The 105955-nt window shown below is 43.5% G+C and overlaps 3 protein-coding genes across 12 annotated transcripts; 1 reads left to right on the plus strand and 2 right to left on the minus strand.

Moving 5' to 3' along the window:
* Positions 1-403: 403 nt before the first annotated feature.
* On the minus strand, positions 404-35553 carry GUCY2D (guanylate cyclase 2D, retinal). Of its 2 annotated transcripts, XM_042474930.1 has the most exons (20): positions 34683-35553; positions 29346-29647; positions 28006-28360; positions 26951-27035; positions 26710-26806; positions 25146-25253; positions 22857-22940; positions 15057-15137; positions 13280-13456; positions 10604-10760; positions 9090-9239; positions 7105-7253; positions 6855-7018; positions 5800-5992; positions 5255-5429; positions 4951-5049; positions 4178-4272; positions 3127-3212; positions 2877-3002; positions 404-2187 (listed from the first exon to the last, which is right to left on the minus strand). In XM_042474930.1, exons 1-19 carry the CDS (start codon positions 35398-35400, stop codon positions 2918-2920), a joined length of 3360 nt encoding a protein of 1119 aa, XP_042330864.1. In that variant the 5' UTR covers positions 35401-35553; the 3' UTR covers positions 404-2187; positions 2877-2917. The 2 variants fall into 2 exon arrangements, with proteins under 2 accessions (XP_042330864.1, XP_042330865.1); XM_042474931.1 differs by lacking the exon at positions 22857-22940.
* Positions 35554-58851: 23298 nt separating this feature from the next.
* On the minus strand, positions 58852-91901 carry CNTROB (centrobin, centriole duplication and spindle assembly protein). 7 transcript variants are annotated; one of them, XM_042476853.1, is made up of 21 exons: positions 91828-91901; positions 90833-91359; positions 88390-88486; positions 86667-86745; positions 84938-85103; positions 80377-80493; positions 79578-79694; positions 79255-79353; positions 77415-77630; positions 69665-69811; positions 68716-68849; positions 66721-66846; positions 65644-65824; positions 65061-65418; positions 63292-63455; positions 61387-61480; positions 60372-60554; positions 60127-60262; positions 59810-59888; positions 59471-59597; positions 58852-59091 (listed from the first exon to the last, which is right to left on the minus strand). In XM_042476853.1, exons 2-21 carry the CDS (start codon positions 91172-91174, stop codon positions 58937-58939), a joined length of 3117 nt encoding a protein of 1038 aa, XP_042332787.1. In that variant the 5' UTR covers positions 91175-91359; positions 91828-91901; the 3' UTR covers positions 58852-58936. The 7 variants fall into 7 exon arrangements, with proteins under 7 accessions (XP_042332787.1, XP_042332788.1, XP_042332789.1 ...); XM_042476854.1 differs by lacking the exon at positions 91828-91901 and adding an exon at positions 91671-91805; XM_042476855.1 differs by lacking the exon at positions 91828-91901 and adding an exon at positions 91752-91772.
* A 314-nt stretch (positions 91902-92215) lies between these two features.
* TRAPPC1 (trafficking protein particle complex subunit 1) lies at positions 92216-99535 on the plus strand. Of its 3 annotated transcripts, none has more exons than XM_042476888.1 (5): positions 92216-92293; positions 92912-93010; positions 96405-96475; positions 96684-96822; positions 98141-99535. In XM_042476888.1, the coding sequence occupies exons 2-5, from the start codon at positions 92912-92914 to the stop codon at positions 98267-98269; spliced, it is 438 nt and encodes a 145-aa protein (XP_042332822.1). In that variant the 5' UTR covers positions 92216-92293; the 3' UTR covers positions 98270-99535. The 3 variants fall into 3 exon arrangements, with proteins under 3 accessions (XP_042332822.1, XP_042332824.1, XP_042332823.1); XM_042476890.1 differs by lacking the exon at positions 92216-92293 and adding an exon at positions 92325-92445; XM_042476889.1 differs by lacking the exon at positions 92216-92293 and adding an exon at positions 92550-92572.
* The last annotated feature ends 6420 nt before the right edge of the window (positions 99536-105955 follow it).

The following is a 105955-nucleotide window of genomic DNA, read 5'->3' on the forward strand; positions in this document are numbered from 1 at the left end:
CTCACAAGCAATGTAAGAAGTGACTTTTCAAATACTGCAATGAGTTTTGGAAGAATTACTTTTCAAACAAATAATGGGAACAGTTATGTCTTAAAAGCAATGTTCCTGGGCTCTGGCTTTAATGTGACAGATTATGGCCTAAGGCACAGATGATACAACCGTCCTAGGCAGATATGCTCCAAGTATTAAAAGGCTTGTTTAGGAGAATTCACACTCGACACACAGTTCAGAGACTCTAGTCTGGTCCTTTAATTACACAGTTGTATAAAGTCGCTGGTGGACCAGCTGAAAAAGTACTTAGCAGAATCCCCAGATGATACAGAGTAAAATTATCAGCTCCCCCCCCCCCCCGCAATTTCACAATAATGATGCATATGTACATTTATTTACCACCCACTTATTCCATTCCCACCCACAGATGCTCCGGCTGTCTTGCCTGCCCTCCCCAAGTTTTGCAAGAGGGGGAAAAAACAACATTGCAAAAATAGATATTTATAAGTAAATAAAATAACCTGATACTTGTTAAATAAGAAGAATAAAGGAAAAAAAGTACAATTTGTACACAGTCTATGAAAATGATAGACAAATTCTGAGGCTGGCCAGTCCATGCCCAATGAGGAAATAGACGGTGATGGGTATCACTCCCTGCCCCTTTAAAAAAATACTTTTTGTCTGCTGACAAATAGCAACCATGCCTTTAAAGAAATATCATCTTATATACACTTATTATACAAGCTTGGGTCAAATGTGTCAAGCCAGCTCACCATTGTTGGAAAAGTCACGTTGACATAAATCTTAATATTTTTTATTTTAACTATGGACAATTGCTGGGCAAATATTTTATTATCTATATTTAACAGCCCAGACAATCAACTGTAGTTTACTCTGAGGGTCAATTCTAACCATCCTGAGCCAAATTTTCAGCAAACATCCCTTGCAATTTTCAAGAATACCAATCTGGTTGAGCATAATCCATCTCATTTTTAAAAGATCAATGACAACTACATTTACAAAATGTAAATTGCCTTGCATGGGTGATACAGGACCTCTGTCAAAGGAATTCACGGTTGTGTGATATGCTCCCTTCCCTTCTGCTTCCTCACTCAAAACAACCCTGTTAGAAAGAAAGCATTTTGGGATGGTTGGGTTTTTAAAAGGCAATGGGGCTCATGGGTTTGTAATAGGAAAGTAGCCCTTAAGAACGCCAATTCTGACAGGTGTATAAATACGTCTCTGAAGCAAGAATGCCATCCGGTAGATTGCCATAGAAGCTGAATCCCCCCAAATGGTACTTGTACCAAGGCCCACCATTCACTGTTCCAACAGTTATGGAAACTCCAAGTGCACTTTCTTAAACTTGAGTTTAACATCTTCATGGAATCGAATCCAAAATCAAGAGGCGCAAAAGATGTGCCCTGCCCTGAGCAGATGGGTGAGTCCAATCTTCTCTAAAGGTACCCTTCTCCTGCCATTAGACCATTGGTGCATCTGCAGAATCAAACCCTGCTAGCCACCTAGCAGTAACAAGGTAATCTCTCTGCTCATGGTGGGGTATAGTTTCATTTAGCCACCTCATCATTGGCCCACCTGGGATTACCATCAGTTTGTCACAAAAGCATAGTAGAGTCATTCAACACTGGACCCCAAACCTCTCTGGAGAAAGCCACTTTGAGGGTCACTCTTGCACCTGTTCTTCCTTAGTAGCCCCACAGTCTTGAAATGAAGTCTCTGAGAGGAGAGAAGAATCAACTGCTGTTCTTAAATTGACTAAAGTCCCATCATGCATTCAGCCTTTTAGATCAGTGTAGAAATGGCAAACTGCAGGCTGGCCAAAGTCCCATCATGCATGTGGCCCTTTTCCTTTCCTTTCCCTTTTTGGTTTGGAGAGCGAATGGAAAATCTTAGGTTGAGCTGAGGTTTCCCCAAATGCCAGAACCAACAAGAGTGGGCGAGGAAGATATATAGTGTGGGAGAGAATGGATGAGGCCGTATTGCTGGTTTTTTAAAATCAAGATGGTTGTGGGCAAAGGAAGCTGGGAGCCCTTCAAACACCAACCACCAATTCATCCTCCTTTCAAAGGGTCTCTCCTGCCTACTTGCCTCCTCCTCATGTGTCCAAAAGGCCTCATCAGAGTTGGTCCGAAAGCACCAGCAGGAACAGACCACAGATCTTGGTTGCCATTTGAGCTGTTGAAACAGGAGCAACAAAGCTCATTCATATCAAAAGTTTACAATTCCACAAGCCTCTCTACCCCACAGGCATCACAAAGAGGTGAGAGGGTGCATGTCTCACTGGGTGACACCATCAGAGGGGGTGAAACTGGGTAGCAATGAGGCGTTCAAGGCCCTTCCTTGGAAAGAAAGGGGGATTCTTCTTTGTGTAACACACTCTTTTGGAGGATGAGGATGAGCTGAAGCCATGAACTTTTCTCTTTGCTTCCCCCCCCCCCCCCCACCCCCCCCCCAATTTATTTGACTGCTTTCTGCCATTTTCATTTGGGGGGGGCTGCGTGCTGTGACTTTCTCTTTCCTTGAGGGTGGAAATGTTTTGTAATCAAAAATTGTTCTGCTGAGAGATGCAAAGTCTAAAGAATAAGGGAACCAGGATGTTTTAAGGGATCTTTGAAACCTGGATTAGGCAGCGAAAAGGTCATCTTAAGCTAAATGTAAAAACATTCATGTTGGGACAAAGGGGTGGAAACCAAGTGACTGTTCTCCCATTGCACCTTCTGAAGTATCAAAAAGAGTCAGGAAAGAGACCAGGGCTTGTTTGATTTTTAATTGAAAGGAAGGTGAGGGAAGCTCTGAATCAACCCCACCTCTTTCAGACAGGGGATGCATCCAATACACTTTATTCCCCCCAAATCTGGTCTCACCTCTGTTGAGAATGGCTATGCATTCCACAACGGTTGCCTGGCTATGTCTGCCCTGGACGTGCTTTTTGTAGCTTCTTCTTTCGGTCCTCGGGGATCTCATCCATGCTTATGCCATGGTTGCTTGCACTGGAAGCAAAGAGGGGACAGTGGAGACTAACAGACACAAGGCCATGATCCCCAGTCACCCAACTAGGTTCTCCTTCCCCACCTTGCTCCCAAGCAGAAGAATATCCCATTCCCATCCTCTTACCCCGGCAGCAAGTCAGGAGGGGTGGGGATGGGCTTGTTAAAGCCTACACGGCCTGTGAGCCAATACGTGTCTTCAATGCCTTTTCCCTAAAGAGAAAAGAAAGATGCTGATAAGGAGTTGGAGGAGATTTTTCCAGAGATCAATGAATATTCCTTAGACCACAGATCCAGAGGAATCTCTGAAGATGACCATGTAAAGCTCTACTAAAAAGGTGAGTGACTTCCAGGGAACTAGGTGGACCCTGCTGCCCAAAGACCTCAGAGGGCAGCATCCACCATTCCATCCCAGTTTCCCACCATCAAAAATGACCAGACACCCAGAAGGGATTATTTACCATTTTAGACCATTTCCAGCCCCTTTAAGCCTGGGAAGAGGTAACTTTTTTCAAAACTACAAATCTGGGGAAGGGGGACACCAGCATATTGAAATTCGAAACTTATTATTTCCAGTTTTGGAGTGAGGGAGCCCTAAAAATAAACTGGTGGCTCATGGACAAAACACACATACTTGAGGGTTTCACTGGACAATTGAGAGAAATATAGTTTCAGATTTGAGGGGGATCAGGACCCAGGTGGGGGGGGGGGGTGGGCAAATGCACTTTGACTTTGTCCAATGATTCTGAAATGCACAGGGAGCATCACATGCCCATTGAGACTACACCATTGATTTCATAACCAGAGAAAGGATCCTAGTAGATAACCTTATGATTTTGAGGTTTTGAGGTTTGATATATATAGTTGTAGATTTGCACAGCGCTGTACATAAAAACAATAAATATAAAAGAGGAAACCTGCCAATGGTGTACAATCTAAGAGATAATAGGATAATACATATAAAATACATAGCAATACAGGAAATGGTTCAGTAAAACAGGCAACAAAAAAGAACATCAAATAGCAAATGATAATCACGCAATGCATGGGAACACTTCTCTGAACAATGCCCTTGATTCACCGGGGGCCACACAAGGCTTGAGATCATGTCCTTGGGACATGAATGTTAGGGAAGACAACACAGTACAAAAGTTTAAAGGAGCCCCCAAACTTCTTACCTTCAGCTCTGTTTTGCCCCTGCAGTCCAGTTTGAAGCCTTCTTTGAGCGAATGCAAGATCTCCACTGTGCGTATGTTGACATGGATTCGATAAGCTGCCGAGGCAACAGAGGACAGTGAGGTGGAAGAAGCCTCTGTGGTGACAATGCACAATTTTTAGCACACCTCAGCCAGTAAACATTATTTTGGGCTTCCAAGGCCAAAACCTAGGTGGAGCAGGCATAGGATATGATGTACTACAGACCTTTACAGAAAAAAACTGTGTTGAACAGACTAGGGTTTAGATGTCAGAAATATGCACCACCTTGTTCACTACATTGTGGTACTGAAAAAAGTTGCTATTTTTGAGGTTAACCCGCACTACTGATTCATTGTTAGGATAAAAAAGCAAACCTGCATGTTGCTCTTAGTTAGCTAGGAAGGAGATGTACACCAATATGATAAAATGGCCAAAAGACAAAATAACATACGAGTTGCAATAGTGTTCAATACCTGGTCTTCAGTGGAATGGTGTCTTGGCCAAAACCACTTCCGACTTTTTACCTGTCTTTCTCCACCAGCTGTCTATGTTGCCACTAGGTGAAGGCCATAAAAACAGCCCTGGGGGGCACAAACAATCTGCAGTCTATACTTTCCCTACCATAGGGTACATCCTGTTTCACACAACAGCATTTCTGAATGGCCAGCCAGGTTACCTCCAAATTGGGCCAACTGTATTCTGCCAGCCAAACTGTGAAATCTCCCCACCCCAATTGAGGTCAGGGGCTACTCACGCAGGCCTGTGGACTCCATCCGTGAGGCAGTGTTGACTGTGTCTCCAAAGAGACAGTACCGTGGCATTGTTAGTCCCACTACGCCAGCCACGCAAGGCCCTGTTGAGGAAAATGGCTGCATTCATTCTTGTTTCCAGACCTTTCTTGAACAAAATCACTCTTTCCACCACCCTAGTTTCTCTCTGCTGTGGTGTTGCTTTCTTTCAGGAGACTGAATGATGACCTAGGTGCAGGGTATACATGGGGCCCATTTAGATGAAGGCCTGTAGCACTACCACGCAACAGCACAGCTTTCATAGCCTACCTGAGTGCAGGCCGATGCGAATCCGTACGGGCACCTCTGGCATGTGACGCATCCTGAAGCTGCCAACAGCACTGAGGATGTCAAGTGACATGTTGGCGATCTCACCCGCATGCCGGTTCCCATTGCGCTTGGGTAGTCCTGACGCTACCATGTAAGCATCACCAATGGTCTCCACCTTTCAGCAAAAACAAGACATATGAAAACTGACCGGAGATCTTGGAAGGGGAAAGCAGCCTGATGGAGGTGGGACTCAACTCTAGCAAGGAGTGAGGACTTGCGCCTATGCAGACATGGGCTTTTCCCAGTTGCCAGAAGACCAAAGAAATGCAGGAGATGGGCACTGAAAAAATCACCCAACCCTTTTGATATTTGTAGGAAACCCAACTGGAGGTTCCTAAGGAGCCCCACAAGTCAAGTTCTCTCCAGCAATGCTGATGATATGACAACACTAAGCATGAACCCCATCATCCCCTCTCCCCAAGCCTTTCCCTATTGAAGTCTTCTGACTACAGTAAAGTTGGCTAGCAGGGCTTATCTATCTGCACCTTGTAGACATCATGGGAACCGATGATGGCATCAAAGAGGGTATAAAGGTCATTGAGAAGGTCGACCACCTCGATGGGCTCACTCATGGCTGAGATGGTGGTGAAGCCCACAATGTCACTGAAGTACAAGGTCACCTCTTCAAAATACTCTGGCTCCACAGGGGCTCCTGTCTTCAGGGCTTCTGCCACGGAGCTGAAGGGATGGCAACAAGCAGACATGTCAGTCAGTTTCTCCTTCGGACTGCAGTAAACAAAATGGCTCAGAAACAGAAACAGGTGAACGGCTGAAGCTTTTACAGTCATGTTCTTGTACGGCTTTCCATACAAGTTGAAATGTCTCAGAAGAAACTTCCAAATGCAGAGTCAACAAAAATAGCCCAAATTTCACATTTTGGTGAAACCTTTCAGTAAGATACCCTTCATTTTTAACAAATATTTTAAAAAACAAATCATAACCAATTTCTCTCATTGATAACAGCTAAGGGCATTAAACTCTCTCAGTTAACTGCACAAAATTAATAACCTCCTCCACCACCCAGCTCTTACTAAAACTCCTAAACACAGGGTTGGCAACTTGGCGAGGTACAAAGGCCACATTTTTGCCCCTGAATCTTTCAGGGTCCTCACGGACGGCACAAAATGCCAAAACAAATAAATATTATTTTCTGTTTCCAGTCCATATGAATGATCCTTTAGATGTCAGAGAAAAAGAAAGAATAGCGGAAGGAATAGGCCCAGCTAGCAGCTCCCTTTTATTGCATTTGCAAAACAGATTCAAAATACAATTGCTCTCCTCTCTGCCCTCCATTTGATTCTTCACAAGATGAATCACTTCCCTACACACATTTATGCTAAAACTGAGGGTGCTGCTGCTGAAACTCCCCATGCCTAGCTCAGATGAAACCAACACCACCCTCGTTCTTTCTTCTTTTGGGAGGAAGGACCCAAAATGTGTGTCCATTATATCTCCTTAAGAATATGAAAGGAAGTCCATAATCTAGAAATGTCCTGAAGGCTCCCCACATTAAGCTCCCTTGTCGCATCCAAAGACTCACGGGGGCAGCATCTGTGTTAGCAACTTGTCCGTCTTCTGCTTCTCCACCTCCAGCTCCTCTGTTCGCTCTCGGATTAAGTCCTCCAAGTTGCTGGAGTACTGCTCTAACATGCGTAGCATGGAGTCAATGATGTTTGTCTTCCTACCTTTGTTGATGTTCTTAAACTTTGGAGGAAAGATAGGAAGGGCATTAGTGGTAAGTCTTTCTGGTGCCCCCAAACCTTATTCACTACACCTGAAGCCAAATTTACCTGGTCAAATATTTGATTGATATTGGGCCTCTTTTCTGGCTGCTCACCCCAACACTGTTTCATCAGCTGAATACATTCCATCGGCGCTTGGTCTACAGAAACGGAAGGCCGGCAAAGTGGTGGCGGCTTCTCCACTTTACTGATGATTTCTGTTTGGACAAGAGGACAGTGCATCACTTTTGTTTCAGGCCAATCTCTTTCCACCCAATTCTGTGTTGTGCACTCTGCTTTTTTTACTCAATAAATATTAACAGCATTAGCATTCATATTAATACAATATTTTTTCCCAGCTTGGGGCTCATGGGATTAGTATCCTCCCCAGTTTGGGACTCATGGCACCTTTATAATAGATAAAACAAAGATAGTTAAAAAAATTTTTACAGTGTACAAAAATTAAAAACAATTAAACTATCCAGTAAATTTTTTAAAAAAAATCTTTAAAAACTGACAGCCAAAGCACATAAAAATTCAGCACATTGTACATGGCCCATTTCCCCTAAAAATCATTTCTCAAATTCCTACCAGAATAAAAAGGTCTTTACTTGGGTGTGGGAAGATAGTAAGGCCGGTGCTACTCTAACCTCTCTGTGAATGGAGTACCGATGCTTGGGAGCACCCACCAACAAGTTCTTGTTTCCACCAGATGTAACTGTAAGGGTGGTGGGACAGAGAGAAGAGCCTCCCCAGGGGATCTCAAAGCACAGGTAAGTTCATATGGGAGAATACATCTAAGCCCTAACAAACCCATCACTGTTTGACTGGTATGACTTTTTACACTAACTTCCTCTTACACTGGAGGTCCCTCCATGCGTTTGAGGAAGTAGCCCATACCTATGACAGTTTGTGCTACAACTTCTTTCACACAGTTAGTCTCAAAGGTGCTACAAATCCCTTTGCATACATATGTTCTAATACAGTTTGGGTCACAGCTCAAAGCTGTATTGTATAAACAATCTGCATTCAGCATATGTATATGGGTTAGAGTCTGAAAAAATGCTTTTAGGGCCAATGGTTCCAGTTATATCAATTTTGCATGGTAATCCTCTTCTCTGAAAGCAGCCCTTGTGTGAGACATGGGATTTTACCAAATCAGCCTTCAGTGGCCTCACATGGTAAACACCAGACCACAGTGTGCAAAATTATTACTATGGAAAATTGGTGTAATATACCACATTCTAGGGATGTTATTCTTTGCTTATTTGTTCTTGCATGCAAGAATGAAGAATTTCAAAAGCTTTCTCCCCATGAGATAACAAGAGTATTTGTACGTATTTTCCATGACTTTTCCATTTTAAGACTTTTTGCATGAAAAGTACATTTGTGCAAAACCTTGTAGATTTTTTGCACCCCCCCCCAAGTTTGAACAAACAATACTTAGTGCAACACAACACAAAATGCATTATTTTCAGTGCAAACATATTTCTCTCCTCTCATTCAAACTGGGTATATTGTTCAAACCAATTTTTTGTATAAATAAAAAAGTCCCCAAATGGGAAAGATATCACAGCAGTTGAGGAGTTTTTCCAATGGATTGTCTCAATGTTTCTCAGCACTCTTTCTCACTAGCTATGAAAAAAATGTGAGTATTTTTTATGTCCCTTGTTGCATGGGGCAGAAGGGTACCATAACAACTATAGTAGAGCATTGGCTTTGATATCAGGACACTCCAGATTCAATCCACTAAATCTTTAGGCATACCTGGAAAAGATTTCGTCTGGAAAGCCACTACCAGTCAATATAGACTGAGCTAGATGGACCAAAGCCTAATTTGCTACAAGGCAACTTCCCATGTTCACATTAGGCTGAGTTTCCTACTTGGGAAAAACAAACTGTGCAAGGGAATGTATGGAAGACCTGCTGTTTGTACCCAATTCATTGTTCCAGTCTGCAAGAGGGGTCATGACCAGTGTAAAGACAGAAAGCCTGTGTATGGAAGAACATGATATGCGCTCTTCTCCCCACATTCCTTCATGCCCTCTCTGTACCTTCCGGAGTCATATCCAGCATGCAGTACGGAGGTGCGCGGCATATGACTTCCTGCATAATTATGGAGATACTATAGACATCTCCTTTCAGGGTGCCTTTTCGTTCCAGTGATGGATCTCGCAACAGTTCTGGTGCTGTCCAGAACCTTTCTGGAAGAGGAAATGAAAAAAGCAAGAGAGATATCAACTTCTTCCATCCTACTTCCTCCTCATATCAATCCCACACAACATTCCATAGCCCTGTGTGCTCCTGGTTCTCCAATCTATGCACATTCTCAACTCTTCAGGTGGCTTCTCTGGGACTTCATCTTTTGAATGTTTTTTCCTTCCAGTGTCAAGTGGAGGAGAGTAAGCTCGACATTGAGCCTTTAAGCTCAGGGAGGGAACGTCTGCATTCCACTTTTATTCAACCATTGAATGGCTCCCAGGCTCCTGGGCTCCCCGATTTCCCTTATTCCTCTCGTGGCCCCATCCCCTGATGGTGAGGATTACTGAGGGTTTTGGGGGTTAGTTTAGGATAGTATAATTATACATTGTTATAGTCCCATTTTAATACATTTAAGTGTTTAATAATTTTTTAAGGGGGGGAAGGGAGTATAAATATTTATGTATATTTTATTCTGTAATTTTTTATGTTGTTCACCACCCAGATTGGCTTTGCCACCGGGCGGTATAGAAATAATAATAATTATTATTATTATTATTATTATTATTATTATTATTATTACACTGTCTTTGTTCTTGCTTTGTCCCTACAAGTCATTTTTTGAATTATGGTGACCCTAAGGTGAACCTATTTTAGGATTTTCTTGGCAAATTTCTTCAGACAGGGTTGGTATATTTATTCCTAAAACCTGGCTGCATTGAAAACAGAATGGGTTGTTTGCCTCAGTTCTATACTGTTCCAGCAGTGTCTGGCCCCTTGTTGATAATGTTCCTCTAATTTCACTGCTAAAATCATTGTGAAATATAAGTTGCAACCAGGAAGATTTTAAAGATTTAGTTTCATGACCAACTGCTCCCTGAATGTACACAGCTAAGATTTGGTTTCTTTAGTATTCCTCACATAAAGAAACTTTCTGTGTCACTCAAGAAATATGCAGCCAAAGATACTGCCTCATATATTGCTTACATGGGAGTCAGAATTGTATGGATCTCCAGATATGGCAGAACTGCATTCCTCACCATTGGATCTGCTGACACAAGCTTTCATGAGCTGTAATCCAACAATCTGGAGGGTCACCCAATTTCCAACCTGGTATACATCCTGGTTGGCAAGTATTTTGTCTACTTCTGGCCAGATTTGGTTCAAGGGCTGCTTTTGGTGTACTGAATGACCTTGCTTTGGGACAGAAGCAGCACTACCCAATTAGCACGTTTGTTTCACTGCCTAATATTCTAATATAGAAATGTAGGAAGCAGCTATGAAACCTTCCTATCTAACATGCCCTGTAACATGCCCCATACATCTACATCTGCACATGTCCTTCTCAGTTCCTGACTTTGCTGCTAACCTTCGGGCTTCATTGGTGCTCGTGGGATCTTCTGGGCCTCCAGCAGCTCATTGTAGCCATGATCTGTGACTTTGAGGACAAAGCGGCCATCCACGACACAGTTCCGAGACTTCAGCCGCCCATGTGCAAAGTCGTGATGGTGCAGGTATTTCATCCCCTAGAGGAAGGAAGATTAAGGGTCTGTTTGTGGACCCCATTCATTACACTGATCTCTTGCTCAGATTGTCAGGTTAGCCACCTCCCATTCCTTGAGATTTCAGGGTCAAAATCTGAGAACTGGAGAGGAGATGATAGTTGACCAAGGGCTGGAACCCCTTCTGGCTCACCTGATAGTCCAAACAATCATGAGGGGAAGGGATTTCCATAAAACTACCCAGAATTTAGTGAAACCACACAACATGGCAGCACAAAGCAGGGTGGGGCATTTTTGATAGCCAATTAGGTGGCAAAATGTCTCGGCATCTTCTATTTCCTGCCTTGCCCCAAATAGCATAATGGGCCCAAGAACATGTGCATGCCCTCTCTCTTCTGTACACCCCCTCACCTCTCCTATGGTCTTTGGGTGAGCTAATGTACATGCAACTACAACACAAATACCTTCATGCTGAAGTAGCAAATCCAGCTAGGCACCAAATGGGAGTGGAGAGGGAATGGGTGCCCAGCCTTTAAAGCTACTCACATGCAAAAATCAGGCTATCTCCTCCTTCCTTAAAAAAAGCATAATAATCTCAAGACACTGCCCTGAGTCCTGGCAATCCTACTTCACCCTCCCGTCCCCTTGACAGACACACACACTCCCAGAATTTTTCTCTATGGGACATGGCCGATGTCGTTGGTGATCAGTGTGGTTCACAGGCCGCATTTCCCCCCCACTGTTTTGGGAGGGGGGAACTACAAATATGCAAACATCATAATATACCACTTCCTATTCTTGGGTCCTATCCACCTTAAAATTATTCTGGGGTCCCTGGTACGACATTCATTCCCAAAACAATCACAACAACACTTTGGGCAGGCTGGAATACCTATAATTTTAGAAGGTGACCAGGTGGCCTTTCCGTATCCCTGCTCCATTAAGGCAAGCTGTTATACCCAGCAGCTGTTGCTAGTTTATTTTAAAATCGCTTTGGAATTGCAGCCACTTTTTAGAAAGAACAATGTCATCAGGTAGAGACTGGATTGACATCTCTAGCACCATCCCTGAGAAACATTAAAAGCTCAGCAACCACCTCTCACTGCCAAATGTGGGAGTTTTCCTTTATTTAATGTTAAAAAATAACAAAAAGAAAATTGGAAGAATCACACCGGCTGGCTTGTAAAATTGTACAACAGGCCCAAAATTCTTAATTGCTGTAGATAATCCCTCAATATGTGGATGGCCCCCCTACCCCTGATGATTCACACAAAGCCTAAGAAATTATCACAAATCAGACATTCAGATCACCCCCAAATGCCACTACTTTTCACTGTAAAGGGGAAAGTGGAACACTGAGGCCATATATGGCCCCAAGGCTGCTTTTGAGTTTCAGACCTTCCAGACTCAATGGATTGATTGTTTCTTATCAAAATGCACCCCCCAGAGATGAACTGCCTCTCCTTGAGGATTGCAGGAGAAGCAATTTTTCTTTTTAATAGATTCTAGCAGATCCCTGCACTTTCCAGCATCAAAAATGTGTTGGTTTTTTTCAAAACCTCTGGCTGCTTTGATTTTATTGTATTTTATTCATTTTTTGGAAGTCAACATGCCCCCCCCTCCCCAAGCACATCAGGGGCAGAAACCTGGCCCCTGGACCTGCCATAGTTGTAAGAAACAGGCAATAAAATTGAAATTACTTGAGCAACACAAAAAGATACTTCAAGATCCATGTTGTCATAGGAACTTGGATCTCATAAGAAGTATCTTTTTGTATTTGTAATGGATAATAAAGGTATTCCTGTTTTGTGGGTGTTGGATGTTATTGTACTTTGCTTTATGGCCAATGTGGTTACCCCTGAATATGTTCTATGGCCCACTGTTCACAATGGTTGGACTCTGTAGGATCCTAGCCTGCGTCAATACCTCAAATGTCTATGCATACTAGTTACTGCTGGTAAGGAGAGCTTCAAAGCATTACTTTTGGGCTGCAGTATGGTCTGTTCTCCAGGATAGGGGGAATCCAAAAGACAGTAGTATTTCCATGCTCTTTTAGCAAGCACCAGCAGAAAAGACTTCCGTGGTAGTGAGATACAGTGGTGTCACTACAAGAGTGCAGGTGATGCAGACCATACCAGGTGATGCCCCAGAAGCTGGGTGACATCCGGTTGGGTCCTCCTCGCGTTGTAGAGTGAGAAGGGCCAAGCACATCCCTCTTGGCTTTGTCATGGCAGCGGATGCCTTCTCATGAGAAAGCCTCCACCACTGCTGCAAAGGAGAGGGCTGAGCATGCTCTTTTGGCCACCGCTGTCCTCCAGCAGCCTACCTGCACCAGGTGAGACTAGAGGTAGGGACACCACTGGTGAGAAAGAGGATGCTGGAGGAGATAACCTGTAGGCTGATCCAGTGGCACTCTTAAGCAGCATTTGTGGTGTTCCCTTCCCTTCTCTCCAAGCTGAACCAAATCACTTTCTTTCTAACATGACTTTTCTGGGATCTTCAAAGGCAATAATGAAGCCCCCTTTCTTCCCCCGCCAAAGCACCTTAATCAGGTCCAGAAGCAAGGATGACTTGAACATCCAATCCAACTTCATGTCCTTGTTTTGGATGAGATCCTCAAGACTCCCACGGGTGCAGTGCTCCGAGACAACGGCAAAGATCCCACAGTCATGGAAGAAGCCAAGGAAAAGGTTTACGTTTTCATGCCGCAGATCCCGCAGCTGAAGATAAAGGAAAAGTGTGTGGGAGGAGATAGAAAGAACCAGAAAGACTTCAAGGCTTTTGTTACAGGATTTTCCACAAGAGGGAGCTAGTTTAGTACCGCAGAATTAGGAATGCAAGGCTGCATCTGCAATGCAGAAATAATGCAGTTTGACACCACTTTAACTGTCATGGCTCAACGCTGAATTCTGAAATGAGTAATTTTGTGATAAATTTAGCCTTCCCTGTGAGCTCTGGTGCCACAACAAACTATAAATTCCAGGATTTCCATAGCACTGAGCCATGACTTGATACTTCTTCATAAAATAAATGAAATAAAAATGGGGAGGGGGCTTTTTCTATGCCATGAGATGCTAAAGGGGTTGTTTTTTGGTCATTCAGAGAGATTTTGCATATTTTCAAGAATGATTTTTGCCAATTTCTGGAAAGGTGCCAAATTTAAAACTATAAACATTGTTTATTTGATGGACTATTAAAAGAAGATAGCTCCGAATGGGTGGTTCACAGCTTCCTGATCAATTGGCCTGTCTTTTCATGCTTGCTCTGTGCGTGTGTGTGTGTGTACTTAATCACACAAAGGAAAAAGCCCTAGTTCTGTGTTAGGATTTCCAGGTGTCCCTTATTGTACCGGATGTCACTTGAGAACCATAAAGCTTACCCCATATGAGCATTAACGAGAATGCCAAAAGTCCAGTATTTTCAGGTACTGAACACACAGCCCTCAAATTACACCTCAGATGTTGGGGAGGGGTCTGTTGTGACTGTGGCTGCCCATTTTCTATTTCAGGCCAAATGGCATGCTCAGCGTAAAATGCTTCCCTTCATGATGATATTGTCTTGGTCTCAGAAGATTTCCAAGGATCTAGGGGTTCCTACAAGCTCTGAGATTGCATAGGCATCTGACAGCATGCCCTCCAACATTTCCAAAATGAAAACTGGGACCCATGTGGCCCTGAAACATCAGAGTGTGGTCAAGATGGCAAATGTTATTGAAGAGGAAGAACACCCAAGCTAGGGAAAGCTGCAGCAGCCTGCTTTTGCCTGAGCCTACTGGAAAGGGCAAGGCGCCAACCATTTCTCTCCTCTACATGCACTGAGTTAATTGAGTGAAAACTACTGGTATGTTTGCACCTTCAACCTCATTTGCAGCAATTGAAATAACTGACAAAGTGAGAGGAGAAGAGAGAAGCTACAACATTTTAAAAGCAGCTGGAAAAAATGGGATGACAGAGGATTAACTGGGACTGTCCCTTGCAAACTGGGACAGTTGGGGGTATGATACAATCCTATTTTGTGCAGAGATTTTTCAGTCACACCAAGGAAAATATTATGGAGGGGGAAAAGGCTTGATGGTTCATTCTTAGGTTGGGGACAAGAACCCTTGAAGGGCTTAGAGAATATCTGGCAGGCTGTTTAAACTAAAATTAAGACAACTATGATATTTTTGATCCCTCTTAAAATGCAACACATATGAGTTCTTACCAATAAATAAATTATTATTATTATTATTATTATTATTATTATTATTATTATTATTACCCCACACCTGATGCATTCTGATATTCTGTTATGTTCTGAACATAATAGGGCAATGCTTACCTTACAAAAAGCTGTTTTAGTAGCTGGTTTGATTTCAGTGTGCTGTTCTCCTGGGAATTTCTTCAGCCAGACCCAGTCACCCTAAATAAAAAGGAACAAAGGAGTTGTTGGTTGTCTTTCCCAGATAACACATAAGAAAGCAAGAAGACAAAGCCCACACTCCCCACACCCTGAAAGATTCACAGAAGAAAGGAAAGAAGGTCAAGTTGACATTTAAAAAGAAGCAAGAGGAATTGGAAATCAAGCAAGAAGTTAATAACATGCGACTCTGCAGAATCTAGGAAGGGACTAACCTAAACTGGTCAAGCCTGAAGGAACCTCTCTGATTCTGGATATGAAAAAAGGGAGACAATTTATGAGAAAAGAGGAAGGAACTTTCCTATACATTATTCTTAAGACCTCCATGGCTTAAGACCAAGGTATCTGAAAGAAAAGTCCCTTTCCTCATGCACCTATCCATATCTTAGGTGCTTGTCCAATGGCCTTTGTCTAAATGGGGAAGAAGGGGCTTAAAAAAGACAAAGTGTTTTCAATGATGGCTGTGGAATGCCTTCTCTAGAGGGATTCACCAGGCACCAAATGCACTGTTATTTTGGAATTAGTGAGACCTTTTGCTCCTAGATCTGAGGAGGGCTTAATATTTGACATAAGATCCCCCAGGACATCAGCAGAATGCTATTTTGATGAGCTTAGAAAACTCCACTGAAGTGGAACAGCCACAATGGGTAACGTCATCGGTGGCATGTGGGCATCACAAAGGAAGGCACCAGTTGTTCCTTAACCTAGACATTGGGCCTTTGGTGTCCAGTGAGTCTTGTTCCAGGACTCTCTGGATCTCAAAATCCATGAATAGTATACTCAAGTCCCAGTATATGCAATGGGGTAGTAAAATGGGGCCCTTTACATCAGATGGCAAAAATCAAGGTTTGCTTGTTGGAATTTATATATTTTAAAAGTATTTTCAAGCTGTCAAGCTGTGGATGTTTGAATCCATGTATTAAAAATCCATGAATATAGAGGGCAGACTGTAATTATTTCTCCCCCCCCCCCCAAATCATGGGTTGTTGAATCCATGGATGCAGAATATGTAGATTCTGAGGCCTGACTTCCATCTAAAGCCATGGTAGAAATTTACATCCATGCTGGGCCTTTCCATCTCAGTGAGAAAAGAGAGGAATAAGAAAGAGCTGGTCCTTCATCAACTACCGCCATTACTCACAACAGTAGTACAGAATAAGATGCAACTCAGCACCCAGATAGGTGTTGGGCTTGCTGTGGCATTGTTGTGTGTGTGTTATCCAAACTGAGAGGGCATTAAACCAGAGCCAAGACCTCAGATCCGCAGCATAAGTTTAGCTTCCCTCTGTTTCTGGGTGGTGCAGGTATATAATTTCTGCTACCTCCTGGGAGTGGTGGATAGTATTGGCAAAGTCTATGAAGACATGGCAGGCATTTTTGTGGTGTAAGCTGCTTTGTGTCATGCACAAGGATAATGGTGAAATATAAATTAAATCATCCAAGATAAATGCATGTATTTACAGTTTCTTTCCACCATGTTTTGGCCCTCCTATCACGGGTTGGGGACACACTGTGTACTTTCTGGTGGTTTAATGGCAGGTGGCATACCTCTAGTGTTGGCATAAGACAAGTGCAGGGTTGCTCAGACCATCTGTTTTCACTTTATGCTGTTTCTACAGCTCCAGTTTCTATTTTTATGTTGTTTTTTAAATTGGTTTACAGATCCAGTTTAAAAAATCATAGAATCATAGAATCATAGAATTGTCGGTTGGAAGCGACTACAAGGCCATCCAGTCCAACCCCCTGCCATCAGAATCCACAATCAAAGCATCCCTAACAATGGCCATCCAGCCTCTGTTTAAAGACCTCCAAGGAAGGAGACTCTATCACCCTCCGAGGGAGTGCATTCCATGTCGAACAGCCCTTATCTCAGGAAGTTCCTCTCATGTTGAGGTGGAATCTCTTTTCCTGAGGCTTGCATCCATGTTCCGGGTCCTGTCTCTGGAGCAGAAGAAAACAAGCTGTTCCTTCCTCAATATGACATCCCTTCAAGTATTTAAACTGGGCTATCATATCACCTCTTAACCTTCTTTTCTCCAGGCTCTAACATCCCCAGCTCCCTAAATTGTTCCTCATAGGGCATGTTTCCGACCCTTCACCATTTTAGTTCTCTCCTGTTGGACACGCTCCAGTTTCTCAATGTCCTTTTTTAATTGGTGGGCCTGACCAGAGCAGATACAGTGGCACTATTACTTCTCTTGATCTAGCACTATTCTTTTATTGATGCAGCCTAAAATTGCATTGGCCTTTTTAGCTGTCACATCGCACTGTTGACTATGTTCAACTTTGGTCTACTTGGACTCCCAGATCCCTTTCACACGTGTTTCATTCAGCCAGGTGTCCCCCTAATCCTCTATCTGTGCATTTTATTTTTCCGCCTAAGTAGGGTGCCATAGCACGGACCTCAAAACCGGGAAAATGAAGGACAAAATTTTCAAATGTAGGACACGCAAAAATATGTCCTACTTTGAAAATCCTGTCCTATATTTTACCTCGCGATCGCGCGGGTGGGGAGCGGAGGCCAAGCGGCGAGGGAAAGGCCTCCACTTAGGAGCTTTCCCTCCCCGCCTGGGCCCCGCCGCGATCGGAGGCCAGGATCGGGGCCTCGTCTCGTTCCTGGCCCCAGGGAGGCCAGGAGAGGCGAGGAGCCCCCCCCCCGCGAGCGCCGCGCCTCGCCTCAGTCCTGGCCTCCGCGGAGGCCAGGAAGGAGGCGAGGAGCCCCCCCGGCGAGCGCCGCGGCTCGCCTCGTTCCTGGCCTCCGCGGAGGCCCAGGACAGGAGGGAGGAGGATGCAGGGAGGCGGGGAGGTTGGCGCGGGCTGCGCCCAAGAGGCGCCGCCTCCTTGCAGCCTCCTCCGCCTCAGGCCTCGCTGCCCTCCTTTTCTCTGCGCGCCATGCGCGGGGGGGAGGAGGAGGAGGGCAGCGAGGCCCCAGGGTTGCCCAGCAACCCCGCTGCAACCGGGCTTTTCCCGGTTTTTGGCTGCACCCGTGCCGTGACCGGCAGGTGCACAAAACCGGGAAAAACCCGGTTGCAACTGGGTTATGGCAACCCTAGCCCTAAGCGCAGTACCTTACATTTCTCCGGTTGAATTTCATTTTGTTAGCTTTGGCCCAGCTTTCTAATCTATTCAGGTCATTTTGAATCTTGATCCTGTCCTCTGGGGTATTAGCTATTCCCCTTTGTTGTCATCTGCAAATTGATAAGTATGCTCCCAATTCTGTCATCCAGGTCATTGATAAAGATGTTGAATAGCACTGGCCCAGGACAGAGCCCTGTGGGACCCCACTGGTCACTTCCCTCCAGGAGGAAAAAGAGCCATTGTTGAGCACCCTTTGGGTTCATCCGGTCAACCAATTACAAATCCATGTAACAGTTGCCTTCTCTAGCCCACATTTCACTATCTTGTTTGCAAGAATTCATGGGGAACCTTGTCAAAGGCCTACTGAAATCAAGATATACTATATCCACAGCATTCCCTTCATCTACAAGCTGGTAATTTTATCAAAGAAAGAGATTAATTTGTCTGGCATGACTTTTTCTCTGAAACCATGTTGACTTTTTGTGATTATGGAATTGCCTTCTAGATGTTCACAGACTCTCTGTTTAATGATCTGCTCCAGAACTTTTAGTTAGATGTCAGACTAACTGGATGATAATGTTTGGATCCTCTTTTTCCTCTTTTTGAAGTGGGGGCAACATTTGCCCTCCTCCAGTCGGCTGGGTTCTTCTGTTCTCCAGAGTTTTCAAAGATTATTATTGCCATGGCTCCGATATTACATTTGCCAGTTCTTTTAATACCTTGGATGGAGTTCATCTGGTCCCGGAGACTTAAATTCATTTAGATTAAAAGTGTTCCTCTACTATCTCTTTACTTATTCTGTGCTGAAATTCCCCTATTCTGTCCTCTGCTCCATTATCCTCAGGTTGAGCACCCTTTTCTTTCTGAGAAGACTGAGGCAAAGAGGTGTTGAGTAATTCTGCCTTTTCTCTGTCCCCTGTTAACATTTTGCCATCCTCTCGACGCAGTGCCCTACCATTTCCTTCTTCTTACTTTTGCTGCGGCATATCCAAAAAAGCCCTTTTTATTGTTCTTTAACTCTCTAGCAGCTGAGTTCATTCTGGCTTTAGCTTTTCTGACTTACCCTACACATGCCTGCTATTTCTTTGAATTCCTTTTTGTGATTTCCCCTTTCCTTCTTAACATCTCCGTTTCAAACTTGCTCGTTGAAAGTTCCTTGTCATCCATCTGGTTCTTGAGACACCTCCCATTTTTCTTCTCACTGACTGTTTGAAATTGTGCCTTCCGTATCTCCCTTTTGAGGAAAGTTCCATCTGCCCTGAACTCCTTTATCTTTTAGTATTGCAAGATGCTGGGTTTTAACCTCTGACACCCTAAAGGACATGGAAATTAGGTTGCCTGAAAGAATGATTCCTCCATAGGTACCCATACTTTACCATCAGAGACTTCTTGGCATGGGTAACGCATTGGCATTGGCAACGCAACTGTGGAATCACCTCATTTCAGAAATGCAGCTGGTACCATCAATCTGGTCTTTTTGCCACCAAGTGAATTTTTTAAAAAAATAACTAGTATTTCACAGTCTGATCCTCTCAGTATTAAAATCAATTTTAATTGAATTTTTCATGCTGGAAAAACCCATTTGACAAAAGACCGGGAAGAGAACAGAAGTGCTATGACGGCATGTGGAGAGGCGGAAATTTCCCTGTTCCATTTTGCCTTTCTTTTCTTATACAATAAGGCTCTTGGTCTTTTTATTTTTACAATTTGTTGTAGATATTTGCATTTTATATGTATTTTAATACTCCGATATGGTTTCTTTTGTCATTTTTGGTCAAGCTGTACTGTGAGCTACCAAGAAAACCCATTACAGGAAAGTGGTATAAATGCAATACATATATAATAACTCATTTTACTTAATCAGTCCTCGACAATTAACTGATACTGAATAATAGTTATATTATTCAAATAAATATTCACATAACTGTTAACTTAATTTCAAATGTTTTTGTTTGTTATTGTGAGCCAGCCCAAGAACTTTGTTATAGAGAGATAGGCCTATCAAGGCCATGAGTAAATTCATTGAGTCCTTCAGTACTTAATGTTCTATGTTTATAAGCTGGTCACAACTGAACAGGATCCTCTGCATGCATCCTGCCTACCACCCCTTCACTTCTTTCTCTCATCCTACACATCCATCTCCAAGAGACAAGAAACTTCTGAACAGGAGATCCTTGACAAAATCACTATTTCTTGTGATGAGGGGGGATGTAAATCTGCAATAGGACCCCCCTGGACAGGTGGGAAGTTTCTGCCCAGGCTCTATTGTCATTGGAGATCATGTTTGCAATCCGTTGTGTTTGCTTTAATTGGTCAAGAAAAGTATGCATTGGTATGCATCCCCTTCTCCTTCCTACAATTTTTTTCTTTTTCAATGGAAAAGGTGGTATTTCTTAGTCTACTGCCCATCCAATTTAGTTCTAAAGCATCTAATTCCTTCAATGGATCAACTGGAAGAGAAGGTAACCTGTGACTCTCCAAAGGCTAGAAACTTTGGTTTGGCCAGTACCTAGCAAAGAGATTACCTAGGATCCCTCTTACACACACATACACATTTCCCTCTAATTCAAATCAGAAAAGGAAGTACATAAAACAAATAAATACATTGGAATAAAACTTAAGAGACTTTTTGTTCTCATCCTCTCCCTTCTGCCATCCCAACTCCATAGATAAAGTCCCTGGCATGAGAAAGAAGGGGCTGAAGAAAAGTCCCAAGAAATTAGAGCTTTTGGAAAGCTACTTTCTTAGAAGTACAACTCCTAGAATCCACCACTGACTAGGAGATCCAGAAAGCTGCTGCTCCTAAAAGTAACTTTCCAGAGATCTCAATGAATATATGAACTGTTAGCAGAAGGAGTCACCACCTGCTTCCTTCTCTTTGTTGACTCCCAGGAACAAAACAAAGGAAGATTAAAGAAAGATAGAGAGATAGGGCTTCTAAGGTTGCTATGGCATATGTTTTGGTGCTTATCAAACTGTGCTTCCCATCCCCATCCCCATCCCCAAGGCATATTTTATTCCAGGCTATAAAGAGGACCTGGGGTTCCATCTGGAATGACAGCCAAAGGTGGATTGCTTTCTACCCTCTTGAAGGCAGCCTCTCATAACCTGGCATTTTCCCAATGTTTGTGCAGAAAATCCCCCAAATCCTCATCTAACATCAGTGAAGCAAAGTAACTGATTCTTCTGAAGGAAAGGCAGAGACTACTAGCTGATGCAACAGGCTGCAGTCCAGGAAACTGTCATTATGCCACTATCCAGTATGTTGTTTAATCTTTCAGGGGAAGTCTAACTCTTGTTACTTGCTGGGAAATATTTAGATTAAGAAACCTGCATGAGGAAAGGCATCACTTGGAAAGTTACTTTTTAAAAGCAATTTAATCCAGTTAAGGATTGGCACGTCAAAGATCGGAGGTGGAAGGAGTGAGTTACAAATTCAACATGCCATTTTATAACGTTTCCATAAAAGTAATTGGGTGCTGCTGCTTCTGATGTTTGCTGCATGAATTATTTGGTTGTTCATTGTTTTCTGATACTTTAAAAAATAGGATTTATAAAAGAACAACATGAAATGCAAAATTCTTGTAAACCATCTTTCAAAATGCCTAATAATGTTGTTTAAAATCAATTTTAAAAAGCAACAAGAAAAGCTGCTTGGCTCACCAGTATAGTGAACCTGTGCCTCGGTCCCCATTATGTTCCTTTTAAAATATAACCTTTGTCATGTCCTCTCTATCCTGCCTACATTTTCTCCAGAAAGTAAATATAGCTTTAACTTGTTATTTCCAAGACTTGTTGATAGGCTTCTCAGAATATAACAGACAATTAACTACAAGCTGGTAGCTAGGCTTGGACAAAAAGGCAAAAACAGGCACAAGATATGCCTTGAATGGAGGATGCTTTTCATACAGGAGTATGAGATGCTTTTCATATCAACATGACTGCTGAACTTCATTGTATTCAGTCAACCAAAGTTAAGGCTGTTTAATTCTTTCTCACCCCAAGTCTCTTAATTATAGCTGATCCCCTGAATATGTTGAGTTTTAACAGTAAGCCATTGCTTCTTATATCTCTCTGCAGTAGATTAGCAACCAACGGTTTCTTTCTATGGAAAGTCTCTTTTACACCATCAACACACTTAACTTCTCTCCTCAAGAATTTGAAAGAGCCTGAGCCCCCTAAGATCATAAGTCAAAGGAGAGAATCCCAAATACTAAACTGATGCATGAAGTGGTCAAAAATAACTTCTCTGACTGAGGGCCCATTTTCATGTGGACCTAAGTCTAGTTACCTCTCTTTTTTAAATAAACTCAGACCGCATTCATTTCCAGAAGACTTTCCCAGCAAATGACCAATTTCCTATTTTTTTAGCCCTGGTGGCTATCTCCTCTACCATGGAGTAATGTCAAGTCTGGAAGTAGAAAAAGGGTACACAACAAGTGCCATAGCCAACATGTTTCCTCCTTTCAGTTTGAGAGGAGCAAAACAAAACAAGGAAAAACACCTAGCACAGGAGGGGGAAAGGTACAAGAGCTAAAAGAAAAAAGTCAAAAGTGGAGAAGGATATGCGGCAAACCAAACCGGAAGGCAACGGGACTGGCTGAAAGGCACAGCAAAGAGGCCTTTAGTCCAAACGGGACTTACCTGGACAGCGGCTATTATGCCTTGGCTGTTAAACAAAAGAAGGAGCAAAGGGAGATGGCTGCTGGCTTTTTGCTTCTCATCAACCTAAGGACAGCAGGAAGCAGGAGGTCAAAACAAGTGATGCTGATGGAGGAGGGATGGAGAAGGTAGAAAGGAAGGTCCAAACTCAGAACAACAGGTGAGTGAGTTGAGGGGAAGGGAAAGGTACTAAAGCTCCCACACCTCTATTTCAGCCAGGGCTGCCATCAGTGCCTAGCCCCCTACAAATCTTAGGAAAGTTTACTGGGCTTGGGCTACGCTCCCAGAGTCCCCTGGTCAGTTTGGTTAATGGCTTCTGGGTGTTGAGGGACCAAAAAGGAAAAAAAAAAGAATTAAAATTTTCCAAGTTTAGCAAACACAGGTTGTCATAATGGAATATGAGAGTGCTTCTGTTCTAAACAAGTACAAAGTGCATTTTCCCTCCCAGCCACAAATATCATAGATAAGGGCATAGGGCCCCTCAAGTTGGGCTTGAGGCCCCAGAATGTCTCTGCTTAGGAAATCAACCCTGAAATTTTCTCAGCCATTGATCACTCTTTAGAGAGTAACCGAGTCTTATTGCTTCTTCTTATTATTTCTGAAAGAGCTGTGGGACGAAAGGAAAGAGCAATGAATAGGGAAAGATGGAAACACTGGCAGTGATGGGCATACTTGGGTGCTGCCAGCTAAGCTTACATTCACAAGGATCTTAAGAGATGCCTTGATATGTTGGGCAAAAACACCCTTGCAGAACAAGGCTCCTTTCACAACCCAAAAAACAGCCATCCTAAGAATGGTTGGGTTGGGAAAGTGAAAAATTGCCAGCAGAGGAGGAGAAGCCAAGGCTTCCACTTTACCGCTACTAATGGAAGACCAGTGGCAACAGGGAGGGAGGTCCAAACTGGTCCACAGTCTCCATCTATTTGCTACAGTGGGCACCAGCTTAGCCGCCATGCTGGACACATCACATGGCCAAGAAACTGATGGTTTTAGTACTTGGGATTGAGGAAGGACAGGGTGCCTAGAGACTGCATCACTTCCTGACACATACGTTGCAGGAATCGGAGTTGAAGTGGGGAAGGGAAGCAGCAATAGGGAGCAGGAAGATGTGCTGGCAAGCAAAGCCACAGTGATGGGGGTTACTGGGGGCATCCCTTCTTACAGAGTAAAAACCTGCTTCTGCTCCCTGAATGCTTAAGGCTTGCCTCCCTGCAGCCGAGACAGTGGTAACCTGCCACTCGCTCGCTCGCTCGCTTGGTCTCTCAAAATGGTGCCAGTTAGGAAATGTTGCCAGGAAGTCGATAAAAGCTTGAAAAATGTTTTTGTTAAAAAAAAAAAACAACCTAGGAGGACAAGTTTTTAAATAAGCAAATGCTGTTTTTAAATTACAGTGGGTCCTTGGTATTCACTGGGGTTTGTTTCCTGGACCTCTGTGGATAGCAAAATCCATCTCATTAAATACAATTGCATAGTAAAATGGTGTCTTTTATAAAAATGGTAAAATCAATATAAAAGTATGTATGTGTGTGTGTATATATATATATATATATATATATATGAGAAAATTTTCAAGCCATGGATGGTTGAATAGGGAGGGCTGACTGTATATGGCATTTTTAATTTGCTCCATGGCATTCCAGATGCCATTGAACTGTGACTTCCAGCATTCACCATGGGCTATGGTGGCTAATGTTGCATGGGAGTTTCAGTCCACAGGTATCAAGAGGGCTGCTGTTCACCCACCCTTCTTTAGATTGTTTTTTGTGGGTTTTTCGGGCTATGTTGCCATGCTCTAAAAGAGTTTCTTCCTGACGTTTCGCCAGCATCTGTTTGTTTTAAACTTGTATTAGGCATGCATATAATGAAACCACTTTTCATTAATACTGCCAAGCAGTACATAGGTATTACGGATAAAATAAGAAAAAATAAAATCAGTATATAAAGATGAACACAGGTGTGCATTTGAAAGGGAAGAGACTACATGAGAATTATGAGCTCTGTAGGAAAGGTTTTGCTTTTGGATAAAGGGGGGCACTGCATTGAACCTCACAATCCCAGTGTCTGTGCTTTCTTCTCACCCTCCCCACACCCCTATGGCAGTCTTCATTTTGCCCCAAGGATGACCTCTGGGCAGGAGGGTGGTCAGTGCCTTATAATCTCTTGGAAGGTCTCTGCAACAGAGAGTTCTTCTGGTTTGCTCCCCGCTTGTACACACAACTAGTGTCCAGGGATAAGGGATTACTTCTGGTGCAGGGAGGGTAAGGCTGTTACCTCAGCCACAGCAACGCTGGTGTTGTCCGGATGAGCTGCCACACTCTTGAGACTTTTCATGTCTGACATGCTCTTTCCTCCAAGACTAGCACGGCTGTCATTCATTCTCTGGCAGAACAAGTAGGGAAATCAGAATGAACATAAGAACATTTTTTTCTACACGCCTTTAACATTCAATTATGACCCCTAACTGAAGTTGGGGGTTACTAAAGTTAGAATCATCCAAGCCATGGTATTCCCAGTCATTATGTATGGATGTGAAAGCTGGACAGTGAAAAAAAACAGATACAAAAGAAAATCAGCTTATTTGAGATGTGGTGCTGGAGAAGAGTCTGAGGATACCGTGGACAGCCAAAAAGACAAAGAAATGGGTCTTTGAACAGATCAAGCTGGAAATACCCCTAGAAACCAAGGTGATTAAACTGAAGCTGTTGTACTTTGGCCACTTCATAAGAAGACATGACTCAGAAAAGACAATAATACTTGGAAAGGTTCAGGGTAGAAGAAAGAGAGGACACCAAATGGCTAGACTCAATTAGGGAGGTCATGGGCATGAGTCTGCAGGACATGAGCAAAGCAGTGGAGGACAGGGAGTCTTGGAGATGTCTCATCCACAGGGTTGCCATGAGTCGAAGTCGACTTGAGGACAGTTAACAACAAGAACACAACCCCTACCACATCCTGTAGCCCTTGACACAGCTCCTCAATGTCCATGTACCAATGTCTGAATACCAATATTAGTTCCTATATATGGCATTTATTCTGCTTATCGTCCTTTATTTCACTGGTTATATTCTATTCTTCATTTGGGCCTTGGCAATTACTATTACTTGAACTGTACTACTCTGACTGCTCTAGTCCACCTTTCCCTGTCTCTCTTTGAGCTTGCCTACATGGGTGATTTACCCCAAATTCCCCTGGGCTCACTGTGTCCTGTTTACAGGATGCAGGACCAAAACCCTGAATCAGGTCCAGTCTGTCTTCATGATGCCCACACCTGATTTAAGGCTTCTTCCGCCCAATTCTTGCCCCAAATGTCCCAAATGCCCTCTAGGGGACATGGAAACATGTTTTGGGCCTTCCTGGGTCCCAGAGGGCATTTTTAACAACAACAACAACAAAAATTGCACATTTTTTTTATTTGATCCCTGGGGAGCTGGGTGGGTTCCAAATGTGATGGAAATGCCTCCATGCTCTCTCTCTATCATTTTGGAGCAAAGGGTTTTTGCCAAAAATCTTCGATTTCTGGAGGGCCCCAGGGCCACAAAAATAGCCCTGTGGGGCCACATATGGCCTATGAGCCACACTTTGGGAGCACACTGCCAACCTTAAATATGTCAGAGACTCAAATGGCATATTCGCTTGTGAGGTTGATCATTTTCTTAGCATTTGTTTCTTATTTCTGCTTCTAATTATACGTTACAATAAGCTGTCATCTTGTTGCATCGGTGGCTTTATTTTGTTTTGACAACCCTTGATTTTGGTTTAGCCAGAACCTGAATGGTTCAGGAGCCTAGGGTTAAAATAAAAAGCCCTTGCATGGAAACCCTTCCCGTTCATTCACCTTTTTGCTGTTCCCAGTGTTAATGAAGGTCAAATCATCCATGGTGAGGACAATCTTGTTGGGCCCCCTCATTAGCTGAGCGTGCTGAAACTGGCGCCTGTGGGAATCAACAAGGCTGGTCAGAAACCCCAAATGGCTGCCCCAAATCACAAACTCAGAGGAGACCTGCTCCAAAATCCAAAGTAGGTATCAGTTTCTGTCCCATAGAGGCCGAATCATGAGTAGGGTTTGAGCAACTCACCTAAGATGAAAAGCAAGGACAGCTCCACCCAGAGTCAAGGCAATAATCATAAGGAAGATGAAAAAGACAAAGCCAGCATCTATCCCTGGGGCAGGGAAAGAAAAAAGAAGAGTGTTGCCACGTTCACTTCACTCAGGCAAGCTGAGATACCTGAAATTTCCAACTCCATTGGCAAACAGAAGCTTCCATTTTCATCATGTGTAGGGTTACCTTATCAAAAGTGCCCAGCAGCATTCCTCCTACACTTTGGCTCACAGTGGAAAAGCTTTATTTTTGGGATAACAGTTCCCAGAATCTCTCATATGTGGCAGAGTACTTAGACTGCCACAAGCAACTGAGGAATGCAAGTGGCCACATTAGCACCCCAAGAAGTCCTGGAGGGCTTTCTCCCCACACACACACACTGCACCTCCACACACAAAATAAAGGCTACCCCCAAAATGCCTTTTTGGTGGTGTGGGGCCTGTTTTCACCATGTTTTTAAGCCTCCCTGTGCCATTTTGGACCAGGAGAGCCCTTTTCTAAAAAAAACCCCGCTGTCTATACAAATACTCCCAAAATACTACCAAAAAAGGAAGGAAGGAACAAAGGAACGAAGGAAGGAATGAAGGAAGGAAGGAAGGGCTTTCTCATGCAAAGTTACAAAGTACTTAGCCCCAAAACAACAGGAAGTGAGAGGAAGTCCTTCCTGTTCAATTCCTGTTTCCAAAAAAAGGAGGGCAAGATATGATGAAAATGCCACCCAAGCTGCCCAGTAAGCAATTGAGGGGAAAAGATTTCACCCTGGGGTGGCCCTAGGAGGCTACATACAATCCATAGGATGCACTTGACTGGTGGAGTCTTCTTCTTTAGCAGTCTTTAAACAGAGGCTGTCAGGGGTGCTTAGATTGTGTCTTCCTGCATGGCAGGAAGTTGGACTCAATGGCTCCTGTGGTCTCTTCCAATTCTATGATTCTATGTATCTTTGGATTCTATGGCTCTTTATTAAGTTAGAGAGTGAAGTCCAACAAGGACATTCTTGTCAGGTGCTGTATACCCACCACTTCATTGCCTACCTCCAGAGCAGATGTTGACAGAGTCAAACCAGCAATTGGAATCCGAGTCAGGACTGGAGCTATGGGGCCAGTGGATGGAGTGGCCAACATAGCGTAGAGTGCCGGCAGCCACATCCACGCTGTAGGTGCGCCAGAGGCGGTTGCCCTTCCCATCCGTGTCCAAGATGATATAGGGGACCACAGCATCTCCATATTCATCAGCCGACACAGGCTGGCTGAAGCCTTCCAACTCAAAATCCTTGGTGTTTTCAGCAATGCTGGTGCCCATCACCCACTTGCCAGCCTTACGGGTGCTTTCCACTGCCTTGGCCAGGAAGTAGATGGAGTTAAAAATGGTACCAAAGAGAGGATGAGCCTGTAAAGAGAAGGGGGGAAAGAGTGAGGGACACACTCTGCTACCTGAGCAAATTATGCAAGTAGGGAACATTTGTTTTTCTTTTCTTGTTTTTCTTCGTTTGCATTGTGGGATACTCTGTGGGAGTATTCAGCCTTCTACTGCCCTAGTTTTTGTACCAGGGACTGCTGACAAGTTTTCAAAGTCGTTTTCACCATCTTATCGACCAGGCATGAACATATTTGCAAATGTTCTTGTCCTTGACAGGTTGAGACACTCCATCAAAAAAGCCTGTCAATCACCTGGAGTTCTTTTGCCCCCACCTGAGACAAAAAAGGGCCAGAACTTTTTCCCATCAGTAGTAGTAAAAAGGGAGGGGGGGCTACTAGCAAATGTTTGAAAATAGTAGGATACAATGTTTGTTTGCAAAACACTCTGTTGTACATAAAAACAAATGGCTTTGGGGGGAACCTTTGTGAATTTTTTAGCTCATAAAAAACATACCTAAACTGCCAAAAAAAAATCACTGAAAAATGCACAGATAGTTTTTTGTGGGTTTTTCGGGCTATGCACAGATATTCTCATACATTCACCCCACAGAAAGAAAGGTTTTTAAATGTTTTTGTTCTTACATGCGGGAACAAAATAAACAAAGACGTATTGCCTTGCTATAGGCTGGAAACTTGATCCTGTTAAGCCTTTTTTTAAATTTATTTATTGTACAATAACTTAAGACTTTAAGTTTAAAACAAGCAAAACAGGATGCAAGTTTCTAGAACGTAGCGAGGCAGTCCATCTTTGTTTATTTCATTCCTGCATGTAAAAATAAAACAATTCAAAATGGTTGCTGAATTCTCTGCCATATTCACACCTAAGAGCAAATGCTGTGTTGAGCATATGCAAGATAAACAGCTCCTAACACAGAGATCCTCATTCAATCAGCTTCTTCAGCTCCAATAATCCCCATCCAAACCCCTCCATTTAGTTTCTGTTTTCGGTGGTGCACCTTGTCAGCATCGAGGTGACCAGGAATATCCCGTTTCTCCTGAGCTTCCCGGAAGGCTTCACGGAAGGAGCGTTCTGGTGAGTCGATGGTGATGGTGAGCACCGCATCATAGGCCAGGCGCAATTTGATGCTGTCATCCAACATAGTGTAGGCTTCCTTCTGGTAGGGCATGCTGTAAGTCAGGGCATCGTAGGGGATGAAAACATAGGTCCCGTCAGTCATTTTCATGTCCTCCGCTTTCTCCAGCAAGATTTGCTGCTCCTCTCCACCCAGAAGCACAGAATGCATGCACATAACGATAACTGGAAAAGAACGGGATGAGATGCGGGAGGAAAAGAAACAGGAATTGGACAGAGGCGCAGGTAGGAAGAGGAGAAATGGGTAAGAAAGTTGAGAGAGAGAGAGAGAGAGGGAGAATAATAATGCAAAAGTCAGAGTTCATCATAGCATAATTTGAACCTGTGGGATGACAATAAGGGATGTAAGGCCTCTGTGTATGTGTAGCCAAGTACCACTTTTGTAACAGACTCATCCCAAACATCTCAGATTAAGTAAAACAGCATGCTCCCATGCAAGCTGGAAAAGCCTCAGTAGACCCCTGTTTCAAGCTCTCGTTAGCACTGCGGCCAAAGTGAAGTTCTCTTTGACAAAGAAGGTGCATCTGGTGCCTTTTCTTCACAACCAAATAATTATTTATTGCTCTCAACATCTTGAGCATCCAGCCAAGTGAAAGAGGATTCCTAATAGGCTTTAACACCAAGTGCTGGTGTAATTTTTGTTTTGAGGAAGGAAGGGAGAGGCCTACTTCAGCCACAAACATCTAGGCTTTCGACTGCCTCCCAGAGGGCATTTTCCATCGTCGCCCCCAGACTGTGGAACGGCCTCCAGATGAGATCCGTCTGCTTACATCCTTAGACAGCTTTAAAAAGGCTGTTAAGACGGATCTCTTCCGGCAGGCCTTCCCAGAATAGAGAACCCAGCCTTAGAAAAACGTCTGGGAAAGATACTGCTGCTCCCACTGGTTGCTTGTTGGTATGATGTTGTTGACCTTCTGGCCAGTTTTTAACTTGTGTGTTTGTTTGTTTGTTGTTGTTTTTTGTTCTGTTTTTTTAAATATTGCATTGGATTTAATACTTTTTTAAGGAGGGGAGGGTACCAGGGATTTTATGTGTTTTGTATTTTAACTTGGTTAGCCGCCCCGATTGTTCTCAGAGGGGCGGGATACAAATAAATGTATTATTATTATTATTATTATTATTATTATTATTATTATTATTAGTTTTAACAAATATATATAGCTTTCACAAATTAGATCTTGGCAATGGGTTAGAGAAAGGAGTATTTTGGAATCAGTGTACCAAACCCATCCGGTGGAGACATTCTGTGGCTACAAACTAAGCTAAAGACTGGGACTGACCCTACTATTAGGAATAGCAGCCATCTCAGGTATTGTTAAAAGGCAGCAACAGATGATTTATTTCCTTGGTTTATCATTGTATTTTTACAGCCATGGATGGGGAAAGGTGCTTATAGGAGCTTCTGCCTTGTGTACTAAAACAATTTGCTTGACAGTGAACCCTGTATTGCACACCAGTGCCAGAGATTTAGAGCCTGTAGGCAGACTTTTCCAACATCACTTCTGTTCAAAGTAAGCACCATTTAGAGCTAGAAACAGACCTCCACAGACCACCAAAAAAGACATCTCCCACCTAAGGAGCAGGTTTCCAGCATATAGGATGATGCACAAATTGTCAATTATTAAAGTTCATGTAATTTTATTCACAGAGCATGAAAGGTGCTTAGTCTACATTTAAACTAAGCTGTTTCTTCCAAGCTGAATGTGAAGAGGACAGCAGGCAATACACTTAAGGCAAAACTAGGTGTGATACAAATGCAAAATTAGGAAGAGAAGCACAACAGGTTCTCTTGTAATGTAATAGCAGGAGCAAGAGTATCCAGGTGTGATTTGATGGGAGTCACAGTGCAGGGGAAGGGAGGCTTAATACTTTCATCTCAGTTGCAAGAGTGACCAAAACTCCTTCCCCACACCCCATTTTCCACTACTATTAGCATTAGGGGGAAAAAGCTCTCTCACTGGAATTGGAACACATTACACATCATCCCTTGGGAAAAGATAGAGACTCGGTTTATTGATGTATTGTGTGCCTTCTAGTTGTTTCTGACTTATGGCAACCCAAAGGAAAACCTATTACAAGGCTTTCTTGGTAAAATTTGTTCAGAGGGGGGCTGCCTTTGCCTTCCTCTAAGGTTAAGAGTGTGTCACTTGCCCAAAGCTGCCCAGTGGGTCTCTATGGCCAAATGAAGATTGAACACAGGTCTCTCAGTCCAACATTCAAACCACTACACCATGGAGTAAACTAATTGGGTGGCCTTGAGGCAATCATAATAATCTGGTTGATTGTTATGAAGATAAGAAGGACACATTGTTGGAAGTAAGGTAAAATAACAACAGCAGAGCTGGACAGTGAAGAAAGCCAACCAGAAAAAAAAATCAACGCATTTGAGATGTAGGGCTGGAGAAGAGTGCTGAGGATACTGTGGACAGCCCAAAAGACAAGCAAATGGGTCCTTGAACAGATTAAGCCTGAAATCTCCCTGGTAGCCAAGATGGTTAAACTGAGGCTGAGCAGTGGAGGACAGAGAGCCTTGGAGACGTCTCATCCACAGGGTTGCCATAAGTCAGGCTGACTCAAGAGCAATTAACTACAGCATGTTGTTGTTATTTTGGTATCACAGTCTACCAGGTGTTGCTGACTAAAGTTTGGGACCGTTAGTAATTTGGATTTTATCCAAGAATCTAGGGGTCAGTGAAGTATCATCAGATAATGTGCCGTGTTCCAAGTAGTGTCACTTTTAGTGGCAATTGCTTTATCACTCCAAAAACCAATATGATCCTAGGCTGCATCAACACAAGTATAGTGTCTAGATTAAGGGAAGTAATAGTACCACTCTAATCTGTTTTGGTCAGACCTCATCTGGAATATTGTGTCCAGTTCTGGGCACCACAATTCAGGAAGCGTATTAGTAAGCTGGAGCATGTCTAGAGTAGTGCAGCCAAAATGAGAAAAGGTCTCAGAAACATGCTGTATGAGGAGCAGATTAAGGAGCTGAGTATGTTTAGCTTGGAGAAGAGAATGTTAAGAGGTGGCATATAGCAATGTTTAAATATTTGGAAGGATGTCATACTGAGGATGGAGCAAGCTTGTTTTCTCCTGCTTCAGAGAGTAGGTCACACATCAGTGATTCAAACTATAGGAAAAGAGATTTCATCCAAACTTTGATGGTAAAAGTTTTTCGACATTGGAATATGCTGACTGAGTGTGATAGAGTCTCCTTCTCTGGAGTTTTTTAGACAGAGGCTGGATGCCCATCTGTTGGGAGTACTTTGATTGTGTATTCCTGCATGGCAGAATGGGGTTGAACTGGATGACCCTTGGGGTCTCTTCCAGCTCTAGGATAATATACACCCAGAGTGCCACTGGAACTGCAGCTATTTCCGGTTCCCAGTGCTGAATCTCAGTTTGCGAGTCTCAAAATTTAATGCTATTATTATCTGTTTTATTGTCAACTGGAGTTTAGGACTCTTCAGATTCTTCTCTCCAAGAATTTTGGAACCAGTGAGATATTGTCAGATAATATGGCAGTTTCCAAGCAGTGCCATATTATTATTATTATTTTCTAATTTGCCATTGTTATTTACCTATGGCGATTTCATTCCGACATTTTGTCAGTGCAATTCAAATTATTCCCAGAGCACCAATCCCTACTCAAACCAAAGTTGTTTTCTTTTCCGGGAAGTACTGAGTTGTAGTTTGGATATGTCTATTCTCCAGTCTGTAAGCATTCTGGGAAGCAGGGTGTTATAATGCAAGAACGGTCATGCCGACAATTCAGTCCAGGTCAGTCACAGATATTCTCACAAGATGGAGGGTGAAACTAAAGGGTGGTCATCAACCAATCCAGGAGTAATTATAACAAGTCAGCAGTGCAGATACCAGAAGACAGAAAGGAGTAAATGAAGCCATCAAAGTGAAGCCAGTCCAAGGGCAAGAAAAAACAGAGAACAGTCAACCACCCAGATAAAAGAGTTGTGAACAAGAAAGACACTGGGAGCTGCTCCCTCAGCAACAACACCAGGTGCCTAATTAATCAATATCTCTTACTTAGCAGCCACTGGAATCAGTGTCTATATCTTCATTACTTAGTAAAGGATAGGACCTGTTGTCAGAATCTTCACTTCACTTGTTTAGAGAAGGGGCTGAACTTGGTGATCCAGATGGGACTGGGAAAGACTACACTGTGGAGCAGTTGTGAGGTAAGACTGATCAGCCTTCCCCCAATCAGGTGCCTGTAGTAATTCCCAGATGTGTTGGAGTACAACTCTTACAATTCCTAGCAAGCATGGCCAGTGGATGATGAGAATTGTAGTCCACCACATCTAGAGGGCATCAGATCATGGAAAACTAATGTAGATAGTACCATTCTAAATGGTCTGATATAGTCCAACTTGGTTTCATGGTCCAACTTGGTAATGTAATGCAGTTGAGCACTCAAAATGCTCTTCATTTACTGTCATCTTCCCTGTCCCCTAACCAACTACGTAAGCATCCAGATTGTGTGCTTGTACTTGTTGTGCCTGTGTGCACATGTATACATTTGTCAATTCCAGTTAAAGTTTTGTACACAGGATCATCGGAAAGGCTGGGAGAAGCCAACATTTAGGCTGTATGGGGGAGATGAGGAGGCAATCCAATGGTTTCTGTTGTAATCAAAAATTAATAAAAAAAAGCTTTTCTAACAAATAATAAAAACTAAATCTACACCTTAATCATCTGACTGACAAATGAATTCATTTTCACTTCTGTTATAATCTTGTTATGAGCTGAACCTTTGCTCAACAGATTATCTTGCAGTGACAACTTAATAACCTTTTGCTCTGAGCTTCTGTTCATCTGGTGTGCCTCATATTCAGCTATGTTCTTCCAGTGGGAGATGATATGGGAGGTGAGACATCAATCTTATGTTGGGCTCTTACATCTCACAGAATGGGGTCCAATTAAATTAAATAGTTTATCCCTAATATATATGGTAGCCATAGCCAATGCTTGTTAGTTGGACCTAGTTCTATTATCCCATAGCTATACTAGACCTCTAACAAACAGCATTAATATCAGAATTTGGAGTGCCTTGTTGAACAACAGTTCCCAGAATCCTGGGACCATGGCCACACTGGCTGGGAGATTCTCAGAGTTGTTGTCCAACAAAGTGACTTTCCCATGCTCTGGTCACAAAAAATATCGTCTGTCCCCACCATACCTTTTACATCGTAGACCCTCTGTACCCTGCGGAGAGCATCCCGGGCCCCTTCGGGTTCATTTTCCATGGTGGTCACTATACTGACAGGGAGGCCAAAGTTACGCAACGAATCGGCCAGGCCTTCGCCTACTTCCACCCACAAGTCCTGCGCAGAGGTTATCACAGCGACATGAGCCCATCGGAAGTACTTGAGCACAGTGTAGAGCACAGCGGAAGCCTGTGGCAATGGCCGGGCAAAGGTGCCAAATCGCTCCACCTCGGCATCATCTGTCAAGCAAGACCAGGAGAAGATGGGTTTGTTCCAAGCTTTTCCTAACAAACCAGCTGCTTCGCAGGTTGCTGGGTTGACCGGACCTACAAATCCAGAAGCATAGCGTTCTGAGTTGATAAAGCCCACCATGGCCTTGGATGACTGGCACTCTTCACTGAGGAGGACATAATCGAACCAATATCCCTGGTTCAGTGTTGGGTCCTTATTGATGCGAGAAACTGCCAAGCTGGCAGCTGCATCAGGGTAGGCCCTGGCGTAGATAGAGTCACAGTTCCAAGGACCTATCACACCCACTTTGAAAGTAGTGGCTTGGATACAGCAGGGCAAACAAAGGAACAAGAGCCAGAGGAGAAGGGCCCGTCGACGAGGACGTCTGTAGCAGCCCCACCTGGGATGGTTGGAAAGACGAAGCAAGAAACTGTGGAAGTCAAACCGGGCTAGGATCATTTTGCTGCAGAGCCAGGGAATGGTCCAGTTGGGTATAAGGGACAAGGAAGAGAGGAAATGGGAGAAGGCACAGCTCACAGAGCCTTTATTTAGTTCCTCAGGGGCCAGGCCCAAAAGTCTTTGGTTGGAGTAGGTTCGTTTGCCGCCATCAACTCAGTCACGTTTCACCATGTATGGTCAGAAGAAAAGAGAGGATGCAGGGAATAAAGCTGGAAAATAAAGAAAAAGAAACATCAGAACAATTTATCTGGTGTTGACTCCATACAGCAGGTAAACAGTGGGCATAAGAAAGAGGTAGGCAAAGTACAACCCTCCAGCTGTTGTTGGTCAACAAGAGAAATATCAGAACCTCAGCTTCCAGCATTCCTGTTTGCTCACTATGCCATAGCACTGTGGATGGATACACTTTGCCCACCTTGGCATAAAAACACAAATGCTTCCTATTTTGCCTACTAGACAGAGTACCATCCAACATCTGTCCTTTGGCAAAAAATTCTCTTATCACTGTCCAAAATACTTACATTGCCTCTATAAGTAGCCATTTTTATATTTGTAAAATTCACCTTGACCTCAGAGACAGCCATCTGGTGAGAATTTCTAAGAGAGGCAAAAAAAGAAAGAAAGAAAGAAAGCAAAAAGCAAAATGCCTCCTAGTCCTTGATAATTCCATGCCCCTAGTTATCACTGCCTGTCCTGCTGAGAGCCATGCCCATTTATGTGCCATATAACATGGAGAAAAGCATTCACTATCAAACACACATAGGTCATGGTGGGAGAGGACAACTGCTTTGGCTAAAGTCCATCCTATCCCATCAGCCTTGGCTGGTATTAGCCAAACCACTGCTCTGTTCATGCTCCAGCACCTTTGTAAATCTGCCCCCACCTTCCCTCAAATCCTAATCTTGCAGCTGAACTAAAACAGGATTACCCTTTTGGCCTCAGCTGCCTGATCATATTAGGTGTGAATTGGCACGATGGCACTCCTGCACCCACGTGTCCTGAGCAGGTCACCTCTACCAATTCCTTCATGGGAGAAAAGGGGATGGGTACCACCTCAGCCAGGAATACCTTCACCCCCTTGGCTACCTTACCAATCAAAAACACTGCGAATTGACATTTTAGAGGGGGAAAACACAATTTTGTTTTGGTTTCATGTGCATGGCAAGGAAATGGAAGAAGGTAGAGGATACAGGAAACTAGAAACATCAACTGCATTTTATACTTAATATAACAGGTCACGGAAAATACAAGAAAAGTTCCTTTTAAATATATTTAATATTTTTAACCTAGATAACCAAGGGTTCATCTGCACTGCAGAAATAATGCAGTTTCACACTGCTTTAACTGCTATGGACCTCTGATATTGACGTTTTGTGAGATATTTAACTTTTTCTGTGAGAGAGCTCTGGTATCACAACAACTGCAAATTTGAGGATTCCATAACATTGAGCCGTGGCAGTTAAAGTGGTGCCAACACTGCATTATTTTCTTGGTAGACCTATTGTGACAAGGTCTATCATGCATATGATGAACTGGGGTCAAAGCCATGAAGGTTCATGCTGCCAATCTCTTTCTTTTAATGGTCTCAAGGTACTACAAGATTCCTTTGCATACTGTTGGGCATGCTTTGATTGTGATTTCCTGCATGGCAGGGGATTGGACTTGATAGCCCTTGTGGTCTCTTCCAACTCTATGATTCTATGATTCTCTTTCCGCAGTACAGATACAGTCTTAGCTGCAACGGTGAATGCACTGGTAACCTCCCAACCGGACTACCGTAATGTGCTCTACGTGGGGCTGCCACTGAAGAAAACTCAGAAGTTGCAGCTAGTGCAAAATGAAGCATCTCAATGGCTAACTGGAATATCATATTGACAGTATGTAATGCCACTCTTAAAATAATTGCACTTGCTGCCAATACATTTCTGGTCTTAATTCAAGGGGCTTGTGATGACATTTAAAGTCCTAAACAGCTTGAGACCTCGATACTTGAGGGAGTGCCTTTCCCAATATGTGCCTGCCCAGGGATTAAGACCTGCTGTGGGGGGCTCCTCTGTGTCCCACCAGTGAAGTCAAAACACTGTGTCCATGGAAAATACATGGGAAAGGGCCTTCTCATCCCTGGCCCCGAACTGTGGCTTGCTCTCCCCTGGAGTCCCAATGGGCTGCAACACTTGTATTTATACTTTTTTAAAAATTTAAAAATTAAAATCTGTTTTTAGCTCATTATATTGTTGAATACAGAGAACCAGTATGTTGTAGCGGTTTGGGCATTGGACTACAACTCTGGAGACCAGGGTTCAAATCCCTGCACAGCTATTGAAACCAGTTGGGTGACGTTGGGCAAGTCACACTCTCTCAGCTGCAGGGAAGGGCAAAGGGGAAACCCTCTCTGGACAAATCTTGCCAAGAAAACCTTGTGATAGTGTCCCTTTAGGGATGCCATAAGTCTAAAACAACTTGAAGTCACACAGCAACAATTGTTTAGTATGTTTTTAGCTTATTTCAACTATCTTACTGTTTTCAGCCTATTTCACCTTTTTAATGCTATTGCAAGCCGCTGGGTATAAATATTCTAACAAAAATATTCATTGTTGTTGTTGTTGTTGTGTGCTGGCAACCCTAAGGCAAACCTAACATGGAGTTTTCTTGGCAAGATTTACCGTATGCAGAGGGTTTGCCATTGGCTTCCCCTGAGGCTGAGAGCATAGGACTTGCCAAAGGTCCACCCAGTGGGTTTCGTGGCCAAGCCAGGAATCGAACCCTGGTCTCCAGAGTTGTAGTCCAACACTCAAACAACTACACCATGCTGGCTCTGTATATTAATACCCCATGATAGGATTGCCTTAGGGTCACCGTAAGTCAGAAATGGCTTAAAGGCACACGACGACAACAATTAAGGCATTATCTGAAAACAACAGAAGTAATAGCATTTGTTACCGAAAGTTTAGAAATACAGTGAATATAACAATTATGTGTAAAAGTGGAGTCTTTCTCATCCTTTTAAAACATTTTAGAATTTTCAGTTTGGTTCTCTACGCATTGCTGCTCATGTACACACTTTGTGGGTGAAATAATAATCTATTTCCTCGCATGTGCATTAAATATTTCTCTATAAACAAATATTTAACTATTTGTTTTAATAGCTTCATTTATAAGGTAAAATGCATCTCTTTGTATTACTGCTGCTAGTAGAAAACTCACAAACCCATGTCAGTTTTTAACAATCAAGTTCTGAAAGCCTAAGTATCCGAATTTAAAGTGTGAGAGAAGAACATGCAAGAAGGCATTCAAGGTGTAAAATCAAAATGCGGTTTTGGCTAGAAGGCAGAAACTTTTATTTTCTAGATAAAAACAGATCTTGTCTTTTGACATTCGTTTTCCAAAATTGTTTAGAAAGGGGTATATTAGAGATACATGGAATCTGTTTCTACCATTCTCGTCGTCCCATTTAGGAGTAGCTGCTGTGTTAATAAGCAGCATGAGAAGTATATCTATTTTCAATGGATAAAGGTTGAAAGGCTCATCTTTTCACACCTGTGGATCTAACCTATTAATACCTGTCTGGCATGGCATTTATCAACTAATAGAAGCCTAAATACCTTCAAGGCACCAGAGCCTGTCTAATCTTTGAAGCTAAACAGGGCCAGTCCTAGCTATGCTTGGATGGGAGGCCAGCAACAAATGCCAGGTGTGCTGTAGGCTACATTTCAAAGGAAGGAACTGGTAAAACCACCTCTGAGTATTCCTTACCTAAGAAAATCCTATGAAATTCATGGGGAGACAGCCGACTTATGGCACATACACATAGAAGACTAAAGCTCATCTTTTGACATTTAAAAACAACATGGTGGTTTAAAAAGAAAACAAGCTAGCTGTTTCACTGGGTAAATGGTGCTGAACAAGGACACCTCAGTTAATTGTGTATAAATAGGACTGTTTCACATATAACACCAATGGAGGCCCCAATCTGGTCTCTGTTCTTGGTCACAAATTTCCATTTTGTAATTACTGTATAGCAATTACATCTTTCTTTCTGGACACTATTGGTTTCTCCTGCCACTCCGCATTAGGATTGGCACAATTTATTTGTATGATTATTCAAATATTTCTACCCCATCCTATTCAAAAGATCTACGGCAACATTCAATTAACATCAATACTAACAATTTAAAACAATGAAAAATAATTTAAACTGACTAAGGTCATATTAAATACATTATCAAGTTAAAACAGATTTAGAAGATCAGAGTTTAAAAATCTCATGCGCAGCATGGGAAGTAAATCCATGCAAAGCAAAGATTTTAATAAACAGCTATGTTCTTACTTGGTGCCTAAATGGAAACAAGAGAGAGCCAGAGTGGCATAGTGATTTCAGTGTTCGACTAAGACTCTGGAGGACAGGGTTCGAATACCGGCTTTGCCATGGAACCAAGTGGGGAAGTCATACTCTCTCAGCCTCAGAGGATGCCAATGGCAAACCCCCTCTGAAGAAACGTGCCAAGAAACCCTCATGAAAGGTTCACCTTAGGGTTGCCATTAGTCAGAAATGACTTGAAGGCACACAACAACAACAACAACAACAACAACAACAACAACAACAACAACATGGAACTAGTGTTGGTGCCAATCAGGCCTCCAAAGAGAGGGCAGATGAAAATATTTATTGATCTATTCATTGATTCATTCATTTGTTCAATATTTTGCCTTTCTTCTGGACATACTTTGCCTCACATGAAGTTAAGAACAATGTACACTAAAAACCTATTTAATACCAAAAAAATTAAGACTACATTACAACAGTTTGATACAGCACTACACAGAAAAAGATTAAAACATAATAATTAGTATTTGCTGCTGTTGTTGTGTGCCTTCAAGTCATGTGCAACTGACAGTGACCCTAAGACAAAGCCATCAGAGGGTTTTGTTGGCAAGATTTATTCAGGGGAGGTTTGTCTTGCCCTTTCGCTGAGGCTAAGAGAGCATGACTTGACCAAGTTCACCCAGTGGTTTTCATGGCCAAGTAAAGATCTGAAATCTGGGGTCCAAGAGTTCTGGTCAGACACTCAAATTCCTACACAGTGCTGCAGTGTACACCCCTAAAAAGTTCTTTTGCCCCAGTAACTGAAAGGCCAAATACCTGCCTAAATAAAAAGGTTTTTGGCTCATCATAGAATCACGAAATTGGAAAAGTCCAGTCCAACTCCTTTCTGCCATGCAGGAATACACCATTAAAGCACTCCTGACAAACAGCCATCCAACCTCTAAAAACATCCAAAGAAGGAGTCTTCATCACACTCCAAGGCAATGTCTTCTAATGTCAAAAAAACCCTTACTGTTAGGAAGTTTTTCCTAACACTTAGGTGGAAGATCTTTTCTTATAGCGTGAATCCAATAGAGTAGACAAAGGGTCATCCAAGCCTTCCCTGGCAGGAAATTTCACAAGTTTGGGGCACCACTGAGAAGGCCTTCTCTCATGTCCTCACGCCATGCATTTGCTGCACTGGTGGGACAAACAGGAGGACCCAGGGTGACCAGACATCCTCCTTTTCCAGGACATGTCCTACATTTCAACCTTCTGTCCAGGAGGAGTTTCAATATGGTCTCTCTTTTGAGCATGATTAAAGAGCACGAATTTATATTTGTATGTGTGTTTTTAGCTTTTCTTTTGTAATGCTCTACATTTTTCTTGAATGTCCTACATTTTACAGTGCCTTGTCCTCCTTTCAGTTATGACATCTGGTCACCTGGGAAGACCCTACTCCCAGCACATCTCAGTCTTTGAGCAGGAAAGGCACATCCCTCAATAATCAAGGTCCCAAGCTGATTCATGCCTTAAACGTCATCATAATCTATGGAGTTTATCACATGAAGGAGAGTGGGAATTTATCCTGTGAATATGTGCAAAAATTTATAATTGTGCAAAACAATTTCACATGATATTGCACAAAACGCTCCATTAAAGTGGTTGCAAAGAAGCATTAACGTGCATCTTTTTACTTCCGGGATTTTGGCGACAATGCATTTCCGATGTCACTTTATTTGCGCAATTGCTTGTGATAGTCACTCACACAATTACTTGCTATTTTTGCTTTATTTGCAGGATGCTTTACTCTCTCTTTAATGCTGAAATTAGTGCCAGTATGATAAACTCCTATGCAAATTCCATCGCCCAGTCTTTACAAATAGAGAAGTCATGCATGTTGCTGTCAGGGTCATTTGCAGGCACTTTGTTGCCGGAGGCAAAGGACCAGTTGGTGCTCCATCAGAACAGAAGCTAACTGGCCTCACCACTGAACCTTACTTCAGCACTAGGGAATGCAGGGCACCTTAGGGAGAAGTTGCCAAAGTATGGTCCTTGGGCCACATGTAAACCCCCAAAGCCGTTTCTGTGGCCCTTGAGCTCCCCCTTTTCTGCTCTTCTTAAAGGGTGGATGGTCCTTCCTAGACACCCTCACAAGCAGCAATTTAACTTTTAAGTAAGTTGCACATTTTTAATATTAAAAGGGCCATGGCTCAGTGCCCAAGAGATCTCCTGGTGCCACAACAAAGTACAAATCTCATAATTCCATAGCACTGAGCCATGGCAGTTAAAGCAGTGTCAAAGTGCATTAATTCTGCAGTGTGGATGCAGCCCCAGAGGCCTGGGTGATCAACTAACGCAAACCTTCTCCATTAACAGGTAATTGCAAAAATGCTGGTAGTACGGTTTTAAAAGAGGGCGAGAGATTGGGAAGACAAGCTAACATGCCCCTCTCTTTGTGGGAAATCAAACATGAAAACTTGAACAGCTTTCATGAAGGAAGGTAATAAAGGAAGTTTGTCAAGTGCTAATGCTCTTTTATTTTTCCCTCCCTTGTATCAAACAGCTAAGGAAGAAATACAGAAATAAAGCAGCAGACTGGCTTTCAGGAACCACTTCAAACCCTTCTTGGTTAGAAGCACCTTCCAGTATCAAATGCGAAGATTTCCAGCTGTGGTAAAATGCTTACTGCTGTTATCGTCGCTTGCTGTTTTGTAGGGTGGTAGATTATGGTTTTGAACTCAAAGCCAGGAATAGGAATAATACAGTTGGTTCTTCATATCCATGGATTCTACTGCATTCATTCCCCATTGAAAATAATCCCCACAAAATAAAATAAAAAAATCCTAAACTCCAAAAAGCAAACCTCGATTTTTCCATTTTATGTAAGGGACACCATTTTACCATGTCATGGTACATAATGGGACTTGGACATCTGTGGATTTTGGTATAGACAAGGGGTCCTGGAACCAGATCCTAGCAAATACCAAGTAACCATCATCAACTAAATATAGTTTTATGCAGAATTCATCAGGGCTTAGCCCTGGACGCTGTTTTCAATGAGTTCAGCTTTAAGATTACATTAACTTTGGCAATGAGCAAAATATATTTTGCTCACCAGAAACAAGCAACAACAAAAAAGGAGCATTTGGTTTTGGGGATAGAGCTTTGCAGCTGGATGGTGGGACAACATGGTAGCCTCAAGCCCTCCCTGGTAGCTGTCATTTCTAAATAATGTAAAGGCAATGTTGTGAGTACTTATATGCACATTGTTTTTCCTCTGTTGGCTTTACTGAAGTATTTAATTAAACAAGGCCTCACAAGGACTGCTTTGCCTCAGGGCTCAGTGGAGGAAGAAGCGAACATGCCTCTGAAGATTTGCAAAGTGTGGCTGCGTCCCCACAAACTACTAGCAACCCCTAACCATAAGAGTGAGCATGAAGACATGTTTGAGCTCCAGAATCTGTAGTTTGAAAGAAGAAACATGGAGTCCATAGCAACACTGAACATTTTACTTGAAAAATGAAGCACATGTGAACCGCCTCACACAATGCCACAGCAAAGATGTCTCCATTTCATCGAGCCCACAGTCAAAATCAAATGAACCATGACTAACCGAGAATGAAAATTTTCATACACCCCACATATTAGGAAGAAAAACACTTTGATGTAGCAGAGAGGATGCATCCAAAAAATCATTTTCTCTCATGTTATTTATTGGATTAGATGGTAGGGCCATTGCAAGAAGAGCTCAGCTAAGCATCTTTATGGAGAGGAAGTGTTCATGCATGCATCAGATCAGAAAACAAACCTGGGGTCGTTTGAGAGAAAGAAAGAGAGATTAATATTCTGGGATTGCCACTGACAGAGAGGTGGGATATAAATAAACGTATTATTATTATTATTATTATTATTATTATTATTATTATTGTCTGATTTATATTGACTGATATTATTGCTACCACTGCAATGGCCTTTTTGCAGAACAGGATTACTGACGGATGTGTTCCTCTTCTTTAATTCTCTAACACCACTGCAATGGTGGCTGATGGCTTTTCCTTAATTGTGAACTCTTAGTCTATATTTTCGTTAGACATAAACACAGTCACAAAAATAGTTTATATGTATAGCTAAAACAAAGATATACAAATGACAACAATATCACACATTTCAATAAACCACTAACAAAAACAAACACTACTGACTCTCCCCTGATGGATATATTCCATACATATTCCACAATTTACTCTTCATTATTTATTTAATTTCTATCCCACCTTTCTCCCTGAAGGGACCCAAGGCGACTCACAATAACAATTTTAAAAACATATTGCAATTAAAAAATAATAATTAGGCGACCCTAAGGCAAACCTATCATGGACATGTTTCTTCAGAGAGGGTTGCCTTGCCATCCTCTAAGGCTAAGAAAATGTAACTTGACCAAGGTCCCCGGTGGGTTTTCGTGGCTGAATGGGGATTCAAACCCTGCTCTCCAGAGTTTTAGTCCAGCACTCAAACCACTATGCAATCTGTTTAATTTACAAACCTAAAATTGATTCACATCCCATATATATCTGCAAATAAGTGGCCGCCTTGAGTCCCTGCACTGGGAGGAAGGCAGGATATAAATAAACATAAACATAATAATAATAATAATAATAATAATAATAATAATAAATTGCAATTCCCAATGTTTCTTAAAATTGATCGTTTCTCTTTGATCAGTGTTGTCAATTTGTCCATTTCAGCAAGTTCAATTGTTTTAATCAGACACTCTTCTTGTGTTGGAATAGCAGTGTCTCATCTTTGAGTCCATATTATTTTATCTTTGAGCATAAATTATTCTTGCTGCTGCATTCATACACTGTAAAGTCCTTCTGATATTATTCTAGGTTTGATCATCCAGCATTCCAAGCAATACACACACACACACACTCACACACACACACACACATATATATATATATGGTTTCAGCTGTATCATAACTTTGAAAATATCTTCCAATACTGAATGTATTTAAGCCCAATATTTCTGCACTTCATCACAGGTCCACCACATCCGGGGGAAAAGCCTCAATCTTATGTTCACATTTCCAACATTTATTTGAACTATTCTTATACAGAGTTTTTTTGTGGGTTTTTTCAGGTTATATGGCCATGTTCTGGAAGAATTTAGCCCTAGAAATAAATTCTTCCAGAACACAGCTACACAGCCCAAAAAACCCACAAAAAACTATGGATGCCAACTGTGGAAGCCTTCGATTTCATATATTCTTATACATTTTCAATAACCTGTCTGGTGTTGAAAATTCTCCTTAAAATTTGAAAGGGGCATGATAATAAGTAAAATATTCAAAATTAATTTTTGTATGACTCCTGAACTTTATTTGCTGAACATGACAAATAACTTAACCAAAAAAGATTGAGAAGGATCACTGGAGACTGGTGCTATATATATGATAACCTCAGCTAGGATAATCTGGGCAAAGTATTGGAAATCTGAAAATGTACCACCAATTAATGAATGGCTACTGAAATTAGTTGAAATGTGTGAAATGGACAAATTAACTGCTAGATTAAATAATAAAGACTTGAATATTATTGAAAAAGAACGGAACCCCATTGTAGAACTTTGCAAAAAGAAATAGGAAACTTAAACAAATGAAAATGTAAGGAAAGATTTACAATTAAGAGCTGCACTAAACAGATTTCAAACTGTTGAGATAATGAAAAATTAGAAGAATCAAAAGTTGTGAATATAGAGCTAAACAAATGTTCCATGAAAGTAGATATAATCGCAATTTAGAAGTAGTTGTGGTGCAAGTAGAGGTGGAAGCCTCTTGATTTTTCACATAGCGTTAATTCTAGATATGTACTGTATACATATTTTATATGTTGTGGAAAATATAAAGCTATCAATTTGAATCTGTATAGATTAGTTTTATTAATATGGATATATAGATATATATAAAAACTGAAAGGGGCAGAGTATTTCTTTTTTTCTAGAGGATCTGTTTTCTAATTTGTTTTCCAGCAGTTCTCTCATCCTTCTGACCTGGAGTAGCCCCATCAGTAAATCTGTTCCAGGCCTTTATCCAGACCTTAAAGGAACTATCTGATATGTAGAATTTGGTCCACAAAACTGGTTTAGCATCTTGGAAGATTTCTTCATAGATCAAACTAAAACCCAGAGCAAATTCATGACTGGGAACCAGCAGCCACCATAATAAACCCTCCCATAATATCAAGGGATGACAAACCATTAAATCACTCAGCACTTAAAACCAGACTGTTTAAAACTAATTAAAGATTATTTAAAACAATGCCAACCAGAGAACATGTGAAAATTTGATAAAACCGGTTTCAGAATATAATGGAGTCAATATACTTGTGTCAATGCTGGAGCCAGAATGACCCCGGCGTCAACACTAGTATATTCCATAACTTCCAAAACTGAATCCTGAAGGGAGTAGAAGCAAAAGGCTTGGTAAAACAAGAGGCCTCGGACCATTTAAACTGTTTAAATCACCTTAGTGTCCCAGTTGTAAAACTCAAATCCCCTTATTCTGCCTCTTTCTCGGTGGAGAACTGACATCTCTCCAACTTTAAATAGTGTCAAAAGAGCTGAATGTTGTTTTTGAGAGGCAAACGCTCAGCATTTCCAAAACCAACCAGCAAAAAAGTATGCAAAACACTCCTGGTCTACAATATTTCATTTTAGATCAAATCAACAGGGAAAAGCTATGGAGTGACAGGTGAACAGTATTCCTCAGTTGGGAAAAAAGTTTGGGATTTGGGGGACTACAACTCCCAGAATGCCCAAGCTGTTATCATCATCATCATCACCATTTGAGTCTCTTCTATCCGGAATAACAAAATCCAAAATATTCCAAAAACCCAAACTTCTTTCATGGATGGCTGAGAAAGTGACACCTTCGCTTTATAACGGTTCAGTGTACACAAACTTTGCTTCATGCACAAAATTATTGAAAATGTTGTTTGTAAAATGACCTTCAGGCTTTGTGTATAAAAGGTGCAGATGACACATAAATGGATTTCATGTTTAGACTTGGCTCCCATCTCTCAGGTCCAAAACAAACTGCAGAAATAATCCAGTTTGAGATCGCTTCAACTGTCCTGGTTCAGTGCTAGAGAATCCTGGGAATGGTAGTTTTGTGAGACTATTATTATTATTATTATTACTACTATTATTATTATTATTATTATTATTATTCCCCACCTTCCTCCCAGTACAGGGACTCAGGGTGGCTTACAAATCTAAAACATTCCAGGTTAAAACAATATAAATATACAAAATACAAGTTTAAAAAACAATTAAATGATACAAGCAATTAAAAACATTACATTACTAAAATGTAAAACTCTATGTATGAAGCAAAAAAAAAAGTCTTCTCTTTCAGACAGCTCTGGTGCCACAATAAACTACAATTCCCCAGATTCCTTAGCACTGAGCCAGGGCAGTTAAAGTGATTTCAAACTGGATTATTTCAGCAATGTGTTTTGGACCGTGGTCCAAAAAAGTGACTTTCCCAAGCTTTGGTGTTCCTCATGGTAGCCCATGGTTAAGGAGGTCCTCAGTAATGGCCACTTGCTGGAGCAAATCCTTCCCGCCATGCTGCCCACAAGGACAGGACAGTCCAAGGCAATGACCATTAGGGACCTGGGACAGAGTCTTTTTAGCAGCTGCTCCTAGGCCTGGAATTTCCTTCCTAGGAAGACTAGAAAGATGTCCTCCTTGCTGTCCTTCTCTCAGCAAGCAAAGGCATTTCTACTCCAACAGGATTTCAGGATGAGATCATTTCTAAAGAAAAGGCTCTTAATAGAGATGTTGTTGTTCTGTGCCTTCAAGTCATGTCCAATTTACGGCGGCCCTAAGGCCTTTGTCATAGAATCATTGAACTGGAAGAGATCGTGGGGTTTTCTGGGGTTGAGAGCATGCGATTCACCCAAGGTGTGATTCACTTCCATGGACAAGTGGGCAATCGAACCCTGATCCCCAGAGCTGTAGTCCAATGCTCAAAACACTACCCCATGCTGGCTCTTTTGTTAATAAGGTCCTGTATTGTCTTCAACTGTTTTTCTTTTAAGAGAGGTTGTGTAGCACTTTTCTTCTATTTATTGATTGTTCTAGACTGCTTATGACAATATTGATTGGTGAACCAGTTGATTTACTGCTATTGATTGGCAACTGGACTGCCTTGAATGCTATTGATTGGTGAATTATGCTGCAGCAATAACGTTTTTGATGGTTCTATCTACAGTGTATTTTTGTTTTCACTGATAAGCTTCCTGGAGTCCTGGTTTTGGGGACCATTTGGGATATAGACAAAGTGTTTGAAGATTATACTCCTACAAGGAGGAGCTACTTGTAGTCTTCCAACAAGGGGCATTGCAGGAGGGAAAGGGGGTACAAGACAGTGCCACAGAGGTGGCCAAACTTCCCAAAAGGGTTGTCCATTGACCCACAGGCCAAGAGGGCTGCTAGGGTTCAAGGAGTCTCCACCACTGAATGCAGCCACTGAACGTATGACACTCCTGCATGACTCAATTAGCTTCAACAGCAAACTTATATCTATATCTTTGAATGCAAGTATTTCTAATATTTTCAGTGCTGTTTTTATATTTGTAAAGGGCTCTGGTGGCATTGTCAACTGGGCACAATACAGATATTTTAAGCAAGCAAACTGCAGATGGCAAGAAACATCTGAAAGGAAGCATTAATCCTGCCTTTTCTCAGATATTTGAGGGACTGTCTCTTCCAAGATGAGGCTTGCTAAGAGCATTACCTAAAAACAAAGGACACATATTTCTTGCCTCGCAACTACTGTTTGCTCTAAAGCATTTATGAGCAGTTAACTAACCAGTCAGCCAAATAAGATTGCTTTAAATTAGATGATGGCCCTTAATTTTTTTTTTAAAAAAAAAGAAAGGCTAGTCACATTTTTCAAATTTTGTAGAATTACTATGTTGTATAGAAAACCTATCCAAGGTAGTCAAGCTTGACCATACAGCCAAGTACAATAACATCCAAAATCCACAAAACAGTGAGGCACTTATAGGACCAGCTGAAATGCACAAAATATATGATGCAAGCTTTCAAAGCTCCACTGGCTACTTCATCAGGCAAAGGTGTTAAAAATCCTAAAGGACTTCCACTCCCAGAAGCCTCAGTCATGGTGGCCAATAGTCTGGTATTCTGGGAGCTGAAGTCCAAAATCTCTTAAAGGGCGCAGTTTGGGGACCACTGGCCTAGAATAAGAGGAATTGTTCCATGCCAAAAACTGATGAAAATTAAACCCCATTCTTCTTTTTTAAGATCCTTCATAGATGGGAAATTCCCTGTGCTTCCTAAATACCCCAAAGGTCTCAGATCCCGTCTGATCTTTAAAACTAAGCAGGGTCAGGCTTGGTTAGTACTTGAATGGGAGACAACCAATGAATACCAGGTGCTCTAGGTGATACTTCACAGGCAAAACCACCAATGAGTATTCCTTGCCTGTAAGAAAATCCTCTAGAATTCATAGGGTCACCATAAGTCAACAGGCAACTCGAAGGCACACACACTTGTTGGGGTAAGTGTCAGACAGACCAGTGCCTTTTAAGCTATCCAATGTGGGGATTGGCATGATCCATCCCCACCACCGCCAACACCATTCCATGTGCTAAGGGCCCACATCGTGTTTGTGATCACAACTGTTTCTTGCTTTCCTGGAAAGAGTCTGTTAATTAAAACTTTCCAATCTGTAGTGGATTGGCAAGGAGAGAGGATGCATTCTCTCACTCTAGCACTAGAGGGAACATTTTACTCAGGTCTTTTAAAAGAACGCAAAACGGTAACTACAGGCGCACAAACCATGCGGAGCAACCCTAGCTTTCAGCAGTGGAACGGAGGTCTTAACAGAGCCAAATGGAAAGGAAAGTGGTCCAATGCTGGCATGACAACTATTCTGGGAGTGGGCTAGGGCTTGCTGTTTTCTAGGGCACATTTGGTCCCTTTCAAATTCTAAAACTATCATCAAATAGTAAAACTGACTACCTCTGAATCTTTGGTGGAAGATTTTAAACTGAAGTTAGATTACCAGTTGCCAGGGATGTTTTGGTTATGGATTTCTGTACTAGCAAGCATTTAAGTAGGTGATCTTTTACTCAAATATAATATAAATTCCAAAAGCAAACCTTGCTTTTGCCATTCTGTATATGAGACACCATTTCACTATGCCATTGTATTTAATGGGACTTTAGCACACAAGGGTTTTGGTATCCACAGGGGGTCCTGGAACCAAACTCCAGCAGATAACAAGGGGGCCCTGTACCTCCTTTCTACTTTAAATGCATTGTTGTTCAGCTCAAGACTGGCTGAAGGTGCTTCAGATACCTTGAGAATCCAGGACCAGCGTACACCGAAGAAAGACAAAGGTGAATAATCTCACACAGCAAAACAAATAAACAAAACCCCAAACTCAAAACACTGTAATTACAGATACAAAGTAGTACAATTGAATTCTGCATCCATGGATTCAACCATCCATGACATGAAAATATGTTCTCCCCCCCCCCCCCAACACACACATACACACAAATCCAAAAAGCAAACCTTCATTTTGCCATTTTATATAAGGGACATCATTTTACTACGCTGTTACAGATAATGAGAAATGAGCATCCACAGATTTTGATATTCACAGAAGGTCTTGGTACCAAACCACAGCAGATCCCAAGGGCCCACTGTACAGCAAAGAGAACTTCATTCAACCCTCGCTGGAATATGCTATTATCCTATTACTTATTTATTTTCATTTATCTCTTGCCTTTCTCCTAATACAGCACCCAAGAGACCTCACAATATGAGTTTAAACAAAATATAATTAAAACAATGGATACTGCAAATGCTTTTTAATTAAAGAATTATATTTAAAAACATTAATTTAATTTTTTAAAGGGCATTATGTCATTATAATAATAACCATCATGCATCTGAAGAAATAGACTCAAGCCTACAAAAGCTCATGCTACCAGCTTCTTCCTTTTTATTAATCTCAAAGGTGCAACAAGATCCCTTTGCATATCATCAACATAATATATCTTGCACCAAATGCACTTCTGCAGCAGACAGTCAAAGGCCAAAATAACTAGAAAGGCTTGGGTAAATAAGCAATGTTTTTGCCTGCTGCTGGAAAGAGAGCAGCAAGGGAATCAACCTAACTTCCCATTGGAGAAAAATTCACATTCTGAGGGCAGCCACCAAAAAGACTTTCTCGCACATCTTCACCAAACTTGTCTGTGATCGTGGTGGAACTGGGAAAAAGCCCTCCCCTGAAGATCATAAAACTCTGGAAGGCTTATGCTGAAAGATAACGGTCTTTCATACAGTCTGACCCAAGCCATTTCTTATGTACAGGGAACTGTTTGTGGGACAGCCCTCTTGTATGTAATTCTCACCCGCTGCTGAATTGGTTTAAGTGCAGGAAAGACTTTAACGCTCGATTTCTACTGTTTAAAAAAAAAAAAAAACCAGAAGAAGGCTACAGACAGACAATACAAATGGGACATCCACAAAACAAGAACAGTGTAGACATAAAAAGATCAATCTTCACACTGACACAACAGAGAGAAATAATGAAATCCCCGTTCATCTGCATTTTTAATCCAAGGGAAGACAAATGTACAACCCTGGGCTATTTTGTGCAATTTGAGCCTTCTGTTCTCTCTGGACCACCACTTTTCTAGGGGTGTGTGTGTGTGTGTGAGTTGCCTCTTTTGGAAGCCTCCAGAACATGAATTGAAAAAGATTGCAAGGCCAACCCTGCATGATTTAAAATTCTTTTAAAGGTGTTTTTCAAAAGCACAGTTGGACTCCTCTGGCCATTTCTGGATCCGGAGGGTTTTAAGCAGTGAATGAAGTCTCTGAACAGTCCCAAAATATTGTGCCACCCAATCCTGCCACAATTGTCCACTCCTGGTTTAGTCCAAACAAAATCAGAAAAGTTTAATATCCAAAGAGCCCTAGATACAATGGCCTTATCTGGGGAACAAAACCAACTAGTAATATTATCCTGAATATATTATTCTGATCCAGCCTACAGTCTTTATAATCTGATTAAAGTTTAAGAAATCAGGCAGCAAAAGGAAGGAAGGGAGATTTTTTCCTTCTTTCAAGATGCCCAGCTTGCATTTGGCATTCATGGTGTTAAGGATTTTGGATCCCCCTGGACCTAGCTAACTGGTACCTGTTAACCAAGACCCACTTTACATTCAAAGAGCGTCTGACCCACCTTCTAAGTGTGCTTGGATGCATGGGAATCCTTTCAGGGAGATTTAAGGACTTAATCCCCTCCCTTTAGACCTTATTTCACCCAGAACCATTATACTGGTGACACCAAAATAAATCCCCCCTCTTTGTGAAAACCCTCTCCATCCCATCCCACATAGTTGGGCACAGCACACAAAACCTGAAATGCTGTGTACAATCTCGGTTTTCTGACCTAATAACTAATAACAGTAAGCAGAAATCAAGGGTTTTGAACACCAACCCAAACTATGTGTGCCTTTCTTTGTCGGTTTCTACACTCAAATAAAAAGCCCAGAGAGGGTAGGCCAATGCCATCAGGCCTATCCTTAAGATACAGATCCCTCCATCTGTCCATCTGCCTTGGTCCAGGACACAGAGGGAGAGAAGAATGCTGAACCTGATCCCCTTCCCCTCAACCATTCCCTTCTCCTTCTGTGTCGTGTCTTAGTTTGTAAGCATGAAGGCAGGGAACCGTCTAATTAAATGATTTTATGTACAGTGCTGTGTAAATTTACAGCGCTATATAAATAAAGCATAATAATAATAATAATAATAATAGCAACAACAACAACAACAACAACAACAACAAAGAAAACCCCAAATTCAGGAAACAAAGTGATTGTCACCATTGCAGTTTTGCAGTTGTATCTATTTCCACACAAACCCAACATACAGGAGTGTTTATGTATTTTTTCAATGTAGAGTATAGCATGTAAATGTGAGGACATTCTTTCTAGAATGTAGGAAGAAACTGTATTATTATTTCCAAAACACACATTTAAACATTTTTGTACTAGGCATTGCAGCTCACCTCATGGAGTTTTCTGTGGCTTGTACACTGTGATATTGTGTGTCCTTTGCACATGGTTTTGATTCCTGTTACCTATACAGAAGGTGATGCCGTTGACAATAAAGCACACAGTAGAGACATTTCATTACGTACTCTCCTTCTCTTATAGGAGTTGTCTGTGATCATGGTGGTGCTATGGCCTTCCAACTCAGGCATCTTGGAATAAATCTTGCCAAGAAAACCTTATGATAGGTGGAATGAACTTGAAGGCATGTAAAATCATCACCATAATCATGGCAAATTCCAGAAATCTACCCTCTCTTCCCCAAACGTACAAGTTTTTGGCTGAATGAGTGCAAAGTGTTAATCATTGCACATAGAAATAGCAATATGACTCTTGTCTCCAGCACTCACTCACTACAATAGCAATCAACAACAGTTGATTCCTTCCACTCAGAACCTCAGGAAAGATTTCTCTGTTAACACTGTGAGGCAGTGAATGGTTGAACTGAAGTGCTAGCAAAGGAGGAAACAAGATGAACATGAAAGTTTTAAGTGAATGTGCTGAGTTTATATTCTGCTTTGCAGTAAAATATAAACTGCAACATAAAATCAAGGAGATTAGCTTGTTCAAAAGAAGATTTTTACTACCAATCACCGGTCAATTCTAATAGATTTAAGATGATCCAAGTTACTAGGACACTCTTTGCTTGATGGTTGAACTAAAATACAGAGATGGCAGAAAGACAATATGGCTAGTGGAGTAGCTGGGTAATAGGTTGAGATATATGTTGAAAAACAAATAAATTACAAGAAATTGGAGGACTAGCTAATTCACAAGGCCAGCAGTTTTTAACAACTGAAAGAGACTGTGCAGCGTCTAAGAGACCTCTCTTACCAGCTGGATTTCTCATTACTCCAATGAGGACATAAATTAAGTCTGTCAGAATCAGACATTCGGAATTAAAAGAAGTAAAATCAATGATCAAAACAGAGAGGCAAACAGTGTAAAAAAACAGGGGCAAACATACATATTGGATATTTTGGGGTGGTGATTGTCCTTAGATGAAGTTGATTCATAGAACGACTTATTTATATATCATACACATTTATATACCACTAAATATAAAACTATCATACAGTGGAGTGCAATATAAAGCCTACAGAGATAAAATACAGCATCCCCTAAAATCTAATTGATAAAACTAATGTACAAAACTCACTTCAGAGAAAGGCTGAATGAAAGAATGCATCTTAAACATATGACTAAAAGTCAAAACTATAGGTGCTGGGGAGAGAATCCCATAAGGTAAGAGCCCCAACACTGACACAGATCTGTTCTTGGTAACCATAAAGTGAACTTTTGTCGTAATGATTAAGATGATCAAAAAATTATTGAGACTGGATGTATGGCAAACAATGAGTCATTGAAAGAACAGATACCAAGGGGCCAGTGTACATGCTGACATTCAACGTGACTGAGAAAAGCAAATGTAGGAAGTCCAATAGGTTATGGGATTGCCACAATGGTCCCAAAGAATGGAAGAGACAGCACCATGTTACTGCTTCTTATATCTGCACAGAGTGCTTGGGATAAGTAGGCCGAGAGATGAAGAAGGTATCTGTTGATATAAAACAGTAGAAGAGAGACATACATCAAGAGAGAAGCATAGAGGGAACCTGGATGATTAACAACTTTGAACATTCAATGAGAAGCAAGACGGAGTATCATGATCCCTAACCATTTAGGGGGTTAAATGTCATCACAAGCCCCCTGAATTCAGGCCGGAAACGTATTGGCAGGCAGTGCAATTTTTATTACTGTTTTACATTACTCATGAGTGGAACGATTGTTAAGAATGGGAAGATTTTTTTAACAGGGAAAGAATTATTGAATATATAGTGAATTACACATTCTGTTTTTTAAAAAGTCATCAGTGGAATGAATGATTGTAGGAATGGGAAGAATTTTTTTATAGCAAAAGAATAAATGAACAATTAATTACATCCTGTTATGTTATGGGTTGGCTCTTTCTTTTGTGACAAGGAAACATACCAAACCGCACCTAAAAATTGGTGTTTTTTGTAATAGAGATCAAAATCTAATCTGGATGGGACTTGTGGGGCTCTACAGTACATAGCTAAAGAGGTCTCTTCTAATCTTCTTCAACATCTTCAGGGGGATGTAATTTCTCACTATTTTTTGTCTTGACAGAAGCAACAAATGATTTTAGCATTAAGTAACTTCTATTAGGGACCCATCTGCACTCATAGAGGGTTTAGGCCTAGCTCTCCATGAGTTGTATAACTAGTGTCCAGAGGATACTACTCCACTTACAATTGGAGGTAGTACATGTAAAGTTAGACCATTCTCTCTACACAGAAAACAAGAGTTTACACAGAAGACTGCAGTAGACCTTCTCCCCAAAGTCCTGCTCCCTCCAATTTGTGTATATACATGTACAGTATATGAAGGGGAGGGTTTGCGGGGGAAGAAGGAACATGGAAGGGTACAAGAACCAGAACTTTTTTGGACTACAACTGTTATTGCTGTGTGCCTTCAAGTCATTTCCAACACTCAGGTGAACCTATCATGGGGTTTTCTTGGCAAGATTTGTTCAGACGAGGTTTGCCATTGCCTTTCCTGAGACTGAGATAGTGTGACTTGGCAAGGGTCACCTAGTGGGCTTCCATGGCCAAGTGGGGATTGAACCTTGGTCTCCAGAATCCTAGTCCAACACTCAAACCATTAAGGTATGCATCTCATGCCCAATGAGCTCTTAACTGGCAATGCCCAGTTTCTCTGCCCTTGCATGTTAATTTACCTCCATGCTCCTCCCTACTTCTGGATCATTCCCAGAAAATGGACACACAGGCGAAGAGGAGGAGGAGAAGCGACCAGTGTTTCTGCTTAACCCTGAACCTCCCAGAACTCAAGAGCTATAAATCTCTTACACAACTGCCACCACTCCCCGCCTCAAAAAGGTTCTTGCTTGAAGCTCAGACAGGTGCACGGGTTGGCTTAATCCCTTCCCCACTTCTCTCACCACAACAGTGCCAAGAAGATACTGGGGAAGGTGAGGAAAGGAGGGGAATCAAGCAGAATCATTAGAAGAGTCTAGCACCATTGCTTAGGGGGGGATGTCCAACTTTGCACACTGTCTTAAACACTAAGACACACAGAAGTCACCACCAGGCAGATTATTTCTCCTCTTGCTGAGAAAGTACTAAATACAATGCGTAACGTCATCCCAATTATTCTAATCCTAATTACTCCCATTTCTATCCCAACATTACCAGCATCCCCAGTCAACATCACAGGATCCACAAAATAATTACATCTCTTCTCATTATTCCTAAAGTCTTCATCTCCAGTGATCTCCCCAGCACATGCACACACCATTTTTCCTCACACCATCACAGTTGGAATATTGAGTCCATGTGGCTACAAGGACGAGAAAAAGTCTGGACAAATGGCTAATGCCAGTCAAGAAAAAGAAGGAAGTGCAGCCGCCGGGTTCCCGATTCCCTTTGACCAAACTCTTACCCAGGTCATGGTAGAAGAAACCTAAAACAAGTCCTTTTTTCCTTCCAAGCTATCTTTCTGGTTTCTTTAACCAACTAGTCCAAAACTGGGGGTCTGAACCATAGAAAGTTATGAGTTCACCATTCCTTTGCAGCTACAGTACAGTTCAGTGATAGACAGCCACATTTGCTAAGTTACAGACGCCACTCTCTTACCAAGATCTGCTCCACAACTACTTTCAGTGGTTGCTCCCAAAAATATTCCAAGTTGCTAAATCCAGAGGAACAGTTGTTGGAAAACAAAACCAGAAACCCACCAGAAGAGAGACGACGACACTCCAACAAAAGCCAAAGACCAAAGATCAATCCCTGCATCCATCAGCCATTGAGGGCAAGTGGCTTGGAGAAATGAGAGAAGGGTTTGCCCAGCACCACAGAGCTCCTTCCTCCCCCCCCCCCCAGAAATTCCCTGCAGGACACAGGGAACAGGGGGCACTGGTGGCCACTGGGTACAGGGTCCCCCTCGGATCCAAGAGCAGCACACTGGAGCTGTAGACTTGGGCGCTTGTGAGATGTCAGGCTGGTGCTGGTGAGGGGGGGGGCTCAGGAAAGGGGTGTTGTTTTTTTAAACCCATAATCCATGTTCGCTGTCTTGTAACAGCTAATCAGATTAGGACTTTGTGCAGGAGGAGGAAGAAGAGAAGCGGAGGTGGGATGGAGTGATGGGGTGGCAGGGGAGGTAAGGCAGCCACGTGTCCAGGGGACCAGGGGCTTTGTGGTTTGTAGCCTGGAGAGTCCAGATATGGCAAGGGCACTGAGATGAGATGCAGAGGCAGTACAAAGCAAAGGGGAGTGGACAACAAGTGTGAAGTTGGGAGTGAATGAGTGACAAGGGATGGGGTGCTGAGGTATGGCTGGGTCAATTTGAGGAAGGCAAAAAGGCTGGCAGAAAGACTGAGATGGAATGGAACCATAAAGGAAGCGCATTGGAAACCAGGTACATTAAAAAAACACATTCAAATGAATACAGTACTTCTTGCTTTCTCCTCAGCAACGAGAAGACACAGTAAGCAGCGGAAGAAGACGGGTGCAAGAACGATCAAGCTCAGACAGAGAGGACATTTCAGATATCCATCTTAAGACATGTTTTCTGTGAAAACTGCTAAACAAAAAAGAAGGAAGCACTGCTGTAAAAAGCAAGTTAGTGGAAACAGGTGCAGATGGAAAATGCAAGCATAAAGAGAAAAGGGAGGGGATTTCTGAGCCCCCTGGGTCTGCCTGTTCTTGGAAATGGGATGGGGACATCTTTGGTGGTGCACACCATAGCTTGGTTTAGAAATGGTTAAATGTATTTACTTGGGGTAGCAATACCTTGAGGGTTCTTGTCATAGATGATGGTTAGCTGAGCCTCTTCTATTTCAATCCTATTGGAGAAAAGGATTTCAAAAGGGATCACCTTTGGAGGACTGTGTATTTTAGGGAAGCCTAACCGGTAGTTGTACCAGGTAGCTCTCAAAGGAAGGAGAACTGCAAAAGGTGTTAAACGCAGGAAGAAACAAGGTTTCAGATATGTGGCATTTGCTACAGTAGAAAAAGGGAAAGTAGTAAAAGAATGGTATATATTACATTCTTTGTTCTGGAGAGAAAGAGACACTGGAAATTCCTAAGATGATTTTTATCAAAGACCAAAGCAAAGACAGGGTGGGAACATTTTATTCTCCCTGCCAGTGTTATCACACAGCTAATACATAGCTAGGAACACATTCACAGGAGAGCTATTTCTGCTCAGATGTCCACACAGAGGTTTCCTCTAAAACTCTCAGAGCTCAGAAATGGTTAATGCAGCACAAAAGAAAGAGGAAGGAAAGATGAAAAGAGAGAAAATTGCAGAATAGTTGCCCTTGAAATCAGGAAGAAGACATTGGGAAAGTCCAGTCTCATATATTCCAAGGTCGTTGTTTTTTGTTACTGGAGGAACTGATTACATTTTAATAGTCTTCTACAATTTAACTGTCCATGTCTGGAGGAAAGGGTACCTTGACCCTGGATGTACAGCTGAGAATACATCCTGATTTGTGTTTGTATGGTGTATGTATGGAATAACGTTTTATTTGAAGACAATCAGAGTGGTGCACTTGAAGTGCAATGCATATGCATGCAATTTCCCAGTATGTGAGGAAAAGAGCAGAAGTGAGTCACCTCCTGCATTGGAAGAAGCAAGCGCAATTTGACATACAGCCTTTAGAACTGAATAAACAAGTTGTATCTTTGATCTTTGGCTTCTGGTCTCCCAAGTTCTGAGCCTCAGGATTTCAGTGGAACTGTACTCAAGGAAAGAAAAGAAGGTGGTTCTTTAAAACCCACAAATTAAACAGCCTAATTTTTTCAATGGGAATTTTAGAGGGGAGACAATAGAATCAGTGTAGAAGCGTTTCTTCTACAGTGCAGAAGCATTGTGTGTTTTAAGGATAGCAGTGAGCGGAGCAAAGAAAAAGACAGTGACAAGCTTACAAATAACTCAACATTCTTTTATTTAGAAAATAATAACCATACAAAAATAATTAACTGTGCAAAATAAGAGCAAACTTTGATAGCAAAGCCAGGTGTTCTAAAACAGCAAACCCAAAACGAAGCCCTCCAAAATGTCAGGATACATAGTCTCACAATGCCATCCTTGAAAATACCTTCTGCACGTACACTTGAAATCAAGTCTTTCAACAGGCAAACCGGCTTTCATCTGTGAATGGAATGACCACAGCTGACCTGAAGAGGGAAGGGAGAAAAGACAGAAGGGTGGAAGGCCAAGGGCTTCTCAGAGAACTGGGAGCAATGCAGCCTTTGCAGCTTCTCTGCTGGTTTAATTTTTTTAAAAAAAATTTTAAGTCTTGGCACTGCAGGATTTAAGCCATAAAATCAAACACTCTGGACATACATTCTCAATCCTTCCTTTTTTAAAAGGGCAAATTTTTGACTTCCTACATGTACCAAAAAGTTGAGGGTAAAAATGGCGATGAAATGTACTTCATTCAAACTGTGGCCCACAGACCCTCAGATAGAAAAAACTAAGCGGAACAAGTTAGTAAGAAGAGGCTAACAGGGCTAAGGAGGAAACCATCCAAACCCCAAGATCATCTCCACACACTTCCACCTCGGCTGGAATGAGAGTTGGAGGCTGGTGCACCTCCAGATAGTTTCTTCCCAGCTTTGGCACTGGCTTGAGACTTCTCACGGCCAAGTCCTGAAGAGGCGAGGCGACGCACAGGGACCACCTGGGAAAGAAGGGGGGGGGAAAGGTAGTCACTTTTGACGCACAATGTCCATGAAGGACAGCTGAAACTTTCCTACAAAGCCACATGAACAAATTATAGTTGCCCTCCTTTGTTTTGTTATTCCATCCCACTGGCTGCTTAGAAAAACTGAGGCCAGACTTTGTTACAAGATTTATGTCTCACATCTCATCCTGATGAGTTGACAAACATACCTCCTTCCTCAGTGTTTCTGATAATTTAGCATCAAAGTTCCTCCTGGCTTGCAGATTTCCATCATTTTTCATTTCTGTCCTGTAGATGAAAGTATGAAAAGGAAAAAGATAGGGCCACAGAACAAAATCCAGATGTTCTGACCCATCAAAACTTCTCAACTGGTCTCTAGGCCCTGCCCTACTCCAAATAGGGTTTTATAAAACAAATCAGAAAGCCATGGAATAGATCCAACACATTCTCCAGTTTCATATATCACATCATAGCATCTGTTGAGGGGCAATGCCTCAGCCCAGAAATCCCCATGCTCAAGACTTACCCATTCTGGCTTATCCCACGCAAATATTTATATAGATCCTCAGTTGAAGGCCCAGGCCTCCCTTTAGCCTGGTACTGTTTTAGTAGGCGCGAAACTTCAGCCACCTGCTTTGGAGACAGGATTCCACCCTCGTGGACTTTGAAGGAAAAGAAAGAGGGAAAAAAGATAGGTCTGGGGTCAAACCTAGCCAACAAAAAGAGCTGGTACTTGAAATCTTAGCTGTCACTGATGGGGTGAAGACACACCAGGCTTCTGCTTCAGGGGGCTGGTTGGTTCCTGGTTTGAGTAGGCTGGCTCAGCTTTGGGCAAGGGTACTTTGGTCTTGTGGACAGCAACGCTGCTGAGAGGCTGGATGCAAATAGTGCTGGCGGAGGGATGAGCTGCATCCCAGAGAACTGTGGACCGCTCATGATAAGACAGGGATGTGCCTGAGAAGGAAGGCAGGAAAAGATTTAATCTGGCAAAGTCTGTGGGTCAGCATTAATCTAGAAGTGTATCTCATGCTCTCAGTGGCACTGTGAACATTGGTGCTTCTCCAGATCTACCCATTTAAGAATGCCAAGAACCATAGTCTACACCAGCTGCCAAAGTGCAGACCTGAGGCCACATGAATTCCAGGCCATTTTTGTAGTCCTCAGATTCCACAGACTCGGGGAAAAGACCAGGCAAAACAAAGGGATTGTATCTCCAATGAAATTTCCCCTCAGTCCCCAAATTTTTGGCATTGCAAAGAGTGAGACACTGAACATCATTTCCACCCAGAAGTCTTGTATTTGCTTCCCCTTGGTTACTTTACCTGCTCCTTTTCTTTGGAAGCCTAACCTCTGTTTCTACATGTTCAGATAAAACTTTAAATTACTGCAATGCTAGAAATTTGAAGAATGAAAGAAACTTTCACCCGGGGCAGGAAGGGCAGAATTCTTGCTTGGTCTCCTCATTTTCTTGGTCTTTACAGAGGCTTTAACCATACATATAAAAAATGGAGAACAGAGCCAGGAATCATTTTGGTAGGGGTTGGCAACACGGAGAATCACACTCCTGAAAGTCTCCAAGAACTGTAGTTCTCCTTCCAGTCACCTCTAATTTAAAAAAACAAAACACACAAAAAAGGCAATTTTTGCCAGAGGTGGTGCCTAGAGTAGGTCCAAAACAGGTGGAAGGACTGGGCCCTGGATCTTTCAGAACTGCTCATTCCTGCATTATGGAATGACAGCAGAGTTCCCATAGAGAAAAAGAAAAGGGGCTTGGGCCAATTCTTACCACACTGTGTCTGGTTCGTACTGTCTGTTGGACTGACCATGGAAAACCCTTCCTGCTTCTGAGCATTGCTTTCATTCACAGAGTGATCCCAAAGCTAGAAGTCACATAAACAGAGACGTTAGACACACCACCTTCCTTACTCACCAGCCAACCAAATACTCAACATCAGAAGTTCCTTGGTTATTTGAAATCACATTGAAAGGCAAGTTGCAGATATCCAGAGTTACTCTCCTAAGACTGCTACTAAAATAATGATGGAACAGCCAAGAACTCAGGGTGGATAAAAACTGTCTTAAAAATGTTTAAAATTTCCCCCCAATTAGAGTAACTACATCCCTTTTGAAAACACACACACACACACTTAAAACAAAGCCTGAATTTAACAAATGAATTATAAAAATGTCACACTCTTAAAACTTAATTGCTGTGTCCATTCCACAGTCTGAATTAAAGACTGCTTTTCTATGTAAGACTGAAGGAGCTAAAGATTATGAGAAAAAGAAGGGAAAAAGCACACCAGTCACACACTGATCTCTCTGCAGAGCCCAAGGACTAGCTGGTCATCATGAGGATTAGGATTTAGGAAGTACCATCTTGGAAATATAAGGCTGTTTTTTTTTCTTTGTTTTTTGAATTACAAATCCCACAATCCCTCAGTCACATGGTCACTGTGAACATTTCCAAAATGTTGACAGTCTTTATGTTGCCAGCTGGGGGATTCTGGGAGCTGCAGTCCAAAAGTAGTAACTTTTGTTAAGCTCTGCCATGGAGCCTAAGGAAGAGGAAGAAAAGCAAAACAGGAATATTGATCAGTCATTGACTCTCCCAAAAAAAGAAAAGCAAAACAGGGCTATTCATCAGCCTTTGGCTCTCCCAACCATCCCTAATAGCATTCACATTCCAAGTGATGAAATGGACTAAAGTCCATAAAATCCTAGGCTGAAAAATTATTGTTCTCAGTTGGTGTCAATTGCAGTAAATTATTCCTTTCTATCTTTTTGTGTTCATCCCTCAGTTGGTTGGAATTAAGCATAGCAATGTGAAGAACTGGTGCCTCAACTTGCTTTTCTTTTCGTTTTCCCTCTGCATCTCTTTTTCTTTGCAAATCGTGCCTTTTAGATGACAATAAGCCTGGGGGTGCAGACTGCCTTATTACTAATCGTCATAAATTAATCTGGAAGCCATTTTAGCCAAAGAACTAGGGGAAATCATTTAAACAAAAAGGCAATCTCGTATTCCTTTTTTACCTGAGAACTGAAGTAAGTACAGAATTTGTATTCTGAATATTTAAAAAAAACATTGTGGACATTTACTTTTGAATCAATCACTGCTTTTTCCCAATTGTTACCCACACTTTCTTATGGATAATTATGAATATGTACTTCCAAGTAAGCAGCCTATACTCAGGCTGCAAATCCTTCTATAAGCAGTGCTACTTATTTCCAGGTAGCTGTAAAAAGATCTTAAGTGAAAGCACTTGACTTAAATACTAAGGATCTTGTATGTGTACAGAGAGTAAAATTAAATACAAAAATCTTGTTTCTTTGCAGATATAATTCTTCAAGGCTCATGGACTACATAAATTTTGTATTATACCTCCTGGTCACATAAAAGCGTCTATTTAGCTGTAATGTAATTAATTTCAGTTGATACAGCAACACATTGGTAATGTATTCTTGTTCAGAAAATGCACTCATTTCCCAAATGAGAAACTTGACTGAATATCAATATATCCTGTCAGGATTCCTCTTACTATCTCTTCCCTTTTCTACCCCAAACACACACACCAGACTTTGGAAAAATGGCATTTTCTCACTATAACTTGAAAGATTCCCCCAGCTGTCTGACAAAACTATAAACACCTCTGCAGGCTAGAAAAAGGAGGAGCGGGGAACAGCCTCCTACCAGGCGCATGTAGAAATTTAAGTCTTGCTGGGATATTGGAATGCCGCTTTCCGAGCTGTTGCACTGGGAGGTCTCCCCCTCATGACCAGCCCCCTCAGTGAGGGTCTCGTCCGTGTCATCAGTGAACGGATGCTCTGCAAGGTTTTCAGGGTGGAAGGTCACACCTAAAGCAGAGAAAAGGGGTATACAGAAAAATTAAGAGAGAAATAAGGGAGGCCGAGGTTAAGCACAGTGACAAAATGTTATGTGCCCAGAGCAGGATGATCAAGATGATAAAAGAGCTAGAAACTGAACCCAACGAGGAATTGTTGAGGGAGTCCAGGTATCTCTGACCTAAAAAAGACAAGACTGAGAGATGATATGACAGTCAAATATCTTGTGGGCTATTATGTGGGAGATGGAGCAAGCTTGTTTTCTACTGTTCCAGGAAGACAGAATCCAAATTAATAGATTCGAGTAACAAGAAAGGAGATTCTGACTAAACATTAGAAGAACTTCCTGACAGTAAGAGCTTAGATGGTGGTGGGCTCTCTTTTTCACTGTAGGTTTTAAAAGAGATTTTGCTACCCAACTCTCAGAGACACTTTAGCAGTGGATCCATGTACTGCCAGGGGATGGCATAACCTAGTGATGAAGCTACAAAGCCTGTCTCAAAGGAATCAGCTGTGACTTCTGGTCTCTTTGGACGTGCAAATGCTGAAACCATTCCTCAAGAAAAATTCAGACAGGCAGCATGTCACTTATAAAGAGTTCCCCAAGTGGATCACATCTTTTCAAAGTATCAAATGTTACAAGGCAGGAAGGAGCAGGGACCCTCCCCTGCAGCTAGATTTGCCCCAGGTGCTGGCAGGTTAAGGGGCAAGGTGCTTTCATTTTTAGCCTGAATGACTAAGGATTTCATCATTATGACATTAAAAAGACAGGCTGTCACTCATACAGTGGAATGTTTTACTGCCATCTGGTAACAAAAGGTCAACTGACTATATCTGATGCGTCAGTTGACTGGTGCGTGTCAACCCTATATCCTGATGTACAAATGTGTCCCATGAAGCTATGAAGCTCTAGTTCATTCAAAATTATGGGCAGACAACCAAATACACAAAGAACAGAGCCTGGAAAAGTTATTTTGCAGGTCTGTACCTCTCAGAAAGAGCCTAAATACTCTAAAGGCCCCAGATGCCATCTGATATTGGAGGTAAAGCAGGGTCAGCCCTGGCCAATGAATGCCAGGTGCTGTAGGCTATATTTCAGAGAGAAGAACTGGTAAAACCACCTCTGAGGATTCCTTGCCTAAAATAACCCTATGAAAAATACAGAGAATAAAAGAAAAGAAAAGAAAGATAAAAAAAGAGCAATGAAAGTCACAGAATTCACAACTAGACCTGATGGAATTGGGCCTGTCTTTTTCACTCCCTCCCAGGTCTGATGATGACAGATGACTTGAAGGCATGCTCACACATACACACAGAATGCCACAACTTGTGAGCCTTCTTGCTGGCAGCAGTGGCATAGGGCATGGAAAAACTGCCCTGTGCACTGGTGCTAAACCTTCCTTGAGCCCCAGGAGCAGCATAGGGCCTGGAATTACCCCCAGCATTGCATGCATGCTGTATGGGGAAAAAGCCCTAGTGGGCCACCATGAGTGGACTGGTGACTTGAAGACACACGCCTCTCAGAATCCCCCAGCAGCATGGCCAGATGGGAGATCATGGCATGAGAAGCCCCCAGAAGTCAGGCTCCTCCCCAAGTTTAGGCATAAAGCAACACACCTGGACCTGCTACAGTGGTGTCTGCCTGAGGTTCGAGCTGCTGGAACCCCTGTTGGCTGAGAAGGCTGTAGTTGAAAATGTGGCTGAATTCTGAGGAGGGACGGCCCACATCAGGGAGTATATGGAGAAAGGGCTGGTAAGGGTCCAGCAAGGACTTCTCGGGGGCTTCAGAAGGTCCCTGTGGATTGCTGCACTGGACGACAGGCTGGAGAGGGACTGCCTGGGTCCATGCTGGTCCTTTGCCGTCTCCTGCACCCTGGCTATTCACAAATGACTCTGCTTTCTGGGTCTTCTTCAGAGTTTCTGAAGTTGCCAGACACTCTGGGTCCAAGGTGGCACCTGGATTTGAAGAAGCATCCTGTCGGAGGAAGCCAAAAGGTGAAAAATACCCAGCCAGCTTCATAAGAATCTCCTGGGCACCATCTCTCCCAACCCAGAAAAATAATAAACACATTTTTAAAAATGCACAAAGCATTCTTCATGAAATTCAGAATTAAATCATAGCTATTATGCACTGCTTTACAGTCCACTGCATTTTACAATGGGTCCGTGTGAAGAGCTGGGGCAGCAGGTACTCACTCACCTGCCATTGGGGTTTTGCACCGGTCTGGAGGGAGGCACTGCCTCCAGAGAAGAGACGCAGGGCCTCATTCCAGTGGGCCTGCATCATGGCCTGGAACTGGCTCACCATCTCAGCACGCTGCGCCTCCAAGCGCCGATGCCTGACTTGAAGCTCCCTCAACTCCTCTTCTTGCTTGGAGATCCTGGGTGAAGTGGAGGTTAAAACAAACAAATTAATTATTTAAGAAGCAAGCCACAGCCTGTAAGACACAAGGAATGCCAGGAGTTGGGAAACAGGGAGAAAGAGCTTGGCTGATTGAGGAAGGAAGGAGCAGGAAAGAGGCTACAGCAGCAGAAGGAAAGGTGCTCTCAGATGAACCTCCTCAACCAAAGTCTCTTCCAAACTATACAATTATAGCACATTGATCCCACTTTAAGCATCCTGGCTCCATCCTGTAGAATCTTGGGATTTGTCAGTGAGCTCCTTAGCATTCTCTTCCAGAGAGTCTGTGACCTCTCCTCAACTATAAATCCCAGGATTCCACAGGAAGCAGCCACACCAGTTAAAGTGGTATCAAGGTACTATAATTTGGTAGCGTGAAAGAGATCTAGCAGAAGAAAGCAATTTTGATCAGACATGTCCTCATATACCAAAATATAGGAAGCTGCCTTATATTGAGTCAGAGCCATGGGTCCATCTAAGCCAGTCTTGTCCACTCTGGTGGAAGACATGTATTCTGGGGGTTTCAATCAACACTTTTTCCTAGCCCTAGCTTGGCCTTCCTTCCTGGTCTCCCATCCAAGTAGGAACCAAGCTAGCTTCTAAAATCAGATATGATCAGGTATGTACAGAGTAGTATGGTTTATATGTTTACAACTTTCTACCAAGCCCCAGTTTTTAAAGGTTTTTCCACACTTTCAAGCAGTTCCTTCTCCACTCATCATCTCTGAATGGGAAGTCTTCCTTCCCCAACCTCCAAATCACCAGAGCTTGGAAAAGTTACTTGTTTGGGCTAAACTCTCCAAAGGCCACGAACAATATGGTCTGTATATGGCTTCTCCTGTACACCGCAGGCATCTGTCCCTTCAAGGCATGCACCTGTGTTCATATTCCTCCGTGAGATGCCGCTGCCGCTCTTCCCTCTCGGCCAGGTCTGACTTGAACTGGGCCAACTGGCCGGCCAACTCCTTCTCATGGTGGCTGCTTAACTCCAATAGCTGCTTCCTGCCAAGGAAAGGAAATCACAAAATCTATAATGTAGCCCAAGAATGCTACATTATAAAAAATATCAATATAAAATACAAAGCTAACAAATAAAGTAGGAATGTGAGAGGAGCCATCTTGAATTCTGTCCTCATTCTCCCTGACCGTTGCAAACAAAAAAGTACACTTATTAATTAGAAGAAAGGTTTTGTTCCAGAGGCAGGGAAAGTTTTTTTCCTTTGTTTCCTTTCTAGAAACAATGTCATTACTTTCTCCATATCAAAACAATCTTTTTGTGTTCTTTGATCTGATCCACTTTACAGTCAAAGAAGAAAAACAGAAGTCATTGTGCAGGCCTATCTGTTTGAACCAGTCAACCTTGCTCCATAACAATCCATCCCTCCCATCTATAAAATCCCCAGAATAACCACCCCCAAATTGAGGACAATTTCCAAATGACAGGCAGTAGATGAAGCAGTACTGTAGTATAAAATTGGTAATCATGATTACAAAGATTACATTCACAGAATCGTAGAGTTGGAAGGGACCACAATGCCCATCCAGGGTTAGCCTGTACCTGCCAAGTTCTGTGAGGATTTCCCCCTAAAGTAATAAGGGACTGGTCATTCAAGAACAGAACTTCAAATCCAATGAACTGATAAATATTCATAAGGATGTGGAATAAATCAAGAACACTTCCATTTATTTAGGCTACTGGGTGTACTGGGTCTTGGCTCATGTCTTAGACCAAGGGATCTTCCACACTACACAACTGCAGCACAATTTAAATGAAATGGCAACATCTGATGGATCCTTGGGCTGAGAATTCTAAAAATCTTGGAAGGACTGGGAACTTTGGGGGAATTGTAGGGACTTCAGAGGCCACAAAGGTGGGGCTCAGGGCAGCAAATTGCAAACCCTAGGGGTCCATAGGATGTTGCTATGGCAGTTAATGTGGAATAATAGCACTATAAATGGCCATGCCAGGGTTCATGAACATATATCTCTGGAATTACACTAGACTAAGGATCAGTAACCTCAGAAAGTTGAAGGGCTGCACCTGTTGAATTTCCAGATCCTTCAAGTCTGCTTGGGTTGAAGAATTAGAAAAGATGTTCCGGTTATTTCTTGTTTCTATTTTTAATTAATTTATTTTTTTAATTGTTATTGTTGCTGCTGCTGCTGCTGCTGCTGTTGACACTGAAACAGTGATTAAAGTGCCATTTCCGTGGAAGGGCCAATTTGGGGTTTTCAGTTGCAATTTTTAAAAAAATATCTATTTTAGAGGTATTTAGGGCCCTGAACCACCTAAGGAATAATCAGACCAGAAGGAAATATACTGACAGACCAATCAACCATACATATGAGAAGACAAATAGGGTAAGACGGGGGGACTTTATTACTTGTAGAGTGCCTGTATCACCCAGTTTTAAGACATGCACATGTTATCCCTGTTAATGCTTCAAAACATAAGCCACAGGAAGGTTGGACAAGGAAAAGGCAGCAGGGAAAATACAGTAAAAATGAATGCATGGCTGAATGTGCTTCAAATTTCTGCCTGCATGCACAAATATTGCAGGAGTGAAATTTCAACACTATCAACTTGGACTTTTGAAAAAAGTCAATTCTTGACAAAAATGAATTAGAAATTCCTAGTGAGTGAGTTGGAGGAAAGGAAGAGGAAGAAACATGAAAGAGAGAGAATACTTGACAAAAATAAAAACATAGACAGAGCTAACAGACACAACCATCAAAAGAAAACAGAAGGAGGCAGTGCCCCAGAGCAAAGGGGGAAGATCTAGGAAGTTCAGGTCATTACTGGTGATAGCATCTAAGAATTGAGCTGTGCCCTAAGTGGCCAGAGGCATAGATGGGCAGAACTCTTCCCACCTGTGCTGCTCCCGCATGACAGTCATCTGGCGCAAGCTCTCCTCATGAACCTCGGCCAGACGCTCTGTCACCCGTTGCTCTAATGCCACTTTCAGTTCTGACTCCAGCTTTACCTTTTGTGCCTCATAACGTGCCTAGAAAGAGAAAGACAAAAAGAATCCATTGATTTCAGGCTTCTAGTGCTGTATTAAGGACTTGGCATGCTTCAAGTCCTCAAGGAATTCACAAGTTCAAAGATCCCACATGAAGTTGAAAGCCCTTGAATTAAGTAAGTACGTACAACAGTGAGGGCATAGTGTGGCCTACTGGTAACATGCTGCCCCCCCCAATCCCTCCTTTATGGCTTCTGAAGCCCCTCCACCTGGTCTCCGAAGTTTCCAGTACTCCCCTCAAAATTTTTAAATGATGTGTTTTTCAGCAATGTTTGCTCCCAAATTACACAGAAAGCTCCTCAAATATATGAGAAAACACAGAAAACTCCACCCCACCCTCACAAACACCAATACTACCAAGAAAAATTATGTTATCCTCTGCAGTCCCTCTCAAGATAGCAACCGGAAGAGATGTGATCTTATTTTCTGGCACCATTTTGAGGACTGCAGAAAAAAATGAGTATTTAGGCTTGCTGTGGAAGAAGAATGAGGCCTGCAGGGGTACAAATGGAAACTGATCCTAAATTCCACATTATTGGCTGCCCCAAGGTCTATGCATTATCTCAGATACCTAAAAAATTATATTCAGGATGGGATTTTTGTTATCTTTTACAACCACCATAGAAAAGTTTATTTCTCCTACTCAAATTAGTGGGTTGCAAAAAGCAGGTAAACCTACAGCAATCAAAATTCTGTGTTCTATATGATTAAGAATTCTACAACAACCACAATCCTTAGTTACTATTCCCCCACTGCAAAACTGGCATTTGAGTGTAGAAGACCCCTAGCTCCATTACCTTAACCAAGCTCATCTCCATTTTCAGGTTGTCCCTCTCTCGCCGGACGGCCTCCAGTTCACTCTGAAGGATTTGTACTTCCGACTGCACAGAGGACAGGGCCCGTTGGACATCGGCTGCTTTTTGAGATTCTCGTTGGGTCATCGCCTTGACAAGGATGTGAAGAAACAGAAGATGCATTATAAGAAGCTGCCAGGCACTCAGATTCAAAGGTGGCAAGTACTGTATTGAAGCAGGGATGGACAGCATGTGGGCCCAGGGCCGTATATGGCCCCCTACAGCTGTCTTATCAGCCCTCAAACCCTCCAGGCATCCTGGATTGTCCTTTTTCCAGTGTGAAGAAAGGTGAATTATCTTAAGGAAGGCTGGCTCAGTACCATCAGGGGCTAGCCTGAAGAAGGAGGCTCCTCCCTCCCTCACGTGTCGGCAGACAAAGAAGGAAACCGTTCGGGCCTCTGAGGGTAGAGAGAAGGCTGGGCTCAGTACCATCACGGCTAGCCTGAAGAAGGAGGCTCCTCCCTCCCAACTGTCATCGTTCGGCCTCTGAGGGAGAGAGAAGGCTGGCTCAGTACCATCAGGGGCTGGCCTGAAGAGGAGCTCCTCCCTCCCTAACTGTCATCGTCGCCTCTGAGGGAGAGAGAAGGCTGGCCCAGTACCATCAGGGGCTGACCTGAAGAAGGAGGCTCCTCCCCCCCTAACTGTCCATCGTTCGGCCTCTGAGGGAGAGAAGGCTGGCTCAGTACCATCAGGGCTGCCTGAAGAAGGAGGCTCCTCCCTCCCTAACTGTCTCGTTCGGCCTCTGAGGGAGAGAGAAGGGCTGGCCCAGTACCATCAGGGGCTGACCTGAGAAGAGGCTCCTCCCTCCCAACGTCCATTGTTTCGGCCTCTGAGGGAGAGAGAAGGCTGGCCCCAGTACCATCACAGGGGCTAGCCTGAAGAAGAGCGCTCCTCCTCCCCAACTGTCCATCGTTCGGCCTCGAGGGAGAGAGAAGGCAGGCCCAGTACCATCAGGGGCTTGCCTGAAGAAGGAGGCCCTCCCTCCCCAACTGTCATCTTCACTCCTGAGGGGAGAGAAGGCTGGCCCATCCATCAGGGCTAGCCTGAAGAAGGAGCTCCTCCCTCCCCAACGGTGCATCGTTCGGCCTCTGAGGGAGAGAAGGCTGGCTCATACCATCAGGGCTAGCCCTGAAGTAGGAGCTCCTCCCTCCCCAACTGTCATCGTTCGGCCTCTGAGGAGAGAGAAGGCTGGCCCAGTACCAGCAGGGGCTAGCCTGAAGAAGGAGGCTGCCTCCCCCCAACTGTCATCTTTCGGCCCTGAGGAGAGAGAAGGCGGCTCATACCATCAGGGGCTGCCTGAAGAAGGAGCCCTCCCTCCCCCCACTGTCATCTTCGGCCTCTGAGGGAGAGAGAAGGCTGGCCCAGTCCATCAGGGGCTAGCCTGAAGACGAGGCTCCTCCTCCCCAACCTGTCATCGTTCGGCCTCTGAGGGAGAGAGAAGCTGGCCTCAGTACCATCAGGGGCTAGCCTAAGAAGGAGGCTCCTCCCCCCCAACTGTCACGTTCGGCCTCTGAGGGAGAGAGAAGGCTGGCTCAGTACCATCAGGGCTAGCCTGAAGAAGGAGGCTCCTCCCATCCCCCTGTCATCGTTCGGCCTCTGAGGGAGAGAGAAGGCTGGCCCAGTACCATCAGGGGCTAGCCTGAAGACAGAGGCTCCTCCCTCCCTAACTGTCATCTTTCGGACTCTGAGGGAGAGAGAAGGCTGGCTCAGTATCATCAGGGGCTAGCCTGAAGACAGAGGCTCCTCCCTTCCCAACTGTCATCTTTCGGCCTCTGAGGGAGAGAGAAGGCTGGCCCAGTTCCATCAGGGGCTAGCCTGAAGAAGGAGGCTCCTCCATCCCTAACTGTCATCTTTCGGCCTCTGAGGGAGAGAGAAGGCTGGCACCATCAGGGGCTGCCTGAAGAGGAGGCTCCCCCTCCCAACTGTCATCTTCGGCCTCTGAGGGAGAGAAGGCTGGCTCAGTACCATCAGGGGCTAGCCTGAAGAAGGAGGCTCCTCCCTCCAACTGTCATTGTTTCGGCCTCTGAGGGAGAGAGAAGCTGCCCTCAGTACCATCACAGGGGCTACCTGAAGAAGGAGCTCCTCCTCCCCAACTGTCATCGTTCGGCCCTGAGGGAGAGGAAGGCGGCCCATACCATCAGGGGCTGACCTAAGAAGAGGCTCCTCCCTCCCAACTGTCCATCGTTCCTCTCTGAGGGAGAGAAGCTGGCCCATACCATCAGGGTCAGCCTGAAGAAGGAGGCTCTCCCTCCCCAACTGTCATCTTCGCGTCTTGAGGGAGAGAAAGGCTGGCCCAGTACCATCAGGGCTAGCTGAAGAGAGGCTCCTCCCTCTCCCAACTGTCATCTTTTCGCCTCTGAGAGAGAGAAGGCTGGCCAGTCCACAGGGGCTAGCCTGAAGAAGGGGCTCCTCCCTCCCAACTGTCATCTGTTCGGCCCTGAGGGAGAGAGAAGCGGGCCATACCATCAGGGCTAGCCTGAAGAGGAGGCCCTCCCTCCACACTGTCATCTTTCTGCCTCTGAAGGAAGAGAAGGCTGGCCCATGTCCATCATGGGCTAGCCTGAAGAAAGAGGCTCCTCCCTCCCCAACTGTCATCTTCGGCCTCTGAGGGAAGAGAAGCTGGCCTCAAGTCCATCAGGGGTAGCCTGAAGAAGAGGCTCCTCCCCCCAACTGTCACTTCGGCCTCTGAGGAGAGAGAAGCTGGCCAGTACCATCAGGGGCTAGCCTGAAGAAGGAGGCTCCTCCCTCCCCTGTCATCTTTCGGCCTCTGAGGGAGAGAGAAGGCTGCCCAGTCCAATCGGGGCTAGCCTGAATGAAGAGCTCCCCCATCCCTAACTGTCATCTTTCGGCTCTGATGGGAGAGAGAAGGCTGGCCAGTTCCATCAGGGGCTAGCTGAAACAGAGGCTCCTCCCTCCACTGTCATCTTGGCCTCTGAGGGAGAGAGAAGCTGGCTCATTACCATCAGGGCTAGCCTGATAAGAGGCCTCCTCCTCCCAACTTTCACGTTCGGCCTCTGAGGGAGAGAGAAGGCTGGCCCAATTACCATCATGAATCAGGGATAGCCTGAAGACAGAGGCTCCTCCCTCCCTGTCATCTTTCGGCCTCTGAGGGAGAGAGAAGGCTGGCTCAGTACCATCAGGGGCTAGCCTGAAGAAGGAGGCTCCTCCCTCCCCAACTGTCATCGTTCGGCCTCTGAGGGAGAGAGAAGGCTAGCCCAGTACCATCAGGGGCTAGCCTGAAGAAGAAGAAGAGCCCTCCCTCCGGTCCATCTGCCTTGGTCCAGGCCTCAGAGGGAGAGAAGAATGCTGGACCTAATTCCCTCCCCCCCTCACCATTCCCTTCTCCTTTTGTGTCGTGTCTTTTAGATTGTAAGCCTGTGGGCAGGGAACTGTCTGTTATCCCCTCTATTGTAAACCGCTCGGATTCCCAGTGATTGGGCGGTATATAAATAAAACCTATTATTATTATTATTATTATTATTATTATTATTATTATTATCTTCCTCCCCTGGAAGTCTCTTGGAGATTATTAGAAAATTCTAAACCTTTTAACAATAAACAATGCAGATAATCGAACATATGGGATACAATCAGAAAAAGAAATAGATTAGAGGCCTATTTAAAAGATGGTATGCTAAATCTCTTTCCAAAAGGAAGTTTGATGATAAGGTGGGTGCAAAGAATGTGCATTTTCCTTGACATATGCTATAAAAAGAAACCAAGACATGATAAAAGTGTCATTGCTAACAAGTCCTTTAGCATGTTATGGAATAACTTTTCTATGAGGAGAAAGTTCTAGGCTTTTCCCTATCAGTCCATCATGGAAATTATGCTCCCCCCCCCCCCCCCCCAGTATTTTACAATAAACATTTGGGCAGCAGCAAGAAAGAATGCTGTATTTGTATTGTACCTTTTTGTTCTCCTTAATAAAAAGGGCTAGTAACAACAGAACATTACAATAATGAATCTTTTGTCTGGTCATGATGGATATTTGGTTCAATATCCAAATCCAGAAATTCTGCATACTAGTTCATTCTAGCCCCTTTTACAATTCTAGTCAGTCTCAGAGAAAGGCAATAGAGCCTATCTGATCTTGGAAACTAAGCAGGATCAGCCCTGCTTAGTACTTAGATGGGACACCAGGATGCTGTATGCTACAAAGAACTGGCAACACCACTTCTGAGAACTGATTGCCTAATAAAATTCATGGGGTCACAGTAAGTCAACAGATGACACACACTTACATGCGCAGATCTGAATGAAATCAATTCGTAAAATGTCTGTTTTTACTTGGTGCTGGAATGGCCCCACCACTGGTGCCAGTTGGGCCTTTAAGAGATTGGTATTCCGTAACTGGGGTGCCACCGCAGAGAAAGCACTGTCCCACCCCCTGCCACAATGTATATCCCCCATGAGTGGGACACAAAAGAGGCCTCCTCCAACAGACCATAATCCTCAGGTGAGCATATATATGGAGAGTTGCCCCTTCAAGCTATATTCTAACCACCTCGAGTCAGCCTTGGGAAAGAAAAACAAGATCTAAATGCAGTGAACATAAAAGTAATCTGCTGATTTCCAAAGCTTTTGGACTGCATCCCCCATAATCCCTGGTCAGTGGTCATGCCGACTGGAGCTAATAGGAGCTGTAGTCCAACAGATTTGGAAGGACCCTTTCCCCACAGGCTTTGGGGCTGGCCAAGTATTGCTAAAGACAGAGATTTATTTAAAAAGAGAAGAAATATAGCTGAAAAAATGCAGGTTCGTGTTCAGCCAGGAAAAACAGATGCAGCTCTTTCCCCTCTAGTGGTGGATTATTTTGCAATCGATGAGCCTTCAAATGCTAGTGGCCTACCTGAAGCCAGTTTAAAGAGAAGCCAGGCTGCCTTTTTCAAGTGCTGCAAGATAAATTCTGTCAGGCACTGAACAGGAGCGAGTGAATCATTCCAGAGCGTTTACCTAGAAGCTTTCGATGAGGCTTAATCCTGCAAGCTTTCCAGCTTCTTCCTTCCCTGTGTCTTTCACAGCTGCATGAGGCCAGGAAACTCAACAGATGCAGCTTCTCCACTTACTGCTGCACCTGCTGAATTTTGCAGCCAGAGAATCTTTAAGAGCACAAAAGCCTAAGTCAGGAAAGGAGCTACTCATCCTGTAGACGATGTCTTTTCATCAGCCTGTGTTATAAATGGCATTTAAAAGTCACACCCAACTCATTCCAGCTTTGTAAGGGCTGCTCTGGGTTGACCAAAATGGGAGGAAAAGCGCTGCTGATTCTACTTCTGAAGGCAAAGAATATATGACTGTCAACTTGACTGTAGCATGCAAAACAACACTCTAAGACCTCTAGTAGAGTTGGATTAAGGAACTGTTTACTAGCAGCTGTCTAAAAGAACAAAGAAAAGCAGCAGTAAGCCACAAAAGACAACTCTGACTATAAGAAAAGATTCTTTTTATAGACTACAACTCCCAGAATCCACATGCTCCCCTGCTGCCTGAGGCCATGTTACCTGGCAATTTTGGGATTGTAGTCTGAAAAAAGGTACTTTTTCCAACCTCTGAGACAGAAAAGCATATTTACTGAAATGTCAACCCAGCAAAACAGTCCAGCTAAAGCAAGTACAAATGTATTGTGGATTCTCTGAATCACTAAGGACTAGGAACTTGAACATGAAAATGAAGCAGCAGAGACTCTATAAAACAGATAAGAGGTTGTGGAAAATTGCACCGGTACAAATAATTACACTAGGGGTGGATCAAATAATTACGCTATGGGTGTTCCAGAAAGGTATTTCCTAAAACTATTACCAGAAACCAGACTTGACCTCCACAGGTAATGTACCCCACCTCCCTGGGCCATGTGCTTCTGGGGCTAAGATGATACATCTCCACTTCCCAACTCACTGATCGAGAAGGTCGTCGCTTTTTCTCTTCCCCAGAAGCCTCAATCAGCTGCAGTTCTTCCCAGCCCTGGGACTCCATGGCAAAGCCAAAACCTTGCCTGCTTCCTTGCTGCAAGGTAAGAGGCTATGGAGTACAGCCAAGCTCAGGACCCCACCCCCCTGATCAAGAAAAGCCATGCCCCTCCCCAAACGTGTGAACTTTTGTCATGGAATGAAGCTCTTTGCTAGCTTGCTGGCCTCCAGATGAATGGGACTAGAACCTCGCTATTATCCGGCCAGCATTACCATCCTTGGGCTACTGAAAAGCCCTGGGTTCAAGGAAGCTCACTAGCAAGGTAGGGCTGGAGCCTTCATTAAAATCTGTTGTTATTGTTGTTGTTTTTATTGTTTGTTTTCAAGTTGTTTCCAACTTATGGCAACCTGATCATAGGGTTTTCTTAGCAAGTTACTTCAGATGGGGTTCAGCATTGCCATCCTCTAAGATTGACAGTGTGTGATGTGCCCAACATCATCCAGTGGGTTTAACAGCCCAGCAGGAATTTGAACCCTGGTCTCCAGTCATAGTTCAACACTCAAACCACTACACCACACTGGCTCTCAATTGCAATCTGCCTATCTGTAAACCAGCAGGTGAAGAGAGACAAGGTTTCCTGCTTTTCCCTGCTGCTGCTTTGAAATGTGAAGTTTTTCATCCACGAAACCACCCAGAATCCTCCCAGCCAACAGGGCCATGCTGGATTCTGCACATTTCAGCTCTCACAAAATAACATTTTTACAAGTTCTGGCTTTTTAAAAATGGGAGCAAGCAGTCTCAGCGGTGTTCATATGAGAATAACAGCAACAACAAAAAACCTACATTATCAGGCGTCACAGCAAAGGAGTCCCCCTTAAATTCTCCACATGGGTTTTTACTGTTACTGTTATGTGCCAACCCTAACCTAGGGTTTTCTGAGAGACCTGTTCAAACAGAGTTTGCCATTGCTTTCTCCTTGGGCCAATGGTTCTCAAACTTTGGTCTTCTAGATGTTTTGGACTTCAACTCCTAAAAGTTTCAACCAGTATGGTGAAAGTACATGCATCCTGAGTGTTGACGTCTTGAACGTATGGAGGTACAAAGACTGAGAAGCACTGCCTTAGGGTGAGACAGTGTGACTTGTCTAGTGGGGTCCCTATAACTGGGTGAAAATTCGAACCCTATTCTCCCAGAGCCTTAGTCCAACTTTCAAACCACTAGTTAGTGCTGTTTAAGTTTAATACTGTTTTAAGCTTAACGTCTGTATGGTTTTTTAACTACTCATTTATTAGTCTAGAAATTTTAGTCAAAAATTGACCCCAAAACCTGAGTCGACTTATCCACAAGTCAAAGTACTGTACTTTACCTCTTATTTTAAAAGGAACCATTCCCTGGTGAAAGACAAGACTGCAATCTGTCCTGGAAGCATTGACCTCCCTCTACTCACTCATCCACCCAGCTTTTAGGGTGAGCACAGTTATGTCTGCTGGAATTTTGTAAGTTTTCTGGAGTTATTTTCCTTTACTTCATCCTTTAGATCCTTCATAACATGCCCCTAAGCTTGGCCCCAAAATCTGCCCTCAACTTGTACATGAGGTCAACTTATAGTTGAGTATATAGGGTATATGTCTTTTTATTGCCATGTAAACAGATAAATAGATGATTATCATTGTTTTAAAAAGCTGATTTAGAAGAGTTCTTAAAAGCATGTTTAAAAATGCCAGAAGCAGAGAAGTTGTTTCCGTCAGCAGGAATAAAAGGATACCTGTTTTCTGTATCTCACCTTCTCCTTGTCCAGCTGGTTACGGCTCTCCTCCTCCAAGGCCTGGCGCTGTTGTTCCAGTTGCTTCTCTCGCTGGGCCCAGCCCCGTTGTTCCTCCTCCAGCGTGGCCTGCAGTGCCACTTGTTGGCGATGCTCTAGATCCCAACTGGCCTCCAGGTCACGCACCCGTAGGCGCTCCACCTCCAAGTTGCGCAGCAGGGATGCCTTTTCCTCCTCCTAAGTGCGCAGCAAGAAGAAGAAATGGGTTTTGTGAAATAACAGAGGGAAATTAAGGTCCAAAACAAACTGCAGAAATAATCCTATTTGAGGCTGCTTTAACTGACAGCCCTGTTTAAATATTTGAAGGGATGTCATATTGAGGAGGGAACAAGCTTGTTTTCTGCTGCTCCAGAGACTAGACCACGGAACAATGGATGCAAACTGCAGGAAAAGAGATTCCACCTCAACATTAGGAGGAACTTCCTGACAGTTAAGGGCTGTTCGACAGTGGAACAAACTCCCTTGGAGTGTAGTGGAGTCTCCTTCCTTAGAGGTCTTTAAACAGAGGCTGAATGGCCAACTGTTGGGGATGCTTTGATTTAGATTTCCTGCATGGCAGGGGGTTGGACTGGATGGCCCTTGAGATCTCTTCCAACTCTATGATTCTAACTGCCCTGGCTCAGTGTTAGGGAATTTTGGAGACCTTTGGCCTTCTCTGTAAGAGAGCTCTGGGCCACAATGAACTACAGTTGCCAGGATTCTCTAGCACTGAGCCAGGGCTGTTACAGCAGTCTCAAACAGGATTATTTATGTAGTGTGTTTTGGACCTAAGTCAAATTTGTGTATTCCAGCATGGCAGGGATTTGGACTGGATAGCCCTTGAGGTCTCTTCCAACTCTGATTCTATGATTCTAAATTCTTGTGCTCAGTCTGATCTCTAGAATGCTGTCAAGTAAAGTATTGTGAGAACCACCCAGAACTCGGATAAATCTCCCAATATGGACCACAGTTCCTAGAATCCCCAATTTTTGTTGTCTGAAAATGCTATTTGTTCACACTAGACCAGAAATGCAAAGATCCAAACTAGGCCCCTGCCATGCCCCCTTAATAGGAAGAACACTCCCCCATACACACACACACACACACACACACACACACACATACGGGAGCCCCAACAAACCAGAACCTTGGGAAATATACCTTTTTTTGGTCCATAACCCACAGAATGTCCAGCCAACATGACTGAGAGATTCAAGGAGTTGTAACCCAAAAGGTAATTTTCCCAAGCTCTAAGGCTAGCCATGAGCAGTCACTGTTAGTGATCAAAAACATCCTTATCTCTGAATAGGAAGGACTTGCTTTTAGTTCAGAAGGGCCTTTCCTTCCATCCCAAGCAGGCAGCCTCTTTCTGAAGACGTCCAGAGAAAGAGATCTCACCACGTCTCTAGGGAACTGGTTCCACTGCCAAACTGCTTGTGCCATTAAGAAGTTTCTTTTCATGTTCAATCAAAATATCCTCTCTTGTAACTTTAGACCTGGTTATACTTTCTGGTGCAGCAAAAATCAAACCTGCACCTTCTTCTCTGCAACAGTCCTTTAGATATTAAAAGTGTGCAATCATGTCACTTCTCACTCTTCTTTTGACCAGGCGGAACATGCCCAAATCCTTCAACTTTTCCTCAGGTTTTCTCCTCTGTATCTCTTATCATTCTTGTTGCCTCTTTTTTAATCCTGCTCTGTCTTGTCTATAGCCTTCTTTAAATGAAGTGGCCAAAACTAAGCTGTTCCCTGGTAAGATCTTCAGCTTTATAGCCCCAGAATCTGGAGGGTTCAATAAGTGTCCAAAGGAAGTGATACTTACCAGTGCCTCTTTCTCCTTGCAATACTGTCTCCCAGCTTGCTGCTCCTTGTTGAGGGCAGACAAAGCATTCTCAAGGCGCTCTTCCACTTCTGATGCTTTCTAAAGGAGAAAAATAGTGTGAGGAGAAGAGCTAGCCATTTCCTAGAAGCAGAATAAGCAGAACTGGCTCTGAGATGCATTCAGGGTGGATGGACCTCTGGTTTGATCCACACAAAAAAAGAAAAGACCTTCTGAGATCATGTTTGGTGGGTTGACATGTCCACAATTAGGGGCTGATGGGAGGCACTGTGAGACCAACCCCTTGCCCAGCCACTCAAGCTCACCTTTTTCTGTCTTCCCAAGGTTTGCTCTGCTGCCTCTTTTTCCATTTGCAATCGATGTAGTGCTGCTGTTCGCTGGGCCTCATGCCGATTCCAGCCCTCCACCACTTTGGCCAGAGTCTGAGGAGAATGGAAAGGTCGGTCCCCGCAGGGGTTACTGGCATGGACTGCCCAGCAGAAAAAAGGGCCCCTTGCTCAGGGATGGCAAAGTGCAGCCTGTGGGCAGTTTTTGTGCCACTCAAAGATACACACACACATGGTAGGGGGATAGAAAATATTTTTGCCCCCAAATAACCAATAGCATCTTGTAATTCTCTGTGTGTGTCACATGTGCACACACAGTATTGATGGTTTTGTTCGATCTGTGAGCCTTCTCATTGTTTATAGATGTGTGCCCACCTTTAAAAAAAAAACCATCACCTTCCAAGCACTAACAGAAGAATGAGGCATTCTAGATTCCTACTAGAGGCCAAGGCAAACCCAAACTAATTAAATTGGGATAGCTAACTGATTGTCTTAAAAAAAGAGGTGGCAATGCCGTGACCCAGGGGCTGTTTTTGCAGGCTTCAGGCCAATCCCAGACCCTTCATCTGAAGGAATTCATTCTAGGAAAAAATAAGAACCATAACTTCTGTTCTCAGAAACCTCCAGGAGCTGTAAGGTCACACTGCAAGAAAATGTAGCCTTTTCTTGTGCTTTGTTCACCCTCTCACCTGGTGCTTTACAAAACCAGCTACTTCTGGCCTCCACAGCTGGGGGTGGGATGGGGATGGTAGCTCCCTCACACCCCAGCCATGTTCACCTTATCTAGCTGCTCAATCATGCTGTCTTTCTTCCTGTCAGCTGAGACTGCGACTGCTAGCTGTTGCTGCAACTCCAGGATACGGTGCTGCAAGGTCTGGATGTGTCGTTCGCAGTGCTGGAGGGGAGACAGAGAAGTAGGCAAGGTGGTTGTATCTGGAAGGAGGAGACAGGGGGTGCATCTGCACTGCAGAGATAATGCAGCTGGACAATGCTTTAACTGCCATGGCTCCATCCTATGGAATCCTGGGATTTGTAGTTCTGAGAGATATTTTAACTGTCTCTGTCATTTAGTAATAATTTTTATTTGGTTTTTAAAAATACATAAAATAAAATATCATACATTCCTTCCATACATTCACTAACAAACAATAACAGTAAATACAATTACATCAATCATCCATACATTCATTACTTCCTTCCTACTGGTTTGGAGATACAGTAGTACCTTCTGGATTTATGGTTATCTTTAATTTAACAAAATAAATCTTCTTTCCTTCTAGGTTATTTCCAAATTATACATCATTTCAAACACAAATCATCTTTGGATTCACTTTAACTTTGCCAGGTTCTGGAATTTAACCATCTCTGTCAAAGAGATCGGGACCACAACAAATTACAAATTTCAAGTTTCCCTAGAATGGAGCCATGACAGTTAAAGTGTGTCAAACAATCTTCCACCAAAATCAGAGTGTAACATGTCCATTGGATGGGTGGATATGCTTAGACCTTCAAACCAGTTCTCAGTGCACAGGTACAATTCTGGAATGCAAGAGATCTTCATAAAGGGATGTTAGCATATGCTTAGCACTGTTCCCTTACCATTTGGTAAGACTGGCCCTTTTCCTCTGGGACTAGGCAGAAATTGGAAATCTTGTTTGTTGGAACTCCAGCTCCTATTCTGGAATCTGGAATTCTAAAAAGGTAACTTTACCAAGCTCTTGAACAAGGCAGCTGTAAGAGTTCCATGGCCAGAATGTTTAACAGGAGTGATCCATAGAACCTCTGAAAAAATTAAGCCTTTTAGGTTGTGGACTTGACTAACTGAGATGATGATCTCCTTGTATGACTGTAGTGGGCAGTGTGCAAATCAGGGACCAATTTCTCCTCCATGCCCCCCCCCCACATTCATATTCTCTCTCTCTCTCTCTCTCTCTCTCACTCACTCTCACACACACACACACACACACACACACACAGCAAGACCAGATACCTCTCTATTCCTCTGCTGCTGTTGTGTGCCTTCAGGTCACAGCCAACTCATGGTGACCCTATCATGTGCTCTTATCGACAATATTTATTAGAGGAGGTTTATCAATACCTTCACCTGAGGCTGAGAGAATGTGACTTGCCACCAGTGGGTTTCATAGTCAAGTGGGGAATTGAACCCTGGTCTCCAAAGTCGCAGTCCAGCACATAAGCCACTAAGCCACACTGGCTCTCATTGCAGTCCCTCTCAAAATGATTATAATTTTGTGGGGGACTGCAGAGGAAAAGGGAGGTATTTGTGGTAGTATGGGGTTCTGAAGTGTTTGTTGGGGTGGGTGGGTTATTTTTGCACATTTCCATGTGTTTTGCAGGGAACTTTCTGTGTTTGGAGGTAAAATTGCCTGAAAATCATTCCAAATTTTTTAAGGGGGGTTGGGACTGTGCTGGAACTGGTGGCATTTCCAGGGGCCACAAAAGTAAAGCCCAGGAGCCACATGTGTCCCATGGGACACAATCTCTCCACCCTGACTGTAGCACCTGGGACAGGAGCTGAGCCCCAAATTCCATTCTGTCCACTATTTCAGGGAGCAGAAGCTTGTATCTTGATTTCCTCAACTGTTTCTCTAGGGAGCAAAGATGTTCTGGCAGGGTGCATAGAGGCTCAGAGAGAGTGCCAGAAAGCTTTCTTTAGGTTCCCAGCAACACCTGGGCCAGGGAGGGCAGGCTGCGTTCTAATAAGCTTAGAGGGCTAAATTGAGCCTTGAGAGAAGGGGGCAGCTAGCCCTCCTCCCTCCCCGGGAAGCGGCTTAAATCCCTGCAAGGAGCTGGAGAGCCAGCTCCAGCAAGGTCAGGTTTCTTCCAGCGGCACGTGGGCTGGGTCTGCAGCATGCCAGCGCCTCCTCCTGGTCAGGGTTGACCCTCTTCTGGGCATCACCCACGCTACCTGTTACCTCCCCTCTGGAAGCTGTTTGGGGTAGAAGTGGGGGGACCAGATCTGTCTGTCAGTTTAGGGATGGATTAGCGTTTGGGGAACTGAACACAAGTTGGGAAGCAGGGACAAGAGGTGATCTGGGGGCATTCAGATCTCTTGCTACTCCATACCTTAATCTGCCCTTCAGCTATATCAAAGAGTGGATCAGAATCGAGGTGAGCATAAGCCATATCTCTGCGGCCACTGTTGAGTTTCTGGAAGGACAAGTGAGCACCTGCCAGCTGATCAGATCTTTGCAGAGAACACTAGACTGTGTGGCGTTTTGTCAGAGCTTGATGACTCTAGTGTTTTCTGGGAAACAGCTCCTAGATTCTCCTAGTGGCCAGTCGGCCTGGGAAATTCTGGGAGTCATAGAATCAAGAATACCTGACTAGGAAAGACAGTTCATCTATGCTTAGAACTGTGGTTGGGAGTCACTCTTGTTTTTATCACATCAAAGTGAAACTGGCTGTCACAGGAATTTAATAGTAGCCATGCTGGCCAGCAGATTATGAGAGCTGTACATATCCCAATATCCATACTCTCATCTCTTCCAGAGCCAACTGCACACTGGTCAAGTGAGAACACTTGAAATTATTTATTATGGAGTTAGCACACATGAAGTAGAACAGGGCTTACACACGCTTAGTGCAGCTGACAAAATGAAATTTCACTTGCTCAACCTGCTACGCCACCCAATTTTAAAGAAGAGCCTCCTTTTCTGACAAATTTTGCCTCCAAATCATGCAGAAAGCCCCAAACACATTAAATATATAAATATAAATACCCCATCCCACCCAGAACTCTTTACTATCCCCCAATGCCTCTGATTTCTTCTACAGTCCCTCTCAAAATGGTGACAAGTCACTTCCTGTTGCCATTTTGAGAGGGAATGCAGAGGAAATAGATTGTTGGACCATTGGAAGAGGATGTGGCCCACAGAGAGAGGAAAAATTGGTACCAGCTCCCACACAGTTGCTCAACCCTGATTTAATATGTACTTTAAAGCTCCTATTTTTGAATATCAGCTTCTAGATGAGATGGTAAATTCTGTGCTTGCAGGTACAGTACATGAAACACAGGCCTATTACAGACTGCCAAAATAAAGCTGCTTCGGGTCTCTTTGGAGGTATGCTATTTAAATGATGCATGGGTCCTAAGAGTCTGGAGGTTGCGCCAAAGCCACACTCCATTCCTAAGCACTGGAAGGCAGCTTTGGTGCAGCTTCCGGATTCTTAGGATCCATGCATTATTTAAACAGCATACCTCCAAAGAGACCCGAAGCAGCTTTATTTTGGCAGTCTATAACAGGCCACAGTCTTGTTTTTGTCTGTGAGGGGTCCTTCAAGGAGCAGGTCTGCCTGGCTTTATCTTTTCCCCTGTGAGGACTCCTGGCCCCTTTGGGCAACTCCTGACCCCTTTAGAGGAATTGTGTGGAATCCGTCAGCAATCTCAGTTGGCAGCCTTAAATCTAGGGTCCCTTTTTTAGACTTAATCACAGATCAAGCTTATTTAGATGGGGCAAGAGCACTCATTTCCCACGTTGGGTATGCCTAAAGTTAGGCTGTAGAGAAAGGGACAGGACTCTGGGAGTCTGCTCCTTGAGGCTTTGGTGAGGCTGGCAGAGATCTGTTCCTCATGGGCAAGGAAGGCACTCTGCCCATGTTGAGGGAGAGGTGGAGGGGCCACGTGGCTGGGAAGATGGAAAGCTCATTATGGGCCATGATACCGGCTAAGCTGAGTAGCTTTGCTTAAAGTCGCAGATCACATGATACCCACCTCCTCCTCCTCCTCCTCCCCCTGAGCCATATTGGTCCGTCCTTCAAGAAGCTTTGGCCGCCTAATGCAGAGGAATAATCCCAGCAATTAGGAGCTGCTCAGGTGAGAATCAGGGGAGGAGAAAAGTTGTTGAGCCAACGGTTGACTGTTTGGACTAGACACTGGATTTGGTGGAACTGATTTTGCTGTTGAGAAATCCAGTCAGCTGGGCCTCTTTGGTTTAAGACAAAGGTGGGCTCCTGTGGTCTTCTGGGTATTTCTGGACTCCACCTCCAATAATCCTTCACTAGCAACTATGCTGCCCAAGGCTACTGGGAGCCATAAGTCAAAAACTTCTGGAGGAACACAGTTGTCCACCCCCACTCCGCCCCAGTTTACGAGGGGAAAAGGATTAAAAATAGCTTGGCCATTCTGTAAGGATGTCGGAGGTAAGAAAACCACATTCCAGATCATAGCTTAGAAAAGCACTGGGCCACAGGATTCTGGGAGTCCAAGACAGAAATTTTCTAAGCTTTGGTCCAGAGGTTCCATCGCTGGTGGTCATCTGCTCTCATACTTGCCCACAAATCTTTGCAAACCCCTCAGCCAAGGCTTTGCTGCTTACCTTCCGCCGGGCCTGTTCCTTGTCCAAAGAATCCTTTAAGAGATGAGAATCAGCATAGGAGGAGTGCTCTCGGATCTGGCCCAGGCGCAAGCTGGTGTAGCGAGGGAAGAGTTCCTCAAAGCCGATCAATGAACCAGGAGGGGAGACTTCCTGCAGGGGCCGCGCACTAAAGTAATAAACAAAATGGGTGAGAAAGGCAGAGATTTATTTAAAACCAGCCCAGATCTTCTGCAGGACCAGGGCCCAGGCATTGTGGAACCCATTTTTCATCATTTCTGAAAACAGTCTGCTAAGTAGAAACCTTAAACTGTAGGGTTGAGCTAAGCAATCTCCTCAATGGACACCAAGTTCTGTCAACTGACCAGTGATCCTTCTGGCATCCCAATCCTGGCTCCTCACTTTATGACATGGCTCCAGCACAGATTGGGGTTTCTCTGTACAGCTAAACTCCACCTATCAGATAAGTTTGCAGCTTCAAGGGCTCTGAAAAAAATACTTTTTAGTGTAGGTAACACCCTAGCTCTGTGACTCTAGCCCTAGCTCTTCTACAGGCGAGGACACCAAAGGGTCCTAAATGTAGAAAAACACGCACAGGGAAATATTGACCAAATCCATGCAACATAACAAACCACTCTGTGGTTTGTCAAAATATTGCTTGCTATGATATGTGAATCAGCCTGTGCTAGTTACATGTATTTAACCACTACAAACAGCAATTTGATTCAGTGCTTAGAAAAGTTCCCTTTTTTGAGCTGCAGCACTCAGAATCCCTTAGATGTGGTGTAATGTGGTGGTTACCAGTGTGATGTAGTGCTGGAGAGCTGGGAGTAAGACTCTGTAGACCAGATTTTAAATCCTTGCTCAGCCATTGAAATCCAATGGGTGACCTAAGGCAAGTATACTCTCTCAGCCTCAGAAGGCAAAGGCAAACAAATATTAAAGAAATATTGCCAAGAAAATCACTATAGGGTTGCCATAAGCTGGAAATGACTTGAAGAGACACAACGACAACAACAATAACAACAACAGTCCAAGATAACTTGTCATTTGAACCCATTGTTTGTTATTGCCATATTACTGTCTAGTTTGAACTACGGTTTGTTGTGATATTAGCACTGCAATGGCAGTTTGTTCTTGACACGTTGTCCCCCTACATAACTGCCCAACTTGAAACAAGAAGTGGAAAACAGGAGGCAGGAGAGAGCTAGTGAGGTGTAATCCTTTTAGTGCTGGTCTAGGACTCCAGGAGACCATGTCTGAAATCCCAACTGAGCCATTGAAACCCACCAGGTGATGCTGGGCAAGTCACATTCTCACCCTCAGAGGAAGACAACAGCAAACCCCCTCTGAAGAAATCTTGCCAAGAAAACCATAAGATACAGTTGGCATAAGTCAGCATCAACATGAAGGCACAAAACAAGGAGAGAAACAAACCACTATGGGGAAGATAAGCCTGCATGTGTTTAGTTATTAGTGGTACATTTTGTGGCTTAAGTCACAAAGCATGGTTAATACAAATCAGGATTTATCAGTGTTCCATGATTTATCATGTCACCAGGTTCCAGTTTGGGGGCAGGGGAATTGAAAAGAGATGCTGAAATCCACCTAGTTTTAGGAAACGATTCTTGATCTGGCCCTGCAGCTGCAATTATAAGCAGCCCCTGACTTGGCTATAGCACTAGATGATCCAATGTGTAGGACACTTGTTAATAACCTGAGATAATCTTACTTGAGAAGGGCAGCCGTGCTGTCACTCTCGAAAGAATCGTCATCTTTCCGCTCCAAGGTCCCTAGCGCCACAGCGTCCCCTGCAGGAAGAGAGGCAGAGATTACTGTATGCACAAAGGATGCATATCTTGAGCCTTTAAAGAAACTACTGTAGTATGAACTGTTCTCCTTTTCCTTGGGTTTAACATCAGAGAGAAACTTGCTGTATGGAGTCCTACTCAGATCGTGGAAAAGTAACTTCTTAAAGTAACTTTTCTGAGCTCTGGGCTTCAATGGTCTTTTTCTACCTCCTATTTTTTTTCTGGAACTCCAAGGGAAGAGAGCTTGGATTTTATCCCAGTCGCCAGAAGGAGCAAGGGTTTTGGGAGCTTGAGCGCCAATGCGGAATTCTCTTGTCTTGTACCACAAAGAGAAATGCAGAGCTCAAGTAGAAGTGGATCACAGTCTGTGACAAATCAGATCCATTGCACCAAGAGTGGGCAACCGTAGAAGGCTAGGGCTCCACATATCGCGGGGGCTGTATTAGCCCCTCAAGACCTTGGAGGGCTCCACATACTGCCATTACACAGTCCCCTCCAACTGCCTTCAAACGCCTTCTAATAGGCATGAAGGGCATTTCTGCCATGTCTTTAGGCCCCTTGGAGCATTTTAGGCCAAGGAGAAGCCTGTTTGAAACAACAGGAAATTAAGGGGAAACTATTTTCTGTTCCTTTCCTGTTAGAAAAAAAATGGGGAAGGCCCTAGTTAAAACATTTTCACACATTTCAAACAAATGTGCGTGTTAAAATTCTTTCATCGTGTTAGTTTTTAATCAGAGCTGCCAATTGTTTTGTCCACAGCAGGAGGAAATGCTGTATTTAATTTTTGTATTTTTGACATAGTTTTTTGTTTTACGGCTTTTTCTTCTCAGAAAAAGTCTGTTGATAGGCTTGCCTGGCCCTTTTCTTTGGACAACTAAACTGTATTTCTAAATGCTCAACAGAACTTTAAAGTTAGTTCAATGCTACAAAATTTGGGGACTGAGGGAAAATTTCATTGGAGAGATGAATTCCTATTGGGAGGTCAATATCTCCATTCTGCTTGTACCTCCACAGTAGCTGCATCCATAGCTATAATACAGGGCTGCAGAATCAACCGTCCAGGATATAGGAGTGTCCAAAACAGCTTACTAAAGGGGATGTGGTGGCTCAGTGGTTAAGACATCAATTCTGACAATCATAAGGTTGAAGGTAGGCAGTTCGAGGCCCAAGTGCTGCATGATGGGGTGAGCTCCTGTCACTAGTCCTAACTTCTGCCAACTTAGGAGTTCAAATCCATGCAAATGCAAGTAGATAAATAAGTACCACTTCGATGGGAAGGTAACAGCATTTGGTGCAGTCATGCTGGCCACATGACCACTGGAGTCATCTTTGGAAAATGCTGGCTCTTCAGCTTAGTAACGGAGATGAGCACCACCCCCTACAATTGGTTACAACTAGATATTCATGTCAAAGGGAAATCTTTACCTTTACCTTAAAAGTGGAAATAAAATGACTGGGAGCGAGTAGATAGGGCATGAAATCCATATGACAGCAAGGAAGGGCTGCTGTGAACATAAACACAACCCTGGTTGGAAAACCAGAGGCTCTGCCATGAGAAACTCAGTTGCTTCAATATCCCACAACAGGTGAAGCTTTCTAACCCCTATTTGCATTGCAACCAGTTCCCCCCCACTCCTCTCTCACCATGAGCAGCCTCTTTGGAATCACGAAGCATATTTTGTAGGTAGCAGCGCACATTTTCCATCTCTGAGATGTGGCGGGACTCAGTGGTGGCAGCACCCTGCAAAAAGGAAGGAGACCTGGGTGTTAGTTTATACTTATTTATATCCTGCCTTTTCCCCAACCCTGGGACCCAAGGCAGCTTGCAAAAACTAAAACAGACACAGATGACAGCTTCCATCACTGGAAACATACAAAAGTTAAAATCTACTTTCAGTAGTTTCTGGTTAAGTTCACTTACAATGGTAAATCAATAGAACTAAAAGCTGTGTAAAAACATATTGACTAGAAAGTAAACAAGAGAACAGTACATCACAATTAATGTTCAGTCAAAATCTATACTTCTGTATCTTAAAACCATTAGACCTGGTCCTCTCCTCTGAGGCAGCAGAGAACAAACCTGCCCCCTCCTCTCTGTCACAGCCCTTGAGATATTTAAAGGGTGCAATCATGTCATCATCCCCCCCCCCCCCCCCGTTTTTTTCACCGTGATGAATATGCTCAGTTCCCTCAACCTTTCCTCATGTTTTCTTCTCCATACTTCTTTTCATCCTTGTTGTCTTTCTCAAAATCTACTCCAACTTGTCTATACGGTTCCTTAAAATGAGGCACCCAAAGGGAACACAGTACTCCAGATAAGGCCTGATTAGGGCAAAATATAGTGGGATATTTTCTTTCCTTAAGGCCTAAATACCCTCAAGACACCTGATCTGATTTTGGAAGCTAAACAGGGTAAGCCTTGGCTAGTACTTGGATAGGAAACTACCAATGAATATGAATATACAGTTGCTCTTTCTAATTTGTGGGGATCCATTCCACCCTTCTCCTGCAAAAATGGCGACTCGCACATATGCAAATCCCAAAGAGAATAATGGCATGTATGCCCATGGTGCATGTGCGGAGTTGTGCGCAAGCGTGTGTGCCCATTTTAAAAATAGCAGCTCGTCCCTCCCACAAAGAGCGAGACTGCAGACTCCAAGTCCACACATATGGAGGGATAACTGTAGTGCAAAGGAAGGAACTGGCAAAACCATCTCTGAGTATTCCTTGCCTAAGAAAATCCTATAAAATTCATGAGATCATCATAAATCAACAGGCAACCTAAGAGCACATACAAACACACATGCATATTACTTCTCTTGACTTGGAATTTTGTTAATGCAGGCTAAAATAACACTTTTCTTATTTGCTGCACTATTGCATTGCTGGTCATATTCAATGGAGTTTATCAAACAGGAGGAATTTCTCTTAAATTCGAATGAAAAGAAAGTGGGGCCAGAACACATTCACTTAAAGTCACTAGTTTAGCGCAATTACGTGAATGCACATTGTGTTCGAACTGGCTTCCCGTTGCCTGAAAATAGCATGCCATTGCCCGAAATTGCGTGTGGCAGTCTATCATGCAATAACTTGAAACCCCATGATTGCATTTGGATTGCCATTGGATTATACTTCCAATTTCCCTTGTCTGATAAACTCCAATGTGTGATTCACAATAATTCCAAGGTGCTTTCCACATGAACTTCTGCTAAGCCAAGTTACTCCCATCCTGTGGGACCAAACCTGTGCATTTGGTTTTTGTGGCCTAAATGTAACTTTTTGCATTTGTCTCTGCTGGATTTCATTTCATTAATTTCCACCCAGTTTTCTAGCTGAACAGCTCCTTCTGAATTCTGTTCCCATTTTCCAGTGGGTTATCTACCCCTCCCAATTTTGCACCACCCTCGGACCAGATAAGACTTCCCTCTTGAGGGCCAAAACATGCTGCGGAATTAATCCGTTTTGCCACTGCTTTAACTGCCCTGGCTCAGTGCTAGGGAATCTTGGAAACTGCAGTTGTGGTGGCACTAGGGGTCTCCGACAGTGAAGGCTAAATGTCACACAAAACTACAGTTCCCAGAATTCCCTAGCATTAAGCCAGGGCAGTTCAAGAAGTGTCAAACTGGATTATTTCTGCAGTGTGTTTTGGCCCTAAATCATCATCTGAATCACTGATAAAAATGTTGAAGAGTGACAGGTGTCCTTTGAGGTGGGTGGGTGGGTGGGTGGGCAGAGAGGGCCTCCCCTCCAACAAATGGTGAGGTGCTTCTCCCTGAGCCTTTACCTGCCTAGTTTTTCTAAATTTTATCATAAACTTTATTAATTGACTATTTCTGGAAACTGTCTTGGGTCCCACTCTGGGAGAAAGAACCGTATAAATCAGTGGTTCTCAACCTTCCTAACGCTCCTCATGTTGTGGTGACCCCTAACCATAAAATTATGGTGTCTCGATTCCTAAGATCATTGGTGACCCCTGTGAAAGGGTCGTTTGACCGGCAAAGGGGCTGTGAGCCACAGGTTGAGAACTGCTGATACAAATGAAGCAAATCAATACATCAGCCCCTTCCTTCCTGCACGCTTCCCTCACCTTTCTGTGTGAGCTTGCCTCCACGCCAGTCGAGAGCTGATGGCTCAGCTCTTCTGCCAGAGTCTCCAGATCGACCTCTGGGGCCTGGGCTTCCCTGGCCAGGGCCAACCCAGACTGGATGTCCAGGTGGGAGCAGGCCTGCTCTTCAGCCTGCCGGCACTGGCGCAGAGTCGCATAGAGTTGCGTTGTCACCTTGGAGTTGTAAGGGGAGGCCGACTGGGAACCCGGGACCCGCTGCGATGGAGTCGTGGGTTCTGAGGCTGGCAGGAGCTCCATGTCACTCAGGAGATCTTCACTGCGGATGGAGGAGGACAATGTCCGGCAGGGGGTCTTCTCCGCCATGTGTCGCCGAGGAAAGAGGTGGTGGTGGAAACGTCTTCCCTGGCCTACCAGGTGGCAGGCGTTGCCATAAGGGAGGGTCCTGGGATGGCTGGTTTCCGAGGGAGAGAAGGTGCCAAGGCATCCAGAGAGCGCTGGGGAGAAGATGTCATGAGTGCGGCTGGGAACGGCTTCTCAGCTGACATTGCCTAGAATAGTAATCATCATTATTATTTTCATAGAATGCTAGACTTGGAAGAGGCCCCAAAAAGGGCCCTGATCCAGCCCAGCCCCCCTCTGCCATGCAGGAACTCCCAGTCAAAGCACCCCATTGACAGAGGGCCACCCAGCCTCTGCTTAAAGACAGCCTCCAAAGAGGGTGACTCCACCAGACTCCGAGGAAGGAGTGTGCTCCACTGTCTCCAATGCTCTGCTCCGCTCTGGGCCCCACAACAAACTCCAACAGCCAGACAACAAGTTAAAGCAGTCTCAAACTGCGTTAATTCTGCAGTGTAGATACCTCTGCTTGTTGAAGCTCCGCCCACCCCCTCTTCACCCTTCCCTCAGTTGAGCTTGGAAAAGTTACTTTTCTAGACAATACCCAGAATCCCCTGGCTGAGGTGACATTTGGGAGCTGTAGTCCAAGAAAAGTAACTTTTCTCGCCTTCAAGACCTACCGCCTCAGCGCTGAGGAGCTTCCTTCCCTTTCTCTCCGCCTACGAGCCGTTTTTAAACAACCGCGCGCGACTCCCGCCCCTCTCCGCCCACTAGGCCGCACCGCCGCCTTTCGCAGAGTACAACTCCTGGCAACCTCCTCATAGGGGAAAGCGAGGATTGAAGCCGCAGCCGACATTTTGCTCACGGGCGAGCGCGCCTGAGGGAGGGAGGGGGCGGGGACAGTCACCGTGACGCGAACAGCCGTCCAATCAGCGAGGGCTGAAGCTAGGGGGCGGGGCCGAAAGTGAAACGGTGCGGTAGAGGGCGGGGCCAGTCAACTTGACGGGCAGTTCACGCGTCCAATCAAAGAGGCGGGGTTGTTTGTCACTCGTTCCGCGCACCCGCCCTTCCCGGAAGTGGACGGTATTTTGGGCGGAAGCGCTGAGTTGGGGAGTGGTTGTCATAGCGACGACGGGGAAAAAGGAGGTGAGGGTTTTCCCTTGCTAGGCCCAAATGGGGGGTTTGGTGGGAAGCAGCGCCTGAGAAGGAGGGAAGAGGCTCCTGAGGCCCCGTTTCTCCTTCCTGAGGCTGAGGCTCCGAGAGGAGTCCCGCTGCGCCTCGTTCCGAGCAGTCTCTGGGTGCGTTTGGTCCTCTAGGTGTTTTGGACTTCAACTCCCAGAATTCCTGGCTGTTGGCCAAGCCGGCTGGGGCTTCTGGGAGTTGTAGTCCAAAAACCTGGAAGCCCAACGTTGGGAAACCACTAGTGTACGGCGTGTGATTATTGCTCTGAATCAGGCTGTTTTTATCTATGCTTTAGTTGCTAGTCGCCTGTTGCTTTTTAAATTGTACTCAATGTTTGAGCCTGATATAGATATATATATATATAGAGAGAGAGAGGCCAGTCTTGCCTATTTTAAATTGATTTTAATTTGTATTTCTATAGTGTTGGTATTTAGTTTTAAGGCCTATATTGCAGTACTGTATGTTCCAACGTAGAAGTCAACAAGAACCTTTGGAGGTGTCTCTATGTGTCTGTCTATGTACACTCATGTATCCCAGTGTGCGTGCGCCATTCCCTGCTTCTCACTTCCTTTTCGCCCCCAGATGACGGTGCATAACTTATACATCTTTGACCGCAATGGCGTCTGCTTGCACTACAGTGAGTGGAACCGGAAGAAACAAGCTGGCATTTCCAAAGAGGAGGTAAGGCCCCGGTTAGTTAGGTTCTAAATGACAATAATAACAACAACAACAACAACTTTATCTGTATGCCGCCTACTCCAATTTGGATCGAGGCGGCTTACAGTAAAAACAATCTAATACATAATAAAATAACAATACTCAATAACCTCACATTCTTCTCTCCCTCCCCCCTTAAAATAACAATTAAACTGTGTATGCATTAAAAAGGATACATTAAAATCAACTAAATGCAGGGTGGGGTGCAAACTACTTGGTGAGACGATGGTCAGTTCGATTCAGTTCAGTGGGTGGCTATTCCGGAAAGACCTGTCAGAAGAGACCCACCTTGATGGCTTTTTAAAGCTATCCAAGCAGGTAATCTGAGAGATCTCCTCCGACAGGCCGTTCCACAGTCTAAAGCAGTGGTTCCCAACCTGTGGATTGCGGCCCCTTTGGCAGCTGAATGGCCCTTTCGCAGGGGTTGCCTAAGACCATTGAAAAACACATATTTCCCACAGTCTTAGGAACCAGGATCATCATTTGGGTCACCAAAACATGAGGAGCTGTATTGAAAGGTCGCAGCATTAGGACAGTTGAGAACCACTGTTCTAAATTAACCAGTGCCAGGATTCAGGCCTGCTCTCTAGACTGAGACTGTTCAGCCATGAGGGGATTATGCTTCACACATAATTGTAGCATTTCATCAATATTATTTGGGGTGTTTGTTTTTTATGATACCACTTTGCATGTTCTGGGACATGGTACTGCTGTGAAAACGAGGTTCTGAGGCTCCCAGAGCAATGGATGCAAGCTGCAGGAAAAGAGATTCCAGCTCAACATTAGGAGGAACTTCCTGACAGTGAGGGCTGTTTGACAGTGGAACAAACTCCTTCAGAGTGTAGTGGAGTCTCCTTCCTTGGAGGTCTTTAAGCAGAGGCTGGATGGCCATCTGTCAATGGGGATGCTTTGATTTGGATTTCCTGCATGGCAGAAGGGGGTTGGACTGGATGGCCCTTGCGGTCTCTTCCAATTCTATGATTCTAAGATGTTCGTTACATCAGCCTTCCACCAAGCTACTACTCTCAGGATTTGTGGGACTACAACTTCCATCAGTGACCATTACAACTTGAAACAATGGGAGTTGTAGTCTGGTGTGCCAGGTTTGGTAGGGCTGCATTGTTGTGTGTGTGTGATGTCTTCCCGCAGAAGTCTGAGGGTGGTTTTGTGTTCCAGCTCTTTAATAACTATGTTCTTTATTGGTCCAACTAAGCTTTGGGGTGTATTGCAAGTCACTTAGGGGTTATGCACACCGGTGGGTTGGGAGTGGAGTCAGGGCGTAGCGTCCATATGATGCATGGCCCAGCTCTGCCCCCAAAGTGGCATGATGTCATGCGCTGCACCACATGGCACACAGTGTTACAGTGCTCCTCTGGCGCTGCGTCTGTATGAAGCAGCGCTGAAGGAGCTCCATAAAGCACTGGAGCCGCGGCTATCACATTCTTTGCAGGGTGCAAAAAAGAGCCACTTTTTGCTGCTCCTTTTTGGGCCCTGCAAAGGCCAGATCGGAGCCATGGTGTGCAGTTGCCGCAGCCCCAATCTGGCTATAAAAGGGGCGGTCTGCACAGCCCTGAAGTTTCATCACTGTTTGCCTTGTCTGCTATGAAGATTTAAAGATTGGTTCCATTCCAAGCCAGCATGACTAAGCTGTAAATTGACTGAAAAATGTTAAGCTGATTAAGTATTATGTCTTAACTGAGGAAAATGTATGTATGTATGTGTGCATTTCAAATCACTGAAGAATACTTCACCAGCTGAGCAAAAGTAGTCAAGCAGCTGGTTGTGCCATGCTACCTTGACTACTTTTCCTGTATCTTTAATGCATCCTGCCAGTTTAGTCTACTAGGGTTCCTTCCAGCTAGGGAAAGAAGCAGTTTTGTATAGGAAGCCTTTTCTCTTGTGTTTAAGGGCCGAAGAAAAGGAAAGTGAGCATGAGCAAAAACAGCACTGCTACACTGTGCTTTTTTCAATGGCTGGAAAGAACACAGCAAGAGGTTTCTGATCAGAACAGGATTTTTGTTTTTAGTGAGGAGAACTACAACTTTGGACTACAAGCATCAGCACCATGTAAGCTGGGGGATTCTAGGAGCTGTAGTCCATTTTCTGGTTGAAATAGCTCTGCAGTGCCATCTTCACCTCGGGGAAAGATGCCCAAAGGCCCAGGGACAATCAGGCACATTTGTCCTCTTCTTGCTTGAGAGGAGCAGGCAAACAAGTGGCAATTTCCATACCACAGAATGTCAGCGCATAATCAAGGAAGGGATGGAGTGACTTTGAAAATTCATATTCCTAAAAATTCCCAAGCACCAGTGGCAGGCTAAGCACAGTGCAGTAGATGATTGTAAACTGCTTTGGATCCCATATTGGGAGAAAAGTGGGATATAAAATAAATGAATAAATGTCTAGATACCAGAACGCCATCCCTTGCACTAAATAGGGGTGGACAGTTTTGTTGGTTCTGGCTTGGGCACTGAGCCCCAGCTGCTGATGCACTGCCAACATTTGGTAGTCTGCATAGTTTAAAACTTTATTATTGTGCTTGTTTTAAAGAAGGGATGTGCTTGCTGGAGGACTAGTTTGTTTTTAAGCAAAGTGTCTTCTCCCCAAGTGCCTTGTTTCAAGCCCAATGTCTAATTGTGAACTATGTCTGTTGCTGAATTTGGGGGTTCAATAGGCTGTGACCCACATATTGCCCACCCTTGCACTTAAAAAGGGTTCAGAAGATAATACGGGGAGAAATTTTTGAAGGAATAATTTTTATTGGCATACAAGTTAGCAATGTTGTTAAACAAAACACACAAAAGCCTTTCTACACATAAAACACATCCCAGCCATCTTTAACATCCAACCACCACAACACAACATACTATATTTAAAAATGACTTCACAGTTTTTATCCTTTGATCTATTTTATCCATCTGTTACATTTCCACTTAAGTATCCAGGTTACAATCTACATCTCTTCCTAAATGTATAAAAGATTGCTTACAATTCAAAACCAGAAAATGTCGTTCCTTCTTTTTCTTGATTATGCCTCAGAAATGGATTCCACTCTCCCACAAACTTGTCTGTTGATTTTTCCTGTAATAACCTCATTAAATTTTCTTTAATTCCTTTAATTTATCAGTCTCTGTGAATTTGAATATTTTCACAAGGAGGAGAAATGCAAAAAGTTGTGAATTTTCTCCATGGATCATTTTGAAAGAACAATTAGAAACCACCCCAGTGTGGACATTGTTTGAATGACCTGATGCAACATGGCCACAGGGTGAAACTAGAGGACATGGAGGCTGGCCAGCACTGCCCTTGCTGTGGATTCTCATCCTTTCTCCCCACTGCATGTGTTCTCTCTCCATAGGAGTTCAAGCTGATGTATGGCATGCTCTTCTCCATCCGCTCCTTTGTTAGTAAAATGAGCCCTGTGGATATGTATCCTTTCTCCCTAGAGATGCTACTCTCTGAATGAAAGGGAAGTGGGATGGCAGGGGAGGTCAGTAGTATGCCTTTTTCTATTTGTGCTATAAAACACAGCATTTTCCAGGCTGACCTATTTGGAAAGCAGGTGAAATGGAGCCTAAGGTGGGTTGTCTGTCTTCCCCTTGTCTTCTTTTATTTCTCCTTAATCTCTGCACCCCAGGAAGGATGGTTTCCTCTCCTTCCAGACCAGCAAGTACAAGCTGCACTATTATGAGACCCCCACAGGGCTGAAGGTGGTGATGAATACAGACTTGGGGGTGGGCAACATTCGGGATGTGTTGCACCAGATCTACAGCTATGTAAGTAGGACAATCTTTCCTCCTATTCGTATTTTTCTGTCCCAGAGTAACCGCTTCCATTGATCTTTTGTATGCAGCTGCAGGGCAAATGAAAGAGGTTAGAGGGGAACCTATTAATGGTCGTAGGTGATTTTGAGTTAAAATAAAGCTGTGTCCCTGTGGGCAAGGGCAAACAGAAGTTGACAGTCCTGATTCTGGAAGGTGTTATGCAGCGTGTTTGAATTTCTTCCTTCTCTATTAATGCATAAGCATTACTTAGGGTAGAGTACAATAGTGGAAAGTGCATTATCCTAAAACAACAATGAGCAAGATACCACACACATAATGCATTAAGCAAGCAAAGAAAATGCCTCCCAGAATGTAGTGGTTATTGCTAACCCTCAGAAATAACCATTCACGATTTAGAAGATGTTCCACAGTGTTGACAATGTGGCCACTTTGGAAGTCCTATCATGTGTTACCCATCAATAGGTGAGGCATGACAAAGAACATTTTTACTGTCACTGTTTTTCCCTATCATTTGTTAGGGAAATGTGATTTTTCTGCTAGTGCAGTTTTTACCTTTTATGAATTAGTTAAATAGAACTGGAAGGCAGCAAAGAGAAGCAACAGAGAAAAGAGATCATCTTGACAGGACAAAGGCTGGAACTTACTTGGCTCCAGAAAGCACCTGCTGCATGAGATTTGTTTCATTCCAGATCCTAGCTAGAAGTCCAATGACATCAAAATCCAGGCTGTACTTCCTGGAGTCATCCAGCCTTTGGAGGAGTTCAAGGAAGTCCCCATTCAAAACATTACTTACTCATGTCCTATAAAATTAAGAAGGCTTTCACCTGATGTCAGAACACCACCAGTTCAGGATTGGCAGTGCATACTTTTCTTCAGAAAAGGATCCAAACCTCTATTCTGTCAGTGCTTTACAATTATCCCATGGGATGTGTTCACACCTGCCCTCAAACAGTAGTAATTTACTCAAACAGTAAACTTCATCAGTTGCTTCAACTCTCAGGTGGCCATCACACCAGTGAGGAGTCATTTATCCCTCACTGTGTTGGTGAGTTAGGCAGAATATGATTGATCTGTGAGAGAAGGTAGGTGCAGATAACTGCACCACCACCCCAAAAAACTGAAGGTGTAATCTAATCAGGGTTGGTCAAAACAGAGATATTTCTATGGTAGGGAGGAGGACTCCAGCATTCAATTCCTATCTGAAGTCAGTTTGGAGTTTGCTTTACCAGGTAGGAGTGGGTAGATTCTGACCTGATTTGCCTCACAGCCCGTTTCTCTTCTTCTTCTTCTTCTTCCTCCTCCTCCTCAGATCTATGTGGAGTATGTCGTCAAAAATCCTCTGTGCAACTTGAACGAGACCATCCAGAGTGAGCTCTTTCGGAACAAGCTGGACAGTTTCATCCGTGGCCTGCCCTTCTTCTCGGCTCGGGCAGGCTAACTTTCCCCATTCTCAAAACTGTATTTCCTGTGATGTACATATGGATTACCATCAAGCAGAAAGCCTGGCATGTTCTCGGCTGGCTGTGCCAGTGTCACTACGACAGTCCCCATAATGTACTTGGTATTCAGAAACAGAAACTCTGAGCTTGGGACAGGCCTCCCCACCTCCTTCCCTCAACATTGCTCATCAGACCGTTTCCTCTTGCAAAGCCATACCATGACTGGTCACCTGCCTCTTGCATTGCTTTCCCTTTCCTTTGACCCTTCCCCTTGGCAAGGACCTCAGGATCTATTCCGTGTTCTCTGGACCACTTTCCCCATCCTACCTACAGTCCTTTGCTGGCCTAGACCTGCTATATTCTATTTATAGGGGCCCCTCTCTTCTTTGCTTCATCCTCACCCCCTCTCCCAATTCCTATTTATAGGCAGTCTCTTCTGCTTTTCCAGTTCAGTGCTGTTCCTCATCCTGGGCATGACATCAAGCACCCCAGGGGCTGCTTGAGACATAAAGAGGCATTGCAGCAGCCTGTCTTTTCCAAACCCATCTCTTCAAAAAGACGAGTTAGTGATCTGGCTTCTCACTTCCACCGCTGAGAAGTACCAGCAAGCACAAAATGGTCCATACCTTTTTGCTATGTTTTTTGTTGCTCTGTTTTGTTTCTGTTTAACTGTATATGACTTTTCTGAAGAATCCATGGAGGTGTCTACAGTTCATGAGAGGATTGGCTGACCTCTTACAGTCCTGGTCCTTGAGAACTGCTTTTCTAGTTTTGCTGGCTAGCTGTTGCCACTGCCCTCTATAGTTTTTCTGTTTGCAGTGACTGCTAGCATCTCTGTCACCGTTCTTTAGGAGTACATCCAAGAAAACCTGTATAGTCTGGGAGTCTGGGCCATCTCAGTCCCAATCCACAAGAGGCAAAAACCCAGTGAGGCATATTAAAATTTTGGTTACATGTTCCTACATCACAGGGCATTTGGGTGTGTGTGTGTTTTTACTTCCTTAGGCTTAAATGTTCAGAAAACAAAAAGAAAATTTGAAAAAATGTTCAGCATTTGATTCTAGGCAAAAAATTAAGTGCCTGAGTTAACTGCTGTTTTGCTTCTTTGTGCCAGAAGGCTATAGATGCAGCTGGTGGGTTTTTGGGTTTTTTTACATTTTTTGGTTGCTCCAAGCATCTTCTACTCTGGAACTTTTCTCTGATTTGAGCTTATTTCCAACCTCTTAAATACAAGTAGATCAGAAATAAAGATATTGTGTCTCTTGTTCTTTGTGTCATGATACATTTTGCATGGTTTGAAAGCTTGTGCACTACAGTACCAGTGGATCACAGTCCATTAAATGTTACACCCGCAGCCTGGAGAGGAGCCTAATTAAGTGTCTCTTGAGATGACTTGGTTAATGGCTTGAGCTCTACTCCAACTTCTGGCTGAGTCATATTCGGTATCCACCTCTCAATCCAAGATTTAATCTGGCAGTGATGTGGGAAGAGTTTGAAGTTGTGTGAGTTTGGTGACATCTCCTCAGAGTGTTTGACTGGTTTCACTTGATGCTGCCAATCTTGAGTTGTTCCTCCAACAGGCATCTTTTTGTAGATACTTGTGGTACAATGTGACCTAAATTCTGTGTGGTAGAAGGGCTGTGAGTTTTGTCCCAAAATAGGAGATCAAGCAAAATGACTAAATTCTTGCATCTTGGAGTATGAGAGCAAAGGCAATGTATACATACAGCATCTTAATACCATCTCCCATCTTAACCATCAAGAGTGCACTCAGTTCTTGAAATCTTAGCTACATTTGGAATGGGCAAATCCATCAATTTCTTATTTTCCCCCTATTTATTTCATTTTCTTTTATTTGTATGACAAGGTTTTGACTATGCATCTAAAAATTCATATACAGTGGGCTTGCCATATCCGCAGGAGTTTGGTTCCAGGACCCCACAGCAGCCTGTCTTTTCCAAGCACATCTCTTCCAAAAGATGAGTAAGTGATCTGTATTGTTCAAGTCCTTATTATAAAATGGGTATTCAAGTCCTTATAAAATGCAGCAGCTGAGGTGGCAGCAAGCTCCAGCCGACAGGTGTGTGCTCTTTGGCCTCCTCTCCTTCCAGGGAGCCCACCAGCTGCTGCTTTCACCATGAGAGTGAATGAAGTGGCAGCAGACCTCTGTTTGCAAGGCAGACGTGGGCAGCTGGCAGGCTCCATGGAGGCCAAAGATTGTGTGCCTGGTGGCTGGGACTTGCCACTATCTCTTCTGCTGCCCTAGGACCACTTCTTACTAGACTGCAGGTATTTTTTTTAATATCAGCCCTCCATATCTATGGATTCAAGCATCCACAGCTTTAAAATATTCAAAAAATATAGAAATTCTGAAAAACAAACCTTGATTATTGCCATTTTATATAAGGGACACCATTTTGCTATCCATTGTATTGAATGGGACTTTCATGGATTTTGGTATCCACGGCATTTTCAGGCTGCAATGGGTTAAATCTGTGAATCTGGAGCCTGTGGATAGGGCAGGCCCACTGTAGATGTTTGTGTGCATTTCTCCTAATATACAAACTTAATACAGTATCATGCAAATTTACCATACATCTGCATTTTTGCAAGCACTTCCCCCTTTATAATCCTGTTTCAATTTTTTCCATTCAAGTATGTGTGTTTGTACATTTTTTTGTTATGTGGACAATTGCATTGCAAAATTCTGAGAAGTGGGAATACCTCAGTTAATAAAGTTGTTATGTTCCTGGGCATTTCTGTTTTAACAAAAAACTTGGTACTAGAGGCTGAAGGGATAGCTTTCCTGCACCATAAAAAAAGAAGAGCATATTCATGTTTAATTTTTTTTAATTGAGAACTAACAATATGCAGATATGAAATATAACCACCCAGACAGCTAAGCCTTGCATAAGTAGAAACATTCTGGGCCTCCTAAAGAGCACTTGAAAACTTCTTTCAGAATGCATCCAGGGATTTTTTTCTTTATCTCACCAGCCTCCACTTTTCTTATGATTTCCATTTTAGTGGCCAAACCTATGAATCTGTTCTTCTTTAACAGGCTAGGAATTGGGTGGCTGGTGAAACAGGCTTATCTGCTTTCCCCTATTCTCTGTTTTGTTGTTTACACATGCTTAGTAGAAGAGTCTGGAGACAGCTGCACTTTAACTTGCTATTTGCAGGCAGGCACACTTGCAATAGGATTGGCTAGAGGAGAATCCCATTCTTTACCAACTGAAGCGTTATTGCATTGTTTACTGCAGATACACTGCTGCAACCTGACACTGAAAGTCAGTGTTTCTCCAGTGTCACCATCCTCCCAATGCCGATGCTGCCAAAAACATACAGCTAGAGAGGGTAAAGAGGGAAAGTTATGGGGTGGGTTACTATAAAAAGACTTTGCAAAAAAGGAGCTTCTTTGTCAGAGGTATAAATGGTGCCTGTATAAGAAAATGACTCCATTCCAGTTCCCATATCAGTTTGGGAAGGGTGAATTTAGTATGTCTTTCTCAAAATGCAAACTGACTGAAATTCTCTTTCCCATTCATAGCCACCAGCATCTGGTGAGGGAGAGTGAGTGCTGTAGTCCAGTGGATTGGGAAATGTGGGAGGCTGGTTTAAGCTAGAAGCTTGCACTTGCCCTCTCAAAAGAAGTGCAGTTATATGCATGTATTTAGAGTACTTCTGTCATGATTGAAAGTCCCAAGAGGCTCTTAAAGCAGCTTACAGAAGACCCTCAAGCTAAAATCACACTCGAATCTAGCACACGCACAGCATTCATATGGAACCAGGATTATTCAGGCAATGTTTATGGTCCCCATCCTTGATCTTGCCTGGTGGGATACAAGATGCTAGCTCCCATTGCTGGGGGACCTTCAGATGCCAAGAGCATCTTGAACAGCAGAGGGCAAGGGCTTTGGAGTAGTGTCCAAGCCAGCTGCCAGGCAGCTACCGCTAAAAGGCAGAGTGCCTGTCCTCCATACTGGGGTTTAGTGTCTGATGGGGATTATCTTTGCTTAATCCTCCAGGACAACAAGGACAAGCAGGTAGCTTGGAAAGGGAAGGAGGAAGGCAGAGCGAGGACACTATGCACTGAAAATCCAAGAGCCCTTGCAAGATTAGGGCTCAGTCTACATTCTGTGCAGTACCGCCCCCCCCCCCCCGCTTTATACTGAGACAGGGATCTCTGTGAATATCTGGGCCCAGGACTTAAATTTCCCTATCCATCTTTTTAACATAACTGACTAAAATCTTGACAGAACTGAATCTGAAGTTTTGCCTGTGAAAACCTAAGTACACTTGTTGGAAGGATTGTCCTTCAGGGATTCCACTCCTTCTCACTCACCAGGCATTGAATCCAAGGCAGGTATAGGTCAATCTGTGACCCTCATAGCCTTGAAAGTGGGGTATTCTTGGACTGACCCTACTGTTTATGAAGATAGCCTCCAGTTATACTGGCTTGCTAGTTTCCAGTCTAACAAATATAGCCATGTTTGTTGAGATAAGTGTGGTGTTTACTGCTGGTTTGGTTGTTTTTTTTTTAAGGATCATCAAGTGTCATGCTGGCTTTCTTGAATCTTTGTAGGGTTGGTGAGGAATGACAGGAGTTCTAATGCTTGGCTGGAGATGATGGAAATGGTATACCAACACATTGGGCAGGTGTGCAGGTTCTGTGTTTGTGCCAATGTGTACTGAGGTCTCTTCTCACAAATATAGGTACTTTTGCATCTCTGGCTTCCTGGAGATCTCTATAAGACAGGGCCCTTTGATCACAAACACCTCAGCTGCATCTGCACTGCAGAAATAATCTAGTTTGATACCACTTTAACTGCTCAATGCTATGGAACTCTGGACATCACAGTTGCACCGTAGTGCAGATGCTGCCCTTGGGGGATGTTTTTTGCAGCAGTGTGGGGTTCAGTTCCCAGCTCAGCCATGAAACCCACTGGGTAACCTTGGGCAAGTCACAGCCTCTCAGCCTCAGGGGAAGCCAATGATAAACCTCCTCTGAACAAATCTTGCCAAGAAAACCCCATGATACGTTCGCCTTAGGATTGCCATAAGTCGGAAATGACTTGAAGGCACAGAACAACAACAAATCTGCATCTTACACCCTCTGAAGGGTTTTGTAAAACACCTAGCTATTATTCTTGGCCATTGCTTCAAACTTAACAGTGCTAGTTTGTAAGTAGCTGGAAGAAAGAAACAGGGAGATAGGGTAGCCATGTGAGTTTGTTTGGATTGCTTTGTTCTTCTCTGGGGGTTAGGGAGATAAAACAGTGTTTTGCCCTTCCTCCTGAAAGCCAGCCATACCAAGGACTGGTTCGATCCTTCTGTCCTCATCCCACTTGTTTGCCTGTCCATCGACCCACCCCCCGGTTGTTCTTCCAGCTAATCCCAGCAAGCTGACCAGGTGGCGTTAGGCTGGTAGCGGGGATGCTTTGGGTGCGCTGAGAGGCTTTAATTTTTGCACAGTTCCCAAGCTTTAATTCCTGCAAAGCCCCAAACGAAAACAACCTCTGTGGGCCAACCCTGCCAACTGTCGAAATTTTTAACTGTTTGAAATGTATCTGGTCATAGCTGTTAACAAGCACATCGCAAGGGTGGGATGAGGGACACCTTTCTACATCTGATAGTTCCAAAGCTTGGCTGGTCCCCTTTTTGGAGATGTCAGATCTTGAGATCCAATGATTTAAAACAGGAGTCCTTGTTCCAGAACTTGGACTTTTTTGGACTGCAACTCCCAGAAGCCATGCCTCCATCCTTCAGGTCCATGGTACCTGATATTTTGGAATAGAACCCAGTTGATTAAATGATAAGAAAAGAAAGTCCACCTCAACATTAGGAGGAACTTCCTGATAGTGAGGGCTGTTTGACAGTGGAACAAACTCCCTCAGAGTGTAGTGGAGTCTCCTTCCTTAGAGGTCTTCAAACAGAGGCTGGATGGCCATCTGTCAGGGATGCTTTGATTGTGATTTCCTGCATGGCAGAATGGGGTTGGACTGGATGGCCTTTGAGGTCTCTTCCAACTCTATGATTCTATGAGACCCTCTTTACTGTAGGAGTTATTGAGTGCTGGATTCTATCAGATAAGATTCCAGTCTATCAGTTCATCTCTCAAGACACCAGGTAGTTCCAGTAATGCAGGATGGCGATCACACAGACCTCCAGATACTGTGTATCTGCAAGTTGTAAGTTCCAGCATTCCTTACGATTGGCAATGATGGTTAGGGCTGCTGGGAGTTTGCAGTCCAGCAACACCTGGAAGGCCTTCCGTGAGCTATTGTGGACCCCCTCCAATACTCCCACAGAAAGTTTACATTGTTCTTAAAACCAGTTTGTAACTGGTTTTTGTGAACACAAAACCTACACTGGCGGGAACATAAATTAGTGTTCCTCTCTTCTGCTTTCTGTCATACACTGACCAAATCAACACATGACCAGAGCTTGAGGAAATTATCTTTTGGGGTTACAGTTCACAGAATCTCCCAGCCAGAACTTTTCCAAGCTTTGCAATTGCATGTGACATGAAGGAAACTACAAAGATAGATTTTAACTTTGTATGTGAGCTTCCCTCTAAGGAATCACAAAACATGTAGTCCTTTAACAGTCATTGATGTTCCTTGGAGTTGCCTGTAGTTTTTTGTGGGTTTTTGAGGCTCTATGGCCATGTTCTAGAAGATTTATTCCTGATGTTTTGCCAGCATCTGTGACTGGCATCTTTTGAAAAGAAGGTGCCAGCCACAGCTGCTGGTGAAACATCAGGAATAAACTCTTCTAGAATATAGCCTCATAGCCCAAAACCCACAAAAAACTATGGATGCCGGCCATGAAAGTCTTCGACTTCAAAAAGTTGACTGTCTCCAGTACTGATTTCAAGGCTGTTGCTTTGGCCAACCCATGAGGAATTCCCAGTTCTTTTGTGATTTCTTGGCTCTAGTGTTCACAAACATGCACTTTGTGACTCAAGGCACTTACAGAATTTTTAAAAAGGACAAGTAAAGCTGCATATAGCAATGTCTATAGAATTAGAATATAAAATTGTAGCCAGTATGTCATAGTGGTTTGAGTGTTGGACTATGACGCTAGAGACCAAGGTTCAATAAATAAATCCTGCCAAGAAAATCCCATAATGGGTTTGCCTTAGGGTCACCATGAGTCAGAAACGACCTGAAGACACACAACATATACACACATACACATTCAAATATAAGCCTAGAAATTTTAGTCAAAAAACTGACCCCCAAAGAACTGAGTCCACCTATCCACAGGTCAAGCTAGGTACTTTACTTTAACTCTTCTTTTAAAAGAACCATTCCCTGGTGAAAGACAAGAGTGTAATCTGTCTTAGAAGCACTGGCCTCCCCCACCCTCATCCATTCAGCCCTTACTGGGAGCACAAACGGTTATGCCTGCTCGAATTTTGTAAGTTCTTTGGCATCGTTTTCATTTGCTTTGTCCTTTACATCCTTCTTCATGGGCCTAACATCGACTTATCCATGGGTCATGTCAAAGTACATAATTTTGGACACAGAGCCTGCCCACAACTTATGCATGAGGTCAATTTATAGTTCAATATATGTGGTGTGCATGTGTGTGTATAAATATTATATTGATTTAAAAACATAGATTAAAAACAGTACATCACTAAAACAGAAATGCATGACAGTCGCTCCTCCTTTCCA

This window comes from Sceloporus undulatus, chromosome 6 (assembly GCF_019175285.1).
Source record: "Sceloporus undulatus isolate JIND9_A2432 ecotype Alabama chromosome 6, SceUnd_v1.1, whole genome shotgun sequence".
In the NCBI taxonomy this organism is placed as follows: Eukaryota; Metazoa; Chordata; class Lepidosauria; order Squamata; family Phrynosomatidae; genus Sceloporus; species Sceloporus undulatus.

What these genes read in the sequence shown, in the direction of transcription:
- GUCY2D (XM_042474930.1), bottom strand. Translation starts at nt 35,400, where the DNA reads ATGATCCTAGCCCGGTTTGACTTCCACAGTTTCTTGCTTCGTCTTTCC. An exon ending in TGTCAACATCTGCTCTGGAG is followed by an intron (nt 27,036 to 28,005) that starts GTAGGCAATGAA and finishes TCCCTGCCCCAG; the next exon opens with GGATAGATGCTGGCTTTGTC. An exon ending in GCATAATAGCCGCTGTCCAG is followed by an intron (nt 15,138 to 22,856) that starts GTAAGTCCCGTT and finishes CTTTTTATTTAG; the next exon opens with GGTGACTGGGTCTGGCTGAA.
- CNTROB (XM_042476853.1), bottom strand. Translation starts at nt 91,174, where the DNA reads ATGGCGGAGAAGACCCCCTGCCGGACATTGTCCTCCTCCATCCGCAGT. An exon ending in AGGCAAGCTCACACAGAAAG is followed by an intron (nt 88,487 to 90,832) that starts GTGAGGGAAGCG and finishes TCCTTTTTGCAG; the next exon opens with GGTGCTGCCACCACTGAGTC. An exon ending in AGGAACAGGCCCGGCGGAAG is followed by an intron (nt 80,494 to 84,937) that starts GTAAGCAGCAAA and finishes TCTCCCCTCCAG; the next exon opens with CACTGCGAACGACACATCCA.
- TRAPPC1 (XM_042476888.1), top strand. Translation starts at nt 92,912, where the DNA reads ATGACGGTGCATAACTTATACATCTTTGACCGCAATGGCGTCTGCTTG. An exon ending in AAAATGAGCCCTGTGGATAT is followed by an intron (nt 96,476 to 96,683) that starts GTATCCTTTCTC and finishes TCTGCACCCCAG; the next exon opens with GAAGGATGGTTTCCTCTCCT. An exon ending in TGCACCAGATCTACAGCTAT is followed by an intron (nt 96,823 to 98,140) that starts GTAAGTAGGACA and finishes CCTCCTCCTCAG; the next exon opens with ATCTATGTGGAGTATGTCGT.